This window comes from Schistocerca cancellata, chromosome 3 (assembly GCF_023864275.1).
Source record: "Schistocerca cancellata isolate TAMUIC-IGC-003103 chromosome 3, iqSchCanc2.1, whole genome shotgun sequence".
Taxonomy (NCBI): domain Eukaryota; kingdom Metazoa; phylum Arthropoda; class Insecta; order Orthoptera; family Acrididae; genus Schistocerca; species Schistocerca cancellata.
The window spans coordinates 54,471,197-54,615,375 of NC_064628.1; the positions used below are offsets into that span (position 1 = coordinate 54,471,197).

The window sequence follows — 144,179 nt, forward strand, 5'->3', positions numbered from 1 at the left end:
CAAAACAACCTCACTGCAAGAGTCATATGTGAGGCAGCCAGGTTATGCTAAATTTATTGTGTGGGCAGACATTCAAGGTGGACAGAACTAGCAGTAGAATTTGAAATGGTATTCAGTAGGTTACCAAACTCCATCATGAAAGTCTCTCCATTGAAATTTTAGGAGGGTGAGTACAAGCAGAACAAATTCTGAGGTAGGCTGAATGGCTGGCTGCAAGTGAATGATAATATTTAACCAGTATCATACAATTATATTAGTGATTAGCTAACAAGGGAGGCAGAGAAAAGGAAGAAGAGGTGAGTGAGAGGTACCCCAGAACAGTACAAGATGAACGATTCAGTTTTAGTTAAAAAGCACGAGAGACTGCCATAAGCAGATTCTACCCATTCAATGAAGGACCATTACTGGAAACTGAAATGCCATACTCAAAACAGTAGTATTAACTAAATCAGAGATGGAGAAAGATAAAAGTATGTACAACACTTATAATTTGAGACCAATCTTAAGTAAATGAGGGAATAATAAGCAATAGAAATCTCGTTCTTCAAAATTATTGGTGTAAGAATTGTGTTCCAAAGCTTCTCAGAACTTACTGGGCTCTTGGGGAAAGGGTTATCGTTAAAATAATAAATAAGAGGGTTATACTTATTTAAATATTATTCTGTATAAGATAACAAGGAAAAATTTGTCATAGTGGAGGGATTGTATAAAGCACAGTGGTAAGGAAGTATTTTATTAGTGGGTGTCCTGACCATGGGGTGGTAATATACACTTGCTGTACAGTGTGCATGAATGTTGCTACTCATAAGGAAACTCGATATGCAATATTAGGCCGGGTAGTGAATCACAGATTTTATTTTAATTTTTTCTGAAAGTTTTTTTATTCGAGTGGTGACTAGTAGATCGTTTTTTAAGTGTGGATTGAAGTAACAGGTCTGGGAAAATGGATAATTCTTAGTGTTGAAGGTTTTGTACCTCTTATCATAGCGTAGGGAATTTCTAAGGTATAGCTTACTGTACAAAATGTATGCAGCAGGAAACATTAAGCAATTTTTACTGTGGTTAGCAAGAGGACTGAAGGAGGCCTAAACCTTCCCTTGGTCTCTCTTCTATAGATGCCTTATTCTGTGGCCGCAATATCTGGCCCACTGATACTGCAATGCTTATAAATCTCTCAAAAACGAATTCTACAGGCATATTACCTAATGTCAGGCGGAATTGCTACAATTTATGGGACATACGAACTATATGTTTTCGTTTGTTTCCCTATTTATGTAACAGGTCCCTTTTGGAACATGCAGTGGTAGAAAAAAACTCGTGTATCTTTATGATGTGTGTTCAAAACATACAGGCTTCTATTGACCTGAAAGAAACTGTAATATACGCTGGCGCAAAATGGTCATAAGGAAAAAAAGAAAAGATATACTGGACACAGTCCAACAGTTGTAACGCAAATAAATGAAGTAGTTTTCACATTAATTTATTATTTCTTAAATTTATATGATAAGAATTTGAGTAAAAACCATGTGATTAATCGGAAGAGCTTGCTTTATAAATGAACAAGCGAACATGTTTTTGCGTTTAGGTAAAGGTAAGTAGGAAGGTCATTTCGAGGGCTAGACTATCCTTATTATGTGAAGATTTATTACGGAGGACGTTCTGTTGTGGCTCTTCTATTTATTTGTTTGAGGCACTCCTTAAGGGTTTCATGTGGTGATGAGAGCCGTAACACTGCGCTTGATGTCATGAGAAATATAGCAAAGAGAGTTCTGCATGCATGCGCCTCCTAGGAATATCAACGACTCGAACATAATATACTGCATTAATGTCAACACAGGCTAATCTTTTCCAAATAGTTTGTTGTTCAGTTGGTTGAATATCATAGTCTGGACTGGATATCAGCCTCACGTAATGGCTAATGACTTGTCTGATGTATAGTCAACATTTAATAAATTCCGATTGTAACGCCAAGTTACTAGAATGATGATTTAGTTGACACTGGCATTGAATTAAGATTTAAGAAGACTCCACCTAATCGGGAGTTGACGATTCCTGCAATGCAGATGTGTAGTTTATTCGAAACACACACACTGACCGAACTTTGGAACATTCCTGCTTGAGGTAAGCACTACGCATATAAGAACTGCCTTTCAAAGGCAGCACTCTGGCTTTCGAGAACAGTCAAGCACATATTTGTATCTTGTAATGTACAATATCATTGCAGCAAATGCTCCATGTAGAGTAAAAGAAGTAATCCTCATAGCGCATTATTCACAAATTTCCTCTGACGCTCACGACGAGGAATCGTAAAATAGCTGTATGAAGGAAACTTAGAATTAACTTCACTGGAGTTGGATTTTGCTCGGGTTGCATACCAATCAGGATGGAGATCGTTGCAATTCATTTAGTTTTCATTGTTAATCGAATTTTCGATTACAGTTTTGTGGTTACAGTTGGTACAAGAAACGATAATTATCCGACATCACTTCCGAAAACTAATCGATAAAACGTACTAGTATGTACAAGGCTGCAAATCGTGCAAGTACTCAGCGAATATGCAACATTTATTTGCCTCACCACCGATTGCAGAGAATTTACTTCTGTCGATCTGTAACAAAGCTGCAGCACCGAGGCACGAATTATAAATTTGAAAAACAAAGTTTACGATGTGTTTCTTTTATCTGGCTTGTGTACAGGATCCAGAACGCAGGGTGAAAGGAACATTGTAAGGTTGCGTAGAAACCGTAGTGCTGATGAGCTTTGAGGCCACAATTCACCAATATGTACCTGTTTATATATACAGTTTGAAGATAACGTGCAGTAAAATTTTATTTTAGTAATATAAGCACTAGCTTTCCTTTTACAAATAATTAGTATCTGAATGTTAAAACTGAAATAAAGTGAATGGACCACTACCTACTTAGGTTGTGTATATGCTCAAACTGACTGCATGAACAGGTTTCTTTCAGTATTGTTTTCCCTGCACGGAAGAGTAACACAACAGCAGTTCCAGAGTTTTATTAACGTTCGGGTTCTTGGCAGACAGAACAGACATTTACTCACCTCTGGAGGCACGACTTGTACAGGCTGTAAAACTAACAGTCGGTTACCAAAGAATCCATTAAAAGCAAAATGGATCATATTATGAACTTCTGAAGTCAGTCTTCTGAACAGAAACATGTGTCGAAAATCACTCTATAGGAGTATGGTATACAGTGAAACGTCGTGATACAACATGTATGGAATAACTGATCAGCGTTTTGCTTAGGGTGGAAGCTGGAAACCCGACAGTGCATATTTAAATGGAGTAAATGTTGAAGTCTGCGTGGTGACTTTGAAGAATGTACTGGAACATGGTAGAGAAACCTACTGTAAAGCTATTGAACTTAAATTTTGGAGGAAAGAAAGTAAAACAAGATGTCAAACGGTACACTAAGTAAATTTTCAGTAAGCGTAATTTAAACGAATTTTAGTTGACAGACTTTATCAATTAGCGAGATACGTCGTTTCCTGCACGGGGTGATCAACAAAAGATGTGTTACCAGTGTAAAGCATAAAGCAACCATTCACTGTCTAGAATGATCGTAACATACAGGAAAAAAATCATAAACAGTTATGGCGATATGTAAGCCATAAAAATGAGGGATACTAAAGTACAACTACGACGAATATATTCTTCAAACGTTCCAAAAGAATTTTGGGTCCATATTCATTTATTTCCAGTGCTACAGAATCTTGCAGACGCAGTCCTCAACAGCAATTTTCGGTTCGATACAGGTTACAGCCAATCATCCCCGACAAAGTGAGCACTGCGAATGCGGGGCCCCGACAACACAGAAACCGTAGCGTACGCCTCACTTGCTGTGTGAGTATAAACCACATTTTTCTGGCTTGCCTACAGTAATTTTAGTTCAACGTGACACTTATCGGGACGTCGAATGCATCGATGCCGCTCCAAGTCACGTAACTACCCACAGGTTTATAGTGGACACACTGAAGACCGTATTCGTAATATGGAAATACACCTGGTGCTCGAAAGCGACTGTCATCTGGACTGCAATGGACAGTTATTTGATGCCGGTGTTTTCGGTGATCCAGCTGCGTAGCGAAACCACGTCCGCATAGACGCCCGGATAGTTGGGTCTCGCGCAGCCCTTGCCGAAGGAGACGACTCCGACGAGGTTCTCGCCGTGGACGAGGGGGCCGCCGCTGTCGCCCTGGCACGCGTCCTTGCCGCCAGAGGGCACCGCGGCGCATATCATGTTGCTCGTCAGCCCCTCGCTGAAGTAGCAGCTCCGGCATTTGCTCAGGGAGACCACCTGCACAGTGGCGGCGCGCAGGAAGTCGGTCGCGCTGCCCCCCTCCACCATCGCCCCCCACCCAGACACGAGCACTGATTCACCCGCCTGCGGACGGGAGGTCGCCAGAGGCACTATCTGTAAGAAAAACAGCGAGTCAACAACAGCAGAAAATGAACTTTGAGGCATGTAGTGTGTTTCACCAAGTAATGTTCCACAGCTGCAATTACGTTCTTTACTTTCTTGTTATAACACGTTTCTCAGTTAAAACCTCATTCTGAATAGCTCCTGTCCATAGTTAACCGTTTATTTCCATCTAAGGAACTGCTACCTTTGCTTGCAATGCTACGGCGTTGACATGAGGTTTAGCGCGTTTTTCCATGTGTTTACTGATTGGTTCTAATCTCACCCTGCCTGGACGAGCTAAGAGACAGTATGGAAATTATAAGTATAAATACACTATGTGATCAAAAGTATCCGGGCACCCGGCAGAAAATGACTTACAATTTCGTGGCGTCCTCCATCGGTTGTGCTGAAATTCAATACGGTGTTGGCCCCCCTTAGCCTTGATGACAGCTCCCACTCTCACAGGCATACGTACAAGTAGGTGCTGGAGGGTTTCTTGGAGAATGGCAGCCTAGTCTTCACGGAGTGCTGGATTGAGGAGAGGTGAGGCCTGTGACGAAGTCGGCGTTCCAAAACATCTCAAAGGAGTTCTATAGGATTCATGTCGGGACTCTGTGCAGGCCAGTCCATTACAGGGATGTTATTGTCATATAACCACTCCGCCACAGGAAGTGCATATGAACAGGTGCTCGATCGTGTTGAAAGATGCAATCGCCATCCCTGAATTGCTCTTCAACAGTGGGAAGCGAGAAGGTGCATAAAACATCAATGTAGGCCTGTGCTGTGATAGTGTCACGCAAAACAATAAGGAGTGCAAGCTCCCTCCATGAAAAACACGACCACACCATAACACCATCGACTCCAAATTTTACTGGTGGCACACGCTGGCAGATGACGCACACCGGGCATTCGCCATACCCACACCCTGCCATCGGATTGCCACATGATGTACCGGTATGCGTCACTCCCCACAACGTTTTTCCACGGTTCAATATTACACTCCTGGAAATTGAAATAAGAACACCGTGAATTCATTGTCCCAGGAAGGGGAAACTTTATTGACACATTCCTGGGGTCAGATACATCACATGATCACACTGACAGAACCACAGGCACATAGACACAGGCAACAGAGCATGCACAATGTCGGCACTAGTACAGTGTATATCCACCTTTCGCAGCAATGCAGGCTGCTATTCTCCCATGGAGACGATCGTAGAGATGCTGGATGTAGTCCTGTGGAACGGCTTGCCATGCCATTTCCACCTGGCGCCTCAGTTGGACCAGCGTTCGTGCTGGACGTGCAGACCGCGTGAGACGACGCTTCATCCAGTCCCAAACATGCTCAATGGGGGACAGATCCGGAGATCTTGCTGGCCAGGGTAGTTAACTTACAGCAAATAAACAATTTTTTCAGCCTTCAGTTGCAAGGTAATTTTACTCGTTTACCTAGGTTTCGATTCCAGTAATGGAATCTTCTTCAGAACAAAAAATGAAATTATTTTGTGAGCCAAACACTGGCCATGTCACAGATTAAAAATTAAAACATTAAAGACGCATAATCATAAGATAATGTCAGTCAAAAAGGCGCTTGGCCGCGGCCGAGCCTCGCCGCGTAACTGCTCACGACGCCTAGTTTTCGAGCCGCTTACGTGTGGTCCTGATTTATGGCCGGCGCAGCTCCGTCTACGTTCACCCTAATGGTTTTAATTTTGACTGACATAATCTGATGATTATGCGTCTTTAATGTTTTAATTTTTAATCTGTGACATGGCCAGTGTTTGGCTCACAAAATAATTTCATTTTTTTTCTGAAGAAGATTCCATTACTGGAATCGAAACCTAGGTAAACGAGTAAAAGTACCTTGCAACTGAAGGCTGAAAAAATTGTTTATTTGCTGTACATTTCACAGTTGCTGACACGCTGCAATATGTTAGTTGACTTACACCTTCTAGAGCACGTTGGGTGGCACGGGATACATGCGGACGTGCATTGTCCTGTTGGAACAGCAAGTTCCCTTGCCGGTCTAGTAATGGTAGAACGATGGGTTCGATGACGGTTTGGATGTACCGTGCACTATTCAGTGTCCCCTCGACGATCACCAGTGGTGTACGGCCAGTGTAAGAGATCGCTCCCCACACCATGATGCCGGGTGTTGGCCCTGTGTGCCTCGGTCGTATGCAGTCCTGATTGTGGCGCTCACCTGCACGGCGCCAAACACGCATACGACCATCATTGGCACCAAGGCAGAAGCGACTCTCATCGCTGAAGACGACACGTCTCCATTCGTCCCTCCATTCACGCCTGTCGCGACACCACTGGAGGCGGGCTGCACGATGTTGGGGCGTGAGTGGAAGACGGCCTAACGGTGTGCGGGACCGTAACCCAGCTTCATGGAGACGGTTGCGAATGGTCCTCGCCGATACCCCAGGAGCAACAGTGTCCCTAATTTGCTGGGAAGTGGCGGTGCGGTCCCCTACGGCACTGCGTAGGATCCTACGGTCTTGGCATGCATCCGTGCGTCGCTGCGGTCCGGTCCCAGGTCGACGGGCACGTGCACCTTCCGCCGACCAGTGGCGACAACATCGATGTACTGTGGAGACCTCACGCCCCACGTGTTGAGCAATTCGGCGGTACGTCCACCCGGCCTCCCGCATGCCCACTATACGCCCTCGCTCAAAGTCCGTCAACTGCACATACGGTTCACGTCCACGCTGTCGCGGCATGCTACCAGTGTTAAAGACTGCGATGGAGCTCCGTATGCCACGGCAAACTGGCTGACACTGACGGCGGCGGTGCACAAATGCTGCGCAGCTAGCGCCATTCGACGGCCAACACCGCGGTTCCTGGTGTGTCCGCTGTGCCGTGCGTGTGATCATTGCTTGTACAGCCCTCTCGCAGTGTCCGGAGCAAGTATGGTGGGTCTGACACACCGGTGTCAATGTGTTCTTTTTTCCATTTCCAGGAGTGTACAATGTTTACGCTATTTACGCCTAGGGAGGTGCGACGTATGAGCAGAAACTCGACCATAAAGCCAAGTTTCCTCACCTCCCGCCTAACTGTCATGGTACTTGCAGTGGATCCTGATGCAGCTAAGAATTCCTGTGTGATGATCTGGATAGATGTCTACCTTTTACACATTACGACCCTCTTAAACTGTCGGCGGTCTCTGTCAGTCAACAGTCCACGTCAACCTGTACGCTGTTGTGCTGTAGGTGTCCTTTCACGTTTCCACTTCACTATCACATCGGAAACAGTGGACCTATGGATGCTTAGGAGTATGGATATCTCGCGTGCAGACGTATGACACAAGTGACACCCAATCACTTGACCACATTCAAAGTCTCTAAGTTCCGCGGAGCGCCCCATTCTGCTCTCTCACGATGTCTAATGACTACTGAGGTCGTTGATATGGAGTACCTGGCAGTAGGTGGCAGCACAATGCATCTACTACGAAATACGTATGATTTTTGGGGTGTCCGGATACTTTTGATCAGATAGTGTATTAAACAGTGGGCGGTTAGAGACTATGTTAATCGTTGACAACGTATTCCACCTGTAGGTCACCAAAAGGAGGTAACCTGATGTAACATATACGATATTACAGTGCATGTATTGTTTAGAAGTGTTGGTCCGGACAAGCATGCACTGCATCGCACTTCTTAACAAGACGGTCACTTCAATATCGTATTTATCTGCCGTTACCAGGTAGTGACTTTCAGATAAAATGAAATGTCCTCCCATTGCACGGAAATTACATAGTGCATGATACACATGTAGGGAATAGCTGATCAGCGTTTTGCTTAGGGTGGAAGCTGGAAACCTAAAAGTGCATATTTAAATGGATTAAATGTTGAAGTCTGCGTGGTAACTTTGACGAATGTGGTGGAACATGGTAGAGAAACAACCGTAAAGCTACTGCGCTTAAATTTAGAGGAAAGAAAGTAAAACAAGATGTCAAACGATACACTAAGTAAACTAAATTTTTCCGTAAGCATAATTTAAACGTATTTTAATTGACAGACTTTATCAATTAGCGGGATACGTCGTTTGTTGCAAGGGGCGATCAACAAAAGTTGTGTTACCAGTATAAAGCAACCATTCACTGGCTGGAATAGCGCGATGCATTATCGTAAGTTGCAGAAAAAAAAACAGTTATGGCGATGTGTAAGACATAGAACTGAGGGATACTAAAGTAGAACGCATCAACGACGATATGTGAAAGTTTGTGGCTGACTATGAGTCGTACAGAGAAAACAAAGGGGCTAAGGTGAACAAATTTTCACTGTCGTCATTCCGTTATACAGCCGACAGTTGTACATATTCGCTTTCATATATTGCATGTAACACAGACATGTAACTGAGTATTACAGAAATAATAAAATGAATGTAATTAAAAAATATATACATATGCCGGTCTAAGTGTGGAGCACAGCCATACTGTAATGTTCATTGTTCGTGCCGTAAAGGAAACGCAACAAGTATTGCGTTAACAAGGGACAGCAATAGTCTCCTCAGCATATAATTTTTCCTGCGAGAGTTTGATCGGAGGGTCCCAATGCGGCACGTATCCGGACGTCGCTAGTTACCAATGTAGGAAACGGCTAGGGCAAGTGCTGTGGGTAATAGAAAAGGCGCTGACCACGAAGCGTCACGCACGCGCCTTCTTTCTTGCAAACCACGATAACTGGTAAATACATAATGAAAGCCGCAGCCAAGCACGAGAGAACTACTTAAAGTCGAAGGCCGACTTGCGGGGCGGAAACTAAAAATGTTCTGCAACACCCTACGTGTCAGCCATGTAGGTAGTATGCAGATGAAAGGTAATGCTGTCATCAAACTGAAGGTTGGCGCCAGCCCTACAGTTCTTTACTGGGCACAGCGCTGTTGTAAATGGTTGCCAACTTCGTTTCTCCGACCTTTGAAGTGACTTACGTAACCACTTAGAAGAGGACATGCTGCTTAATGGGGATACCAAACATGGTGGAAATGACATTTATCATTTGAAAGAACCATTAGACAGATAAAAATCCTTCGACTACCACGAATCGAACCTCAGACGTTTGGATTCGTTGTCTGTCACTCAACCACTGTACCATTAAATTAGTCAAATAACAGAGCGAACAGGCAAATACTTTTCCCACTTTCCATATCTGAGTCGGACGGGATTAAAATGTAATAAGTGTTTCGTCGGATTATAGAGTAAGTTTATGGGGCTTTGAACATCATGATATTAAGTATTTATTATTGGGGATTTTATTCCGTTCCTGACCACAATGGGGAGCGTTCGTATCCTTTCTATGGGAAGGTGAATACAGTTTGAATAAGTTTTGTAGGGAAAGCCATTGTGCTTATTTCGTTTATTGGTTCGTTGGAAAGGAATGGCATCGGCTGTACGAGTATATCTTACAGGAGGGTAGTTGTACTTAGCTTTTAAGTAGAAGTCATTCCAAGTCTACAGAAAGGTGTAGTACCTTTGAAGTCTTCCAATAATCTGTTGTAGGATCTTGTTACCATAGTCTGAAGTTTTCTTTTCTTCCGTTTCTCTTCGGAAATCAAGCTTGGCAACTGCACTACATTTCATGTCGGCATTCCATAGTTGGGCGTGGGTATCACTTTATGAGGCCTGTTGGGGGTGCAATTGATTGTATTCATTCTATAGGGTTGGCAAACAGCTCTATTCGTCGTTCCACTAGTGAAAAAAATACGAGCTCATAGAATTCGGACCAGCTCTGCAACTTGATTCAAGACTTTCTTGGAGACAGAGCACAAATCACTCTTAATGGAACAAAATCGACACTTATGACGGTAATATCCGTGGTACCCCGAGAAAATACCCGTTACTGTTTACAATGTATTTGAACGATTAAATAGAAAGCGTCAGAAGCTTTTTAAGACTGTTCACAGATGATGTGGTTGTCTATAAGAAAGCAGCAACGCCAGAAAACAGTGCTGCGCTAGTATTATTCTTAGTCGTAGAAAAGGGGAATGTTGTTAAAATTCAGTAAAGGCGCGGCTGGGCGATGAAGTCTGGGGCTACTGGCAGAATGTAGTGATAGTTGGCAGCTCGTGGGCCAGACAGAGTAAACATGGCGCAGAGCTGCGCTGGCGTTATTGCACACACGATGTGTTTTGAAATGGTTCAAATGGCTCTGAGCACTATGGGACTAAACATCTATGGTCAGCAGTCCCCTAGAACTTAGAACTACTTAAACCTAACTAACCTAAGGACAGCACACAACACCCAGCCATCACGAGGCAGAGAAAATCCCTGACCCCGCCGGGAATCGAACCCGGGAACCCGGGCGTGGGAAGCGAGAACGCTACCGCACGACCACGAGATGCGGGCACGCGATGTGTTTTGAGTGGTGCAACAACGAGGCAGGAAACTGCTGCGTTGCTTGAAACTGTTGCGATGTATGAGGCGGGACACTAGCCCAGAGCCAGGAGGGCGATGTTTAAATGGCTGACGTATGGGTATTTACCCCTGCCATAGTTTCTGTCTCTCCCCGACACTACGTCAGAAGCGAGGGGAAAGGCAGTGTAAATAGACGGGCAATTTTAACTAGAGACAAGCGTGTGCCAGGTCAGTCGAGAGTCGGGACGGACCTGTGCTGGTCTATGCTTATAGGGGCCAGTCTGGCAGCGATGTTGTAAATATTCTGTGTAACCTGTTTTTTATTTCTATGTACTGTATTCCACCTCCGGGGACACAATACTGGGGCGGGGTGGGACGGCAGTCGGGTACTTGGAGATGGCACAGACTGCCTGAAGGAGGGCAGTGACAGCGGTCTGCAGCAGATCCAGGATGGGCCACGTTCGCTTCCAACCTGGCGTACCAGGGTCCGGGAAAGGCGCGCGCTGCGTCAGCGCCAGGGTCAGCAGCGGATGTTGCCATCTGGCAAGCACCACTAGCGGCAAGATGCGGCACAGTGTCCAGGATGGCGCGGGTTCGAGTCTGGTCTTGTCCTGGGAGCAGCAGCGGCCGAGGGCCACGGGTGACCCGTACAACCACCTTCGTCCCATGGTCAGACAGAGAGGCCAAACGGGGCAGAGGGCGGCGGGGACCAGGGACTGTAGCAGTTTCTGGAACTGCCGGCAGCTACGCGGCGCAGGACGTGACGCTCGGTGGGTGGCGACTGGGCAAGTGCGGCTGAGTTCCAGCTGAGCAGCCTTGATGATGGTGCGGCGGTGTCGGCATACCAGGAGTTGCTGAGCCGCATGGACTCGCGGGGCAACTCTGCGGGCGGCACGCTGAAACTGTGCTGCACCCATAAGTAACTTATGTGAATAAAGAAACGCCTCAGAATACCGCAGTATCACTCTGCACTGCCCCTTGGCGCTATTTTAACTTTCTCTGCCTACTGACGTAAAGTGGCGCGGTGGGTCCCGACTTCAGTTCGGCCATCTTGAGTCCCGGGTTTGACCATCGACGCCCCCACAACAACAGTTTCGAATTGAAGAATGACCAGCAGAGGATTGATGAATGGTGCAGGCTCCGGCAGTCGATCGTGGGCGTAAATAAATGTAACATAATGTGTATACATGGGAGAAGAAATCGACTACTGTACAATTATGCCATTGATGATAAATTGATGGAAACAACATCCACCGTAAAATATCTAGTAGAATGAAAACATAAAACAAATAGTAGGAAAAGCAGATGCCAGACTGGGTTTCACAGGAAGAATCTTAAAGTAGCTTGTCACCCGCTTGTTCGACCGATTCTTGGGTATTGTTCATCAGTCTGGGATAGTTGTCAGGTAGGACTGACAAAAGAGATAGAGAAGATCCAAAGAATAGCGGCGCGTTTTGTAACGGGATCGTTTAGTCGGCGCGAGAGCATTACTGGGATACTCAACAGACTTCACTGTTAGACGTTACAAGAGAAACGTTGTGCATCATGGAGATGTTTGCTATTACTTCCTCCCACATACATCTCGCTCAATAAGCACGATGAGAAAATTCGAGAAAATTAGAGCGATGCAGAGGCTTACGACAATCATTCTTCCTACGACCCATACGGGAATGGAACAGGGTAGAGGTGCTCGTTTAGAGGTACCAGAAGTACTCCCTGCCACACCCCCAATAAGTGGCCCGCAGAGTATGAAGACCCCCTCCCCCTTTCCAGTAAGGGTGTCCGTGATGAGGTTTGGAAGGGTGTCAATCTTCTTTCTTAGGTTCTTACGTCCCTCGTTCATCCTTTTCCTTTCTTTCTTCCCCCATCGGGCTACAAATTCTGTCCTCCCTCTGTCTATATGCTGTAGTTACATCGCGTGAGCCCTTCCTTGCATCCATTCTATACAACTTGTTATAGCAAGACTAGCCAAAGGTAGTGTAGCCTTAGAAGGTTTCCAACTCTAGTAGTACAAGTTTTAATTGGTAACTTTATTGTGTATCAGTCAGTACAGTAACAAGATTGGAAAGATACGTTTTGTTTTATTTTATTATACAAGACTTAAATGTAGACATTTTGAGATTGGCGTGAAACACTTTAACAAGCCTTATAAGCCTCCCAAAGACGAATTTAATAAGTGTAACAGATATTATGGAATTGCTACATTTCATGGGACAAGCGAGCTATCGATTTTATTTGTTTTGTTAATTCGCTGTCTGGGCCCTTCTGCAACATGCTGTGACAATAAAGCGACTTATATATAGATCTATAGGTTTGTACATAAAACGTGAAAACTTATGATATCTGAAAAAACTGAAATATATGCTAATGTAGTAAATAGTTATAAAGAAGAAAAAAAGCTGTACTGGACAACAGGCCAACAGTTGTAATTTAGATAACTGAAGTTGTTTTTCACATAGTTTATTATTTATTAAATTTAGTTAAGTAGGCTGATGCCCATTCGTTTCCACAGGGTATCAAGTGAGAGGGTACGAGATTTTCTGCTATTTTATTGCTAAGAATTCCTTGTCGTTTTTTCGGTTAAACGAATTTTTTCGATGAGAGTTTTGGGACTGCAGTCGTTACAGGAAACGGTAATTATTCGATAGGACTTCCCAAAACTAGTCGATAAAACGCACTAGTGTGTGTGAGACTGCAAGATTTATTTCCCTCGCCACCGATTCCAGAGAATTTTACTTTTGTCTACCTGTAACAACGCTGTAGCACCATGGCGCAAAATGTAAATTTGAAAAATAAAGTTCACGATTTGTTTCTTTTCCTGGCTTGAATACAGGATCCAGAATGCAACGTGGCAGGAACCGTGGGAACCGTAGTGCTGAGAAGCTTTGAGGCCACAGTTCAGCATTATGTACTTTTTTTATACACAAAATTTGAAGATAACGTGCAATAAACATTTTGTTTCACTAATATAAGCACTAGCATCTCTTTTACGAGTAATTAGTGTCTTAATCTTAAACAGAAATAAAGTTCTTGGACCACTACCTACTTGGGCTACGCATATGCTGAAACTGACTACATGAGATATGAGGTACAATTATTTGAAGCGTCGTCGGCACAGCTCATCGAGATTCACAGAGAATAGAGGTCAAAATAGATGTCTTCCGATTTAACTTTCAAAATGACACAAATGGCATTATAAGAAATCAGTAGTTTTGTTTCCATTTCGATGAAGCTCGTGGCTATCTTAAACAGTAGCAGCATAAATCACCTGTATATGTGTTCTGTTGCATTTCAACAGCTAGTTTCAGAAAAAATACTTGAAATCAGTGTAGAACGAGACACACCAGTCTTCTTTGCTAACACTCTAGTTGCATAAGCTAGGTCGATATAAAGCTGTTAGTTTTACTTCTTCCTTTGTTCAACAGTGATTATCATATATTGCCTCAAAATTTGGAAGTTAATTCTGTTACACAATTCGAATTTCTGATGGACTGATATATACTGGGTTTGATACCATAATTTTCTTCTGAAACCTGAACAAATACCAAATTCGATATTTCGTGTTACTCTCACTTCCACACTGAAAACAAAACAAAGTGGCATCATTCGAAAAAGGTTGAAAATTTTCTACATAAAATAAAGAACGGAAAACCTATTGATGAAGTATTTTGATATCAAGGGCCATAAGTAATCACTTGGGCAAAGTGTGCCTCATAAAGAAAAAAGTAGTCCATCAAACTTGATACAGCTTTACTGATACTATTTTCCTTAAGGCTGTAATAGTGGACATCGAGGCTTTTCATCTGGTACCTGGATTGAATTTCAAGTGGAGCTATGTAACGAATCTGATCCAGTCCAACGTATTATGGCATTCATAAAGTTCACTACTGTCACTTAGAAGGAGTAAAGCTATTCCATTTATGATGTGGATCTAGTGAACAGGTCGTAAGAGGGTCATTAATCTACCATCAGTCTGCTGAATCCTATGACAAATAAATTTTTCTTCATGTACTGATGTTGATTTTTCTCCAGGAGTTCAGCTGCTTTTAACTGGCGTCCATCACATTGCTCCAACGAACATCCACACACAACACACTTCAATCGCATCAAGTTTCTGAGTTGTAAGTTCGGAATCTTTATGATATAAGAAGCTTCCATAGCCGGTGACTCAGCGGGAAAGGCTCTTAAACGTGATCAGAGGAATGTAAAGGACTGCATCCCACCAAGTTTCTGCGATAGATCTCATTGTGACAATGCCGTTTTTTCTTAAGAACGTGACAGATATGATCAGGTCGCATTAAACGTAGGCCAAATGTCATCTAAACAATTTGCCTTTGATTATAGCAGAAAGAGATCTCTTCTACTAAAGGGACCGAACTAATCGATGATAGTTTTCTGTGGTTGAAGTGAACTACTGGAGATTTGTTGTCTGAAATAGTTAGGCCTTCGTCATAAAACTGGATCTCTCGCATAGAAATGGCGCTGTCTAATGCCAGACAGAGATTTAAGATTATGCTGTGTAGAGAATACACATGGAACATTTATGAGCTGGGGAGTTTTAAGGCACAGTGAAAAGATAGTGTCCATTTCCCACATGTAGACTGAAAATAGAGCTGGCTATGAATGGAGTCCTGTAGCAGTCCCCTTGGTGTGGTTCGAAGGCCGATTAAGTTATTCCCGAAACAGGCAACTACTGTTTTTTTTTTTTTTTTTTTTGCGTCAGGGGTGTATGAAAACCAAATAGAAATTCTTTTGACATGACTATAGCACTTGATGCAAAATTGAAAAAAAAAACTATTAATGTGAATACATGCCGCTAAAAGAAGATGCTGATTGATGAAAGATCAGAGAATTTCAGAGTGCAGAGCAGAGACTGTACAAAGGTCCTTTACATTTCGCAAAATTGCTATTAGTTTCTGAGGGAAAATTCTTGAACTCCATCCAAATTTGTAGATGGGCCTTCCTTAAAGGTGATGTGCATCTATGATGTTGTACTTCCAGGTTTTAATAAATGGAACGATTATTTGAGTCGTCCAGTTTGGAAAAAGTGGTTCTTTCATCTCGACAACATAAAGATTTCGAGAGAGCGTTGTTAAAGCCCTAAATGCTAATTAAGTTAGAGAACAAGCCAATACAGAGCTGGCTCCTGTCGAGGATTTCAGTGAGCACTGGATACTATATCCACTGGCATAATTGTGGGACTTTGAACTTAAGCAGACACTCTATATCAAGCTTATCTTACAACCCCGTGGGTCTGTCATGGCGTTAGTAGCCATGACTAAACCTCTACAAGCTACAATCATGTGTAAGAAGTACTGATGCAGGTTATCAAAACAATGGATAACCACTCCATATGGATATTTAGATACATAGGTTCACTGATCTTTTTGGTTTACTTAAGGCATCTACCAGACTTGATGAAGAATAAAAAAACTGCACAATTAACCACTCACAACATTATTCAGTTGGCAGTAACTTCACCTCTCCATGAGTAGGTAAAACTGAAAATATAATACACGATGAGCAAGTATGATACAGTTATATAATACTAATACTGTTATGTTGGCCTAACAAAGAACTAACGAAGAGATAAATAAACAACGTAACTACAATGTAAAATGGCTCTGAGCACTATGGGACTTAACATCTGAGGTCATCAGTCCCCTAGAACTTAGAACTACTTAAACCTAACTAACCTAAGGACATCACACACATCCATGCCTGAGGCAGGATTCGAACCTGCGACCGTAGCAGTCGCACAGTTCCGGACTGCGCGCCTAGTACCGCTAGACCACCACGGCCGGCCTACAATGTAAAAGAGGGAGAAAAACAGGAAATTTCGAACAGAAAAAATTACGGCAATAAATTAAAAGAAAAACTTCATCTAATAACATCATAGTGCCCAAAGCTGATAAAAGGAACAGCACAGTACTAATCTTAAAGAACAATGTGTAGAAAAACCAAAGATTTCATCTCATCTAACAATATCACAATACTGAAATCAGATGGCGATGGCCACAAAACACAACCTCAAAGACATTAAACATGTATTCACAGATGAACAGATAGAACACATCACCTAGAAGAACCCAAAAGCACCAACACTCAGAAGTCAACCCAAAGTCCACAAATCACTTACTCTAGTGGGCCCTCTTAATTAATTTCATGAATGCACTATCATATTATGTGGCAAAACACATGAGTAAGATCATAATGCAATACTATGAAATGAAGAGTAACAGAACACTGAAAAATAAAAATGAACTCATAACACATATAAGACTTACATATTCCACAGACAGCATCACTCACTTCCTTCAACAAAGAGAATACATATACCTGGATACCCACAACAGACACAATAAAACTAACCAAAGAAAACTTGCTGACATACAGCACACTACCCGCAGATAATATCAAAGAAATAACCAAACTGCTTAAAGTAATAACATCCCAAAATAACTCAATTAGGAAAGAATTTTTACTTACAAAAAGATGGCCTTCCAGTGGGATCCCCCATATCAGGAAAGCTGATAAACATATTCATCAACCACAGGGAATACACAATCTTTGAACAATCATCACACAGAAAGGATACAAAATCGTTTACTGGTACAGATATGTGGATGCTATTATGTATATGGTAGATGAGCCAACAGAGCAAAAAGATAAACAGAACACACAAAAACAATCAGTTCACCATGGAAGAAGAAAATAAAGCGAGACCGCAATATGCACACTTTTCACATCTTCATAAAGCCAACAGCCGCTGATACAATTGTACATGCCATGGTTATAATATCCATACAAGGTGAATCACCTAAGACTTGCAGTGCAAAATAAATGCATTTATCAGATGGTGGCTGGGAGGCCTCGTCCAGAGAAACTCAGCCGCTATGCTGCAAGTCTTATTTCAGACTGGGAAACTTACATGTCGATGAGATTGAGATGATGATGAGGACAGCACAACACCCAGTCTACAGGTGGGGAAAATCTCCAACCTGGCCTGGAATCGAACCTGGGCCTGCTTCATGGTAGGCAAGCACGTTAACACCCAGCTAAGCAGGCAGACACTTGCATCACAGATATTACGGAAATGGATAGTGCTATTCATGTGCGGTTTTCACACAGTGGATTGGTAGTCAAGGTCTTGTATTGTTAGCCAATAAACAGGTTGTAATGATGCTTAGGATATTTATGTTTTGTGCAAACAAACAATTTTTAAATGGAACAGTTCCTATTCACATTAACAAACCAGAAGTTGGTTAAATCACAATGTCACTGGTGTTTGTTGCAATATTCTAGTGCGAGTCGTTTACGAGACCGTGTATTCTGAAAACTTCCCATACTGACACTTGTACGAGGTGCATTCAAGTTCTAAGGCCTCCGATTTGTTTTTCTCCGGACTGGAAAGAGATAGAAACATGCGCATTGTTTTAAAATAAGGCCGCGTTCATTGTCAATACGTCCCAGAGATGGCAGCACCATACAGCAGATGGAATTTTACCACCAGTGGCGAGAATGAGAACTGTTTTAAATACTTAAAATGGCGACGTTTTCCTTACTTGAACAGCGTGCAATCATTCGTTTTCCGAATTTGCGTGGTGTGAAACCAATTGAAATTCATCGACAGTTGAAGGAGACATGTGGTGATGGAGTTATGGATGTGTCGAAAGTGCGTTCATGGGTGCGACAGTTTAATGAAGGGAGAACATCGTGTGACAACAAACCGAAACAACCTTGGGCTCGCACAAGCCCGTCTGACGACATGATCAAGAAAGTGGAGAATTGTTTTGGGGGGTCGCTGAATGACTGTTGAACAGATCGCCTCCAGAGTTGGCATTTCTGTGGGTTCTGTGCACACAATCCTGCATGACGACCTGAAAATGCGAAAAGTGTTATCCAGGTGGGTGCCACGAATGCTGACGGACGACCACATGGCTGCCCGTGTGGCATGTTGCCGAGCAATGTTGACGCGCAACGACAGCATGAATGGGACTTTCTTTTCGTCGGTTGTGACAATGGATGAGACGTGGATGCCATTTTTCAATCCAGAAACAAAGCGCCAGTCAGCTCAATGGAAGCACACAGATTCACCGTCACCAAAAAAATTTCGGGTAACCGCCTGTGCTGAAAAAATGATGGTGTCCATGTTCTGGGACAGCGAGGGCGTAATCCTTACCCATTGCGTTCCAAAGGGCACTACGGTAACAGGTGCATCCTACGAAAATGTTTGAAGTAAAAATTCCTTCCTGCACTGCAACAAAAACGTCCGATAAGGGCTGCGCGTGTGCTGTTTCACCAAGACAACGCACCTGCACATCGAGCTAACGTTACGCAACAGTTTCTTCGTGATAACAACTTTGAAGTGATTCCTCATGCTCCCTACTCACCTGAACTGGCTCCTAGTGACTTTTGGCTTTTTCCAACAATGAAAGACACTCTCCGTGGCCGCACATTCACCAGCTGTGCTGCTATTGCCTCAGCGATTTTCCAGTGGTCAAAACAGACTCCTAAAGAAGCCTTCGCCGCTGCCATGGAATCATGGTGTCAGCGTTGTGAAAAATGTGTAGGTCTGCAGGGCGATTACGTAGAGAAGTAACGCCAGTTTCATCGATTTCGGGTGAGTAGTTAATTAGAAAAAAAATCGGAGGCCCTAGAACTTGAATGCACCTCTTACAATACCTGTGGTAGCACACATTAGAGAACAATGTATCCGTATACACTATTTATGTGAATTCTGACCAGTAACGAGATAACTGATCATCACAGGTTCTGTTCAAAATGACCATCAGTAGTGGCAACACACGCTACCAGTCAGGTATGGGACAACTGCTACATACATGCTAACATTTCAGAGGAGGTGTCAAAATACGTCATTTCGTGTCATAGGGTGTAGCTGGTATGTCGTTGTAGACAGCGTCTTGCAGCCTTTACCACAGAAAAAAGTATGATATGGGGAGTCGGTTGGGCAAGCTAAAAGTCCTCTGCGCCCAGTCAAACGATTTGGAAACAATTCGAGCAGATATGCTGCAGCACTTCGTGCACTATGGGGTGTACAGCCATCATTTTGTTGCCACAGGTTCCTCCTAGTCTGCAGAGAAACGTTTTGTAGCACCTGTGGAAGATGGCCTGTTGGAAGGCTGTGATACTCGTGTGCGTTCAGTGTTCTGCCTATGAAAAATGGACCTCTGAGCTGATGGTTAACTATCTCAAACCACATGTTTACACTCCACGGACTCTGACGTTCCACCTGATGAAGCCAACAGGGATTGTCAGCAGACCACTTCAGCGGTTTACCTGGCCATAATTGGTAAATGTGGCTTCATCACTAAACAAGATACATGATACATTGGGAGTATTTTGCCTTAATGTACAGAAGTTAACATGATTCTCACAATCGTTTTCATGCAGCTCCTGATGGAGTGAGATGTAATAGGGATGCAACCCATGTCGATGGAGAATGCATAGGATACTTCCCTTACTCATGCCTCTTCCACCTACGATTGCTTGGGAGCTATCTTGTGGATCAGCTGCAACAGCAACAGCAACGGAAATTAATATTTTCTCCTCTTCTGTCAACACTTGCTTCCTTCTGTTACATTGTCTAGGTGTTACACCACCATTTTCACACAACTTATTGAAGAGGTTTATAAATAACTCCCGAGATAGTTGATGTCTGTTGGGATACCTTGCCACATACATCATACAAGAGCAAAATGCATTCTTCCTACATTACGAACAATACGAACCTATGATTACCAATCCATTCTGTGAACACCACACCTCAATAGCACTTAACATTTCCATAATATTGGTGGTATAAGTTTTAGGTGTTTCATCCTATAAACTACAAGGACTCAACCACAAAATCAAAACGCAACTAAAGAAAAATGCAAGCAGCAGACAATACAAATAACGCAGATGTAAAAAAAAAATACAGAAACTATACCACATACAGAATCACAAAGAGTAATACTAGTGGCTCGACTAACAGAAAGAAATGGTACACTTTAACATACAAACACAAGTCAATATAAAGAATAGCAAACATACTAAAGAAATGAGGATTACATTTTGCTTCCAGAACAAAAACACGCTCCAGTCACATTCTCAAACAACAACAGACAAAACAGGAAAATTTGAAGGAGCAGTTAGATACCAATTAGTCTAACAAGAATGTGAATCAATGTATCCAGGAATGATAGGCAGAAATTTCAGCTCTAGGTATAAGAAACAAATAATATATAGCCCTTCTGCGTTTACTGACCACAGCATAGAACTAGGCATAGAAATTATTAAAGCGAAACATTACAACAAAACACTTCTGATGTTACAGGAAATCCTTTGTATACAAAGAGCATTGAAAAAGGAGAGTAATTAATGATCAAATCAATATATATCAATAACTTGCAGACCATGTTAACCACAAAACACCTCTAAAACATCACCAGACTAAATAACTAATTAATCTTCCGTTTACCTGCGTCCCCCCCCCCTCTCCCTCTCTCTCTCTCTCTCTCACACACACACACACACACACACATACACACACACACACACACACACACACACACACACACACACACACACACACACACATGCACACATACATACAATGTACGCAACGAAGGAAGTAATATCAACCCACACATACATATAACAAACAAAAACAAAAGATGAAAGATAAACACACAGCGATACTTGGCAACTGTAAATACACAGTCAAAGGTGCAACAAATGAAGTATTGTGATAAATGTGGTCGAGTAAATGCCGAAAACCGGTCATCTGGGGTGTGGAGATCAAGCAAATTCATCTCTAGAATGACACACGTGAACCAACATCACTGGACATCTTACGTAACACCAAACGATAATTTAACCTCACGAAATTCGTGCTGCAAAAGTAGTTTCTAATCTGTAAAACGAGAGAGTGACATGAGAAAACATAACATATTAACATACTTGTAACTACTACTACATAATTCATTTATTATATATACACATCAAAAAAAGTTTTGTATCACCTTGGTTCCGAGAGTTTCCCAACCTGTCCAGAAACTTGGAACAGAGAACAACATAAACATCATTTCCGCCCTTTTTACTGCTCATGAAAACCACGAATTGCATATTCTTCCAGCATATGGCGAGATCTTCAGAAATGCTGGTCCAGATCGCTGTACTCACTGGTACCTCTAATACCCAGTAGCACGTCCTCTTGCACTGATAAATGCCTATAATCGTCGTGGCATACAATCTACAAGTTCATCAAGGTCCACACTGTCCCACTCCTCAATGGCGATTCGGCATAGATCCCTCAGACTGGTTAGTGGGTCACGTCGTCCATAAACAGCCCTTTTCAATCTATCCCCGTCATGTTCGATAGGGTTTATGTCTGGGGAACATGCTGGCCACTCTAGTCGAGCGATGTTGGTATCCTGAAGGAAGTCATTCACAAGATGTTCACGATGGGGACGCGAATTGTCGTCCATGAAGATGAATGCCTCGCCAATATGCTGCTGATATGGTTGCACTATTGGATGGAGGATGGCATTCACGTATCGTACAGCCGTTATACCGCCTTCCATGACGACCAGCGGCGTACGACGGCCCCACATTGTGCCACCCCAGAACAGCAGGGAATCTCAACCTTGCTGCAGTCGCTGGACAGTGTGACTAAGGCTTTCAGTCTGACAGAGTTGAGTCCAAACACGTCTCTGACGATTGTCTGTTTGCAGGCATATGCGACACTCATCAGTGAAGAGAACGTGATGCCAATTCTAAGGGATCCATTTGGCATGTTGCTGGGAAATCTGTACCGTGCTGCATGGTGTCGTGGTTGCAAAGATGGACGTCGCCATGGACGTCGGGAGTGAAGTGGCACATCATGAAGCCTACTACACACAGTTTGAGTCGTAATAAGACGTCCTGTTGGTGCACAAAAAACATTATTCAACATGGTGGCGTTGCAGTCAATGTTCGTCCCAGCCATGCTAACTAGGTAGCGGTCATCCACTGCAGTAGTAGGCCTTGGGCGGCCTGCATGAGGCATGTCGTCGACAGCTCCGGTCTCTCTGTATCTGGTCTATGTCCGAACAACGTTGCTTTGGTTCACTCCAAGATGCCTGGAAACCTCCGTTGTTGAGGGCATTTCCTGGCACAAACTAACAATGCGGATGCGATCGAACGGCAGTATTGACCATATAGGCGTGCTTGAACTACAGACAACAAGAGCCGCATTGTTATTTACATCTTTGGGTGGGTTTAGTGACATCACTGAACTGTCAAACAGACAGTCTCTGTGATGCAATATCCACAGTCAACGTCTGTCTTCAGGAGTTCTGGGAACTGGGGTGATGCAATACAATTTGTGATATGTGTATGTAAAAACAAATTATGTTTTATAGGAAATGGAAGACGCTTCGTGATCGTGAATAAAACATGTGAAATGCATATGGCAAAAAAAAACCGCTTTTCATTTAACAGCGAAGGTGGGGCATACCTCCATGAACTCAAATTTCATTTGGTAACTCATACATGCAGACTTTTGATATGACGTCTCATGATAGTGACACTTAAAATTTCTTTTAAATTGTAGTATAAACATTTTTTTAAAAAAAATGTGAGCTCGTCCAGGTCCTGAAGGTCGAGGGATGTCGACTGGTCGCCATATCAGCCTCTGCCATGTGGAATCATGCAGATGTGGTATGGAGAAGCATATGGCCAGCACACTGCTCTCTGTGCCATTTGGTCGCCTTTTCACATCTTTAGGCAGCTACTTCTCAGTCACGAAGCTCCTCAGTTGGCACTATGAGGCTGAGTGCATCACGCACCTGTCCTCCTAGCAACGAAAATTTTTTGGCAATAACCGGAATAGACACTGGGTCCTCCACATGACAGCCATTTACAGCTGACCACTAATCTAAGGAGGTGCACATATACATTATTAGGCAGCAAAAAAAGAATGACAGAACACTAATCCTGCAGAGGTCATGCAAGTTAGTACATTTTAGTCTTGAACACTGAAATTATTTTCAAAGTGACATACACCTTGTGTGCAAAACTTATGAACAAAAACGACTTTCGTGTGCTGGGTCAATTCAAAGTAACATAGCTCAATGAAACTTTGACCACTTATTGAAAGAACTGCTACAGCATAGTACAGAAGGTAACTGTAAAAATTACATGTTGAGATGAACAGAAATGAGACTTCCATGCAAAACGATAATTACACTGAAGTCAATGTGATTCATGATGGTATTCTGTACATTAAAACTGACGGGACATAGGGCTTGACAGCTTGTGTGTGATCAGTGTGGATGGCCATGCATGCTCTGTAATGTGCTCCCATGCTAGCCACAATCTTTCTAAGGAGTTGTTGTGTGGTAGGATGTTACATGGCTCCACCAATGCAGCTGGATGGTCGTTGATTCATGTAGACATGATGCAATACTTTTTCCAACGCATCCATCATGTACTGGATGGGATTTAAGTCAGCAGAATTGGCAGGCAAATCCATTCACCAAATATCCTTTTGTTCCAAGAGAGTGTCCACCTGTGCTGTTCTATGTCATACATTGTCATTTATAAAAATGAAGTTGGGGTCAAACCAGCCTATACTTTGGAAATTACTTTATTATGTATATGACAACTACAGTAACGAATCACAATGGTGGCGTAACTTTACATAGAAAACTAATAGTGCTTTGACATAAATCTGCCAATAGCAGAAATATTCTTGACACTGCCAAGTAACATGGCCTTTTTATTTCAAAAATTCACCACCGAGTTTACAACAAAATCTAAATTTCCTTGAGCTCAGCTAGATAGAACCCTGAATGAAATCAAAAACACACATATTGCTGCCATTCTCGTAAATGACCTAACAGGAAGCAATAAGAAACACTGGTTACACTACTGGTATTTGTTCACTGATGCTACATGGAAACACTTATTGTAGAATACAGCACAATAGACAATGTAACTACTCACATTAAGCAGTGAAATATGTCTGGACCATAACATGGGTCGACATTACAACTGAAGAATACGATGGTAGTATACATATGTTATTTCTGGAGGAAAGAGAACAGTATTTTATAAAATTTCCTAATATAAATCAAGATTTTAGTTTTGTTGTTACCCTCATTTAAAATTTTATCTCTATCCACAACCAACTTTTCATTTATTTAAAAAATAAAAAAAATTAATAAATTTTTCCTAAAAAATACGTTTTCTGAGATAGTGTTTATCCATAACAGCAAACCAAATTCACATTTCATTTAAAAAATTTAAAAATCTAATAATTTTTTCTTTATAAATAAGTATCACTAAATCATGTCTGTCTCAATGAATAACTTGAAGTCTCATTTTATTTAAAAAATAAAAATGTAATAATTTTTTTATAAATAAGTTCTGTCAAATATCGTTCTTGTATACGAGTGATTTAAATTTCCATTTACAAACTCAAGATACATTTGACCTTTACATGTTTTAATTAATTAAACTCAACCTTTTTATTAAAATAAAAGCAAAACAAAATGTACTCCAAAGATTAGCTATTTCAAAACTCAGAAAACTACTGCAAATCATGGATTGAGCTATATAGATTTAGAAAATTCTTCAAAAAATGGTTATTCAAATGGAAGTGGACAAGATCTCTTAGAAGTTATTGTTTATTTTAATATGAAAGAAATGAAAATGAGCTAAATAAGTTAAAAATATATAAAAGAACTTTGATGAATCAGTAAAACAAAAAATCTTAATAAAGGAAAATTACTTGCTCTTATTCAAAACCCTGGTGAGAATATTAATAATAATGATAAAGAATGGTGAGAATATTAATAATAATGATAAAGAATTGAATAAAAATATATAAGTGAACTTCATCTAATCTGTAAAAGAAAAATCTAAAAAATTATACTAAACATAATAAACAACAATTAATCGCTCTTATGGAAAGATCTTAGGACAGTATTAATAATAACGATAACTAAATGAAAAAAAAAAACATCTTTATAAGATCTTCAAAACCTGTGAAACAGAAACATTCGAAAATTATTCTAAACTTAATATACAACAATTAATAGATCTTATCAACACATCAGAGGTAATATTATTTATATTGATAATAGGAATTACTTATATAATCTTCTAGTACATGAATATCAATAAAGAGTATGATAAACATTTCTCAGGTTACAATTTTCTAGATTACAACGATTTTTTAAAATTTGCAAAATGAATTAATATCAAAGGTTATGAATTATAGTCTAGAATAACGATTAAATAATGGAAATTAATATCTTGATAATATTGTTGAACCACAAGATTATATTAACCAAATTAAAAAAGGGTTAATCACTAAATTTAAGAATGATTTTAAACAAAGAAGTGCGATTAAAACTTACATTAATTTTTATTGTTATTGTAAATGACATTGGGAAATACATGAAATAAGATTTAAAAAATGAAGTTATATACAGGAGAACTAATTAAGAGGATTATTATGTTAAATCAACACATAAACTTATGCTAAAATGGAAGAAATGCAAAGAAATACCCAGATTGGTATTTATTGCATCTCAATAGTTCAAAATTATGTGTTAATAGACACAAACCAATTTCCTGTACTTCTTATATCGATTTGCCAAAGGTACTTAAAAATAAAATACCAGTGATCAATGTAAAAACTGAGATAAAAAACGTTTTCTTTATTTAATAAAATCAGCTTTATAGAAAGCAATTGATCACATGGAAAAGATTCATAATTATAAAAATATTGGATGAGAATTTGATGATATTATTGATAAGGGAAAATTACTTTTTGCATTCAGTAAGCAGATATTCTAAAATTTTAAATTGAGTCTAATATTTCAAAAAATGTTTATGCTTATGATGAAAAATGTACTGTATATCCTCTTTACAATATAAAAAAATTAACATGAAAAACATGTGAATCTACTTTTAATTTTAGAAGAATATAATTCTCAATAATATTTGATAAAAATCGATCTTGATTAACTAGTTCACAATCAACCAAAAATGAACATCAAATCTTTTCTTGTGATAAATGTTTAAGATATTTTTATTCTCATGAAAAGTTAGACAGTTGCAGAAACGATTACAAAGAACTTAAAGATGTAAAAATTGATATCCCTTAGGAGGCGAAAAATTAAATTTAAAAATTGTAGTGATTCATTATGAATACCTTACTTAATTTATGCAGGATTTGGTTGTCTTTTATAGGATGTTAACAACTGTCAAAAAATTAGTAGAAATGTTAAAACAAATATCTAAAGAATGTGCTGAAAGAGTTTAAGTATTGGTTAAAAGTAAACATGAAATCATTGAATATTGTCACTAGAACATACAGATTGATTGAAAATATATGATGATTTTAACTGAGATATGAGCAAAAACACAGCTAACAAATAGATAAAAAAATTTATAAATCATTCACTAATTCTGTTTTGGCTATAATGATGGAAAATATTATGAATAGACAAAATATTAAAACAATAACAAATCCAAAAGAAGACAAAATAAATTTCAGAACCTAATTATGATCATACTTCTTTATTTTTAGAAAATATAGTTGCAGTTCTTATGGAAAAACTATAGTAAAGCTCAATATACCAATTTTTATTACAATGAAATAAAACAAAAATTTATGATTTATTTTACATGGATACAGATTATTTTGTTCATGATATAAAAAAATGAAAATCCTTATATAGATATGAAACCATTTATAAACGAATTTGACACAAGCAATACTCAAAAAATAATTTATACGAAATTCCACAAGTAAAAAAAAGTTTAGGAAAAATGAAACATGCAAGTTCAGGAAAAAATATGTTGAAACACATCATTTGAAGATCGAAAATGTATGCTTAAAAATTAGAAGGTAAAGAACACAAAATATCTAAAGCAGATTAAAATGCTTTTGTAAGACATTCAATTAGTTTTGATAATTATAAAAACTGTTTAGATGACAAAATGTAACAACATAGAAAAATGGATTTACTTAGTTCATTTAAGCATGAATTGTTGTGACTGAATGTAATAAAATGTTTTATGTTCTGAAGACAATAAATGAATTATATTACAAGGTGGGATTAATAACTACCATATGGACATTTAAAAATAAACGAATTTAATCTCAGTTCTTAAAAAGTATTAAATATAAAAAATGAAATAGAAAAATATAAAATGTAAATATTAAAAAATTAGTTTTGAAAAACTGAACAATGTATATCCATAATGTTTATAAAAAAAATATTATAAAATAAAAATTTATTTGTTGTCCAATTTTTGATGCATTTTCATATATATTTTACAAACAATTTTCCACAAAAACATTCAGCTTTATGATAACACTTTTCTATAATTTCTTATAATCGAAAAGCTCTTCCCCTCTTTGGTTATAGTCATAAATTTCAATATGTTAAGAAGATTTTTCAATTTTTTTTATGTTTTCACATGTAAACGTTTTTTACTCCAGTCATTCCAGTGTTCTGATTTTTGCTCTATATTGTTTTTGTTTCTTCTTTATACAATCAATACAACCTATTTGTGAACATGTTTTCTTATTTGTAAATTATATTCGTTTATGAATTTCTTTTTCTTGTTTGCACAATGGACAAATCACTTTATTTTCACTTTCCATAATAAATTATTAGAATTTCCAAAAATTAAAACTTAATAAACTTTATAACATATAAATTGATTCATTTTTATATCTAAAATCTAAAACATATTTATAACGATAAATAGACGTGATTAATTATTGACGAAAAAATAATCCATTATTTAAATCAAAAGATATCTGTGATGTTTTGCAATACATTAATTTAAGAGATGCTTTGAAAGACAATGTTAGAGTAAATATAAAAAATGAAGAATTAAGAGGTAGTTCACAACTACAGTTATATTCACATACAAATATGATAAATGAAACAGGTTTTTTAGTTTAATAATGACATAAAAATGCCTTAATCAGAACATTTTTAAGCTTGGATTTATGGTGAAGTTTGTCCATCAATTCCAAACATAGCGAATATAAAATAAACATTAATGTGAAACAGTTCTATTAAGTTCAAATAAATCATTAAAACCTTTGAATACTATTAAGAATAATGGTATAAAAAAACAAAATAAAAGATTTGAGTTTGCTACAGAAGTTTTAATGAAAGAAAGGAACAAATAAATAGTGTACTATCACATGTCGTTAATGAAACAATTGCTGAAAGTTTAAGACTGACACTTGTATTTTAAGATCATACAATTGTTATTGGGATAACTACATTATTCGAATGAAATTTGAAAATATTCATACACAGATGTATTTTATCTGAAGTAGACATTCAAAATGTGAAGAATTTTTGAAAATTAATTATGTACTTAATGCAGTAAAAGATGGAAGAAAGATTTATATGTGTATTTTACCAAAATTATTTCAATAATAGTCATTCACAAGAACATTTGCATGATGATGGTTTTTAGAAAATGAAACTAAATTTCTAACTGATGTTTTTCATGATTAAATTTTAGAATATCAATCATAACGATTTTTACATACATTTAATACACTAGAATTATCCAAACCCTCTAACTCCATTAATTCAAATTTATAAGTTTTAAAAATTCAGGCCTTACATCATTTTATTTTACTACCAATATATACTGTATCTTCTTTAATAAAATAATAAGCACAGTGAATATTATAGTCAATAACAAATATGTTTGATATTCAATAACTTACTCATTTTAATATAGTTATTTTTATTATTCCATAATTTTGTGAATTGTGAAAACCAACCATTTAACATACACAGGATGTGTACGTGGATGACAAAAAAAATCCTGGATTTTTCCTGGATTACCCGGTTAAAAATATACTTTCTCCCAGATGAAAGTAAATTTTTTTCCATGTTAAGTAACAGTGTACTTGTCCTCGAAACTGTAAAACTTCTCAATCCTTTAACCCTAGGATGCATGGTGCTGAAAACACACAAGAATGCATATGCATGGCCTCCAAGGCTCTGCCCTAATTTAAATTTTTCCTCTTTTCATATAATCATTCTTTGGAGTTAAATTTATTTCTGTCAAATTTATTGTCATATTGAAAGATACCTAAGATACAGTAACAGGGTCTGGTGTGCCTGATTAACATTTTATTAATTTGTTAAAGAAACTCCAAGAGTGAATTTTTATTAGTTACATCCATATACATACAACATATACAAAAAAATTATTAATTCGCTTATAAGTTGCAGTTTACATTTTATACCATTTATTACATCCAATTTCTTCAATTAAAACATACTCATTATTCACAATACTATGTATATAGGCAATATTTTGACCTAACGTTTTTATTCATTGTTTACATAAAATTGCATTTTTCTTAGTTTTCAACATGTGACAAACAAGAAGCACAAAGAACGCCACTATGTTACTTACAAATGTTGGTTTTACACTTAATGCATGTCATAGCACTTTTCCTGTGTTTATCATTTGGACAATAATTACATCTTTTTCCTGAAACAGGTAGTTGGTTCAGCAGTATGACATCTTTTTGAACACCACATCTTTGCATGGCATCAACGATTTTCTTTGGAAGATTAGGGATCTGAATATGAAGTTCCATTAGTGGTCTTACGATTTCGTCTGCTAAATCTCTTAGGAACAAACTCCTTTTATCACTTCTTCCATAATGGTATGTCAGATGTTGGGCGGAAAATAAAATTTCACTGTTCATTGCTGTGACGTCCATCATTCATCCATAATGCAAATGGCTATCTTCTTGTTCGTCTCTTGCAAGTGTAATAACGAATTTTCTGGTCCATTTGATGTACTCCACCCTTCGTAGAGTTATAGAACTTTATTATATCTGGTTTCTTTTTTGCATGAGTTTCATCAATGTTTCTGTCATGATATACTATGCTAATGAGAACTACAGACTTTTTCTTTTTGGTAGTATAACTCGCCATTGTAATGTCACCTCTAAATGCAAAGAAAGAGGAATGAATTGCTGTTGAGCAGATGGTTTCATCTAATTAGGAATTTCTGGTATATTTTGTTTGATTGTTCCCATCACTGTAATTTGCTTCTGAAGCATCTCTTCTGCCAGCTACACACTAGTAAAGAAGTTGTCAACAGTAATAGTTTTTGATGATCCTTCAATGTTTTTAGCAAGATCTTTCACCACATTCAATCCAAGATTTTTCTGAATAGGTTCATGGGGCTTCCTTCCCTTGTAAACAATTCCGTCTAAAGCATATGCAGATGTAGCATCACATAACCAAAATATTTTTATGCCATACTTTGCTGGTTTAGAGGGCATATAGTGGGTGAAGCTGCATCTTCCACGGAATGGGACTAGCTGGTCGTCAACTGTGAGCGGATCATTAGGAATCATTCTATTTCTTCACTTGTCAAGAAGTAGTTCCCATACATAGCAAACAGCTGCAGGTTTGTCATCTGCAGATCGAGCTTCACGCGTACGCCTGTCATAAAATCTAATCATTCTCCTTACATCCTCGAATCTATTTACTGACATGGTGGCCTTATATGTAGGATTTTCTTTTTCATCCAAGAATAATTCTCTAGTGGGGCATCCCAACTCTCCTCAACACCAGAAAGCAGTAAAAGTTCAAGAATACCCTCCATTTCAGCAAGCGAAACGTTTTTCCACGTTTTACCACGTAAAGCAGCCACTCTTCTGCCTTCAATATTTGTGCAGTTGATGATTTCCTCTAGTATTTCCTTGGAGCTGAAATAGTCCCAGGCATACTTAGGTTTACAGGTTTTCAAACCACGGGCTGGACCAGGTGCCTTCTTTACGATATTATGGACAGGCTTATGAAAAGTTGCAGGGGGATCTAATTTCCAAATCGTTCCATTCCGACTAATGTATGTGTGGTCTTCTATACTTTTTGTGGTGGTTCTTTATTTTCAGACTGTGATGGAGTAATATTATCGGAAGGACTGTCATATGCCTCAATATTCACATCTGCAGGTTCATTGGCTGATTCTTCACTACTTGCATCTTCAAAAATATTTCCTTCCTCACAAAAATAATCTTCTTCAAAAAACCACTGAGCCACAACACTTTCAAGATGAGCTGCATTTGCATGTACTGACTCTCTTGCTGTGTGTGTCGAAGCCATAGCAAAAGACGTGTATCTCGAACAGCAGCTTGAGCAGCACTAAACGAGTCATATTCGTAACAATATGGGCCTTGCAGCGACAAACAAACTACAGTAACAATAAGGCTGACAAGAGCAGCACAGGATAACAATACTATGCAATAATAAAACATTTGATAGCAAAAAGATCAATAACACACTGGCATCGCCAATATGTGAAAGTAGTGTGTATTATTTTTTAGTTATTCTATTACTCTTACAGCTACTGCTGCTGTTGGCACTCCTGTTGCTGGAAATACCACTACAGTTATTGTTGAATTAATAACTGTTCCCAAACAAATGTTGAAGACAATATAGGCTAAAGAACATTTATAAATGTGTCAGGGTTTCTGAAGCCCTGCTTATGCATTCACGGTGTGTGGGTAAACGTATTGAAGTATACAAAAGACTTTAAAAGGTATCTCGTTCAGACTTGATAGGAGGAATGTCACAGTGTTAGTGAAAGAGTACTGGAAAGCAGTTTGAAATCAAACAAAAAAATAATGAATTTTTTTAAAAATGAAGACATACAAGGGCCTCGGGGGCCCCGTATATGCATCATAGGGTTAAATGGATGTGATTTTATACATCGGCGTAGAATTTCCCGGCACTTTAGAAAACGAAACTCAGGGGAAAAACACGTTTTAGAAAGATGTCTGATGTGCAGCAACATGTACACTGCATATTTTCGTATTAGGAAAGTATAAATTCGAATTCCACCAAACACCACATGTTACTTTCTGAAGGATTGAAATCGAGATTGAGATTCGCTTTTGTAAGCCAGTGCTCATGTCAAGCGATCTCGCCAGCCGATGACAGCGGATATTCTGATCATAGGACATGTGATGTAGTCAGCCAATAGCAGCATCACTGTAAAGTAGCGTGAACACACAAACAGAAAAAGGTAATTGTTTAAATTAATATACATATGTACATAGTGTTGCAACAAGAAAAGAAAAGCTTTTACATTTAATATTCGTCACTAAGATTAATAAGCTGCAAGAGAAACTAAGCTTTAACACATTAATGATCATTTTTGCGCGTGTTACACTGTAAAGATACATCACAAAAATATGCCAGTAATTTTTCTAACAACGACATAAATGTCTGATCTTCTGGGCTCGAAAATATTCTAAATGGTCGCCCTCAAAGATTTGATATTTGAATGAAAGTCAAATGTTCTGTGATTTAAGAAATTCATCAGACAGAGTCCATCTAGCGTAAAAGGAAATTTACTTTGAAAGTAACGCTCTCCAAACAACAATTCACAATATTTTCCCACGACCTGTTAGAAATAGAATCGGTTCTGCAGTTGCCAGAGCGTGCCAAATAACAGGTGTCACAGCGCTTGCGCAGCTACGATGACGCAGGAAGCCTGTACGTTTGTACGTGTAAAACATTAAAAGATCTTACATTATATCATAAAAGAAACAAGACATTAGAGGACACTCCAAGAGCATGGGAATTTTGTGAACTATACTAAAATGCATCATTTGGCTTAAAGTGCACATTCATATGTCCAGATTCAGATGTAAATTTTCTTGGAGTACCTGTACTGTATTATCTCATGTTTGGTTCTTTATTAAGGCATAATGCCATACATGCTAGAAGATGAAAACGTGAACTTGAAATGCAGCAAACAGTTGAAACTAGCCAATAGTGTGGAATTAAACACTTAGTTTCAAATAAATTGACTGCATCAGCAGAAAAGATTAGTAAAAGTCAAATTTCTTTAACAAACCGACAAAAATAACTTCATTGTTCTGCAAGGCCATGTATTTTAATTCACTTGATAGCTCCCGGCCACAAAAATCTGTTTTGTTTTCATTTGAAGTGAGAGCAATAAAGGAAGCGGAAACAGCAAAATCACTTAACGTAAACACGGGTCACGTGGGACTACCACCTCCCACTACAACTCAGACTGCTCTGTAAATCAGGTCCGGATATACGATATTTCCGAACTGGGGCGATATAAGACAGTGGCACTCCCCCCTCCCTTGAGCATTTGTGGTACGACGCCAAAAATTTAAAAATCGACTTTTCAAAAATATCTTCATTTTGTAGCTCACATCTTTTTGAAGAGTCTGATACATAAAACATATATATTCGAAGGAATGTAAGACATGTTTTTTGGTCTTAAGTGTGGCAAAATGCAGTGCCACGCCTCTCCACACAGCATTCTTCCATTGCACGCCTCTTGTATTTCGCTCTGTGGAATTCAGACATGTAATATATTGTAATGGAATGGGTGCCACCACACTATATTAACGCCAGTGGAAATTAAAATGTCCTGTGGTGCCTCTCCTGCTCCCAGTTGGCCGGTTTGACATCCTGCTCTTCTTTATTGATGTCCTGCTCCTCTTTAAAAAAATCTCGTAATTAATACTGGTTGGGATTACTTGTAACCGGCAGACCAAGAATTCTTCAGAAAATTTACAGTCTTTACTGCCTATTAGCTAATAACTTGCTGATTTGTGTGACTCAAAATTAAATATAGGATACATAAAACGAGTAAAGACAAGAGACAAGCAAGACAGCACACGCTTCTTCAGTCGTTAAGTCCTAGCTTCTTTTCTCTCTAATCTTGCCACAGCTTTATATGGCGCACTTTCCTTTCTGGGGAAGAATCTACTACCTCATCAAAGTTCGTCAACGTTTTGCTACATTAAAAAACGAAATGTCGTTGTCTAATACTAGAAAAGCTGTTAATACAAATTGTACCCAAGACTGATGTGGTTTCCCGATCTGATTACATGTATTTTGTTACAGCTATATAAAATGAAATATGCCTGCACAATATTGCAGCAGTTGTTACACACACCAAAGAAACGAGACTGTTTTGGCACAAATGGTAGTTTTTATAACACGATGAAATTAATTCACGAAGTACCAATATCAAATGCCTATTAAGCCTGCTACAAGCAAAAAGTTTTGTGTTAGGAAATACTTTCACATTTCATTCATACTCTCTAGCTTCTGAAGCATGAGATCGAAAAGTAGTAGTACTAAATTTTTAAATAAATTTCGAATCGTTATATTCTGCTCTAATTTGTGTGAGATCCCGTTTCTTCTCCTTCCTCATTCTAACAAACAATCTTATCCCGAATTCTGTAACTATTCCTGCCACTGTCAAAATTTATTCTCTGGTTAATTTCGTCACCGGTTTAGTTATCCAGTTGGGCATTATTACGTGTTCGTACAACGCGTTTTCCATGCTACTCCCAGAATATAACTTTAGCGACTGCTAGGCGGGTTACTGTATAACTGGCCCTTAGCAGTGTAACAGTCTGGCCAAACGTTTTGTGTCACAATTTCATTTTCTTGGACACATGGAGGAGACAATAAGCAATCTTTGTTGCCTGTTATTCCTGTTAGTCATTTTTTTCTACTCTGGTAGTGTGAATCTATGGAACAACAACGCTGATCATTTGCAAACCCAGTCAACCACATAAACAGTGACTGGCATTCATCCGTTCGCCTTTTTCCGCTCAGCTCGTGTTGACCCACCCCAATTGGCTACAGACAAGTTTATTTCTAGATGCGACGGGGATTCCCATGGCAAAGACATCATGTACACTATGCACACATTCAAAAATCAACTTGAGATTCTTTCAGAAATCGACTTAGAATTTGTTTAAAAATCTTCAAAAACCAACAGGGATCCGTTCAAAATCATATGAGAAATCATTAGAACAACGTGCGCTGGGTGCTAGGGGCTTTGTCAAACAAGGTATTTTTCCTCACTAATATGAATTTGGCGCCCCCCCTCTTAAACTATCGCCCGGGGCAGATAACCCGGTTTGCCCCCGCCCCCTAGTTCCCGGCCTGTTGCGCATACGTGAATCTGGCAGCTTAGGCCCACCAGTAAAATTTTTCCGGATAGCATCTGACTGCTTGCTACTATTGCTTATACAGCTAACTGCCACACTTCTGTTAGCCAGAAGCAGGAGAAGCTGCTATTCATACAAGAGCCAACTGCACACACGCATAAGCTCACTCGCAACTGCTCAAACGAATCTAATGTAAAGTTGTGACTTCACGCCCATCGGAGGCAATTTGTTGTTATGAAGCATTGCATAGTCTGCCTAAAGCCTTTGACACATTTTACTGTTGGCAGACGCTTGTGAGAGCAATGTGTTTTGTTGTTTAGTGCAGTGAAATTTCCTTGGCAACTTAAATTTTTTTTCGTTTCTTTTTCTCTCGTTCGTTTTTTATTGCTGAGTAATATTCTACTGTAGCTAGATACAGTAATATTCTTTGTTAGGGTATTGGTTCTTACCTGTCAAAGTTACAAAAATTCTACCGAAAACTAAAACAATGAAAAATTTCCGGAATTCTAAAAAATTCCTGGGTTCTTCCTGGTTTTCTCCCAGATGAAAAAATTCCTGGGTTTTTCCCGGATCTCACGGTTGTCCTGTGTCGTATACACCCTGATATACTTTACTACCTCCCTATTACAAAACTTTGGCAACGACATAAACATCTGGAAAATGTTTTCTTGATAGTTCCCGTTCTTAAAAAAATTCCTTTTATTTCCACACCACTTGTATCTTTTCATTTTTATGTGATTCTATTAGAATGAATAATTTCGTCAATTCCACAAATTTCAGTTAACCATTTTGTTGCACATCGTTTTTCGAAAATTCCTTTTAATTTACTTATTCTTATTTTATCAGCTATTTTATATTTAGCATTAGTATCTAACAAACTTGTTACACAAAAACCTCTCAATAAGGTTTCTCTGTTTTGTTTCATTTTTATCTACTTTAACAAATTTTATTTACTTTATTTTCGTAGAATCCATTTCGACTAAATCAGTTTACAATGATGTGAAGATGGTATCTGTTCCCAAAAGAACAGATACCATTGATGACCATGCAGCTTCTCTAAAATGAAATTGAAACTCTTAGCTGCTGACAGGTGTAGTTAGTACATCAATGGGGACAGCTGAAAATGTGTGCCCTGACATGGACTCGAACCCAGGATCCCCTGCTTACATGGCAGACACCCTATCCATCTGAGCCACCGAGGACAGTGCAACTGCAGGGACTTATCCCTTGCACACTTCCCGTGAGATCCACATTCCCAACGGTCTATAACCTACATTCGTATTGTTCCTAGTAGATACTGTGGTGTCACCGCCAGACACCACACTTGCTAGGTGGTAGCCTTTAAATCGGCCGCGGTCCGCTAGTATATGGCGGACCCGCGTGTCGCCACTGTCATTGATTGCAGACCGAGCGCCGCCACACGGCAGGTCTAGAGAGACTTCCTAGTACTCACCCCAGTTGTACAGCAGACTTTGCTAGTGATGCTACACTGACAACTACGCTCTCATTTGCCGAGACGATAGTTAGCATAGGCTTCAGCTACGTCATTTGCTACGACCTAGCAAGGCGCCATTACCAGTTAATATTGAGATTGTAAAACCTGTACAGTCAAGAGCGATGTACACCAATTATGGATTAAAGTTAAGTATTGCAGCAGCAACGTACCTCATTGGCTATATTAATTACATTGTCATTTTCCAGACCTCACGCCAGCCTGCATGAGCTCAAAGGTGTGCATTTCGGCCTCCTCTAGCAACACGGTGTTGGCTCTTCTGCCAACACAATAGATACTTGCCCATTCACTCATTACTCGTGCCAGACTAGGCTGACGAATCCTGTAAATATCAGGCAAAGTGTGTGCATTTGCACAGTAGAAGGTCAATGGCCGGGTAGCCTTTAACTATGTGAAGATGGTATCTGTGATAAAATCTTCTCAGGTTGACAGACAAGTCAATGTGTTGTTCTTGAGCAATGTTTCAGCAAGTTTCTTACTTGGTGTGTTCAGTTGCACTATCCTCTGTGCTCTCGGTGGCTCAGATGGATAGAGCATCTGCCATGTAAGCAGGAGATCCTGGGTTTCAGTCCCAGTCGGGGTACAGATTTTCAGCTGTCCCCATTGATGTATTAATAACACGTATTGGCAGGTAAGGGTTTTGATCTAATTATCGTTTCAGTTTGAGATGAACAATCTGTTCCAAAAGAAATTACATTCATTCCATTAAAAATACTTTCTCTTTGGTTTACATAATTCATGATTCGTTTCTTCAAAATTGTAAGACATTATTTACAATTTTTTTAACAAATTTACCTTTTTCGTTTTACAAATTGGACAAATTCCCTCAATTCCCTGTTTTCCAACGTTAGCTGTCAATTACTGACGATTATGCGTTTCAGTAAATTTTTGTACAGTTAAAACAGCAAATGTGATTATGTTTCTCTATACAGAACAAAACATAATTAAATTTTAAATTATTTCACCAAGTGTAATTAGGTTTACAGCAAGTAAAACAGTTTTAACAGCATCTTTTAATCTTGTAGTAAGAAAATTTTATTTCTGCCATATTTTTATGATCAGATGTCAGGAATCATATCGTAAAATTTGTCGAAAACACTTGCCAAAATATCTAAATCATTAGTTGATAAATCTGTACTTATATTTTTGTCAATAACAGGAACTTATTTAAGTATAGATACATAAGTGAAACTATACATTTTTTGTTTATTTTTTGACTCATACAAGTAATTTGAATTAGTTGTTTATTATGTACTTTATCCTTAAGATTACTTAAATCTTTTCAGTATGGAGTTAAATATGTTTTTGAGAAATAATCTGAAAACCCTTTTTCTATTTCCTTTTTTGTAAGGTAATTTGATAAATTAGTTTTATTAAGTCGAATATTCTTACCATTAAAGTCTGTTTTATTAACATAACCATTCAACTGCACTAAAATGCTTGTACATTCATGTTTCATATGATATTCTTTTTCTATATATTTTTCGTAACTGTAACATAAACCACTTATAGAGTATATTAAATGTACTAGTCTGCTACCTTTAAAATCAATATATCCTTTAGCTGTTTCAACAATGTTAAGTAATTCCTTATGAAATTATTTAATCATATTTTCTATTTTTGGATTACATATTGCTACTACATTAACTGCTTCAACTGATGCTATATCATTTTTTAACTCTCTATTAATTTGTTACTTATCTTATTTCCAAAAATCCCCATTAGTTAAATTAAAAATTGCAGTTAACTTATAATTTGTGCATAATAGCTTTAAAAGAAATACATCCAAATGTCTGCAAATAAATTCGTTACATTTTTGTATACTTCTGATGTTGGAACAAAAGTGATTTTTCCTAAATGATTTACTAGTTGTTTTGGTAGATTTCTTCCGAATGAATCAAAAACATATTTTATATATTTATTCTTATAATAACAAATCCTATTAGTACCAGCATAATATGTATCTAAATTTACTATTCCATACTCCAAATTATTTCAATATCAGGTAATTCATCAATCATAAAAACACCACAGAAGTATCTAATTTTTAATTGTTTAACTGATTCTTCTATGTCAAAATTAGATAAACGATTATGAAATTTTGTGATTATTTCTTTTTTCCCTTATTCCAGTTCCATTTTAGTTCTTGTAATTTTTTATCACCTTTTTTCATTTATAAATACTTTTGCAATAGCTGCAGCTGTTGAAGCAGCGTCAAACATAAATGATAAAGCTGACAATAGTGATCGCAAAAATCCACCTTCATGTTTTGTTGAGCCTAAACCTTCTTCTTTCTATTTAGAAAATCAACACTTTTGCTCACAGGAGGTGGGCTTACTGTTATGCATAAATTGCCACTTTTAGCTGTTGTCATCTTTTGTCTTTTGTGCATCAGTTAAAACTGACCAATAATATCTGGTACAACATTAGCTTTAGTTTTCTCACTTTGTGATGATGATTGGTTTGTGAGTTGCTCAACTGAGAGGTCATCAGTGCCCATACAAAGTCCCATACAAAGTCCTATTATCTACTCAATACTATTTAGCCACTGTCGTGAATGATGATGATGACGATGATCAGATGATGAGGACAACACAAACACTCAATATACATGCAGAAAAATCCCCAACCCAGGCAGGAATCGAACCTGGGACCCCGTAAGCCACTTGGTAGCAAAATGAAATCAATTGAAATATTATTTAGTTATAGGGATTAAAAATCAGTTAAGAATTCTGTATATAACTGCACTCTTTTTCATCAACATTTAAACCAATTCTTAATTTTCGTTTCCATACATTATTCCTCGAACTTCAGTTGTGGCTAAGTTTCACCTATTGAAGCATCAGGAGCATATAATGTTTTTTGCAATTAATTACTTCTTTATCTGTTTCATATTCCCTTTTCTAAATCTTTATTATCTCTATACAAACTATCACATTTTAACTTGCTTCAACTAATAGATATTTTCCTTTATCTCCATATGGTAATCTTTCATCCACTTTAGTTCCAGGACCACACCAGTAATAACCAGGTAAATGCTTTTAAATGGTGATTATAAATTAAAGTATTAACCAATTTTTTTTTGTATTCACTACCCCAAAATGTATGTGGTAAATTATTCAAAATTCTAATAAAATAGAGAATTCGATTTGGATGGTTAATTCTAAATTTATGAATTAACTAGTAAACATTTCTGTTATTCCAACTATTCATTACAATAATTTTTATTTCCAGCTAACTCTTCACCAAGGATAACTGTTAATCTACCAATTAATTGATGTACATCTTCCATTCAAATATATGTAACTGTTTTTCTGGATATTATTAATTAAACCTTCACCTATATCTTCTTCTACACTTACATATAATTTTACTGGTAATTTTTTGGAATGATAAAGATCAACAATTTCAATCATCAAATATTTATATTTATTGCATTTAGTTGATTTTGTTGCATTTGGATTTTTATCAGAATGTAATGCTCTGGAATGAGTCAATATATTTCCATAATTTGATGCACCAAAATTTTTAGATTATCTATACATGTTATCTATAGCTATTTGTCTTTTTGTTAAAGGATCTTTAACTTCATATGTCCTGTCACCAATAGTTAACTCATCCCCATCAAATTATATTGGTATTTAGCAACAAATTTAAATGAACCAATGAGTGTCAATCCAAAAGCAGTATTTTCACTATGACTGATAAATTGTAACATTCCTTATTTTATATTTCTTTGTTTTAATTTTCTTTCTTTTTCATAATAGTCTAACAAAATTCTTATATCTGATTCATATTTTGTATAATCTCATTTACAACTATCACATTGCTAATTGTAGTACATATTTAAATTCTTCTAAATAATGTTGATTATAACATACCAATTGTTTTTCAACTTCTCCATTTTCTTCAATAGCTTTCAACCATTATCATGCTATCTTTCAATTTCTTGTTTAACATGACTGATTCCATCTATAACTGGTTGATCTTTAAATTTTTTGTAATTGTTTATTGGTTGTTTTTTTTAGTTTTTTAAACCCTTCCTTTAATTGTTCTTTTTATTATCTATTTTGTCCAGCTTTTTTAACAACCCCTGGGTCATATTTTTGAAACATTTATTAGGATACAAAACTGTAATCATTTTTATTTGTCACTGAATATTTATATTCATCATTAATATTCAGTGTTTATGTTCATCAGTAATCATCAACGTTTATATTTAACATTTATATTCTACATTATTGTTTAACATTTACTTTTAATATTTAAAAAAATTCTTAATATTTCCTCTACATTTGATATTATCAATTTTTCTTGTTGTATCCATTGTTATATAACGAACTTTATCTTCATTCCAGTATGTACTATACATTTGATTAAAATCATCAAATGTAAATCATGCCCTACAAATTCATGATAAGTATGCATTAAATTTAAGACATCTTCTCCAAAAATATTTTAAAAATTCAGATTATCTGTAACTAATTATTTGTTATTTTTCAATGAGGTTAAAAATTATCTATGTCTTTATTTCTTCCTCTAGAAAAATGTTCTCTAATTATGTCTTAATTTTCAATAATGAAATCATCAAAAACAACAGGTGAATTATTTTGGAATTGATCTAATGGAACAATTTCTTCATTATTTTCAATAAAAGTCGCAATTCATTAACTTTTATTTTTTCACATCTTTCTATAAATTCTTAATTTTTCGTTGATTCAAACTTTTAGAATACAGATACAAATGTTTAATTTTTTCCCAATTTAACCATCTATGTACTAAAATATAATTATCAAACTTTAGTGTTGTTTATCTGCAACCACTTGGTCCTATAATTTTTAACTTTCCTCCGAAATTCTCGTTTATTTACATAAATTTTGTTAATATAAATGGGTAGACTGTTCAGTTGAGTGATAATTCATCTGTTCTTAAATAAAGATTAACTATTCAAATAAGAGACACTTATAAAAATGTTTCACTAATTGGTTTTTAGAGAACTTTTAAACTGCAAGTATTACATCAAAAAATATTAAATTATACAGTAACAAAGAAAATACTGTTGGTATATATAATTTGAAAAAATCATTCAGTTTAAGAAACCTAATATACACTTTAAGCAATATACAATTTAAAAAAACAGTTGTTAAGCAATATACAATTTTAAAAAACAGTTGTTATCAAAAGTGATGTTAAACAATTTATGAACAAAGAAAAATGTATTGGTTAAGCTTTTGAGATTCAATAATCAGATTATTGAAGCTAATGAAAAAACAATTGTAAATACTGTTCCTAAAATTATTCCATTTGAAGTAATAAGTATTAATTTTAAATTAGCTGATGGAATGTTTGTTATACATATTGATCATTTTTCATAAAGAAAGTAATATTATTTCCTCATTAAATCCAAATGCCAAAATTGTAGGACCAATAATACATGTACCAAATCATCCTATAGATATTCCAATTTTTAATACCTTTCAAAATTTAAAGGTTACTATCACTGATGGAAGTGATAACTTGACTGACTTCAATGGTGCTCTTGTAACAGTATGGTAATTTTAAAAGTGATTTAATAAATTTTTTCCTTAACAAATCACAAACAAAATCGAGGGTTATCCATTTTACTCATTTCCTGTTAATGAGAAAACAAAAACAGTGTAAATATACCTATAAACAAGCAGAAGACGATATTAATATCGGTGATGTTTAGCTTCATAATAATTATTCACAATTTTATATTACATTTAATGTTATTCACATACATGCAACAGATTTTTCAGCATGTGATGGTAAATCGAAGATTACACGAATCAATATTTATGTGTTAACACTCTTTGTTGTTATTACAATTAAAAAAGAAAACAATATTTTATGTAGAATAGACAACATAATCATTTCTTCATCAACTCCTGTTTGATTATCTTCGTTTCTATCAAACGAATTAATTGTGGAAAACCACATTTTAACAATGATAAAAATAAAATTAAAAACACACCACATGAAGTACCTTATCCATTTGATTTACTTGGTGGATTTTAAAGAAATAATTTGGCAATGAGTTTCAATAGTAATTTTCAATTGGGTTTCAAGGAAAAAAGATGAAGTTTCCGTTCTTTGGAGGACTACCAATAATGATGATAGTACACTTCCAAAAGAATGGAAAGTTGTTGTAAAAATAATGGAAATTGGTGTTGTTGTTGTTGTTAAATTTGAACCAGAATATTCGCTTGAACTAGAACAAGAGAGATTGATAAATCCAAAAATAAAAATTTCCTTCTTTGAACTACAAACAACTGAAGTTTTTACATTAAATGAAAAAAGAAATTTAGATACAGATATTACTAATTATTACAATATTATAATTCTGATGAATTTGATATGCCTTACTTTATTTTCTTTGTTTCCCAATAGAAAAAATAATCAATTACATGTTTCTTCTTTATTCAATCACATAAAATTAAAAAAAGTCTATGTAAAGAATGGAAAAAAAGTGAAGTTTTTTCTTAAGAATTATGGTATCTTGATCCACTGAATAATTTTTTAAAAGCATACAATGTTTTTAGAGCATTTGAAAGAATAACACAGTTAAATAAAAGTGCAAATGTAAATCAATGCAGTTTTATTCAAAATTTTCCTATCTATCTTATAAATTTGTCTAGAAGAATGAATGTTTCAACCACTCAAAAAGGACAGTGAAAGTACATGTATTTTAATGAAAATATACCAAATGATGCAATTGCTTGTGTAATTATGTGTTGTAAGAAGAATTCAACTAATGGTTCACAATACAGAAATTTAAATGAAAAATTTTAATTACATAAATGAATATAAATTAGAAAAATTATGGAACAGTTAACTTCATGTTTACATTTCCTTTTGAAGTATTTTCACAAAGATAGGAAAAATACTGAAAAATTTAGATTGTAAGAATTAAAATATTTAATCCTTTTTAAATATTTTTCAATTTCAAAAATTTAGTATTTTCAACTTTTTAAAATTTCCAATTTCAAAAATTTGAAAATCTAACGTTTTTCTATGTAAATAAAAGCAAAACAAAATGAACATGAATGTAGTGTTGAAAATCTAGTAAGTGAACTTAACGGTTATATTAATGGCTGTACAGACATGTATACTAGGTTAACAGAGCTGAAAAGAAACATATCTTTGAATATTACAAAAGCTGAAATTTTAATAACTAAATATGGTAAAAAGTTTTATTACTTTTAGATTATAAATATAAAATAACTTTTCCAGATCATTATACTAAAATCTTTTCAGAAGATGAAGATAAATTACTGGAAAATATTGGATTACATTTTATTTTTCGAGGTAAAAATCAAAATCGAGATTAATCAGCTCATGTCAAAGAATTTGAATTAATTTTAGAATTACCATGACTTATCAGCAGGTTCCGTTGTATGAGCTAGTGGCATGAGGCATTCTGTCATCACAGTTTCATGAGAGTTACAAGCCCGTGTACACTGTTAGCAATGGTACTGCTGAATGGGCCTACCATAAGCACCTCACAGATATCGTAGGCACCACACATGCGTCTAACTAGCAGTCATTCCTCGCCAGGTGAAGCTGCTATCGCCTGGACGGATTTACATCGATAGTGTATGGCGTCATAACGTCCTGGCTGGTCAGTGTACACACAGTAACGCCATTCACGCCTGGGAGGTACCACAATCTTTGCTGTCAATAGAAACTTGGGTGGCTAATAATTATTAGTTTTGACCAATAAAAAACAGAATGCAGGTCTCAGTGAAACATTTGAGGGAATAGCATCTTCTCACACTCTGGTAACACTTTAAAATCGGGTGTTTCTAGTATATGAAGACAGTACAACCTTTCCACAATGAAAGGACAAAGCAATTTCTTTCTTTTATTTTTTTTAACAAAAAGAGACGCGGGTCGATTAAAGTTCACGAGTTAAGTTCATGTCATGTCCCAACAAATAACCATCATACAGTTTATGCGCAGGCGCAAGGTATTGTGTCCGCCTAGGCGGGCCTCATGACGCTACCGTCAGTTCCAGTACAGCACACGTGGCTGACACATCGCTGTGGCGAAGCGGAGCCGAGGCAGTTCCAGATAAGTTTTATAGTCTGACAATAATTTAAGGATTTGTAGTTTTAGCTTGACGATGTCCACTATGGAAAGACGATAGTTACTGTTATTCTGAAGAACGTTGGCTTATCCCGTGCAACTGAGGCTGTTAATTATTAAAATTAATATTTACACAGTTGCTGAAAAGGCCGCAAAATGTTGAAGATATTTAGATTCAGTTTTACCGGTTGAGGAACGGAAACCTAAAAACAAAATTTAAATATAAAATATATCAGACAGTGGTAACTGTAAACCTGACTTGAGAAAGTAAACTGACTTCGTCTCCAGTGTATCAGGACACAGCGGAATAACTTGGCACGTAGTGTTCCGGTGGAAGTCGCCTTGGCAGCAGGATAGACGTATCAGCTAGCAGCTAGCAGGGAAGCAGCTAGCTCCTTCCACCTATGGTACTGGTCGCAACATTATCTGGCGTGCATCTCCTTTCAAATGACGAGAACAAGTCGAGCTCACGGTCTTTCACAGACACGAACAAAACACTGCATGCGGAGTGCTAGCTTTCTCACGTGTTTGCCACTTAAGGATGAACGTTACGCGTTTCATGAGGCGGTAGGAGACGCACGTACGAGTTGAAGGTTTATGAAATACGCACGTAAGTTTCAGAGGAAGGAGGGTACGCCAATCTGCCCCCCTGTCTCGCTCACAGTGCAGAATCAACTTTCCTTTCTGTTAGGGTTGATACAAGGACAGGCTTCGTCAAGGAGGAACTTAATGACGCCTCCAGTAGTCATACTTGGCGAAAATCGAGGAGCTGGTAAGGGACTTGTGATGCTACCAGTTGACATGATCACAACAACATTAATAGCTGCAGTAATGCGACGTAAAAGGGAAACAGAATTCTATGACTGCGGGACACGGGAGTGCAATCGTCGCTGGAGGTAGGCAATAGAAAATAACTGAACAGCTCAGCCTTGACAAACGAAACGTCATGGGAATCAGATCAATAGAGCCCTTTAGTTGGCACAAGTTATCCGTCGCGATTATGCTTCACAAGAACATCTCGAGATCGAGCAACACGTCGAAGATAGCAAGTGATCAATAAATATTTAACTTTGAATATACACTCCTGGAAATGGAAAAAAGAACAAATTGACACCGGTGTGTCAGACCCACCATACTTGCTCCGGACACTGCGAGAGGGCTGTACAAGCAATGATCACACGCACGGCACAGCGGACACACCAGGAACCGCGGTGTAGGCCGTCGAATGGCGCTAGCTGCGCAGCATTTGTGCACCGCCGCCGTCAGTGTCAGCCAGTTTGCCGTGGCATACGGAGCTCCATCGCAGTCTTTAACACTGGTAGCATGCCGCGACAGCGTGGACGTGAACCGTATGTGCAGTTGACGGACTTTGAGCGAGGGCGTATAGTGGGCATGCGGGAGGCCGGGTGGACGTACCGCCGAATTGCTCAACACGTGGGGCGTGAGGTCTCCACAGTACATCGATGTTGTCGCCAGTGGTCGGCGGAAGGTGCACGTGCCCGTCGACCTGGGACCGGACCGCAGCGACGCACGGATGCACGCCAAGACCGTAGGATCCTACGCAGTGCCGTAGGGGACCGCACCGCCACTTCCCAGCAAATTAGGGACACTGTTGCTCCTGGGGTATCGGCGAGGACCATTCGCAACCGTCTCCATGAAGCTGGGCTACGGTCCCGCACACCGTTAGGCCGTCTTCCGCTCACGCCCCATCATCGTGCAGCCCGCCTCCAGTGGTGTCGCGACAGGCGTGAATGGAGGGACGAATGGAGACGTGTCGTCTTCAGCGATGAGAGTCGCTTCTGCCTTGGTGCCAATGATGGTCGTATGCGTGTTTGGCGCCGTGCAGGTGAGCGCCACAATCAGGACTGCATACGACCGAGGCACACAGGGCCAACACCCGGCATCATGGTGTGGGGAGCGATCTCTTACACTGGCCGTACACCACTGGTGATCGTCGAGGGGACACTGAATAGTGCACGGTACATCCAAACCGTCATCGAACCCATCGTTCTACCATTCCTAGACCGGCAAGGGAACTTGCTGTTCCAACAGGACAATGCACGTCCGCATGTATCCCGTGCCAACCAACGTGCTCTAGAAGGTGTAAGTCAACTACCCTGGCCAGCAAGATCTCCGGATCTGTCCCCCATTGAGCATGTTTGGGACTGGATGAAGCGTCGTCTCCCGCGGTCTGCTCGTCCAGCACGAACGCTGGTCCAACTGAGGCGCCAGGTGGAAATGGCATGGCAAGCCGTTCCACAGGACTACATCCAGCATCTCTACGATCGTCTCCATGGGAGAATAGCAGCCTGCATTGCTGCGAAAGGTGGATATACACTGTACTAGTGCCGACATTGTGCATGCTCTGTTGCCTGTGTCTATGTGCCTGTGGTTCTGTCAGTGTGATCATGTGATGTATCTGACCCCAGGAATGTGTCAATAAAGTTTCCCCTTCCTGGGACAATGAATTCACGGTGTTCTTATTTCAATTTCCAGGAGTGTACTTACCTGAAACAAAGTTTTCGGAATCGAGTTAAGGACTTCACCAGTTACCTAGGAGCAGACATTTATAGTAAGCTTTACCTAATATTACTGAACTGCCTTCTTTTTCTTCCTCTTCTATTTTCTCCTTTTCGAAAAGAAGGCGTAGCTTCCATCCTTCAGCAGCCCTCTTCATCTCCATTTATGAAGAACATCCTATCTCATAGATTATGTTTTTCTTTAAACGGGATGTTCTCGGTCGTCTTCTCGTTTTCTTCCCAACGATCTTGCTCTCGAAAATATTGTATAACAGAATATGATGTCCAATTAAGCGTGCAGTCAGTTTTGCTTTCTGTTGACCTATTACGCGTACATTCAGTAATTCTTTCTTTTCTTCAATTTCTTGTAGGGTTATCTCATTCGTATTTTGTGTGATTGTCCTTCACAAACATATTTCCGCAGTTTCGGGCCGAGCATTCTCCTACTTTGCTAACATTTAGGTGTCACGACTTTGTGTGGGAACACTACATGTGATGTTATTTACAGATATTATCTTAGCGTGGAACCAGATGTGCTTGTTAAGTGGAATTCTTATTTTAGAAGGCACTCTTGGGCAGTGCCATTCTTCTCTTGTTTTCCTTGAGATATGTATTGTTTTCCTGCATATTACTACAAAGGTAGTGAAACGCCAACTAAAACTAAAGAAGTTTAAGAGGAAGCAGCTGTACTATTGGAACCTGAAAAAGCTGAACGAATCAAAAACTCAGCCTGACCACGTGACAAATATAGAAGGAAACTTCAAGGAGGCACTGGCGTGAAAGACCAAACGCAATGGTCTTGAAAGAGCCGTGTTAAATGCAATATAAAATGTAATAGGACTGGAAAAAAACATAAAAAGAAGCAGCCATAGGTAATAGATGATACAATGGAATTCGTAAAGAAACAAATAAAATGCAAAATGTCGAAAGTCTACATGAATGTAGGAAAATTAGGGGACAATAGATAGTCAACAGAAGTGACGCGCTAAAGGAAAAATTAAAATAATTTACCATAGACATCGTACACAGACAATAATCAACCATTGTATGAGGAACAGAACAAGAAGTACGTCGAATAGAGATGACAAAAGTAAACTGGTAACAGAAGCAGAAAATAGGTAAGAAGATGGAAACAGTATTTGAAGATGCTTCATAACTGCACAGAAAAAGTTTGACGAATTGAAAATGAGGACACAGTTTAAGAAGATTATAGGCGACATTCAACACTTATTTCTGAATTTCGAGACGTTTTGCACGATCTATGAAGGAATAAATGCTCAGATACTGATGAAATGACTGTTCAGTTTTTGCGAACATGAGCCAAAGAGCGGAACAAGAACTGTCCAAGCTCATGGTGAAATGTTTCAAAATTTGAAAGTTAAATCAGATTTTTAAAAGGGCATAATTTTTGCGCATCCAAAGAACTCAACTGCGATGGGATGTAAAAGTGCGGTACAGCCAGCACAGTATCATATTCATCAGAAATGTGACAGTACCTGGTAAAATAAAATTAAAAAAAAAAGAAAGAAGGGAAATCAAAAATAGATTAGGAGGAGACTAGTTTCGTTTTGGCAGTGCGTTCCAAGCAGAGAGTTGCCACTGAGTTTCTTTTTCTGGGAAACCACAGCATGACAGATATTCGTAGACGCTCCCGGAATGTGTACAGAGGCCTGGCACGCTGGGTCCTAGGGAGAAGTGTCTGTCATCGTCACGAAAAGGTCGCGCAGAACTGTCCGATGTTCCGCGTTCCGGCCGCCCGCACGCAGCTGTGACTCCTGCAGTGCTGGAGCGTGCGGACAGTCTCACTCGAGGTGATCGACGGGTCACCGCCAAACGCTTCGCTGCACAAGCGGACGGCTCTGTGCACAGTAGTGACACAGGCGTCCATCAGCTGGGGTACTCTAGCACGTGTGCCCGCTGGATACATCGCCGTCTAACAAAAGGACATAAAGAGCAACGAAGGACCGTCTGTGCTGAATTGCTTGCGCGTTACGAGACTGATCGTGGCAACATTTTGCCAAATGTCGTCACAGGCGATGGAACATGAGTTCACCCCTTCGAACCGTAAACAAAACGGCAATCCACGGCGTGGCGTCACACTATCTCTCCTCCGAAGAAAAAGTTCAAAGCACCACCCTCGGTCGGTAAAGTCATGGCGACGCGCTTCTAGGATTCGGAAGTGGTTATTCTTTCTGATGTCTTGCCTCATAGTGCGACGATCAAGTCTGAAGCGTATTCTCTTACCCTCAGGAAATTAAATAAATTCATCAGCACAAAAATGGAAACGAATTTCTCCTTCTGCATGACAGCGTAAGGCCTCAGGCAAGTCTTCTCTCACAAAATTTTATTGAAAGGTTCTTCCTCGTCCACTCTACTGCCCGGATCTCGCACCTTCCGACTTCCATCTGCTTCGCCCAAGGGGTTGGATGATGGGGAGATTATTGATGCAGCAACAAGATGGCTCCGTTACCGACCATTAGAGTGTTACCATGCGGGCGTACAGGTCCTCGCAGTAACGTGGCCTAAGGCCGTCGTATTGAACGGAGATTACACTGAAAAATAGGGCTTTGTAGCTCAAAGAGCGTGAATAATATGGTGTACTGGAATCCAGAATAAAAGCAACATGCTTTCAGAAAAACTATATGCTGCATTACTTACTGAATGCACCTCTTAGAGTAAAGAAATACCGAAATACAATACGAGCGCAAACAACAATGTAAGAAATGGATGTTTTTTCCCTGCGAATTGACGTTATCTATCCAACTGTTTACCATTCTTATCGATAAGCTATATACAGATAATTCCGTTACCCCATACCTTGGCCTTCTTTCCCAGTCGAAACTCTCCCCGTATTTTCAAGACCGCCACGTCACAGTCGTACGCCAGCATGTTGTATCTCTCGTGTACCTTTTTCTCTATGACGTCGTATAGCCTGCCTGCTCTCAAGTTGGCGGTGCCGGCGCGAATCCTGTATCTGAAATACACACGGACGCAGTGGGCCGCGGTGAGCACCCAGGACTTGCTGATGATGGAACCACCACAGAAGTGACCGCCTCCTATCTGCACGGACACCTGCCACGGCACGAGTTCGATCGACACGTTGGAGCCGCCGACGATGTGCGGGACCTGAGCCGATGTCGACGCCGCGCTGACGAGCGCCAGCACCGCCACTAGAGGCGCCAGCATCGCGCCGCCCTGCAGGCTGCCGCCGTAGAACGTCGACTGAGCCCAAGCAGTCCCTCCGCTATCTCTCAAGCTGAGGAACACGTGGCTTCATAGCTGATATTATTACTGCAGTAAAGAAGGGGAACTGCGCATTACTTCTGGTGCTTGGGTTCCACATTCAAAACGAATTTTTTGAGAACATAATTGTTTCAGCACTGACATTACACTCAGTGGCGAAAGCCAGTTGCGTAGTCTGCTTTTTTAAGGGGACTAGTACGTGAATATGTCAAAAAATCGATTTTTTAATTTTGTCCTAAAAAATTCCGCACTGAAGAAACAGGAATTTAAATATGTCTCCAACCCATGATAAAGCCCCAATGTTACTCATACAGCTGTGCTAAGAACAGGATTCTGTTCTCACTTTCTTGTTTTTTGTGACGTTTTAGTGACTTATACGGGAACAGATACCAAAATCGTTTCTGGTAGGACTAACTAACTTGAAAAATAGGTGTGCTGGTGTAATATTTATGGCTTTACAGCCATCATATTCAGCTACAAGGAGCTCTTCTTAGAACAGTTGAGAAGGCAGCAGTGGGAAGATGACTTAATGTGTTCTGAGGAAACGGTGACAGATGGTATATTTTGTGCGTCTATCGTGAGAAAGATCGCCTAAATTATCTTCCTCCTCTACAATTAGTGGCTGCTGTGTTCAGAGGTATCGTGCCAAAATGATAAACTTATCTTACTAACATTATAAAAACTAAACAATGAATTTACTTACATTTCGTGTAAAAGCATCTCTCAGTAGCATGCTATCATTCCATTATTACAAAAGCGTCAATTACCAGCAGTATAATAAAAAAGTGCTAGACGAGAAGCCAGACGAAGCATTTCGATCTACGGATCGCGAAGATCGCGCCTAAATAGGATGGCAGCCGAAGTGGTTTGGCTCTAAAATCAGCGCTCTGCCGGCAGTCTCGGCGGAATGACGTGTGTGCCGTGGTCGGTACCAGTTATGGCTTAATTAACAATCCCTGGTTTGTAAATAAAAGAGCTGGTTTGTCAGTCTCGAAGGACAGACAAATTGACTGCCGCGGTCGGTATCAATCATTAATTAATTAGCAATGTCTGGTTTGAAAATGTGATAGCTTGATCGGTAGACTCGGAGGACAGATATGCTGTCGGCCGCGGTCGATAGTGGTTAAGAACTTAATCAGGAATCTTTGGTTTTTGGATATGTAATTGAGAACTTGTTTCATAGTAATTACGCAAACATGCAGTTCGTTATTCTGTTCATTTTCTGTGAAAGTGTGAAGCATGGAAATTACTTGGGGTATATAAAATGGACTATAATCGTCCAGTTTCTCGTATTCTGCTAATAAAAAGCGAGTAGCACCCCGTTTAAACAAACCAATTCAAAATTTAATTATTTTTATAATACCAGTTCCTCATCAATAGTTTACTACAGGACCCACGACCTACGTGCTATTTTCTGGCAGGGGACAACAACTATAGAAGACCGCAGGTTGGTGAACAATATTCATAACTTATGCATTCCACTCAGGGCGGTAGAAGCAACTAGGCACCTAGCGTGTACTGTAATCTTAATACAAATGAGATCAGTGATATATCATCTGTGGAAACACAGAGGAGGCGTGAAGGGAGGTCATTTTCGAGGGAAAGGATTTATGACTCTCACCTAAATCCTTCTCGCTATCTATCCGTCTCTCTCTTTCACTTGCCGCACTGGGTGTTCTGCTATATTTCCATGAAGTGCAACGTCAAGGTTTAACGTTACGGAATTGATGGGAGTGCCTGATGGAGTTAACATGTAAAACACTTTAACTGCTTTCGATTCCAGGAGACTATTTGAAGCAGAGAAATCAGTGTTGGAAGCCACCAAAGAAGCAAGTATATAAAACCTGAAAAAGAAAATGGAGGGAGAACAACACCAGAAACAAGATGAATATCGACCTGGGATGCGTTAGTGTTATGCATGGCAGGCGGAGACACAAATTTTACCTTGAATTTCCAGGAAGTTCATTCTTTTTTGATTTTCTAGTGCACATTGTTATTAAAACTATTAAAGATCGATGGCTGAAATTTTGTCTGTCTTAAAACATATTTAACTAAAAAGTAGACAATTCTTACGACTTAAATTTGAAAATTAAAGAGTGTTATAAAGAAACACCATGAATTAATTACTGAAATTTTTGATAATCATTATTTAAAAAAATTTGTATCATAATTTATGACAGCAACATCTTTGTCAGAAGTCAGCTTTAAACATAATAGTGTACCGAGCTTCCAGAAGAAAATAAGCTTCTACTTTGTTCTTACTTCCAGATATATGTACCTATGCTATACAAATTAATTTACATGCTTTATTTCACTTAGAACACAAAATACATTTCAGAAAAAAGTGTGAGACCAAAAGCTATGATTCATACATAAAATTGCTCCCAAAAGATCTGTTAAAGTTTGGTAAGCATTACACGGACTTACCACTCTTATTCCTCGGGCTACACTATTTAGAGAAGTGACAAATTTTTCAAGATTTCCCCCTTGTCTTCATGAACCAGACCTCTTGAGATGGTTAAGAATTTCCCTAACCTTCTGCTGAACCAAGATGACTAGAGAAGAGAAAAAGTCAAGCCACCTGGATCTAGAACAGTTCAACGATCGTAATTCACAGACTGTTTCAAAATATATTTCAAACGTCACTATTTTCAAATAAACGTTGCCCTACCTGCTTCATGTTTAGACATTCTGAAAGACTGAAACCAATTTCCTTTATTTGATAATTGTGCAGTCTGGACTGTATTACAAAAGGAAGTCCTAAAGAACGCCATGTCTTATGTAGAGGTTCTATTCTGCAGCTGCTGTAGAGCTCCCTTTGTAATAAAAGGACTGCAGAGTTTTGCTCCACTACAGCAGAACATTTCTTACTATGCGTATTTTCATTTAAAGAGCATTAGCAGTGGGCGTGGGTATAACGAAGCAGGGTCATTCTTTCTTTCGTGTGATTTCTAAATTCAACAGTTGAGTGTATGCTTGAATCTATCTATAACGACCCGTTTGTTTCAGATTTGTCAGCGCGACAGCATCACTAATGGAAGTGTTGAAAGATGTGTCGGTCAAAAGAAAGTCAGTAAGGATAGGCCGATGCGTGCACATGATCCCGTTGGTTAACGAATGAGACCAAATGGTTCTGTAGCTATTTCACACTGATTTCCTGCTCCTATAAGCGAAATATTGAAGAATTAAAACGAATCCGTGTTATGATGATGATTTGTTCGAGCATCCCTGAGTCAGCGATGTGGGTCAATAAAAGCATACCACAAGGGTGGAAAATACGTACTTTAAATTGAGAACATTAATTATTACTGAAAAGGAAATAGTGTTTACAATAAGTGTTTGAATTTTTATGCCGACGAATCTAAAATAGGCGAGAAATTCACCGATGTACACATATCACCAAAAGCCATCAACTGCAGTCAGTGCTTTCTTATGAACTCCCCCACATGGAATCGAATTAGTTGTACCCCTCTGTTTGAGCACTAAAATACAACTTTAGCCCTTTAGTTGATAATGCAACTTGGTAAGTCTAATCCTCTCTCGTATTCCTGGACTTCTGGACTTTCCAACTGATTTACTACCGTAAATGGAACGTATCCGTAAGAGCTTGAGGACATCGCCCAAATTACAGCTGCCTTCAGTCATTGTTATAACGTTCAGCGGTGCGATTTATGGTAACTGCAACACAGTTTGAACGGTACACTGAGTTGAGAAATGTGATGGGATAGGAATATGCACGTATACAGATGGTGACAGTATCGCGTACACAAGGAATAAAAGAGTAGCGAATTAGTGGAGCTGACATTACTGCTCAGACGATTCAGGCGAAAATGTTTCCGACGTGATTATGAACGCACGACGGGAATTATCGCACTTTGAGCGCGGAAAAGTAGTTGGAGCTAGATGCACGGGACATTCCATTTGGGAATTCCGAGATGCACAGCGTCAAGAGGGTGCCGAGGAAACCAAATTCCAGGCACCACCTCTCACCAAGGGCAACTCAGTGGCCGACGGCCTTCACTTAACGACCTAGAGCAGCGAAGTTTGAGTAGAGCTGCAACACTGCGTCAAATAATAGTAGAAATCAATGTGGGATGTCCGCTTAACGTATCCGTTAGGACAGTGCGGTGAAATTTGGCGTTGATGGTCTGTGGCAGCAGAAGATGGACGCGAGTGCCTTTGCTAACAGCACGATCGCCTGCAGCGCCTCTCCGGGGGCGGACCCTACGAAGCCGTAGACCCAAGTTGTCAACAAGGCATTGTACAGGCTGGTGGCAGCTGTGGGCTGTGTTTACATGGAACGGACTGTGCCTCTGGTCCAACTGAGCCGAACACTGCCTGGGGACAGGTAGTGTTCGGCTACATTTCTCATCTCAGTGTACAGTTCCAACTGTGTTGCAGCTACCATAAATCGCACCGCTGAACGTTATAACAATGACTGAAGGCAGCTGTAATTTGGGCGATGTCCTCAAGCTCTAACGGATACGTTCCATTTACGGTAGTAAATCAGTTGGAAAGTCCAGAAGTCCAGGAATACGAGAGAGGATTAGACTTACCAAGTTGCATTATCAACTAAAGGGCTAAAGTTGTATTGGCTACCATTTGCAACCATTCGTGGACTTGATGTTCCCACACAAGATGAAATTTTTATGGATAACAATGCGTCACGTCATTGGGACATGGTTGTTTGCAACTGGCTTGAAGAACATTCTGGACAATTTGAGCAAATGGTTTGGCCACCCAGATCGCCCGACATGAATCCCACGGAACATTTATGGGACGTAATCGAGAGGTCAGTTCATGCACAGAATCCTTCAGTGGCAACGCTTTCGAAGTTATGGACGGCTATAGACGCAGCATGGCTCAATGTTTCAGGAGGAGACTTCCAGCGACTCGTTGAGTCCCTGCCACTTGGAGTTGCTGCACTTGCACTGCGCCAGGCAAGAGGAGGTCCGACACAGTATTAGGAGGTATCCCCTGACTTCTGTCACCTCAGTCCAGCTCCCAGACACACAGCCCTCGCCCAACTGGCGCGATGGTTGCCCCTGGCCAGCGCACGCCTCCTAGGAGTTGCTTTACCCACGCTTAGGGTTGATGGAAATAACGCTTATTCAATACAAACTGCCACAAATACAACTTGCGCGTTTTATCAGTGAAACGTGATGAATTTAATAGGATCAGTAGATTCAAAGACTCTATTACATACACTCCTGGAAATTGAAATAAGAACACCGTGAATTCATTGTCCCAGGAAGGGGAAACTTTACTGACACATTCCTGGGGTCAGATACATCACATGATCACACTGACAGAACCACAGGCACATAGACACAGGCAACAGAGCATGCACAATGTCGGCACTAGTACAGTGTATATCCACCTTTCGCAGCAATGCAGGCTGCTATTCTCCCATGGAGACGATCGTAGAGATGCTGGATGTAGTCCTGTGGAACGGCTTGCCATGCCATTTCCACCTGGCGCCTCAGTTGGACCAGCGTTCGTGCTGGACGTGCAGACCGCGTGAGACGACGCTTCATCCAGTCCCAAACATGCTCAATGGGGGACAGATCCGGAGATCTTGCTGGCCAGGGTAGTTGACTTACACCTTCTAGAGCACGTTGGGTGGCACGGGATACATGCGGACGTGCATTGTCCTGTTGGAACAGCAAGTTCCCTTGCCGGTCTATGAATGGTACAACGATGGGTTCGATGACGGTTTGGATGTACCGTGCACTATTCAGTGTCCCCTCGACGATCACCAGTGGTGTACGGCCAGTGTAGGAGATCGCTCCCCACACCATGATGCCGGGTGTTGGCCCTGTGTGCCTCGGTCGTATGCAGTCCTGATTGTGGCGCTCACCTGCACGGCGCCAAACACGCATACGACCATCATTGGCACCAAGGCAGAAGCGACTCTCATCGCTGAAGACGACACGTCTCCATTCGTCCCTCCATTCACGCCTGTCGCGACACCACTGGAGGCGGGCTGCACGATGTTGGGGCATGAGCGGAAGACGGCCTAACGGTGTGCGGGACAGTAGCCCAGCTTCATGGAGACGGTTGCGAATGGTCCCCGCCGATACCCCAGGAGCAACAGTGTCCCTAATTTGCTGGGAAGTGGCGGTGCGGTCCCCTACGGCACTGCGTAGGATCCTACGGTCTTGGCGTGGATCCGTGCGTCGCTGCGGTCCGGTCCCAGGTCGACGGGCACGTGCACCTTCCGCCGACCACTGGCGACAACGTCGATGTACTGTGGAGACCTCACGCCCCACGTGTTGAGCAATTCGGCGGTACGTCCACCCGGCCTCCCGCATGCCCACTATACGCCCTCGCTCAAAGTCCGTCAACTGCACATACGGTTCACGTCCACGCTGTCGCGGCATGCTACCAGTGTTAAAGACTGCGATGGAGCTCCGTATGCCACGGCAAACTGGCTGACACTGACGGCGGCGGTGCACAAATGCTGCGCAGCTAGCGCCATTCGACGGCCAACACCGCGGTTCCTGGTGTGTCCGCTGTGCCGTGCGTGTGATCATTGCTTGTACAGCCCTCTCGCAGTGTCCGGAGCAAGTATGGTGGGTCTGACACACCGGTGTCAATGTGTTCTTTTTTCCATTTCCAGGAGTGTAACTTCAGTTATGGTGCTATGTTGTCAACCTACATTTGGGTGGAATTTACAAAAGTTAAAATTATTCCAGATCAGTTCCTCCTGGACCACTGCCTGACATACCTTTTACTCAGCATCATATTATCACTGCAACGACTCACCTGTGTTTAAGAAACCTTAAGAATTCCACAGCATTTACAAACTGTAATGGCACATGCTGCAGTCAACACTGACGCCTACTGCAGCGGCAACACCGCACACAGACCAGCGATACGGGTTGCCAACGCCGTTGTGAAGTCTGGCTGACGCAAGTGTGTTCACAAGCAAGTACCACAGTTGACAAAAAAATACGTAGGTGCGGTCAACGTCCGTCAGAGAGCATCAACCAGCAGCAGAGGAAGGGGGGCGCGACGATCAACGAACTATTTCCTGGCAATCACGTGTGTGCAAAAAGTCCCAGAAATATCCTTCCACCTGTGGATAGATAAGCCGGCGGCGCCCAGCTGTTCAGCAGGTAGTTGACTCGCCGATTGCAGAGAAGACAGGTCGGTCCAGCGGTGCGCCACCTCCACCATCCTCTCCTCCGCAACGATTGTGATACGTCGCTTCCGTCGTGTTAGGCTGGCTACCAGCTGCTAACAGCCGACATCGACGTGGAACAGTTGTATGGGCATAGAGTCGAAGGGCACTCTGATTATAGGAATTAGTTTATTTGCTTGATCCGCAGAAGGGATCCTTATTGTGTTTTGGCTTTGAAGAGTGTGTTACTGTTGGTGGTTAATAGTAGTTTTCTTAATAGAAAAAAAGTGGCAAAACGAGTTGGTTCTTGCTCTGTAGATTTAGCAGCGCAGTTTATAAATCAACAACATTTTAAGAGAACAGAGAAGAGAGTAATAGCCCCTAGGGCACACCAATTGTAATCATGCCTAAGAAATCATCAGATGGCAGTAAAGCATACACATTTTGCAGCATCTACCGTTATGTGAAGTGGTGGATTGTCACACATACCTACCCTGTACCTAATAAACAAAATAATCTAGGCCAATGTCTCCAGAATGAGAATTTCACTCTGCAGCGGAGTGTGCGCTGATATGAAACTTCCTGGCAGATTAAAACTGTGTGCCGGACCGAGACTCGAAGTCGGGACCTTTGCCTTTCGCGGGCAAGTGCTCTACCGACTTTTTTTTTTTTTTTTTTTTTAGATACCATTGATGACCGTGCAGCTTCTCTAGAATAAATAATAATTAAATGAAATCCTCAGCTGCCGACAGGTGTTGTTGACATACCTTGATGGGGAGAGCTGAAAATGTGTGCCCTGACCTGGACTCGAACCCGAGATACCCTGCTTACATGGCAGATGCTCTATCCATCTTTTTTTCTTTTTTTCTTTTTTTTATTTTATTTAGTTTTATTTATTTATTTATTTTTTGTATAATATATTTAGAATTTAGAGTGTTCAGTTATGAGTAGGTGGAGACAAGGCGGGCAGGGGTCGACACCCGAGGCCTGGCCGCGATGTCTTTTCCCTCCCGTCCCTGAATCACTCCCACAAAGTAGCTTTTTGATTTATTTTTGTTTTATTTTATTATTTTTATTATTTTTTTCACCAGGAAAAGGGTAAATGAAAAAAAGATCTTTATTGGTACAAACTTAAATGCAACAGAAATGCCATCCTTCCGGCGAAAATAACACAAGACATTATACTCGAGCAATTTTTTTTTATGAACAGGGTGTAGGAAAAAAAAAGAATAATAATTCCGATGTAATCTAAGAGGTGTGAAGCAATATACAGTGGAGTGAGGGAAAGACCAGTGTTTTCTGGTGTAGTGCATAAAAGAAAGGAGGCGCGTGTCCATGCGCCTACTCCACTGTGGGTTACAATGTAGAAAGTAGCGCGGGGAGTCTCAAATGTCAGCAGGGCGGGGGGGGGGGGGGCGGGAGTGCTGTCGGCGTGTGGCACCATCCAGCTGAGGGGGGGTGAAGTAAAGATCGCATGTAGGTAATTGGCGAAGAAGGCGCGGTAGCGCAGTCGGTGTTCGACTTCACTGTGGGAGGTTTGTAAGTACTACCAGAAATCAAGGCGTGATTTGTCGCCATCATTATACATGTAGGTGATCGTCCATCCATACAATCGCATGATTTTTGGTGGCGGGGAAATAAGTATTCTCAGGATGGATAAAAGTCCATGGGTCAATCGAGTCCGGCGGAACGCGGAGGTAACAGGCAACGACCTGCCGGGCAAGTTTCCAGACGTCACTGGTGGCAGCACAAGTCAGTTGATGGACATCGTCATCCACGAGGTGGCAAATGGAACAAAGTGGAGAGTCCTTTAGTCCGATGGCGTGAAGACGATGATTTGTGGCGAATTTTTCATTTGCGACTTGGTACCATGTTGCCCGGACGTTGGAGGGAAGAAAAGGCTGGTGGATGTGACGCCAAACCGTTGGCCACCACGTGGACGGATGTCTCAGTTCGATATTGTTGCTGGATATGGAACGAAGGAGTGGGGTGTAAAAATCTTTAGGTCGAGGAGAACGCGTGGTCGGTAAGTGTGTGTGAGCATAACTGAAGTCGACGATGAAATCAGAAATGTGCGTCAGATGGTGCTTGATGTGTCCGACTGGTACTGGTGGTGTTATGGTCGCGGGCACAAGAATTTCCAGCAAGCTGCGCGTAAGGGAGGTGCCCCCGTGCCACTGCTTGTGCATGGTGGACATGTACAAGGACGCCGCGCGGAGTCGCACATTGACAAGGGCGAGGCCCCCCGCTCGCGGGCGAAGGGTGAGCGTGTCGTAGCGGATCTTAAAGAGCGTACCGGCCGTAAGGAAGTATCCGAAGGCAGCCTGGAGGCTGCGTCCAATAGTTGATGGCAGCGGGAGGACCTGTGCGATGTGGACCATTCTGGCCGCGACATGTTGATTGAGGTATTGGACACGTTGTAAAGAATCGAGTCGTCGGAGAAGATTTTGTCGCACCGTCGTGCGGATAGTTTGGAGTGCACGCCGATAATTGATGGCAGCGGAGCGGTGGAGGTGAAAATGATACCAAGGTATCGTACTTTTTGTACACACGGGAGAGGTGCTAAGTCGTCGTGTGAGAGGCCGCGTCCAATGGGCATCGCCGCGGATTTAGCCACATTCATGTTACTGCCCGCTGCAGTGCCGTACGTTGATATCAAATCAAGTACCGTGTGTGTTTCACTCCGTGAGCGGATCAAGAGGAGGAGGTCGTCCGCATACGCACGACATCGAAAACTGTGCTGGTGCAAAGTGAGACCAGAAAGATGGCTCGTCAGACTCCCGATGAGTGGCTCCAGGCTTATGGCATAGAGTAGGGTCGAAAGTGGGTAGCCTTGCCGTACGGAACGCCGGATCGCCACTGGTCCCGCCACACGGCCGTTAACCTGAATCAGCGATTCGGCGGTGCCGTACAGGCGCCGGATCACGTCGATAAAGGCTGGTGGAAAACCCATGCGGTTCATCACTGAGAACAGAAAAAGATGCCGCGCTTTGTCGAATGCGCTGTCAAAATCAATGGCAACCACTGCGGCGCGAAGTCTGCACGCTGCTGCCAGTGCAATTAAATCGCGACATTCTCCTGTGGCCGTTTGTATATTAACTGAGCCGCCCGGAGTTGTCTGTTCCGGGGATAGAATGCTAGACAGGATCTTGCGGCATCGCGTTGCCAGTAGGCGTGTAAAAATTTTGCAGTCTGCGTTTTGCTGTCGTCACACCTGGTGTCGGTTTTGGATGGGTATAATAATTCCCGTGACGAAGGACGGTGGTACGGCGTTCCCCATCGTCAGCAGTTCATGAAGCATCGTTGTCCACCGTGACGCCATTAGTGTGAAGAAAGCGCGATAAAATTCTATCGGCAATCCGTCGACACCAGGTGACTTATTCAGAGCACCTTTTTTGATTGCATCGTGGATTTCGTCACGCGTAATGGGCTCCATCAGCTCGTCCGCTTCGTCGCTGGTGAGGGTGCGAGTTACGTGTGGTAACACAGACTACTCAGCGTGGTTGTTGGTAGTCTCCTCCTGGTACATTGTGCGGTAGTGGTCGACAAAGGCACTGACGATTACGGCCTGGCAAGTGACGTGCCGGCCGTAATGATCTCAGTGATGAATTGTTGTCGTCGATGTTTCCTATCGGAGGCGATATGATGCATGGTCGGATGTTCTTGTTCCGCCGAATCTTGACATCGGGTTCGCACCATAGCCCCCTGCAGTCTACGGTGTGTCGAAGTTATAATTTGCGCCTTAATCCTGCTGTGTTCCCTCTGGGTGTCGGGGGTGGGCGGTTGGGCGTCCAGGTCGCGGAGAACGGCGTAGAAATAGTCGGTAGTGTACCGGCGCCACATAGCAACTTCCTTTCCATACTGAATCAAAGTACGTCGAATGGCAGGTTTGGCACATTCCAGCCACCAGGTCAAGGTCGTGCAGTATTTAGGTAAGCGACGTTCACAGGTGGCCCATGTCTCGGTAACACGTTGAAGACATTCGGGATCATGAAGATGGGAGGTGTTTAGCTTCCACGGTGCACGACTACGCCAGACCACTTGCTTGGGGAAGAGAATGTTGCAGATGTAGGCACAGTGGTCCGAAGAGGCCAGGGTCCAAAGTTCTATACCTTGGACTGCAGGTGTGAGTTCCCGAGAGACGTAAATTCTATCAAGGCGGCTCGCGGAGTGACTCGTCTGGTAAGTATGTCCAGGCGCGTCTCCGTGCCGAACTTCCCAAGTGTCGCGGAGCAACAGATCTCGGACGACAAGACGCAGTTCTTGACAGGTGTTGTAGTGGGGCACTTGATCTTTAGGGTGCAAGACACAATTAAAATCACCCCCAAGCAAGTAATGGTCGCAGCGTCCAAGAAACAAAGGAGCGATTTCTTCTGAATAGAAGAGTGCCCTGTCGCGTCTGCGGGTGGAGCCTGACGGAGCGTAAATGTTGACGATACGCGTCCCCATGACGGTGACTGCCATGCCTCTGGCAGATGGATTGTATGTGATATCGGCCACTGGAATGCCTTCTCTGGCGTAGATGGCTACGCCGCGTCCCAGGTGGTCACCAGGAGAAGGATAAGTGTTATATCCCGCGACGTCTGGACGTGTGGCCAAGCGCACTTCCTGTAGTAGTGCGATATCGACGTCCGACGCCCGTATCATCTCTCGCGGCAGTTGAAGTATCACGGGTGAGCTAATGGTGTTAGCGTTGATCGTCGCTATTCGGTAGGTTTGGAGCCGTACCCCGCCGTGGAGGGGAACTCCACCGGCGCAGGTTGAAGAGGGGCGAGGCAACGGTGAGTCGTGCCGTACGCCACCTGACGGCGTTATCAGCGGCGTAACAATGCATCCGTCTGGGGTAACTCTATCTCCAGCGTGTGGTCCGGGTCCTCATCGACGTCCTCACTCCACACCATTGAAGGCGCTGTCGTTGTGATGGTCGTACGTTCCGCTTCGGTCGTAGGGGCGGAGGACGTCTCGGCGGCAGTCGCATCGGTGGAGGCCATTGGTTCAGGAGCACCTGAGCGAGCCAGTAGAGTAGGCATCGACGCATCCGCAGTCGGCGTCATGTTGTCGTCATTCGTATCGTCGTGTAGGTTCTCCGAGGCCTCGTCGGGTCGGACGGCCTCTGGAGCATCAGGGGGAGGTGATCCGTCTCGTTCCGAGACCGTACGGCGCCTCCTCTTGCGCCTCTTAGGTGAACGTTGTTTGCGGGTTCGTCCCTCCGTGTCGGGAGACGGAAGGGAGTCGCGTCGCTCTGAGAGGAAGGCCGTCGCGGGAACGTCAAATGAAGGGGCGTCCATATGTTCAGGCGGGTGGGTGTCGGAAGTCGTCGCTGTTGGTAGTGGCGCCGGAGTAGCGTCAGGCTTTGAGCGCGACGTGTCGGCCCCGGCGGTATCCGTAGCACCTGGAAGGGTCACCGGTACATGATCAGACGGGCGGCGGCCGGTGGGAGGAGAAGAGAGCGCCGATGCGTAGGTGATAGGTAAAACCGTCGTCGGAGCCGGAGGTGCCACGGTAGCGGCTGGCAATTGGGTGATTCGTCGCTGAAGACACTCAGGTCTGAGGTGGCCTTCTTTGCCGCACCCGGAACAGGTCTTGGGTTGGCCGTCGTATATGACAACCGCGCGGCGCCCGCTAATTTGCAGGTAAGATGGCACGTGGCGATGGAGGTCGATGGTGATCTGCCGTACACCGTTAAGAACGGGGTACGTTTGGAATTGCGCCCAGCGTTCGGCAGTGTGGCCATGTACAGTGCCATAGGGGCGGAAAGCCGCGATAACGTCTTCCGCCGGAAGCTCGAACGGGAGTTTGAAAACTCGTATGGTGGCCATTCCTAAGCTGGCATGGTCAACAGTGACCGCTCCGACATTGCCGTCGGCGTGGCAAAAGCGTAATCCATGGTCTTTCACATACCGCGTCATTGACGACTTTGACGTACACAGTACTGCTTAATATGGACAAATGGATGCCCAAGATGTCAGAAGCTGGGATCTTAGAAACATCGCGTGGGAAGCGTTCCACTTCCAAAGCCTTTGGTCGTGCGTAGTCGTTGCAGGAGTTGAATCGTAGAGTTGATTTTCGAAAACGGTTGGCCATGGTTCTAGTGCACGTAAGCGACACGTAAGTGACGGACGCAGAAATGTAAACAACAGCGAGATCGCGCGCTCCGCAAGCGGAAACAACAACACGTCCGCACTGCACGGCGGCGAAAGCCGGACTGTGTCTGAGCTACCCAAGCACGACTCAGGCCCCGTCCTCACAGCTTTAGTTCTGCCAGTACCTCGTCTCCTGCCTTCCAGACTTTACAGAAGCTCTCCTGCGAACCTAGTGCTCGGTAGAGCACTTGCCCGCGACAGGCAAAGGTCCCGAGTTCGAGTCTCGGTCCGGCACACAGTTTTAATCTGCCAGGAAATTTCATATTAGGCCAATGTCGTTATTTTACAACTATGGACATACAAAATGGATAGCATCAATAAGAGGTAACATTGGGAGACCGTCCTAAGGCTGCATTCACAGTTGTGTCTGGTCGATATCAGTATTGCTGCATGCCACATGGACTGAAAAATGGATCAGCAACTTTACAGAGCCAATTATAGTCTGTCGGTATACTCAAGAGCGAGCGAGCGAGTCCCTACTGTGCCAACCCACCTACGTCACGAGGCGCTTCTACAAGCTGTTTCACAAAGTAGTGTCGGCCCTGCCGCGGCGCGGGCTTTAAATCTGTGGCGACGTCGTGTGCAGATACGTCCCCGCTGCTGCGTTTATTTTTAGCAAATGCGTTAAGACTATAAGGGTTACAAAAGATGATAGCTTCTTCCGAAACACAACATTATAAGGTAATATTTATAAACATAAGAACGGAAGTCTTGATTCTACTACAAACATAGAAACGAATGCCTGTTCATGTGAATGTATGTCCCTCTTTTGTCATTCGTAAAACGAACCCCATATAACGCTATCAATCTCTAGAATTTAAGGCTTCTTCTTACTTTGTGTTTCTACTAAAAGTTGGAAGTTTTCTTTAGAAAGCTGCATTGAAACTTAACAATTCTTCCAACACGAAGAGTATTTAAAAAGTAAGCAGAAATTTATAATTTTGTGTGTTGTGTCACTAATTTTTTCTCGCTGTCTTCGTAAACATGTCTGAAAAGTATGTGAACAATGTTATGCATATTGGGTATTTACTCAGTCAGCTGCCAAAAAGGTTACATGTGTTTTGGTAGCATCAACGATTATTTATTTTGTATAAAAACAAATTAGAGTATCTGTATTACATTTTGTTATAACAATTGAATAAAGTGTATGAAATTTTTAGAAATGTTAAATATTGCTTTTGGTGAGTGTTATCAGTAAACCGAGTACATACAAGTCGTATAAACATTTCAAAGCCGGTCTTAAAGGACAGTGGTTTTACAAGCACGGATGAGATTAAAAATGCACAGTTAAGAGACCTATAAACTATCCCGAGGAAACAGTTACTAAAGCGTGTCTGGAATTGGAAAATTTGGAAATTTGTGGTAAGGACTATGGAACGAAACGGCTGAGGTCATCGTTCCTTAGACTTACACACTACTTAATCTAACACAAAATAACTTACGCTAAGGACAACACACACACCCATGCCCGAGGGAGGACTCGAACCTCCGACGGGGGGAGTCGCGCGAACCGTGACAAGACGCCTCGACCGCACGGCCACTCCGCGCGGCCTTCGGGAATTGGTTAAAGCTCTGGCATAAGTGTATATTGCGTAATGGCAAATATTTTGAAGAGGATAACATTGCTGCAGATTAACAAATAAAGTTCTTACCAAAAAATAAAAATTCATATGTGAACGCACCTCGTATGTCAAGCTTTTTACTTAGAAGTTCGGAATCGGTGTACATGTTTCGAAGGAAATTTCAGCAGTGTTTAGAATAGCTATTGCGCACATTTTTTGAGTAATATGTCTTAGAATCAGGAGAATAGTAAACGAGATAGAGATTTAGTGACAGAGTACATTCAAATGCTACTGTTTCATAAGCATCAAAGGTTTTACGTGATTCTGCAACTGTCTATAACGATAAAATTCTGGCGATTCCAGTAAAGCATGCGGCTTATTTTCGCTTTTCCTTCCTTATGCGTCCTATTGTGGTGACGCTGGCGTTTACATAAATTGCAGTCCTTTGATTGGGACTGGAAATATTAGCCAACAGTTCTTTTTGTGTTGCCTCTTTAACACACGCTGTAATAACATTAGAGACGATCGAACACTCGTTTCTCCGCAAATACTTCCTCTTCTTCGTATTCTGCACATTTTCTTGTAGTGCAGGGCGACGAGGCATTACTTCCGGATACCGAAGTATATCAGTGAGTATACAAAGTTAACTGAGTGAGGCTGGTAACTAAGATCCCACGAACAGAAAAGACGTATATCACTGCACGCCGATCTACACCACTAGACAGGTAACAGGAAACTGATTTTGGGTGCCCCTGTAGGCCGGTGGCAGCGTTCTTCTGGGAAAGGCCACTTCCCCCACCAAAAGCGCTGCTCGCTCTTGAATTTACAGACATACTATAGAAGGGATATTACAGGGCTTAAAACCAAAGCAATGTGTGATCTACTTAGATGCCATCATTGTGTTTTCCCTGGATATCCAGGAGTACGTAATATGTTTACATGACGTCCTTGATCGTTCATATGCAGCACAGCTAAAATTCAATACGGAAAAATACCAGTTCTTACTACAAAAAGTCCATTACTTGGGCCATATTATTATCCAGGATGGTATACATGCGAATCTGCAAATTATTGATACCCTGAGAAACATCCTGACACCCACTACAGAACAGGAATTGTAGTCATATGTAGCAAATTTATATAGAAAATTTATAGCAAAATTCGATGAAATTGCAAAACCCTCATACTGTTGTTACAAAATTGAATGAAAGTTGAATGATCTTTGAACTGCAAAGCTACATTTGTAAGATTGAAAGATATATTGTCCACTGTAAAGAGAAAGAGGCTTTTCATGATGAATCCCAAAATACCATGGTTTAGGACTCAAATTAAACTCCATAAAATTGAGAAACCCGTCTGTCTGGTTATTAGTGCTTGTTCAAGTCCAAATTACTATGTGCATAGATTTTTTCACGATAAACCGAGTCAAAAAGGAACTGAGAGTCATTAATACATTTTTTAATATCTCGGCTAAACTGTGTTAGGGGCTTTTTACTAGTTTCTACGATACCATTTTCATTGAAAAATCTTAGGGACTTAGCAATGTAGTCACTATCCTTAATCAACACAACGGAGTATCCTTTATCGGCTTTGACTACCAAAGATCTTATTGTCCTCTAATTTTAAATTTAGTTTCTTCACAGTATCAGAAACTGTACCTGGAAAATGTGGCATATGTCTAGCCCACGTAAGTGCGTTACAAGTTGCCACAGCTATATCGGCCTGCAAAGTTTTGGGTTCTTTTGCTAAATCATATCCATTCTTAACCTCGGCGATCACCCTCTTGATGATTTTGCCATTAGTCTGTGAAGGTAAATTAAAGTCTAACCCCTTGTTAAGCAGTTACTCGCATTTCCTGTTTGATTCAGATGTAAAGAGAAAGAGGCTTTTCATGATGATCCCAAAATGCCACGGTTTAGGGCTCAAATTAAGCTCCATAAAATTAAGAAACCCATCCGTCCAATTGTTAGTGCTTGTACAAGCCCAAATTACTCGTGTGAATAGATTTTGTCACGATAAACTGGAAGAATATTACACTTTTAAGGAGACCTTTAGTGTTTGTAATAGTTTTGAGATGGTTGGCCTTCTACAAAATATTAGGGTGGCCGAGGGGCTGTGTTAGCCTCATTTGATACAGTTAATTTGCATACGAACATCCCGGTCAGTGAGACACTGGAGATTATCCACAAAAATTTGCTAAAGCATGGTAAGATGGTTTATAATGAAGTAGTTTAGTTTATGTAGTTGTTACGACTGACCTTGTCATTTAATTATTTCACATTTAATAGTAAGACTTACGAGCAACAAGATGGCCTTACTATGGGGTCAAGCCTGTCAGGGCTTTTATCAGAGATTTTTATGAATAATCTAAAGGTAAAGCTGTTCAGCTCTCAGAGCAATTTGCTAAATGACATTGTAATTTACAGGAGATATGTTGATGACATATTTATTGTATTTAAAGGGGGTTGGATGGGATACACCAGCTAGCTATCCAGTTTAATAGTATGCATGGGAACATTAAGCTCACAGTAGCGGTAGAAGTCGAAAATTCCCTCAGCTATCTCGATCTACAAATTACTAAGAATAGGAATGGGCTGGAAATAGGCATATTTCGGAAGCCAACGACAACAGACATAATAATTGCGGCGGATTCGTGCCACCCCGTCCCCCGAACATAAAAGGGCGTTCTTTTCGTCAATGTTTAACAGGTTATACAGATTTAATTTGAGCACAGAAGCCACTGATAGGGAGATTGAAATGATTGTAAGGACAGGACGGGCTAGCGGGTACTCGAAAAAATTTGTACGAGAGTTTGTAGCTAAGATTCTTAGCAAGACACGGCAACTGGGCCGCCAAAAATTAAATACTTAAGTTTGTGTCGATGGAATATGTTGGGCCATGTTGCCAAAAAATAACTAGAGCCTTCAGGAAGGAAGGCGTTCGCGTAGACTTCCATACAAGGAAGAAGTTGGGGGAAATATTACGACATAAGGAAGAAGGGAAAGCAGACAAGTTTAAGCAATCCGGTGTATACTAAATTAAATGTGGAGGATGTGCTGGGACATACATTGGCCATACGGGTCGGGATTCGGCCACATATAGTAATAATAGTGGGCTGGGGTGCCATATGAGGGAGAATGGCCATAAGCTGGCCCCGATAGCAGATAGCCCAAGGATTCTGCATTTAGAACAAAAAGGGAAGATTTTAGATAACCTTGAAGATCTGGAGATCTATGCGCGCATACAGCATGCTGCCCACGCAGTCTTTAATGAACAGGCTTCCGGTGGGAACAACTGGCTTTTTGGCTTGTTCGAACGGATACTATTTTGAGTTTGGTGTCTGTTAGCCCCTCATAAGAAGTTATGATAGTGTATTTTATAGGAGCTGGTGGTGTTCTGTGCACGTACCGTTATGATAGGCTAGGTTTTTTGCTGAGTGGTTGGCTAGTTTAACGTCATATGGGGAAAGTTACATGGGTAGATAGGTTGGCGTATACGCATTTGTTCACCACAGTACCCCTTGGGTGGTCCTTGGTGACACAATGGTTTATTTTACTGATTTTAGACTTTAAAGTTTTAACACTTCTAATGTTTTGTGTGTTTTTTTTTTATCTAGAGCTCTCTAGTATCCTAGCAGCATAGATAGGACTCGGGCAATTGTCGTGCCACTACTTTATATAAGGAATGTATGAGGTATAACCCACGTGTGTGTTTTGGGATTTTATGAAAATGCTCTTCTTCTCACCATTAAACTTTTTTCCATGAGGTACAGGGGTGGAAGTTGTTGTTTGAAGGCTTCTATTTGGGCAATCACGGCCCACGAATGTCACTTGGCTGTAATTCGATAGGTGGATGGCTGCCGCCGACGTGGTTGCTGTTGGCTTTAACAGATGGCGCGTAACACGTTTGCGTGCGCGAGCTGATCATAGGGTTTTAGTTCCTGATGGATACTGTTGGTTGTATTTAATTTGATGGTATTCTTTTACAGATTTAGGAGCTTGAAAGGTTTATTCACGAAGGAACTCTCTCCCCCCCCCCCCCCCCAATTATTTATTTTATACTGACATATGGTTTGTTTCGTATTAGTGCCACTACTGGCTGTATTTTTTAAAAATTCCTTTAGTGTTAACGTGTACGGAAGTACCATTCCGGTTGCTAGTCGTAATTACACCCTGTCAGATGTTACATGCTGAGTATATTATTATCAAATTACATGTGAACGCATGGAGCACATGACCATGCAGCGCCCCCTACCGAGGGCGCTTCGCTGCTAGTTGACTTGTTTAGCCTCAATATACGCTCTGCTTCAAGACTGCTTGTGTTTCAGTTATAGTCATATGTTATTGGACACTTTCTTTGAGTTGTCAAGGTTGTACGCCTGGTTGGTTAGAAAGGAGTTGAAGTTTGTGGTATGTAATTCATATGACCCGATCACATTTTCTGTAACGTTGAGACGTGTTGAGTGTGCTGTCTTTTGTACTTTTTTGTAACAGATGTCTGAATATGGGTGTGATCCCGAAACGCGTAACATGTTCTAATAAAAGAGTCAATTGAACATCTCATGACTTTATTGCGATTGTACAGCATTGGTTGCCAACATTAAAGTCACGTGTGTTTGCCATAGCTGGCAGCGTGATGCACAAGGAAACCACAGCCAAAGGCCGGCGCTTGTGCTGCTTCGATCGTCAGTCCACTGCCCGAGCAACCCCAATCTGTGACCTGTGTCTCTCGTGGTAGCACCCCTATGATCAGCTGTGGCTGTATTTTTTGCTTTGACCATGTCACACACATTCCATCCATGTGTGCAACCACCAGCCAAAAACCAGAATCAGTATTGCTACTACTAAACCGAAAAATACTTCACACTGCTCCGTGGATGTATTCTAAAATTGTACCCAGCCTTTGAGCAAACCAGCAGCACTACCACAATTCCAGAGCAATGTAGGACAGCAAGGCAAGTGGGTGCCGCCAACACCATCCATGGGCTCGAGACCAGACTGCACTTGCCACCAGCACTGCATCCTTTACGGGATTCAGTGTCACAGACCCACCAACCTGTCATCCGCACCTGCTGCTCCCAATGGTGAGTTTCCAGTGGGACTTGGAGCCACAGTATCAGCTGTGGTCCAAGTCCTGCCAGCAGGCATCCAGTCGCACCCCACGCACAGCAATCTTCGCACATAGCTGTGGTGACACGACATTGTGAGGGTCCACTCGGCTTCCAAAGTGTCGAGAAACTCAGCGCGCCACTGACGTCAAAGGCTGCGGCCTCTACAGACTGCAAGCCGACAATAGGCCTTCTGTCACCAACGCAGAGATCCAGCTCAGCAGCCGGGGTGGAAGCCACCTCCCGCTCATCAGTACCAGCCAGCGAAAACAGAGAGAAGTGTGGTCCCTTCACTGCATCATGTATTGAAGATAGAGAAGTCATTCTTAACTGTAAACAGTGTTCCCACTGATACCTCAACCCAACTACTCACGTCGCACCGCTCATAACGTTGTATATACTAAATTTCGCCATTCTTCGTACACAATTTTAACGATCGTAATTATCCCACCATACTACAAACTACTTTCAATGGATGTGGGAAAACGACAATCTCCAGATACCAACAGCTAACCCTGCAGTTTCCATGAATGACATGAGCCATTGGTAGGTTTCCAGGTAAAGCCAATCCTGCGACGACTGCGCACTGGAGTTTGTTGTTTAGTTTCTCTGTGATACTCATATGCATATCGCTGTGGATTGGATCTTGCACGCCTTTTCTATTAATGTCGCCTGCTAAGAGATCGAGACTGACGAGGTCTTATAAATGTTTTGTAAGCCACTTTATTTGTGAGTGCATTACATTTCGTTAAGATTCCTCTCAGCCAGACACATACTTTAGTCGGTACGTAATGCAGTAGGATATTTACCATTCAGTACATCCCAGTACATCGCACTGCAGCCTCTTGCCTCTATAATAACATTTGTAGGAAATCGCAGTAGCAGTTTATACAGTGTTATCCTTCGCAGCAATTGTTTCGCCAAACATCTCAGAGTTTGTTCAGCACCCCCATAACTATCCCATGTCCAAACGCTCCGCACTTTATAGGATCTTTTACGCCTTTTGTACTAATATAACATGTTAAGCGTCTGAGTCTTATGAGTATTGATCAAGCCACTTCATCCGTGGATACGTTGCAACAATATTACTTGGTAACAAGGGCACAGAAAATGTCTATCACAGGACTAAATGTCTTAACAACAGTGCTCTGCACTAAATAAAATAATGATTCTCAACAAAGCGGAAATTATTGCTGGAGTTTCCTTATAGTTTGCAGGAAAGTAATGGAAACAATAAACTGCAAACGACTTAGATCATCATCTAAACATATACCCTGCAAGCCATAATACTCTTTATGGTGGAGGGTGCATCATAACAGTATTACCGGTTTTCGCACTTATTACACACAACTGCTGGTCAAGGAAAAGATGATTGTCTGTATTCATCTAATGGAATGTAAGTTGCAAGCGTTTCGTGCCCGTCTGCAACGGTCTCCTCTTTTTCCGCTAAAAGTATTGTAAGAAATCGTGACAGAATACTATCCCACGAGTTGCCTCGTCTTGCTGACTAAGTATGCCATTCTTAATACGATGCAAAACTTTTACAAAAGATAATATGTTACGTATGACCTTTTCCCAGATGATGATATTGTCTTTATGAAGGCTGCACTGAAACCGGCCGCGGTGGTCTCGCGGTTCTAGGCGCTCAGTCCGGAATCGCGCGACTGCTACGGTCGCAGGTTCGAATCCTGCCTCGGGCATGGATGTGTGTGATGTCCTTAGGTTAGTTAGGTTTAAGTAGTCCTAAGTTCTAGGGGACTGATGACCACAGATGTTAAGTCTCATAGTGCTCAGAGCCATTTGAACCAAGGCTGCACTGAAGTAATAATTTGCATGACAACAGCACCCCACCTTATGATATGTGGTGCAGAGTACTACAAACATTTAAGCTCTGTGCCTGCTCCATTCACGCGGAAAGCTGTTTGTAATCATTGTTTGCACTTCTGCAATGGTCCACTCTTTTGCCATGCCGTGCTCTGTGTGATCAACATTGTGGATACATTACCTGATCAAAAGTATCTGTACATCTATTAGTTGACATAACACGGGGTGTGTTTACCAATCGAAATGCAGACTGTATCCTGATCCATCCATGTGGAAAGAATTATTGTTTGTAAGTCCCTGTATGAATTCTAATTTCTTATTGCGATCATTTCGCGAGACGTACGTGATATGTTACCTGGAAAATTCACTCCCACAAATTTTACAGTAACCCTCCAGAGACAGGTAAGGCCTCTCTTGCAGCAACTGCCACTGGCGTTACTCCACCACAGGATGTGTGACTGTATACTTTTAATGTAATGTAAACTATGCAGAATATCCAAAACATTTACTCATCTTCGATGTCTCCCACACCCAAAGTATCAATTAATTTAGTGTCTGTGAATTCTACACATTGTAAGTTTCTGTAGTCTACTATGCTCTCAGGAACCGATCATAGTACAATAGTACCATTCCGTCACATAAAAAGCTGTCTCGACCCCCATCATCTACATACCGATATCATAATCAAATGGCTCTGAGCACTATGGGACTCAACATCTTAGGTCATAAGTCCCCTAGAACTTAGAACTACTTAAACCTAACTAACCTAAGGACATCACACACACCCATGCCCGAGGCAGGATTCGAACCTGCGACCGCAGCAGTCCCGTGGTTCCGGACTGCAGCGCCAGAACCGCTAGACCACCGCGGCCGGCGACATCATAATCACAAAAATAAATAAACCGCACCTCTTGTAACGCCTCCAGCTAACCAAACAATTGCTCTCCACTGGGTAAGGGTCCCAGTATGACGAACAGTAACCTCCAGTCCCACATCATTTAAATACAACCAAACATCCCTTTTCAAGCGAAAACAAACGTGAAATTGTGTTTGAAAAAAAAAAAAAAAAGAAAGAAAGTGTCCCATACACTGTGTTTAAATTAATATGTGAACCATGGCTGCAGATCTGCAACGGTCTGTTCTTTTACATATAGCGTTTGTGTTCTTCTGTTATGGTAGTTGTTTCAGGCAGGTATGCCAGTTCTTGTGCTCTCCTCCAAGACGCTTTAAATGTACGGGACTACCGGACAGCATACAACAGTGTTCATAATTTAGAAGGTATAATTGGAAGTGAAATCGTATTACATGACCGACTGTGTTCAACATCTTGAATCTTTAGCGTCTGTATGAAGCTTTAATATCCGCAGATTATCAGTTCTCCGTGGTAGATGGAAGTATTAACATGTCTTGCTCCGAAGTGCTAAACATCCTACACTTATTTGGGAGGACAAACGCTATGGTGTATGGTTATTATTAGAGTACCTGGAGAATCTTCTTACTGACGTTGGTAACATAAATTACTCCTAAAATGGCGTATTTCTTAGCAACAAGAATTATACACTATGTGATCAAAAGATCCGGACACCTGGCTAAAAATGACTTACAAGTTCGTGGCGCCCTCCACAGGTAATGCTGGAATTCAGTATGGTGTTGGCCCACCCTTAGCCTTGATGACAGCTTCCACTCTTGCAGGCATACGTTCAATCAGCTGTTGCAAGGTTTCTTGGGGAATGGCAGCCCATTCTCCATGGAGTGCTGCAGTGAGGAGACGTATCGATGTCGGTCGGTGAGGCCAGGACGAAGTCAGCGTTACAAAACATCCCAAAGGAATCAGGAATCAGGTCAGGACTCTGTACAGGCCAGACCATTACAGGGATGTTATTGTCGTTAACCATTCCGCCACGGGCCGTGCATTATGAACAGGTGCTCGATCGTGTAGCAAGATGCAATCGCCATCCCCGAATTGCTCCTCAACAATGGAAGCAAGAAGGTGCTTAAAATATCAATGTAGGCCTGTGCTGTGATAGTGCCAGACAAAAAAACAAGGGGCGCAAGCCCGCTCCATTGAAAACGCGACCACACCCTAACACGAGCGCCTCCGAATTTTACTGTTGTCACTACACACCTGACAGATGACGTTCACCGGGCATTCGCCATACCCACACCCTGCCATCGGATCACCACGCTGTGTACCGTGATTCGTCACTCCACACAACGTTTTTCCACTGTTCAATCGTTCAACGTTTACTCTCCTTACACCAAGCGAGGCGTCGTTTGGCATTTACCGGCGTCATGTGTGCCTTACGAGCAGTCGCTAGACCATGAGCTCCAAGTTTTCTCATCTCCGGCCTAACAGTCGTAGTACTTACAGTGGATCCTGATGCAGTTTGGGATTCCTGTGTGATGGTCTGGATAGATGTCTGTCTATTAGACATTACGGCCCTCTTCAACTTTCGGTGGTCTTTGTCAGTCAACAGACGAGGTCGGCCTGCACGCTTTTGTGCTGTACGTGTCCCTTCACGTTTCCACATCACTATCACATAGGAGACAGTGGACCTAGGGATGTTTAGGAGGGTGGAAATCTCGCGTACAGATGTATGACACAAGTGACACCCAGTCACCTGACCACACTCGAAGTCCGTGAGTTCCGCGAAGCGCTCCCTTCTGCTCTCTCATGATGTCTAATGACTACTGAGGTCGCTAGTATGGAGTACTTGGCAGTATGTGGCAACAAAGTGCACCCAATATGAAAAACGTATGATTCTGGGTGGGTCCAGATACTTTTGATCACATAGTGCATGTCCTTATATCTACTAAAGAACCATCTTGTGACAACATTAAGTTGGTTAAAATCTGTGATCAAATGGAAACTCGACAACAGTTGGATGATGGGCAATCTGTAACGCTAAAGGAAGAAGTTTGTGGTGTGTCTGACAACCATTTACATGGCGAACTTTCCAAGGCATGGCATTTAGCCGAAGCTGCCATTTTTCCTACAGGGAATGGCAATGTGACAGCAGAAGGTATATTGGAAAAAACTGACAAGTAAGCACTGGATACCATTTAGAAATAATGTAAAACGTCTGTAGCTATGCCACGTAAAGTGGAATTCTGCTACGTTAAAATGGGTATTCTAATGGACGAATTGCTGGAATTTTGCAAGATCTGCATGTAGAAGACTGTTATCTTATGGGTGTGTATATAATGCAAGATACTGGCTCTGAGCACTATGCGACTTTAACTTCTGAGGTCATCAGTCGCCTATAACTTAGAACTAATTAAACCTAACTAACCTAAGGACATCACACACATCCATTCCCGACGCGGGATTCCAACCTGCGACCGTAGCGGTTGCTTGGTTCCACACAGTGGAAACCATGACTTCTGTCTGCAAGCATACTACCAATAACACAGCACATTATTGTAAACAATGGTAAGACAGCTAGAATAGACCGTTTAATGTGCATGAGCTCCAGCTGTAAAGACGTATAACAAGTTTATATGTCGAATCACAAACCAAGATCTGAACGAAGACATCAGTAGCCATCTTATCGACTTTATAAAGTGTCGTGTTCTGTATCTACAAGAACCTTTTTCACTCTTCTTGGCTAAAGAACATGGTATTACGAGGCTGGAAGAATGGACTGTGTGTTTAACCCTCTGCAAGACTGCTTAAATGTATTAGGAGACGACAAACAGTATTTACATTGTGCCAATTGCTTCTGTATGGTATAAATTATCACAGAATTTACCGAACAGCTGCTGTGTTGCATTTAACATTGTACAGCGGTTTGCGTACTGGGGCAATAAGAAAACCCAAAAGTCAGCTGGTGTGTTAGTAGACCTTTCAGGCAATAATGACTGAGAAAAGATGTTCTGTCTGCCCGTAGTTTTAGTAACTTACCTGTAAACTATGTGGAGATTATTAATACAATCTCCAATAATGACGATGTAAGTATTCTACAGAAGTGCTGCATTAATGGAGGACAGACATACAGGGTGGCGCACGAAATGTGTTACCATTTTGTTTTTGAATATAAACTTTATTGTCAATACAATCTGAAAGGAACATATACTACAATAAAGAGCCGTCCATGGAGATTTATTCTAACTCAGCACATGCTCAGTACGTCCACCATTTCGTTTCCTAACTTCCTTCAAACGAACACTGAAGTTAGTGATTACCCTACGGCACATGTATTCCGTAATTTCACAGCAAGCTTGAAGAATAAGTCTTCTGAGCTCCATTAAATCACATGGACGTTTCGGGAAAATTATTTCCTTTAGGTACCCTCAAAGAAAAAAGTCACATGGATTGAGGTCTGGACTATTGGGGGGCTAATTTTGTCCGTCATTGAAGTGACCTGGAAACCTAAGTGAAATGATCCGCATGTCGAAATGCTCCATCTTGCATCAACCACTACGTGTTGAAGGGCAAGGCAGTAGCAAGAAGCTGTGGAATGAAGCTATTGCGAAGCATGCTGAAATAATGCTCGATGTTCACAGTTTCTTTAAAGAAAAAGGGTCCAATAAGTCCGTGACTGGAAATTGCTGCTTACGCTGTAATCCTCGGAGCATAATGTTATCGTTCATGAAGCACTTGTGGGTTTTCAGTGGCCCAAAAGCGTACATTTTGTTTGTTAACCACACCGTCTGAAAATGCGCCTCGTCTGAAAACCAAACGTTGTTGAGAGTTTCTTCCCTATCCTCCGCCCACTGAGCAAACAGTAGTCTCTGCTGCTTGTGTTCTTCAGTGAGCTTCTGTGCACAGGTCAAAGAATGCGTTGGACGGAGCGTCTGGATATTCCCAGTTGCATTGCCGCCTTCTACACGATTTTCCGGGACATCTCTGTACAGCAACTCGTACTGCTTCAACATTCTCCGGTGAACAAACAGGCTTAGGCCGAGATCGCTCCGCTTCCAATACTGTTCCTTCCTGTACAAATTTATCGTACAACCTGTGGATGGTCCTCTTGCAAGGGACCCATCGTGTGTTAAACTGTTGTCGAAGACGCCTCTGAGTCACAACGAGGCTTTTCATTTCATGAAAAAGTAACACAATTGCTGTGTCGTCAGTCTTCCATTGTCAGCTTGCTGCTTACTAGTCTCCTAGCGGCAGTATCGTGAATTACACGTCATTTCGTAACTAATTTGTTTTTCCAAGTTCTGCTGGTACTGCTGTAGAGATCCCAGCGGGATATCTAATGTGCGTCGTAAATTATGAAACAAAACAATTGGTATCACATTTCGTGCGTCACCCTGTATTTTTCTCAATTTAGGATATTATTCTCCATAATACCGTTCAACATAGATATTACCGAATTAGGAATGGTGTAATATTAGTATCTGTTTCGATAACGTAAATAAACTTACATTCGATAATCTAACCATGCAGGCTCATAAAAGCCATACAATTTGTGTAAAAATTTCTTAGATCGTCGCTGAGCAGCGACCACCTGATATTTCAAAGAATATCTTACGCGCCACGGCGCAGAATAAGAATTGTTCATAAATTGTATGGATAACGATATTTTGTGTTTCTTATTTTTTCACAGCTGAAGAATTGTAATCCTCTTCTGTTACCACAGACGTGATATATTTTTTAAAGACGGCGGACGTGTATGTGGCGCGGTCCGCAATCACTAATTAGTTATTGTAAAATATTACTATTGTTCAGTGATATGTAAGAGTTTATGTGTGCATCTATTATGAAATACCGAAGATAGAACATAAAACTTTACGGAGCCTATTGTTAGCAATACTGACTAAGGTAATTAAATTGGTTATTGTGCTCTCAAATGCTGTAGTGCCAGCTTAAATTACTTAAAATATTTCTGTGCTATCCACCTCCTATTAATGGCAAGAGAAATAACGGTGTTTTTATAGTTTTTATACAGCTACCAGGGACCGACTGCATGTCGGAAAACGTCGTAGTTAAGGCAGAAGGCGCATTGACATTTACCTTGTTTGTGATTTAAATCCAATTTCTTTTAACGTGTGGTGTAGTATAGCAAAGAAAATTTCCAGCTCTGTCTGGTCCCTTAGGTTTCGTAGTTGCTATGTCTCACATCCGGTCGTGATCAAACATGATCACGACACAAATAAATTAAGTGGCAATGCGAACTCTGTTCTTGATCTTGAAAACACACTTGGCGTCCGAACAGAGACTCTACTGAAATCACGAAAATCAGTCCTCTTGTGTTTACTGTTAGTATAGATGTATCTAACAATACATTTTTCATGTGGACGCTACGCGCTTAAAAAAATTGCGGGCGAAAATTTCAAAGAGGAAAGACGAGCAGTCGGCGGAAAACAGAGAAATTTTATATCTAGTTGCCGATTTGCAAATCATCAAAAGTACGTTACAAAAAAATTTTCATATGCAGTTGTGACGCTTCAGTACTACAGTTGTCTTTCGAGCTACATTACCATTCTTTCTTTTATTTCCATCTGCACATTTAAAAAAAATCAGCTTAAAATTATTTTTTGGCAAAATTTAGTAGGATTTGCGGCGTAGTGTCTAAATCCCATTGTTGAGTCTTGATTTCAATGTGTAAATATGGCGTCGTGTTACCTATAAAATGCTAGCGCTGTGTGCTAATTCAGTTGTTTAATGTGCCCGTCTTCCAACTTGTCTTCTCCGCTTCAGTTCACAGTCGTTTGTTAGGCGAGTGCAACTTGACAGACAGCACGTGACCTGACGTCACAAGCAAAGGGCAGACGAACAGCGTCGTAGACCACGTGTGGCTGACGTAATACTGTTGACAAACAGATCCCGCGAGATAGCGGATGGAGAACAGAAATTAATCCCGACAGCAAGTGACAGTGACGATATGAGCAGCACTCAATATTCGTTGCGCTCACGTGCAATTAGTATGCGAGTGGAGGCGGACTCTAACGCCGGTGATATGATTGACACAGACCAAACAATTTAAACGATTCCCGCAGCTAGCAACCCAACTGTAGATACGAATGCAATGCTCCATCAAATCCAAAACTGGATGGCAAATTATGATAGGGAAAAGGAACAACTGCGGTTAGAAAAGGAACGAAAAGAAAGAGAGAGAGCTGAACGAGATAAGGAAGACAAAAAAGAACTAATGCAAGCTTTTACCGATTTAAACAAACAATTTGATGCGGTAAATGAAAAATTTGAAGTGGTAAATGGAAAATTTGACACAGTAAAAACTGAAATAACTGTTGTTGTTGTGGTCTTCAGTCCCGAGACTGGTTTGATGCAGCTCTCCAGGCTACCCTATCCTGTGCAAGCTTCTTCATCTCCCAGTACTTACTGCAACCCACATCCTTCTGAATCTGCTTAGTGTATTCATCTCTTGGTCTCCCTCTACGACTTTTACCCTCCACGCTGCCCTCCAATGCTAAATTTGTGATCCCTTGATGCCTGAGAACATGCCCTACTAACCGGTCCCTTCTTCTGGTCAAGTTGTGCCACAAACTTCTCTTCTCCCCAATAATATTCAATCCCTCCTCATTAGTTATGTGATCTACCCATCTAATCTTGAGCATTCTTCTGTAACACGACATTTCGAAAGCTTCTGTTCTCTTCTTGTCTAAACTATTTATCGTCCACGTTTCACTTCCATACATGGCTACACTCCATACAAATACTTTCAGAAACGACTTCCTGACATTTAAATCTATACTCGATGTTAACAAATTTCTCTTCTTCAGAAACGCTTTCCTTGCCATTGCCAGTCTACATTTTATATCCTCTCTACTTCGACCATCATCAGTTATTTTGCTACCCAAATAGCAAACCTCCTTTACTACTTTAAGTGTCTCATTTCCTAATCTAATTCCCTCAGCATCACCCGACTTAATTCGACTACATTCCATTATCCTCGTTTTGCTTTTGTTGATGTTCATCTTATATCCTCCTTTCAAGATACTGTCCATTCCGTTCAACTGTTCTTCCAAGTCCTTTGCTGTCTCTGACAGAATTACAATGTCATCGGCGAACCTCAAAGTTTTTATTTCTTCTCCATGGATTTTAATACCTACTCCGAATTTTTCTTTTGTTTCCTTTACTGCTTGCTCAATATACAGATTGAGCAACATCGGGGAGAGGCTACAACCCTGTCTCACTCCCTTCCCAACCACTGCTTCCCTTTCATGCCCCTCGACTCTTATAATTGCCATCTGGTTTCTGTACAAATTGCAAAGAGCCTTTCGCTCCCTGTATTTCCCCCCTGCCACCTTTAGAATTTGAAAGAGAGTATTCCAGTCAACATTGTCAAAAGCTTTCTCTAAGTCTACAAATGCTAGAAACGTAGGTTTGCCTTTCCTTAATCTTTCTTCTAACATGAGTCGTAAGGTCAGTATTGGCTCACGTGTTCCAATATTTCTACGGAATCCCCGAGGTCGGCTACTGCCAGTTTTTCCATTCGTCTGTAAAGAATTCGCGTTAGTATTTTGCAGCTGTGACTTAGTAAACTGATTGTTCGGTAATTTTCACATCTGTTAACACCTGCTTTCTTTGGGATTGGAATTATTATGTTCTTCTTGAAGTCTGAGGGTATTTCGCCTGTATCATACATCTTGCTCACCAGAGTTTTGTCAGGACTGGCTCTCCCAAGGCAATCAGTATTTCTAATGGAATGTTGTCTACTCCCGGGGCCTTGTTTCGACTCAGGTCTTTCAGTGCTCTGTCAAAATCTTCATGCAGTATCGCATCTCCCATTTCATCTTCATCTACATCCTCTTCCATTTCCATAATATTGTCCTCAAGCACATCGCCCTTGTATAGACCCTCTATATACTCCTTCCACCTTTCTGCTTTCCCTTCTATGCTTAGAACTGAGTTTCCATCTGAGTTCTTGATATTCATACAAGTTGTTCTCTTTTCTCCAAAGGTCTCTTTAATTTTCCTGTAGGCATTATCTATCTTATCCCTAGTGAGATAAGCCTCTACATCCTTACATTTGTCCTCTAGCCATCCCTGCTTAGCCATTTTGCACTTCTTGTCGATTTCATTTTTGAGACGTTTATATTCCTTTTTGCCTGCTTCATTTACTGCATTTTTATATTTTCTTCATCATCATCATCATCATCATTTAAGACTGATTATGCCTTTCAGCGTTCAGTCTGGAGCATAGCCCCCCTTATACAGTTCCTCCATGATCCCCTATTCAGTGCTAACATTGGTGCTTCTTCTTTCATCAATTACATTCAATATTTCTACTGTTGCCCAAGGATTTCTACTAGCCCTCGTCTTTTTACCTACTAGATCCTCTGCTGCCTTTACTACTTCATCCCTCAGAGCTACCCATTCTTCTTCTACTGTACTTCTTTCCACCATTCCTGTCAATTGTTCCCTTATACTCTCCCTGAAACTCTGTACAACCTCTGGTTCTTTCAGTTTATCCAGGTCCCATCTCCTTAAATTCCCACCTTTTTGCAGTTTCTTCAGTTTTAATCTACAGTTCATAACCAATAGATTGTGGTCAGAGTCCACATCTGCCCCTGGAAATGTCTTACAATTTAAAACCTTGTTCCTAAATCTCTGTCTTACCATTATATAATCTATCTGATACCTTCTAGTATCTCCAGGATTCTTCCATATATACAACCTTCTTTTATGATTCTTGAACCAATGATTAAGCTATGATTAAGTTATGCTCTGTGCAAAACTCTACCAGGCGGCTTCCTCTTTCATTTCTTAGCCCCAATCCATATTCACCTACTATGTTTCCTTCTCTCCCTTTTCCTACACTCGAATTCCAGTCACCCATGACTATTAAATTTTCGTCTTCCTTCACTACCTGAATAATTTCTTTTATCTCATCATACATTTCTTCAATTTCTTCATCATCTGCAGAGCTAGTTGGCATATAAACTTGTACTATTGTAGTAGGCGTGGGCTTCGTGTCTATCTTGGCCACAATAATGCGTTCACTATGCTGATTGTAGTAGCTTACCCGCACTCCTATTTTTTTTATTCATTATTAAACCTACTCCTGCATTAACCCTATTTGATTGTGTGTTTATAACCCTGTATTCACCTGACCAAAAGTCTTATTCCTCCTCCCACCGAACTTCACTAATTCCCACTATATCTAACTTTAACCTATCCATTTCCCTTTTTAAATTTTCTAATCTACCTGCCCGATTAAGGGATCTGACATTCCACGTTCCGATCCGTAGAATGCCAGCTTTCTTTTTCCTGATAACGACGTCGGAGATCCGAATGGGGGACTATTTTACCTCCGCAATATTTTACCCAAGAGGACGCCATCATCATTTATCCATACAGTAAAGCTGCATGCCCTCGGGAAAGATTACGGCCGTAGTTTCCCCTTGATTTCAGCCGTTCGCAGTACCAACACAGCAAGGCCGTTTTGGTTAATGTTGCAAGGCCAGGTCAGTCAATCATCCAGACTGTTGTCCCTGCAACTACTGAAAAGACTGCCTCCCCTCTTCAAGAACCACACGTTTGTCTGGCCTCTCAACAGATACCCCTCCGTTGTGGTTGCACCTACGGTATGGCCATCTGTATCGCTGAGGCACGCAAGCCTCCCCACCAACGGCAAGGTCCATGGTTCATGGGGAAGCTGAAATAACTACTGACTTGAAAACTGATCTGAATACCCAGTTGGGCGAGACCAAGTCGGAAATAAGTGGGCAAATCGAAGCAGTAAAAACTGAGATCTGTAGACAGGTTGAGGCTGAGATCAAGCAGGTATCTAGTACATTTGATGCAGCACTAGGAGCTGCCAAGGATGAAATTAATGCCACGGTGGAAGCATACCATAGCGAAACTGTAGCATTAAAGGGTAATTGTGATACCATGTCAAAAAAAGGTCAGCGCCGTAAAACTGGTTGTCACTAACATGGGAAAGGAGATAGATGATTTGGCGAAACAAGTAGAACCACTTGACATAGAGGAGCAGATAAAAATTATGGTAAAGGCTCACAGCGAAGCGTTATCCGACCACTACAAAGGGGGGGTCTGTGCACTATGGGTCTTAACATCTGAGGTCATCAGTCCCTTAGAACTTGTTGTTGTTGTTGTTGTTGTGGTCTTCAGTCCTGAGACTGGTTTGATGCAGCTCTCCATGCTACTCTATCCTGTGCAAGCTTCTTCATCTCCCAATACCTACTGCAACCTACATCCTTCCGAATCTGCTTAGTGTATTCATCTCTTGATCTCCCCCTACGATTTTTACCCTCCACGCTGCCCTCCAATACTAAATTGGTGATCCCTTGATGCCTCAGAACATGTCCTACCAACCGATCCCTTCTTCTGGTCAAGTTGTGCCACAAACTTCTCTTCACCCCAATCCTATTCAATCCCTCCTCATTAGTTATGTGATCTACCCATCTAATCTTCAGCATTCTTCTGTAGCACCACATTTCGAAAGCTTCTATTCTCTTCTTGTCCAAACTATTTACCGTCCATGTTTCACTTCCATACATGGCTACACTCCATACAAATACTTTCAGAAATGACTTCCTGACACTTAAATCTATACTCGATGTTAACAAATTTCTCTTCTTCAGAAACGCTTTCCTTGCCATTGCCAGTCTACATTTTATATCCTCTCTACTTCGACCATCATCAGTTATTTTTCTCCCCAAATAGCAAAACTCCTTTACTACTTTAAGTGTCTCATTTCCTAATCTAATTCCCTCAGCATCACCCGACATAATTCCACAACATTCCATTATCCTCGTTTTGCTCTTGCTGATGTTCATCTTATATCCTCCCTTCAAGATACCATCCATTCCATTCAACTGCTCTTCCAAGTCCTTTGCTGTCTCTGACAGAATTACAATGTCATCGGCAAACTTCAAAGTTTTTATTTCTTCTCCATGGATTTTAATACCTACTCCGAAATTTTCTTTTGTTTCCTTTACTACTTGCTCAATATACAGATTGAATAACATCGGAGAGAGGCTACAACCCTGTCTTACTCCCTTCCCCACCGCTGCTTCCCTTTCATGTCCCTCGACTCTTATAACTGCCATCTGGTTTCTGTACAAATTGTAAATAGCCTTTCGCTCCCTGTATTTTACCCCTGCCACCTTTAGAATTTGAAAGAGAGTATTCCAGTCAACATTGTCAAAAGCTTTCTCTACGTCTACAAATGCTAGAAACGTAGGTTTGCCTTTCCTTAATCTTTCTTCTAAGATAAGTCGTAAGGTCAGTATTGCCTCACGTGTTCCAGTATTTCTACGGAATCCAAACTGATCTTCCCCGAGGTTGGCTTCTACTAGTTTTTCCATTCGTCTGTAAAGAATTCGTGTTAGTATTTTGCAGCTGTGGCTTATTAAACTGATTGTTCGGTAATTTTCACATCTGTCAACACCTGCTTTCTTTGGGATTGGAATTATTATATTCTTCTTGAAGTCTGAGGGTATTTCACCTGTCTCATACATCTTGCTGACCAGATGGTAGAGTTTTGTCAGGACTGGCTCTCCCAAGGCCGTCAGTAGTTCCAATGGAATGTTGTCTACTCCGGGGGCCTTGTTTCGACTCAGGTCTTTCAGTGCTCTGTCAAACTCTTCACGCAGTATCGTATCTCCCATTTCATCTTCATCTACATCCTCTTCCATTTCCATAATATTGTCCTCAAGTACATCGCCCTTGTATAGACCCTCTATATACTCCTTCCACCTTTCCGCTTTCCCTTCTTTGCTTAGAACTGGGTTTCCATCTGAGCTCTTGATGTTCATACAAGTGGTTCTCTTATCTCCAAAGGTCTCTTTAATTTTCCTGTAGGCAGTATCTATCTTACCCCTAGTGAGATAAGCCTCTACATCCTTACATTTGTCCTCTAGCCATCCCTGCTTAGCCATTTTGCACTTCCTGTCGATCTCAGTTTTGAGACGTTTGTATTCCTTTTTGCCTGCTTCATTTACTGCATTTTTATATTTTCTCCTTTCATCAATTAAATTCAATATTTCTTCTGTTACCCAAGAATTTCTACTAGCCCTCGTCTTTTTACCTACTTGATCCTCTGCTGCCTTCACTACTTCATCCCTCAAAGCTACCCATTCCTCTTCTACTGTATTTCTTTCCCCCATTCCTGTCAATTGTTCCCTTATGCTCTCCCTGAAACTCTGTACAACCTCTGGTTCTTTCAGTTTATCCAGGTCCCATCTCCTTAAATTCCCACCTTTTTGCAGTTTCTTCAGTTTTAATCTACAGGTCATAACCAATAGATTGTGGTCAGAGTCCACATCAGCCCCTGGAAATGTCTTACAATTTAAAACCTTGTTCCTAAATCTCTGTCTTACCATTATATAATCTATCTGATACCTTCTAGTATCTCCAGGGTTCTTCCATGTATACAACCTTCTATCATGATTCTTAAACCAAGTGTTAGCTATGATTAAGTTGTGCTCTGTGCAGAATTCTACCAGGCGGCTTCCTCTTTCATTTCTTAGCCCCAATCCATATTCACCTACTACGTTTCCTTCTCTCCCTTTTCCTACACTCGCATTCCAGTCACCCATGACTATTAAATTTTTGTCTCCCTTCACAATCTGAATAATTTCTTTTATTTCATCATACATTTCTTCAATTTCTTCGTCATCTGCAGAGCTAGTTGGCATATAAACTTGTACTACTGTAGTAGGTGTGGGCTTCGTATCTATCTTGGCCACAATAATGCGTTCACTATGCTGTTTGTAGTAGCTTACCCGCATTCCTATTTTCCTATTCATTATTAAACCTACTCCTGCATTACCCCTATTTGACTTTGTGTTTATAACCCTGTAGTCACCTGACCAGAAGTCTTGTTCCTCCTGCCACCGAACTTCACTAATTCCCACTATATCTAACTTTAATCTATCAATTTCCCTTTTTAAATTTTCTAACCTACCTGCCCGATTAAGGGATCTGACATTCCACGCTCCGATCCGTAGAACGCCAGTTTTCTTTCTCCTGATAACGACATCCTCTTGAGTAGTCCCCGCCCGGAGATCCGAATGGGGGACTATTTTACCTCCGGAATATTTTACCCAAGAGGACGCCATCATCATTTAGTCATACAGTAAAGCTGCATGCCCTCGGGAAAAATTACGGCCGTAGTTTCCCCTTGCTTTCAGCCGTTCGCAGTACCAGCACAGCAAGGCCGTTTTGGTTATTGTTACAAGGCCAGATCAGTCAATCATCCAGACTGTTGCCCTTGCAACTACTGAAAAGGCTGCTGCCCCTCTTCAGGAACCACACGTTTGTCTGGCTTCTCAACAGATACCCCTCCGTTGCGGTTGTACCTACGGTACGGCTATCTGTATCGTTGAGGCACGCAAGCCTCCCCACCAGCGGCAAGGTCCATGGTTCATGGGGGGGGGGGGGCCTTAGAACTTAGAACTGCTTAAACCTAACTAACCTGAGGACATTACACATAGCCATGACCGAGGCAGGATTCTAACCTGCGACAGTAGCAGCAGCGCGGTTCTAGACTGAAGCGCCTAGAACCGCTCGGCCACACCGGCCGGCCCCGTCCACTACGCAGAGTGTATAAAAACCAAAGACCATCTGATGGAAAACAAAGACAGAACTGAAGGAAGTAGTAAGGGAAGTTACTTGTGATCTTTTGGCGGAACCAGGAAGCGGGAGACACCGTGTTATCTGAGCTACGACAGATAAGGCGAACTTCGGCACAAGACCTTCCTCAATGGAAGCAGCAGGTCACTGAAGAGGTGCAGACACTAAACAAACAAAGTAGAATGTCCCTCACATCCGATGGGTAGCGAATGGAATCACTCCCCATACCGAAATGACAATAGGCAAATTCATTACAGTACTCCACTTGATCACACGTCATACCACAGTACGACAGACACAGTGCATAACTACAATGAAATGAACAGACCACCAACACTTATAACCCAAATTCAGTGTATTGAAACACAAAACATTTCCAACCTTTCACTCGCAAAAACGTGACTACACCCGATCGTATTTTTGCGAAACTTCTCTGGAGCATTCCCGAACAGCTGGACAGACAAGCAAAGAATATAGTTTGTAACAGGGTATATAACAGGAGATGTCGCCTTATGGGGAACAGAAATGACAGACAAGTGCAGGACCTATAATGAATTCGAGCGGATGTTTCTGAACAAATTTTGGAGTGATGGTGTTCAGCAGCGCTTAAAAAATGAAGTGTTCAATCCCGAAATGTTCAATTCGAAACACGGCAGTCTCAGAAGGTATTTAGAAAAATATTTAGCAAAAATTAAGTTCTGGGACTCGCCAATTACAAATAAAGACGCGATCATGATTTTGAAAACTAAATTGCCCATCTCTATAAGGGAGAAATTAGTTAATGTTTCCGAGGACGATACCGAAGCATTTCTTTCCATATTGGACTCATTGGATTTGTTTCCCGAAGACGCGGTAGCAAATGTTGGTAGCGCTGCGAATGGAGTGAGCAGGCGAAACAGTGGAGGTTACGCGGTCAACATTGGCAATGAGAGAAGAGTGCGGTAGCGACGCTTGTTACCAACCGTCCGGCGGCTACAAAAATCAACAGGTGTCGTACGGAAATGGACAATTTCGACCGAAGGATAATAATAAACAACGGTGCAATCCAATGGATAGTGCACAATGGCCACAGTAAGGAAACTCAACACACAATTATCCACAAAATCAGTACGGAAACAAACTACCACAGCAACGAAATTATCAGAGCGGACCAGTCTTTAACAGTACGCTTGAGTGGAGATCAAATAAATGGCATCGGACAAGTGGAGAACAACATTTTACTAATAATAATAACACAATACACTACATGGCCCAGAATACCTTCCGACCTCCGACAAATATAAATTTTTCCGGTCACTCAAATGATTACGCAGGAAATCCAACGCCGAAACGGCAAAGGACTGCACAAATCTATTATGCGTAAAGTGGATCGTACACGGGACAAGATTCCTTGGCCACCACCCTTCGTGCCACAGTCACAACACCAACACGAAACGGAGGAGACGTTAAGGGCGATATCCGATAGGGGGAACCACCACAATCAGGAAAACTAGAAACAGCATTTTTTAGCCTCCACAAGAAGCTGACACCAAAATCAGGCAGGCGTTGATTACACTGACAACGTTGCAAACTTCCATAAGGAAGCATTTGACAAAAAGATAAATAAGGTTATTGAATATAGAGAAGGTGAGAGAATCTTTTTAAGGACTCATTTTAAACCATCGAAGCTACGAAAGAAAAATCGTAAGTAGCAGCGCGTTTATAAAGGCCCTTATGTTATTGCCAGGAAGCCACACACATGAAGTTACTTGCTAGCCGACCCCGTGACTGGAAGGATTAAAGGTCTGTTCCACCACAGTGACTTAAGAAAATCCCACAATGGTAACACAAGAAATTTACAGGTGTTAGTAGTACAAGGCAATTACAAAGCATCATCAGAGAACAAGGCAAGTCGTCGACGTCGAATGATAACTCAAGAAAAATGACAAGCCAATAGTTAATACGTCTGGAGGTCATCATACAGTGCTGACTGTATGAGGAAAGTTTGTACCGATCTGTTAATTTAATACAGGTAAAGGAAAATGTCAAAGAGAGAACTTGGTATTAGTTTTAAGTTAGTATATAAGTATATGATTCATGCTCGTGTGGTAATCAGCCCCCGATAAGAGGAAGGAGTGATCAGTGCCCTTCTCTCAGGTCTTATAATGAAGGATTTTTTTTTTTTAGAAACTGAAGTCTCTCGGAGGACAAGTTGTAGTCCTTTCTAAAATAAAGGGGCATACATTTTCGTGGCTAGAATCAAAGAATAACAGAGGATATCGTAATGAGAGCGACACATTACCTAAAAAAAAAACAGAGTAATTTATAATATGCTAAAGAACATGTGTAAGTTCCGATGCTTAGAAGAAGTAATGTTTGTGGAAAACTTCATTAGGAACAGAGTTTTAAAGTCTATGGCAGATAAGTTATGCTGACGCAAATTCGAAGGTGTAGCAAGTAAAAGAAGGGGCAGAGATAACGCTATATTATAAGTTTCTTGGAAATATTATACTTATGAAATGCCAGCCACAGACGCATGTAAATGAATCAATTATATTTTCTAAATGAATGACACGCAAAAAGCAATTGCAGCAGCATAAGTGCTCGCATATAAATGTTTCTTATTTATTATGATAATTTTTATAATGTCCAGATTATTTAAATACTGATTTTTGTGTTCTTTTATAAAAACTTATTCAAAATACCGACCCCTCATAATCCATCAAACATTCTGTCCCAAGGATCAGCTCGAAGAGATTTGCTTATACTGTCTGAGCGAAGCAACTCATATGAAAAGCGTGTTGGTTCGCGACGAGATGAGTTAAATGTTGCTTGTTGGAGCCAATTAGAGTCAAGACACTTGTTTGGCATGCAACTGAGTTTGTTGCCTTTGTAACGGTGGTTAGTCCGTCATCGCCGGTATATTTTTAAGCGAATAGTATTCCGCATGGAAGAGGAGGCAGTCTCTCAGTCTGGAGGCTGTCCTCAATTTAAATAACACCGTAAACACAAGTTAATGGACACATAAATGAAAAGAATGATAAAGAGAGGCGTGTTCTCAAAGAGGACGTCAATTAGTTTGTCTTTGAGACAATTAAAAAATGTAATAAGAATTTGACGGTAAAGAATACGGTAGCTAAGTTTATAAGAGGAGATTGAAAAATTGTCTTAAGTTAAATTCGTAAATTTTAACTGGTAGGCGAGAGAGAGCCATAAAGGAAATGATTGACAGCAGTTCTGAACCGGACGTGACCATTAGATTAAGATATACAGGGTGAGTCACCTAACATTACCGCTGGATATATTTCGTAAACCACATCAAATACTGACGAATCGATTCCACAGACCGAACTTGAGGAGAGGGGCTAGTGTAATTGGTTAATACAAACCATAAAAAAATGCACGGAAGTATGTTTTTTAACACAAACCTACGTTTTTTTTAAATGGACCCCCTTAGTTTTGTTAGCACCTCTGAACATATAAACAAATACGTAATCGGTGCCGTTTGTTGCATTGTAAAATGTTAATTATATCCGGAGATATTGTAACCTAAAGTTGACGCTTGAGTACCACTCCTCCGCTGTTCGATCGTGTGTATCGGAGAGCACCGAATTACGTAGAGATCCAAAGGGAACGGTGATGGACCTTAGGTACAGAAGAGACTGGAACAGCACATTACTTCTACACGCTAACACCTTTTTATTGGTCTTTTTCACTGATGCACATGAACATTACCATGAGGGATGAGGTACACGTACACACGTGGTTTCCGTTTTCAATTACGGAGCGGAATAAAGTGTGTCCCGACATGTCAGGCCAACAGATGTTCAATGTGGTGGCCATCATTTGCTGCACACAATTGCAATCTTTGGCGTAATGAATGTCGTACACGGCGCAGTACATCTGGTGTAATGTCACCGCAGGCTGCCACAATACGTTGTTTGATATCCTCTGGGGTTATAGGCACATCACGGTACACATTCTCCTTTAACGTACCCCACAGAAAGAAGTCCAGAGGTGTAAGATCAGGAGAATGGGCTGGTCAATCTATGCGTCCTCCACGTCCTATGAAACTCCCGTCGAACATCCTGTCAAGGGTCAGCCTAGTGTTAATTGCGGAATGTGCAGGTGCACCATCATGCTGATACCACATACGTCGACGGGTTTCCAGTGGGACATTTCGAGCAACGTTGGCAGATCATTCTGTAGAAACGCGATGTATGTTGGAGCTGTTTGGGCCCCTGCAATGAAGTGAGGACCAGTGAGGTGGTCGCCAATGATTCTGCACCATACATTTACAGTCCACGGTCGCTGTCGCTCTACCTATCTGAGCCAGCGAGGATTGTCCACGGACCAGTAATGCATGTTCCGTAGATTCACTGCCCCGTGGTTTGTAAAACCCGCTTCATCGGTAAACAGGTAGAACTGCAACGCATTCTTTGTTAATACCCATTGACAGAATTGCACTCGATGATTAAAGTCATCACCATGTAATTGCTGATGTAGCGACACATGAAACGGGTGAAAGCGGTGACGATGCAGTATGCACATGACACTACTTTGACTCAGTCCACCGGCTCTCGCAATGTCCCGTGTACTCATGTGTGGATTCATGGCAACAGCAGCTAACACACCAGCTGCACCCGCTTCTCCTGTGACGGGCCTGTTACGGACCCGTTTGCGTGCTACGACCATACCTGTTGCATACAGTTGGCGGTAGATGTTTTGCAATGTGCGGCACGGTGGATGCTCTCTGTCCGGGTACCGTTCTGCATACACCCTGCAGGCTTCAGCTGCATTTCGTCGACACTCGCCATAGATGAGTATCATCTCCGCCTTTTCAGAGTTCGAATACACCATGGTCACAGTTCCTTCAACACTACACTATCACAGACGTCTGGTAACACGGTGTACTATAGTTGGTCTGCGTGCGGAGACGAATGCAGAATAACAATAGCAGCAAGCGCTACGTGCGGACACTGCGACAGCTAGACCAAACCACAACAGTGCACTACAGCCACACTCGTAAGCACGGTCGTCATCGTAAACATGTCCCTGCAGATGCTGCTCGCCGACCGTGGCCCGTGTTTGTTACAACACGCAACTGAACGTCGGAGGTTTCAAGCGTCAACTTTAGGTTACAATATCTCCGGATGTGATTAACATTTTACAATGCAACAAACGGCACTGATTACGTATTTATATGTTCAGATGTCCTAACAAAACTAACGGGGTTCCGTTTAAAAAACGTAGGTTTGTGTTAAAAAACATACTTCCGTGCATTTTTGTATGGTTTGTATTAAACAATTACACTATCCCCTCTCCTCACGTTCGGTCTGTGGAATCGGTTCGTCAGTATTTGATGTGGTTTACGAAATATATCCAGCGGTAACGTTAGGTGACTCACCCTGTATATATATATATATAAGCAAACTATGTAAATATTATTAGTCAAGGTATCTTGTTATTCTTCTATGAAAGTGTTATTTTTGCAAAGAGAAAGTGAGATGAAGGACGACGTTTAGTTGACGAACGCGTATCAAAGTGAAAGTGAAAATTTGTGAGTCGAAAAGCGAGTCTGTGTCACGACTCTTTATACCACACATTGTGTGTATCAGTTTTATATATAACGTGTGCAACGGTCAGTGAATAAGTATCGTTCGTCATGCAGCCCTCGCAAGCCAGCAAAATAACTTATTTTCACTTACCTGTGAGTCCTTCACGGACAGTTGACAAGTGGTACGACGAGATGACTTCGTGCAGCCTTCCTCGGTAAAGCAACAGCAGCAATACTCAAACAACGTGCTTTAAACGCAGCACGTTACCGCCGGACGACACAACACACACCCAAGCTTCGATCACGCGCGCGATACTGGCCGATGTTGGTCTGTCAACAATGTCGCGCAGCGGCGTATGACGAAATAATGGATACTTGAAACTTTAATGGCCGGGTCCGCGTGGCTCGCTCCGAAAATAATTAAGACTTCATACTACTTTGACGGACATTGTTCTATATGTACATAGCAAACATTATATTTAGAGACTGAAAGAGAATGATTTCTATTAAGCAAGGAGTAAAATGGTCACAACTAGAACAAATTTCTGTCGCGGCCAGAACAAGGTTGATATTTGCCTTAACCGCTGTCATAAATAAGAGCAGAAATCAGTGCGAAATGAAAGAAAGAAAGAAATGATCCTTACCCGTCCTGAACCCATTGTAAATGAACCGATAATTTTAAGTAATACTAATGCATAGTATTCTCTATTTATGTCCCATATTCCATGAGTTGACGGAGAATTGCAAATTCCATTCAGTGAAGTGGTAGAAAAGGGACTCCCATCGTGAGCAATTCTTGACAAACAATTCGACGGCACAGTGTGATCCACGAACCAATGTACAATGTGTGTAAAATAAGAAAGAATATTACGATGAAATAAACACGAGCCTATAGAGCTTGTAGAGACATTGACAATTTGGAGAACGTGTGAAAGAATAATGAAAATGTCATGTCAATTTCATAGTTTGTAAGCATTTTAGGATTACATAGGTACTTCTATGTATATGTATTTTTTTCTCTGCGACAGTGCCTGTCATCTCCACTTAATGTATATAGCTCTTTATTGTGAATAGTAATACTTTCCATGCTGATGTAGATGTTAAGAAACCCTGTGACAAAAACACAGATGCAGATGAACAGCACAAAGACAATTTTTACTAATGGTCTTAACAATGAATATTTTCTCTATTATGGTAACTTTATATGGTAACTTTATGAAACGTCAAGTGTATAATACTATATGACTACTCAATTTCAGCAATAGACATGTATTGAAAGCCACTAATATTACGAGTGACATGAGGACGGAAGTAATTCCTCCGGTATTCCTCCCCTCCTCATGGGAAGCAGTGTAATATTAGTATCTGTTTCGATAAAGTAAATAAACTCATTCGATAATCTAACCATGCAGGCTCATAAAAGCCAAAACAATTTGTGTAAAAATTTCTTAGATCGTCGCTGAGCGGCGACCACCTGATATTTCAAAGAATATCTTACGCGCCACGGCGCAGAATACGAATAGCTCATTAATTGTATCGATAACAATATTTTGTGTTTCTTATTTTTTCACAGCTGAAGAATTGTAATCCTCTTCTGTTACCACAGTCCTGATATATTTTTTTAGAGACGGCGAACGTGTATGTGGCGCGGTCCGCAATCACTAATTAGTTATTATAAAATATTACTATTGTTCAGTGATACGTAAGAATTTATGTGTGCATCTATGATGAACTACCGAAATAGAACATAAAACTGTACTGACCCTACTGTTAGCAATACTGACTACGGTAATTAAATTGGTTATTGTGCTCTCAAATGCTGTAGTGCCTGCTTAAATTACTTAAAGTATTTCTGTGCTACCCACCTCCTATTAATGGCAACAGAAATAACGGTGTTTTTATAGTTTTCATACAGCTACGAGGGACCGACTGCATGTCGGCACACACCGTTGGTTCAAATGGCTCTGAGCACTATGCGACTTAACTTCTGAGGTCATCAGTCGCCTAGAACTCAGAACTAATTAAACCTAACTAACCTAAGGACATCCCACACATCCATGCCTGAGGCAGGATTTGAACCAGCAACCGTAGCGGTCGCTCGGTTCCAGACTGTAGCGCCTACAACCGCACGGCCACTCCGGTCGGCACAAACGTCGTAGTTACGGGAGAAGGCGCATTGCAATTTACCTTGTTTGTGATTTAAATCCAATTTCTTTTAACATGTGTCTCACATCCGGTCGTGATCGAAAATGATCACAACACAAATAAATTAAGTGGCAATGCGAGCTCTGTTCTTGATCTTGAGAACGCTACGCCTTCTGTAAACGATTTCAGGTGACATAAACTTTTTTTGAAAGGTCTTTGCTCTTCCCGCCAAGAAGTGGTGGAAAACTCACAACAGATTTCTGTATTTTCGCAAGAGAATAATAATTTAATCAAACTATAAATATTTTTAAAAAATAACACATCAAAGGTCCCCACAAACAAACTCATTCCACATGTCTTAAGAAACAGATTCAATTCATGAAAAACTTAAATCACACACTATTAAAGAAATTACACATTTAAATACATTTAATGTGTTATGTATACAAGACAGAAAACGGAAGAAATCGAAGTCAAAAAACGAAATCTAGAGTATAAGAAGAAAACCAATGTTGCAAAGCGGGAATATAAACTGCTACTGGAAAAGGAGATGCCATTGTCGATGAGCAGACGAAAGTCCTATATTACTTTAAACGCAGTATATGGAAAAATCTGGATACTTGTGGGGAATACGACACATCATCAAAGCAGCAGTCAAGTAACAAGCGGGAGATTTAGAACAGAGGCGGCAGGGATGGGAAGGGGTGCTGGCATAAGGGTCGCAGGCTAGAGATGAAGAAGGCTGCAGTAACGGGTTAAGGTGGAACCAGCACAAGCGCTGGTCATCGAATGCAGTTTCATTCTGCTTGGAGGTGCTGACAGAGGCCAACATCTGGCTGTGACCGTACAGTGTCTGCACGGAGGAGTGTGGTTTTCTTCGAAGTTCTAGCACTATGACCCTAACTGTTAACAATCAAACTATTGTAATTGTTTACAAATAACATTCCAACATCTTCCCTTCTTCCAATGTAACATCGGCAGTGCTGCTGTGTGCAAGGCTGCCACTTCATAGCCGGCCGAAGTGGCCGTGCGGTTAAAGGCGCTGCAGTCTGGAACCGCAAGACCGCTACGGTCGCAGGTTCGAATCCTGCCTCGGGCATGGATGTTTGTGATGTCCTTAGGTTAGTTAGGTTTAACTAGTTCTAAGTTCTAGGGGACTAATGACCTCAGCAGTTGAGTCCCATAGTGCTCAGAACCATTTGAACCAATTTGTCACTTCACTGTTTAGAACAGAAGTGACGAGTCCATCTGATGTTATGCCTGGAAAAGGGATGAAAGGGTGAAGGGGGCGGAGGGGGAATCAAGAAACCATGCAGGCTGCACCAGCTTTTCCAGCACTTTTAAGTTACGCTGTTGGCCTAGAGAAGTGGGGAAAGGGTGATGGAGGGGGAAGGGGGGAGGAGTTCTGGAAACAATGCGGACAGCACCAGGAGCCGCTCTTTCACATTACTCTTGTACCCACGTGATGCCTTCTTTTGCTGCACCCAAATCCACCTTGGGTAGAGAAGTACTGTATACACCAAGAGACCCTGAACGCCTAATTAAAGCGCAAAGTGTGAATTTCTTCCAGTAATCATAAAATACAATATGCTAGTATTGGAACGATTGTATGATATCAATGGAATCAATGAGGAATCAACAATGCATTCCTGATATCATAAATGTGTCTAATATATAAGAACAACTGGAATTCATTCCATATTAATTTCTTTAATTTGATCTTACTAGTGGTAATCGAGATTTCTTCGATAATCGATTACGAAATATTATAATACAGTACACGGTATAAAGCAGACAAACATCACACTTGGATTTTGTCTGCTATGTATTGTGTCCTGCGTGTCAGTTCACGATGAGGTAATATTACAGCAGTCCAAAAATAACGTTGATTTTAGAAGGCAGTGACAACTATGATAGAAATATCACGAAACGTTACACCATGTAAAACCTACGCCGTCACATTAGTCATCTACGTTTTACAAATAATACGTGAGCTATGTCGCATTTCGTGACTGTGTGAAGTCTCACTTGGACCAAACGTGTTTCACGTTTTTTAAAGTATCTTCAGTGACGGGTTTGGTGACTTTTTCATGCTCCAACGTGTCTCCTATATATACAGAGTAGGCTAGAAGTCAAGATCGGGAATGTTTAGTGTTGTTGCGTTGAAACAAGCAGCAACATAAAAGGCAAACAGTAACATGAAAGGACAACCTCGCTCTAGCAGAAATTGTATTTAAGCTCTAGCTGAAATTGTATTTAACAGAAAAATACACATGTAAGAATGGAAGAACGCAGAAACGAACGTTCTTACATACTGGGTGATCAAAAAGACAGTATAAATTTGAAAACTTAATAAACCACGGAATAATGTAGATAGAGAGGTAAAAATTGGCACACATGCTTGGAATGACCTGGGGTTTTATTAGAACAAAAAGAAAAAAAAACAAAGTTCACAAAATGTCCGACAGATGACGCTGGACAGCAAAACGTCAGTGACTGCCCACGACAATCGTGTATAAAAGGAGCTGTAATGAGAGAGAGAATCAGGTGCGCCAGCAGTCGCAGCATGTTGACGTTACCTGAAAAGGCGCTTTTAGTGAAGCTGTATTATCAGAATGTGCTAGTTCAGCGTTACGATCCTATCGCCATAGGAAGGGGATTCGAACGGGTAAAGGTCCGTTGACAAATGCAGCTGTGGCAAGAATGATTTCGAAGTTCGAAGCCACGGGTTGTTGTTTAGACGATAGACCCCGTAACGGCCGACCGAGCACAAGGAGTAATGCTGCTGAGACAGTTCAGGAAGAAATGGAGACTGTAGCTGGTTCGTCTATGCACGGGGAAGTCAGCGCTCGTGCAGTCGCACGTCGCACCGGCATTCCATACACTACAGTTTGGTTGGCACTGAGTCGTACCCTCCGACGCTAGCCGTACAAAATCCATCGGCATCATGAACTGTTACCTGGCGATTTAGTGTGCGGAGGGCATTTGCGGTGTGGGCGTTTCAAAAGATGGCGGTAGATGACGATTGGTTGAGTAACGTGTTGAGGACCGACGAAGCTCATTTCACGCTCCAAGGGTCTGTCAACGCCCACAACTGCAGAATTGCGGCTACCGAAAATCCTAGAACTGTCCTAGAACTCCATTGGACGACGAGAAAGTCACGGTATGGGTTGGATTTACCACATCTACCGTTATCAGGCCTTTTTTCTTCGAGGAAACGCGTGATTCTGGTTTTGTAACTGCTACCGTGACGGGTGAGAGGTACGCCGATATGTTACAGAATCGCATCATCCCCAGTCTGGCTGATAAACACCTGTTGGAACGTACGATGTTTATGCAGGATGGCGCTCCACCCCATATTGCTAGACGCGTGAAAGATCTCTTGCGCACGTCGTTTGGTGATGATCGTGTGCTCAGCTGCCACTTTCGTCATGCTTGGCCTCCCACGTCCCCAGACCTCAGTCCGTGCGATTATTGTATCGTGATCGACCGACATCTCTAGGGATGCTGAAAGACAACATCCGACGCCAATGCCTCACCACAACTCCGGACATGCTTTACAGTGCTGTTCACAACATTATTCTTCGACTACAGCTATTGTTGAGGAATGTTGGTAGACATATTGAGCATTTTCTGTAAAGAACATCATCTTTGCTTTGTCTTACTTAGTTATGCTAATTATTGCTGTTCTGATCAGATGAAGCGCCATCTGTCGGACATTTTTTGAACTTTTGTATTTTTTTGGTTCTAATAAAACCCTATGTGATTTCAAACATATGTGTCAATTTGTACCTCTCTATCTACATTATTCCGTGATTTATTCAATTTTCAAATTTATACTGACTTTTTGATCACCCGGTATTTCAAACTCTCTGTATACAATGACCATCATTTCGGTGCAAAGTTGGATTCACTGACATGTGCGTCTGCTTGCTCTGCGCTGAATTTCGGGGGTGATCATTCTCAGGGTATGCATTAACTCGTTTTTCAAATGTTCAACGGAAGTCATACCAGAGGCGGGTAGCTCTTCCTTTCAGAAGGACCACAGCCAGTTACCTCTCTTTGTTAAGTTCGGCCTTTTATTGCCCATGCAGGAGGCCTTTCGCATCCAGTCCATCACGGAAACTTGTTTTCCAACCAGTCTCAAATAGGAGTGCAGTAGTGCCAAGAGCCACCAGCCTGCTGCATAACAACGTCGTTCAATAGGTCAACTTTGTCGAGTTCAGGTAACAGCCAGTGAGATAACGCCTGGAACGATACGCCTGTCACAGACCCATCAAAGAAATACGCCACGATGGTAATGTCACTGGTAACACAGGTCCATAGCGTAACATGAGGAGGATCTTAGGCAGTTTCTCTATAGTAATGAGGGTTGTGAGCCGTGCGTGGCTCGTGTTCCCGCCACCATGTATTTTTACACCCTTTTTGTAACGTACTTCCTTCTCACTATGTTAATTTAAATTACTACTGTCACTGAGCTGCTGCTTTGCCTGACCGTGAGCGGCGTTAGCAGCGCGTATCGATGTATCCCCTCTCGTAGTATCTTTGCTCTACTGCTATTACTTCTGTTGTCTGTTGTAAGTTAGTTGGTCGCAGTGCGAGTTGCGGATTCGGGTCCGCCAGTCAGTTGGAACGCGTCTGTAGTCCGGACCTGCCAGTAGGGGAGTTGCAATGCGGCACTGGTGCAGACGGGTTGGAGCAGCAGTGTGGTCTTTGTCGACATGGCTCGCCCGACCATTGCCGCCACGCATCACTTGAACCGGGCCACGGTCTTGGTGGTCGTCGGTGGGTCGTCCTACTGGACGACGTGTTTTGGCTCGCCGAGTCGGCTCTGTGTGTGTGTGTGTGTGTGTGTGTGTGTGTGTGTGTGTGTGTGTGTGTGTGTGTGTGTGTGCGCGCGCGCGCGCGTGCGTGCATCGACTCCCGATTTGTTTTCGTGCGTGCTTAGATACTGTTGGGTATCGTTCAAGTCTTCGTGCAAGTGTTTGTCAGGTTGTGTGTGTAGTTGGTGTTATTTCCACTGATGTCTATCTGAGATGTTGTCGGCATTCTGAGAGGAGTCGGTCGGTTGTTGCGGACGAGGGAAGTTGTCCGCGCGGTGCAGTCGGCTGGGGCCGCAGGCAGTCCCTGGGCAGAGTCGGAGCGTGTGTGGAGCTGTCCCATCGCTACGAGCTTCGTGGTTCGCCGACTCAGGACGTCAAGGTTGAGTAGTGGTTTCAACTACACAAGCCACGTGTATTCATGTTGTGGTGGTTCGTTTCGGTGGGTTGCTGTTGGGGAGGTTTTCCGGCGAGCAACACCGAGTAGTTCTACTGTTGAGATTTAGCCGCCACGCGGTGCAACTAACTATTTTGGTCGACTACGATTTGAGTGCACCAGTGGAATTTTCTGTCTTGTGGCCGTTAGTGTTCTGCTTACCTGCCCTGGTCACTGACGTAAATTCAGGCAGTGTTCTTTTCAGCGAGTTAACTATTACGGGTTTCAAATTCAGGTTTACCAGCGGAATTTTCTGCCTAGTGGCCGTTACTGTTCCGGTTACCTGTCCTGGCCATTAACGTAATTTCAGGCAGCGTCCTTTCCTCACCTCTTGTCAGTGTCAAACATGGTGTGTGATTTTGACAGCTAATACATACTCCATTGTGGATTATCACATTTCTAACATTGCCGGTTGGGGTTCTCATGTACTGATTGACGGGAAGCAAGCAGTTGTGTCGGTCGGTCCGTGGCTGACTCCTTGTTGGGTTCCGACGGATCAAGTATAGATGGGCTCACCACCTGTCTCACCTAAGTGAACGAGGGCAGACCGACCTCCCTGGAGGCCTTGTGAGTGCCGCCGGTTCAATTATCTATTGTCAGCTATTTTAAATTTTAGGCTTGTGGTTATTGTTTGTTTCTTAAAATTTTTCTTAATTTTAAATTTAGCTTTCAAGCTTAAACATTGCGGCCTTCAGCCTTTAAAGATTATGGCAATAGCCGGCCGCGGTGGTCTAGCGGTTCTAGGCGCTCAGTCCGGAGCCGCGCGACTGCTACGGTTGCAGGTTCGAATCCTGCCTCGGGCATGGATGTGTGTGTGATGTCCTTAGGTTAGTTAGGTTTAAGTAGTTCTAAGTTCTAGGGGACTGATGACCATAGATGTTAAGTCCCATAGTGCTCAGAGCCATTTGAACCATTTGATTATGGTAATATATTCTAAAATTTTGGAAATTAATTGTAGGCCTCAGCCATTTGTAATGCACTTTGCGTATGTTGTTTTTGAATTATTTTATTGTTATCTTAATCGTATTTTTATCTTGTTAAGATTTCTTGTTGGAGGCCTTCAGCCGAGAACGAGTTGCTAAATTACAATAAATGACAATCAGAAGCAGAAACTGACCTCAACCCTTGACCCTTTCCACAATCCTATTATCTGTTCTGCCCAGCGAGTTTACCGGTCGTTTCATGTTGTCTTCCGTTCAGGTACAAACATTTCGAGACCGCGAGCTTAGATGCACAGCATGTTCATCCGTCACAATCTTATGATGAGCCACTGATGTTGGAAATGCTGCAAGTAAGTGTTCACACGAATCACGTCCTGTATTCGTACCATGATCATTTAATTCATTGACGCTGCCGGGTCAAAATGAATGGTAATCTTCTTTCTTCATTCAGTGACTCATGAAGGTTCTGGGAATTTCATCTCCGCCAATTTCTTCCTTGTCCATTTTGCAGGTGAACGAATCAGTGATGCATTTAAGCATTCAGCGGTCTTCCACTACGTTGTGCATCTGTCACAGACCCACTTACAAAGCATTTCTCTCCAGTTTCCGAAGATTAGCTTTTGTTGAGGCTTCTTTCTTGAAGCGATTAAAAATGTTTGCCAAATTTCATCATATTCTCACTTATTCGTTCCTTTTCATGCACCCATACGCTAGAACAAGACGATCATGTGACCTCCATCATAACACAAATTTTAACAACACTATCACCTGGATAACAAAACAGAACTCGGTCACATACGTAACATTCGCCTACAGTGTTGTAATCGGAGTGACCTCTTATCGGAACACAGGAACACTACAGGAGAGAACATTATTTTCAGCCTAGAACACATTTCCAGATCAATGTAACCGTGACTGTATGTTAAGTTACTTGAATACTTTCCGATCGTGGTTTCTCACCCAACATGGAGTCAGGCTTTTACCACTCTGCACTGCATTAGCCACAATACACTGAGGTGGCAAAAGTCATAGGACGGCGATATGCACGTATACAGATGGGGGCAGTATCCGTACTCAAGGTATAAAAGGGCAGTACAGGAGACTCACATGAATAAGGTTTGTGACGTTATTAAGGACACACGACTGGAATTAACAGACTTTGAACGAGGAATGGTAGCTGGAGCTCATAATACACCGCCCGTACGATTATTTTAGTTTCCAGTCTTGGTGTCCTCGAAGTTTGGCTGCGTACTTCGCGTGAGTCCATGAGGTGTTTCAGCAATCTACACTGCTGTTAACCTTAGTAAGCTCGCGTCACAAGAGCCAACGGATGATAACATCAGCTGTTTTGGGGATTTGGAATTGATAAACATTAGCCTTAAGCAGCAACCATCAATAAGCGCGAGAGACATCGCGAGTTTGATAGAATTCAATAAAGAATTCAATACATCTTCCCTTATCCCGATGAGTAGTACGTCTCCAACATAAGTCCACATTAATTCTTCCTAGCCATTTCCGAAAAGCTGAAAGACGATTAGCTGCCCTGAAAAAGCGTCTACTAAAATCCAACAGGCTGAGACAGCTTACAAAACTCAGATATCAGAATACGTCAGACAAAATAATGTTAACTGCTCCTAAATCACGTACAGATATCTTTTATTTGCCACATAACGTGGTCGAAAAAGAAAGGCAAGAAACTATAAAATGGCGAGTTGGTTTTTACCGATATGCTCATGAAGAAGGCGCCCCGTCACCGAACGACGTTTTACGAATTGTTCCCAACCTTCTGCCAGAAGTAATGGCTGTGCTCCTACGATTCCGCCTACGACGTTTCGTCATTATTGCTGATATCGCTAAAGCTTTCCCTCAGCTTGCTTTGCACTAGGATGACCAAGACCCCATGACATTCCTGTGGTATAAAGTCTTCGTCTGGGTTTCGTTAGAGAAACTTCACGATCAATGCAGACACGGAAGACGACTGTTTACCACTTCAAACGCATTCCTTTAGGTCTTACTGCAGTCGTTCCTGTTATCGACCACATTCAGGGAACTGGCAACCACCTACAAGTCACAATTCCCCACGGCTGGTGCCTTAGTACATAAGAAAAAGTACATGGATGGTGTTGCGGCTGGAACCAAAGGACGAAATGGTCTGATGTCTCTATTGGTGTTGTTGACGCAACAAATACGGTTGCCATTGTCAAAGTGGTCAAGTTCACCACGCTTGACCCAAATATGTAAGGGCCAAAGACAAAACGTAAAACCGAATAACGCATTACTAGGCGTAGTATGGGGCACAACATAGGTCTTCTTTACCCCAAACAGCTATCACCCGAAAAATAAGCGAAAAAATATCGATTCAGAGAAGCAGATAAAAATGCACTTGACGCATTCCCGAGGGACAATCTCCAGTCATTCCAAATTAATAATATAAGTGTAGATCAGATGTGGCTTAAATTCAAAGAAATAGTATCGGCAGCAATTGAGAGATTTATACCAAATAAATTAACAAAAGACGGAGCTGATCCTCCTTGGTACACAAAACGTGTTAGAACACTGGTGCAGAAACAACGAAACAAACATGCCTAATTTAAACAGACGCAAAATCCCCAAGATTGGCGATCATTTACAGAAGCTCGAAATTTAGCGCGGACTGCAATGCGAGATGACTATAACAGTTTCCACAACGAAACTTTGTTTCGAAACCTATCATAAACTCCAAAGAGATTCTGGTCGTATATGAAGTATGTTAGCGGTAAGAAAGAATCAATGCCTTCTCTGCGCGATAGCAATGCAGGTACTACCGAAGACAGTGCTGCGGAAGCAGAGTTACTAAACACAGCCTTCCGTAATGCCTTCACAAAAGAAGACGAAGTAAATATTCCAGAATTCGAATCGAGAACAGCTGCCAACATGACTAACGTAGAAGTAAATATTCTCGGAGTAGCGAAGCAACTTAAATCACTTAATAAAAGCAAGTCTTCTGGTCCAGACTGTATACCAATTAGGTTCCTTTTGGAGTATGCTGATGCATTAGCTCCATACTTAACAATCATATACAACCGTTCGCTCGACGACAAATCCGTACCCAGAGAATGGAAAGTTGCACAGGTCACACCAATATTCAAGAAAGGTAGTAGGAGTAATCCACTAACTTACAGGCCTATATCATTAACGTCGATATGTAGCAGATTTTAGAATATATAATGTGTTCGAACATTATGAATTACCTTGAAGAAACACAGTCAACAAGGGTTTAGAAAACATCGTTCCTGTGAAACACAACTAGCTCTTTATTCACATGAAGTGTTGAGTGCTATTGACAAGGGATTTCAGATCGATTCCGTATTTCTGGATTTCCGGAAGGCTTTTGACACTGTACCACACTAGTCAGCTCGTAGTGAAATTGCGTGCTCATGTCGTTTATCGACTAATAAAGTCATCAGAAGATCAAAACAAACTGCAAAAGGATTTGGGAAAAATATCTGAACGGTGCGAAAAGTGGCAGTTGATCCTAAATAACGAAAAGTGTGAGGTCATCCACGTGAGTGCTGAAAGGAACTCGTTAAACTTGGGTTACACGATAAATCAGTCTAATCTAAAAGCCGTAAATTCTGTTAAATACATAGGTATTACAATTACGAACAACTTAAATTGGAAGGAACACATAGAAAATGTTGAGGGTAAGGGTAACCAAAGACTGCGTTTTATTGTCAGGACACTTAGAAAATATAACAGACCTACTAAGGAGACTGCCTACATTACGCTTGTCCGTCCTCTTTTTAGAATACTGCTGCGCGGTGTGGGATCCTTACCAGATAGGACTGACCGAGTGCAACGAAAAAGTTCAAAGAAAGATAGCACGTTTTGTATCATCGCGAAATATGGGGGAGAGAGTCACAGAAATGATACAGGATTAGGTTGGAAATCGTTAAAAGAAAGGCGTTTTTCGTTGAGACGGAATCTTCTCACGAAATTCCAATCGCAAACTTTCTCCTCCGAATGCGAAAATATTGTGTTGACACCGACCTACATACGGAGAAACAATCAACACGATAAAATAAGGGAAATCAGAGCTCGTACGGAACGATAAAGGTGTTCATTCTTTCCGCGCGCTGTACGAGATTGGAATAATAGAGAATTGTGAAGTTGGTTCGATGAACCCTCTGTCAGGCACTCAAATGTGATTTGCAGAGTATCCATGTAGATGTAGATGTAGATTCCGCCTCAGCTACACAATGTCGGCGACTGCGCAAGAAAGTTCTCCACGTACGCGTACACCACGCAAACATAGGGGCTACACTCGTCTGGTGTGAGACGTTCCCTGTGGGTGTCCACCGGGGACCGAACCGCACAATAACTCCGGGTTCGGTGTGGGATGGCGGAGGGGTGAAGTGGACTGCGGTAGGCGTCGTGGGGTTGTGGACGACTGCGGATGCGGCGGGGACGGATCCTATCCGTCGTTTCTAGGCCCCCGGTTAACATACTATGACTCTTTTTGCTCTTTGGCGTTAACAAATATTTTAGTTGTTGTGAGAGCAATGGAGGCGTTTTACTTACTTCGACCTACAACGAATAGGTCTGTTAGAACTGTCAATGGCTTCCTACTCTTGGTTCAAAATGGTTCAAATGGCTCTGAGCACTATGGGACTCAACATCTTACGTCATAAGTCCCCTAGAACTTAGAACTACTGAAACCTAACTAACCTAAGGACATCACACACACCCATGCCCGAGGCAGGATTCGAACCTGCGACCGTAGCAGTCTACATCTACATCTACATCCATACTCCGCAAGCCACCTGACGGTGTGTGGCGGAGGGTACCTTCAGTACCTCTATCGGTTCTCCCTTCTATTCCAGTCTCGTATTGTTCGTAAAAAGAAGGATTGTCGGTATGCCTCTGTGTGGGCTCTAATCTCTCTGATTTTATCCTCATGGTCTCTTCGCGAGATATACGTAGGAGGGAGCAATATACTGCTTGACTCTTCGGTGAAGGTATGTTCTCGAAACTTCAATAAAAGCCCGTACCGAGCTACTGAGCGTCTCTCCTGCAGAGTCTTCCACTGGAGTTTATCTATCATCTCCGTAACGCTTTCGCGATTACTAAATGATCCTGTAACGAAGCGCGCTGCTCTCCGTTGGATCTTCTCTATCTCTTCTATCAACCCTATCTGGTACGGATCCCACACTGCTGAGCAGTATTCAAGCAGTGGGCGAACAAGCGTACTGTAACCTACTTCCTTTGTTTTCGGATTGCATTTCCTTAGGATTCTTCCAATGAATCTCAGTCTGGCATCCGCTTTACTGACGATCAACATTATATGATCATTCCATTTTAAATCACTCCTAATGCGTACTCCCAGATAATTTATGGTATTAACTGCTTCCAGTTGCTGACCTGCTATTTTGTAGCTAAATGATAAAGGATCTATCTTTCTGTATATTCGCAGCACATTACACTTGTCTACATTGAGATTCAATTGCCATTCCCTGCACCATGCGTCAATTCGCTGCAGATCCTCCTGCATTTCAGTACAATTTTCCATTGTTACAACCTCTCGGTACACCACAGCATCATCTGCAAAAAGCCTCAGTGAACTTCCGATGTCATCCACCAGGTCATTTATGTATATTGTGAATAGCAACGGTCCTATGACACTCCCCTGCGGCACACCTGAAATCACTCTTACTTCGGAAGACTTCTCTCCATTGAGAATAACATGCTGCGTCCTGTTATCTAGGAACTCCTCAATCCAATCACACAATTGGTCTGATAGTCCATATGCTCTTACTTTGTTCATTAAACGACTGTGGGGAACTGTATCGAACGCCTTGCGGAAGTCAAGAAACACGGCATCTACCTGTGAACCCGTGTCTATGGCCCTCTGAGTCTCGTGGACGAATAGCGCGAGCTGGGTTTCACATGACCGTCTTTTTCGAAACCCATGCTGATTCCTACAGAGTAGATTTACAGTCTCCAGAAAAGTCATTATACTCGAACACAATACGTGTTCCAAAATTCTGCAACTGATCGACGTTAGAGATATAGGTCTATAGTTCTGCACATCTGTTCGACGTCCCTTCTTGAAAACGGGGATGACCTGTGCCCTTTTCCAATACTTTGGAACGCTACGCTCTTCTAGAGACCTACGGTACACCGCTGCAAGAAGGGGGGCAAGTTCCTTCGCGTACTCTGTGTAAAATTGAACTGGTATCCCATCAGGTCCAGAGGCCTTTCCTCTTTTGAGCGATTTTAATTGTTTCTCTATCCCTCTGTCGTCTATTTCGGTATCTACCATTTTGTCATCTGTGCGACAATCTAGAGAAGGAACTACAGTGCAATCTTCCTCTGTGAAACAACTTTGGAAAAAGACTGCAGCGCCAGAACCGCGAGACCACCGCGGCCGGCCCTACTCTTGGAGTGAGAGGTTAGCACAAAGATATGAAACACAAGTACTGGGCATTAACCGCAGTGACAAAAGCAGAAACGACCTCCTCGAGAGAGTTGGCACTATGAACTGTCGACGGGCTGTGTACATAGCGACAACAGGTGACATTTATGATAATTCACTGGCAGCCTCGGAGACAGGAAAGAGACACTGGAAGATCGAGATTCATGTTACCTGCAGCAACATGCTGGTACCTTACGGGACTGAACAGAGTGAAGAGGCCTTCATTCGCCAGTGGACGGATAGTGGCAGAAGAAGAAGAAGGAGCATTCGCAAGAGCCTATCTGGAGGATGGCGACATGTTGGCGCCGCTACGTCGGAAGTGAGCACGGAGCGGAAGGGCTGGAAAAGAGGAACCCTATGTGGCAGGACACACAATTCTTGCAAAAATAGTACAGCCGGTTTAATCCCATCTTTACCGTCCTCTACTACTGTTCCTAAAGAGCTCCATGTATCGGATCATTAGATTGTTACTGGAAACATTCTTCTTCTTAATGTGAACTTTAAAGGGTTTCGTCTTGGAAAGACTAAGTCTTAAAAAAGTGTATTAAAATTTAATTGCCAGCAGTTTAGATTACAGTGGTATGCAACTGGCTATTTTTCTTATCGAATGCTAATGAGGAGGATAATTTATATCTGCCGAATAAAAGACTCGTAAATTTATATATGTAGTATTATCTTTACGCTGCCACGAAATTAGTGTTTTAACTTGAGTGATTCACATTTACGATCAGTTTTCCTTTTATGAATCAGGATTTTATGGCCAAACTGAAGGAAAGACTGGAATATCCAGTAGCAGCTCTCTTTCTGACTTCAGTCGTGAGACTGAAGTTAATTTGGATTCACTGATATATTCGTCGCTAACTGACTAACGACATTAGGGGACTGCAGTGCGATGTTTTTGAGTGTACCAAATGAAGTACTGTAACAATATTCTCAAAGTGACTAGAACTCATTTCTGTTGATTCAAACAGAATTGTTGGAATATGTTTGTTTTCATCGTATCAGCAAGCATGGCCATCTTCCACAGCAATGTTATAATCAATTATTCTAGGCTTTTCAGTCTTAAGCTTACTTCAGTTATTGCAATAATCTTATAAAGAAAAAAAACAGTAATAACAGATTCGTTAGACTTTTTAGAATCATTTCAGTCAACACGAAAGGCGCCGACCAAGTTTTTACAATATTTTGGGTGTCGCAGTGATCAGCATCGGTTGGACCGACCTAGATGCAGACCACTCCCCATGAACTTAGATACTGTGAAGAAACTGTTGTCCAAAGGAATAACGATGTGAACAGGGTGGCCCTATTAAATGAGTCCTGAGTTTGATTGTTCCAAATAGCATTAAAATTTCAGTAACTGTAAAGGAGTTCATCTAACTACTGGAATGAAATAACTGTCCAAACAGACCCCAATTTCTTACAATATTCTGAGTACATACATGAACATGACCCAAACACAGAGAAAGGGAAACTGTGATTTGCAAATACAGAACAACTGTAAACTAAAGACAGGTTAAGTCTTGACAAAGTCCACGAGGATTGGGTGCAAAGAAAATGATCGCCACCTCACAAGTCATTCGTGAGAAGAGATAACTGTGGACGGGCATACAGAGATTGCTCTGATTGTACCAAGAACACATATGGAAACCACATGCAGGTAAGACAAACTGGCCAGTCATTGATGAGCACTCGGTTGCCTAGCCAAATGTAAAAAATTGTGTACCCCAATCAAGTCAAAAAATATGCCTGCAAACGCCTAACAACCAGCATTCCTGGTTCATCTGTGCTGCATGTTCCCGTCATCATTCGTGAGTTGGAGAGTTGAACGTTGCATGCGAGGTGGTCAGACGCCCACTGACACACATCAGCCATTGAATGTTGCAGCCTCTCTTCGGAAAATCAGTCTCTCTTTCATTGCAGCTCCAAGCCAAAAGTGGAAGTTCAGTCAAACGTTTTTTGCCCAGTCAGAAGACCACAGTCAATAGAAGACAAGTTCTGAAGCGAAGACCAACCTGTTAAGTCATATAAAACTGGCCATATTTTCTGTAAGCCCCATAAAGGCAGGGTAAAATCAATTTTGCCAATCAGAAGGATCTGTCAAATGTTGTCCAATGAGATTGTTTTTGCAAAACCGTTAAATCATTCTCCATGGAAAAGTTTTATACTCCAGACGATGGACTGGCTTTCTGTGTGTATAACTCTAAGAAACTACTAGCCTGTCAGTTTCTCATATTTTTTAAGATCAGCCAATGAATCACCTTCCTGCTCATCTAGAAAATGACTACCTTGATTCCACATGAAATACCCTCTTAGTGACGCAGTTCAGTCACCATAGGGAGGGGAAAATTTCTAACAAAGCAGAGCGACCTAACATTCCGCGAGAAAAACAGAAATCACTATCTCGTGACTGGCCCCTCTCTCCCTTGCCTTCCCGGAAGGCGCAGAGAAGAAAATGAAGTCTGTGAAACTGCGCTTTGAGCAGATATCTTGGCCTATGAAACGGCAATTTACCTGGGTTTTCCGGACTCTGGTCATGGCTCATTATTGGCACTTTTTAACTAGAGACTAGCATCTCACGTCGTGTTGCCCACAGCTTGTGGAAAAAGTGCGGTACCCGTCAGGCTGGTACCACGCCATGACAATATGTAGGTTATACACTGGCTACCTGTGGCTACAATACTCCTCTTGTCCTACCTTTTAAAACTGGACTGCCACTCCCTAGGGTGTCAGGAACATGCGAGGACCATCGGCCTTCGCTTCCTCTCTTCTGCGGCTCATCATGATCCAGCCAGTATAACAGAAATATAGGAAATGCAATAACTACCCAGATAGATAAAATTGAGACAGACGTTGGCAGCCTGATCCTGACCATGGAAGTCACTGTGTTATCCTCAGTGTCAGCATCAGATATCTGCTAATTGGTATGAGAAATAACACAGGTTCTGATAAATTAATTGCTGATGAGTTCATGGCTGTACCGTTCAGCGAAGGTTGCCGCGAATGGGCCTCAGCAGCAGGCACCTGGGTCATACAGCCATGCTGACTACCGTTCATAAGCGGCAGATGACCTTTTCAGATGAATCACTTTTTACGCTCCATCAGACAGATGACTGTTGGGACGTACGGCGTGAAACGTCTGAAAGCAAGCATCCTGCAACTGGGAGGTCTGAGGTATATTTTAGAAACCTCATTATGGAAAGCAAAATGGGTCAATACAAGTATGCTTCTATCCTCGGGGTCCACGTACACCTCTACATGCAGTTCTTTCCCCTCGGCACGACGGTATCTACCAGCAGGACAATGCAACGTGTCACACAGCTCGCAGTGTACTGTGTGGTTAGAAGAGCACCAGGATGAGTTTACCGTACGCCTGTGGACACAAAACTTCCCGGATTTAAGCCCAATTGAGAATCTACGGGACCACCTCGTTCGGACTGTTCGCGCCGTGGATCCTGAAGCGGGAAAACTAGCGCAGACTCACTGGAGTCGCCATGGCTCAGCGTCCTTCCAGAACCTCACTGCCTCCCTTTCTGCACGTCTCGTATTGCAAAAGGCGATTACTTACGCTTTTGATCGGTGGTCACATTAATGTGTCCGGACAATGTATAATACAGTTTCCCGGTACCAGAGGAAGTCGCTCTCAGCTGAGAGGTGTCCAGTTCCACTCCTGATGGTGTAAAAAGAAAATTCATCGCCAGCATTTGACCAGCGTGGCTAGGAGTGCTAGCAGAGTAACGTCTCTGTTCACCAAACTTTGCGACGATATCAAGAATGTATTTCTAAATGTGCCCGCTGAGTCTCATGGTGTGACACTGTTGATGGACGTTCCATGATCGGGTTGTGGGGACGTTAAGCTCTGCGGCCCTCTTAGTGGCCCTCTCTCTCTTCTTTCTCCCATCGTTAGCAGCAAGGCAATCAGAACATAAACTCGACGTTCACTCATCACTTACATAAGACCAATACACCGAGGACAGAAAGGCACCTTAATGCAGCAGGAAAGTGAACTTATCCAATTAGGCGGCTGCACCTAGTACACGGGATCGCTCTGTCGCTAACTCATATTGCCTCTAGTGAATGCTCGGCCGTTTCCTTCGAAGCCCTCATGTACTATTTCCTGTACCACACGTGCCACGCTGATGTTGTGCTCGTTCTCTAATGACCTACATCTCGACAGGATGTTAAAAAATGACTTCTTAAGGCGAGCCGGAGGTAGCTATGCTGCCCATGTTAAAATCACTAAGTCTGAGGAACATTTATGAATAAATTACCAAATAGAAAAATTTGAATTTTTTTTACATATAGAATGGTTTAGTATTGCAGTTATGACAGAGGGATTTTGGAGTATCTTTTATAGTTTCCTTCCAATTATCATTTTTATTAATGACCCATTTTTTTTACAACTAATTTCTTTATAATTAAACTGAAATGAAACTACTGAACATATTGCCAAATGGCTGTGTTACAATGTAAGTGTGACCACTAGGAGTGCTGCATAAAAATTTCATCTCTCTAGCTTGAGTGGATTTTGAGAAAATGTTCCTTATATTCGAAAAAATTCTAATTTACGGGAAATGGCTATCAAAGTTTCTCAATACATTCCTGCACTATAGGATGGATTATCAGGGTCTTCTTCTTCATCCTCCAAAAGCTTCCTCTTCTGTCTTCTTATCTGGCCTGTTGTTCCATCATATGCCTTGCTCTTCTTTCTGCTCCTCTTATCCTTTCTCTGTCAATATTTATTAGTGCTCGTACAGTGTTCGCCCCAGCTGTAAATCCTAATGCCCTCCGAACTTCACACTTCACACTGTTTCCTTGGTTGTAGGTTGCTATTGCATCATAAATGCCAAAGTGCAGTGTTTTTATACTTACAAACACCCTTTTAGGAATCACTTTCCAAATCAAATTGTTTACGCTCTCATTAGGATTCTGTGTCTTTCCGTGTAGACATTTGCGTAACAATTCTGGCTGTGCTAAGTTATGAAAAATTGGTTTCATTGCATTTATCACAGCTGCTGGCAAACTATGTTTGTGATCATAGTCCTTTTTTGCATTATATTTGCACCAGGAATCTTTTGGGCACAGGCTGTGTTGAGGGTATTCATTGGAAGAGGCAATATGAAGGAACAATGCCCACACTGCTTTTCGCATGTCACTAACATTACTAGTATTTTGCCTTATAGCATACCCATAGTATCTCTGTAGATGTCCAATCACCTCATCAGTAAGCCTGCCTCTCCCTCCTATTGTCTTTCCATCACTGAGCTTACTTGAACCCAAAGTTTGTTTGAACCTTCGAAGCCGTGCACCCATACGCTTTTGCACATGCCCAATGCATTCCAACTTTTCAATTACAAATTCATTTCCATATGGTTTCAGTTCCTCTATAGTCTTGAAACCTTTGGAGTCACCATCCCCAAGGTAGTATTTGCTAGAAGATGTCACATGGCTATGGCCGGCCATGTGTTGCTTAGCAGAAGAACGCACTGTTTCAGTAATTGTAGTATCGCAACTTGGTATTAGTGTTAATTTTCTTTTCCCTACGTTCTTCCTCTTCTTATATACACGGTTACTAAAACGTGGCATCGTAACCAGAACAACGCTTTACAGAAGAAGTATAATATTACCAACAACAGGCGCAACACTGAACTAATTCGAAACGGTAAACAGCAAAGACACGATGTTCCAAGCTCTTAGCGCTTCATTTGTCACAGAAAACAATGTAGCCAACCCTTGCACACTCGCTGTATGCGTAACATAAGGCGCTGTATGCATAACAGGCCGAGAAAATCCCAAGCAGTTCGCCAGGAAGTCACGAGAGGGTGTTAGATGCATTCAGCGGCCGCCCATTTCCTCTGCAGGCGTGGGGGAAAATGGTAATAACTTCACTTCTAGGGCGAGTAGAACAATAATTCAAAGTTTACATTAAAGAGGAATGTTCCAATTAATTTTCGGTAGCAGAAAAAATCGTAATTTTTTGGATTTGACCACTTTCGGCTCCCCTTAATAAAAACAGATACTTTTGGAGGCAAATAGCGAACTGCTGTCCTTGGGATGCGTCATACAAATGGCGCTTCCTCGCCAGAGAACCGCTCGAGCAATCTTTGTGTGTATTTAGATCGGTGTGTGATATATATCTTTATATATGGGGTGTCAATTTATCTTGACTACTCTAAACATCTTTTTGTCCACATGCCGCTACTGCCCTTACTACCCGTCCTACTGTCGCAGAGGTTTTTTTTCCCTTGGCGCTTGCCTTGGCACTTTTTTTTCTCTGCCCTTACAACCGCTACCCTTCGATCGCTTTCGTCCACTTTCTATCTCCTGATGGACCATGTTAATGAGTAATCTTACCCAGACGCATGGATAACATCACAGCCCGCATCCTGTCACTCCTGATTCAAAACTAACGTGTTATACGGAGGTGACAGTAGAACTTTTGGTTTGGTCACCACGTTGGTGTGGGCGTGGAGGGGCCCCATCCTTTGTTTAAAGGGCGCAGCGTATGCCAACTTCCTTAGACGAATTCTTCCTCCTCTTCTGGATGAAGTGCCGCTAAGAACCAGAATGCTTATGTGGTATCAACACGATGGATGTCCCGCACAGAATGCCTTGCGTGCACGTCGTCTTCTGAGCCGAAGGTATCCTGCCAGATGGATTGGTCGAGGAGGAACAGTTACTTGGCCTGCTAGGTCTCCTGATTTAAATCCTCAGGACTTTTTTCTTTGGGGATGCATTAAAGACGTTGTCTATCGCGATATTCCAACTGCTCCAGAGGACATGCAGGAAAGTATCGTGCTCTCTTGAGCAAGAAACACTGGAAGCAGTAAATAATTCTTTCATTCAACGAGTGCACCAGTGTATCGGTGTCCAGTGTCACCAAATTGAGCGCCTTTGAATGTTCTACAGGTACAGGAGAGTCAAAGTCAATTTTGTGATCCCGGGCTCAATGTCAGTGTTGGGTTATGCAATTAATAACGTTGTCTTTCAGTGAATGGTACGCTGTGATACATTTTTGAATAGGTCTTTAGGAGAGGAAACGAATTACCGAATAAAAAATACGGGGTGCCATTTAAAGAAGACATACCGCAGTTCACATCTTTGTAAAAAAACATAGCTGCAACGAAGGTAACCACGCTGATTAATGTCCCCATGATTGCTAAAGAACATTTACTTGAAACATTTTGTAATTTGCATCTGGACAAACAGTATTTAGCGTGGTCAAGATAAATAGGACAAAATTGGACACCCTTTATATATATATATTACAGGACAACCACGCGTAAGGACACCACTGAGCGAAGTTCCACAAGACAGACCTAAGTTAAACATTGTACTTCATCACAGTACATGATTTCAAGCACCATTCAAAGGTACGTCAAATGTTTCTCCAATATATTCTATTTCTTATTCTTAGACTAATAATTTCAGAATACATGTGACAAGTCTTTTTTTCAAATATTTTTTTTATTATCTGGTTTTATTTAGAAAGCATGAAACATAATATATTTAAATATCGATCGGTAGTCTATTATTGTTCGGAGTATGCAGATCAAGAGGAGGCATAGACGTTTTAGTTTTACCTGTGATTCTCTTTTTTACACTTCATTTACATAGCTAGTAGCAGCAGTTCGTGAAATATTTGAATTGTCCGTAAATCACTAATTAACTTTTCTTAATTACCCTGATTTCTTTCAAGCAATTAGATCTTTTTTTACTATACTAGATCTTACGTTGGTCAATTTGGTACATAAACTGCCCATTTCTGATCTTTCGTTTTGCTTTGAAAATTCTGACACTAGTCCAATGTGTAATTTCTTGATCAAAAGGGAAATGACTCAAACAAAATGATAGAGTTTTAAAGGAGCTGCATGGTTCGTGATTGGCTTGTTCTGTTACAAAGAGAGTATTATGAACATACCTAAAGAATTTAGCAGATACAGACGGCTTTCAATACGTGGATGCTTGCATGCCGTATACTGGGACACAACGCATGTTATTGGGACACGATTCTGGTATTACTACCAAGGGCTATAGAGTGTGTGTAAAAGAATGAGGTGGAGCGAATGGACAAAGAATAGTCTGAATCAGTCGAGAAAGCTGAAAATTAAGATTAACAGAAATTTCAAGAGATTTTACAATACACTTAGCGTTAACGTACTGTTAAAATTCCAAGAACCAAATTTTAGATCGGAATCTGCGATATTTTCTATTTGCTGTGTACAACTCCGGTAGAGACGAGGGAAAGGAAACACTTCGTACAGAGATAAATAAGTAGCCGATCTTCCAAGCCACCCGTGTGAATCACACTATCCCGCACGTTTCAGAGATTTGTCGACTAGGACTGTATGTGTCCACGAAAGACCTATCAGACAAGCCTCTGATCATTCGCACCTCCGTTCTTTATACAAACTCGATATCTTCTGCTAACTGGTTTGAAAGGGATCCCGTACAACTGATTAGTATACAAATACGGACCGTGTGTTTTGTCGTTTTGTTTCTGAACGTTTAAAGCAAGCTGTTAATCTTTCCACCACTTTGAAATATTATCAGTATTTGACTGAATATTTGTGCGGTGTTTTTCAACATAGATAACTGCGTTAGCTGCGAAAAAATAGAAGTTACTTTAATATTGTCTGTCGAGTCACTAATATACAACATTAACAGCAACACACTTCCCTGGAGTGCGCCTGAAGCTATTTTCACACCTATATAAGATTCTGTTGAAGACAACATGTTACATCCTCTCTATCAATCCAGTCACAAATTTCGTTCGATACCCTGTATGATTGTACCTCATAAATAAACGACGATATGTTATCGAGTCAAACGATTTCCGAAAGCCAAGAAATACTGCATCCACCTGACTTCCTTGATCCGTGGCTTTCAGGATTCCATGTGAAGAAAGCGTGAGTTGGTTTTTGAACGACCGATGTTTCCAGAAACCATAATGGTTGTCTCCCTGCGGGTTCGGGGGTAAGAATAGGCCCGTGGTATTCCTGCCTGTCGTAATAGGCGACTAAAAGAGTCTCACACGTTTCAGCCTACATGTGATGGTCCCCTGTAGAGTTTGACCTCCATACTTCCAAATTTTTCCGAAGAGCGAGCCAAAAGGGCGCCTTACATGGTGCATCGTATCCATCGTGCATTGAGATTTTTAGCCCACTTTCTCGTCGTCGCATTGCAGTCCCGCTCACTCTCCATCTCTTGGGAGAGGATGCCTTCTTGCAGTTTCCGCCATCCACTATGTTGTGTCGCTTTCTGCGCCGACGACGACCATGGACTTCTTTGCACCTGATATCCAGCACGGTAGCCAGTCCGTTGTGGTGGGGCCGCCATGTACCCTGTTGGTTGTAGATCCCTGACGACGCAGGGGTCGCTCTGATGATGCCTGCACCGTTAACTACCCAGGTATGCCAAGGAGTAGATACCTATCTCCCTGGGGCATCGGGACTCTTGGCAATGACTATCCTGCCAGGTGGCCCTTTCTGTGGCTGGGTGGCGCTCGTGGGGAGGGCCCTCGGTCGGAGTGGGTGGTATCAGGGCAGATGACATGCAATGAAGCGTAGCACATCTTCTCTTGCTGGTGGCCAGCCGCCAGCAGTTTCTAAGTGCTCCGGAGCTCACTTAAATGTGCAGAAGTATGACCCCAAATCGTTTCCTTCCCTGGCCACACCTTGGGAGGAACGTAGGGCTTCAGAGCGACAGGATCCTTATTCGCCTCGTTATTTAGTTTGCAGCAGAACTGATGGGTACTCCTTTCTGGAAACAAAGTGCATGGGGGCTTAATTAAAATTAAATATGAATGCAAATATTTTTAGTAGCTGTATGTCCGATTACGCTGTTTCGTAAACGGCTGGCCCTGACTAGTTTTTGTACGCAATCTGACTGCATGTAACAACCACAAAGAATGAAATGAAAATTTCAGTTAATACAATTAATTAATTAAGTCCCCAGCAACTATAAAACCTACGAAACCAACAAGCACAAGTGTAGCTGTTCTGTGTGTGGAAGTATGACTCAACGTACACATCTGGCACGGTTCTTCTTCAACAAGACAAGAATTTTTAAATATCATTTATACTGACGTGATAAAAGAAAATTAGAAATACTATAATTGTGCAAGAAACCCAGAATTACACTCTAATACAAGAACACAAGCCAGATGCTTTGTTGACTGAACCTGTAATGACACATTATTCAGGACACACAAATAAATAGACAACATAATATTTATTACCTTCATATATATTGACGAAAAGCACTCTGACCATTACAATATCTCCATTGGAATAACATCTGCTATCTCTCCCATCACATAGCTGCATAAAACATCGAACAAACACTCACTACTACCCCATATCATTCCAACTTCAGCTACAAGCAGTGTCCACCACAACTTCTCGGCAAGAACTGCTTGCCGCTACGTCTCAATAATCACTGCCAGTGGAGGCGGCGGAACAATACTCTCTGGCGCGATTTCTGGCGCTGTGGCTCAGTGTAGCCACCTTTCATATGCCCTTCCTCCACGGGCTAGAATTTGATGGTATTTTTGCCAGCATTGGTGGTGAAAATACAGACAAAAATAAAAGATAATATTAATACGTAAGTATCATATAACTAGATAAAATTTTGGCTTTGCACTGACCTTACAATAGCCTAATATATAAAATACAGTAAGGAATACAAATTCTTTCATACATATGACTTTACATAATAGTTTACACAAATATCATGTGGTTAAACAATTCAATCGATAGCGTCAGCAATGACGAATATGAGCAGGTAAGAGTCTTATAACTTTTCACAAACAGTAATACACAAAAAATCAGTTTATACAAATATTCACATAAAATGTTTTCATAACAAGTGGTTGACAGTTCCAGCAGTAGCACCCAGCAATGTTGAGTAGGTGCAGACAACATCAGGTGACATCATTTCAGTAGAAGCAGTCCATCAATGGCACCCAGCATTGTGGAACAGGTGCAGACTCCAACAGGTGACATCATTTCAGTAGAAGCAGTCCATCAGTGGCACCCAGCATTGTGGAACAGGTGCAGACTCCAACAGGTGACATCATTTCAGTAGAAGCAGTCCATCAGTGGCACCCAGCAATGTTGAAGAGGTACAGACAGCAAGAAGTAACATCATTTCAGTAGAAGCAGTTCCATTTGTGGTACCCAGCAATGTTGAAGAGGTACAGACAGCAAGAAGTAACATCATTTCAGTAGAAGCAGTTCCATTTGTGGTACCCAGCAATGTTGAAGAGGTACACACAGCAACAAGTCACATTTCTCAGTAGAAGCAGTTCATCAATGGCACCCAGCATTGTTGAGTAGGTGCAGACACCGACAGATGACATCATTTCCATAGAAGTAGCTCCATCTGTGGCACCCAGCATTGTGGAGTAGGTGCAGACTCCAACAGGTGACATCATTTCAGTAGAAGCAGTTCCATCTGTGGTACCCTGCAATGTTGAAGAGGTACACACAGCAACAAGTCACATTTCTCAGTAGAAGCAGTTCATCAGTGGCACCCAGCATTGTTGAGTAGGTGCAGACACCGACAAATGACATTAAACAACTATCACTGATCACACTGTTCCTCAGCAGAAATTAAACATGTCCTAGTGGCACCAATCGTGTAGAAAAAGTACAAGTAACAGTCCATAATATTTACTATCACTGATCAGACAGTTCAAGCATGAACAATAGTTTGAATACACATACAAATGCTTTTACACTAAACATACAAATCATAACAAACACACAAATGATGTCAGATAATTGTCATATTAACTATTACAAATACACAAACATCAGTAAACCTATAATATTTATGGGTGTCAGTGCAAGCCACTACAAACAAATAAAATAATATTTAGGAGATAGGTGGGTAGGATTAGGAAAGGAAAACACACAAAACACACTCACTCATCTTTCATCCACATTAAGTACTACTGTGTAATTGAATAGTGTTAACTGTGTGAATCCACTTCTGTCAAAATTTCATGTTCATCATGTGTATCAAGTAGTAGTGACATCAATGTATAACAGTCAATAATAGTTAAGTCAACGTCATAGTCATCATGTCAAGACCAATGTTTGCCAAGCCAGATCAAAATGTACGGTTGCTGAACAACTGTCAGTGTGCCAAGATATGCAACTTCCTCTCTCCAAAAAAAAAACTAGATACTGCTTAGTGATTTAACAAAGTGTGTGTAGACAATCTTCCTTCCATTTTAGTGTTCTAGTCTGCTATCTTCATCCTCCTTGTTCCATATAGACCAACAACAAAAAAAAAAAAAAACATGCACCTCACTTATTTTACCTCTTATACACCATAACTCCAATCAACTTCATATAATCTCAATACCTCCATAATACCTCTTCAATACGTCGATACATATAAACCTTATTGCCAGTATCATTTCACTTCCATAACAACTCTTTCCTCTAGTCAGTCTCCTCGATCGAGTACAGATAAAATCCTAATGCAAACCTCCTCATCCCATACAATCCGAAGACACACTGTCAACACACAACCTCTGTGTAATCCATCTGACCAAAATCTTCTACTCATTATGAATTATAAACAAAGAATGCATACATGACCTCTAACAGACTTAGTTCGAATAACTCTCAGTAATTAAGTACGATTACGGAGTGTGAATGATCCTAATATTTCACAGTGTGTACACCACTTCAAGAATTATGGCAAACAGAAGCAAATATGTGGAGTATTTCTTGTGTCAAGTGTCACTTCCTATTTCAATTGCTCACGAAAAATGCAGTGTAATAACTGTGTTGGTATGTCATGTCGTTAGCTTCCTTCCTATTGGCATACATTTATACAGCTTTCATAAAACCTCCAGCTCATGTGACTTCTATGATGTTTCTTGTACTAAAATCGTTCGTCGAATTACTGCAGTTCATTTTCTTATGTTAAAATATAAAGCACTGAGCGTAAGCAAAACAAGCAACAGCGAGTAAATATACCAGTAGTGAACAGAATGTCAACAAGTGGATGCAGCACAATTCTTACAACGAGGCTCTGCCAAGCGAACAATCTGTAACTAGTACCATAGTGTAACCTAAACTCTATGTTTGTACACTGTACATCAGCATTGCTATATACCAAATTAAAGTATAGTTATGACAACAAGCAGAAATGTGTAAATGTGCAATCCATACGCATAGCAGTAAACATATATCTTATGTACTAAACAGGTCATTAGCATCGTATCTTAATAAGTAAACATGAAGGCGCAAGCAGATAAATCACAAAGTATAACTTACATACCTAACCACATCAGCACAATTAATCAGGTGACAATTATAATTTAAATAAATAGGCACAGCAAGCACATAATTAAAAATATGACATCAGTGAAAAAGCAGTGCAGCCAAGCGATGCATAATATACACAAGTAACAATCCAGTTCATTAACAATCATTGTCAAAATCAGTTAACGTACGCAAGCACGTCGCTTCGCAAGTAATTTCATTGAACATGTAATTAGCACAAAGTATGAATCACGTAATCGCGAGCAGCAAATTACGTCTAAAGTACGTACCTAAGTGGAAATATGTTACCTGAAAAATAAACTCAATTAATAATTACCTTTTTAGTTTATTACTTTCTTCTTCGAAATGACATTTTTCCTGAAATTTTCTCGATAGCAAGTCGTCTTAACGTCGGACACGCACAGAATTTACCTGAAGTTCTTAAATATTTTATAGAACCGTATCCTGAAAAATACTGAATGTTAATAACAGAATTCATCAAGTCACTATAGCTTTATACTGAATTTAGTCGGAGAAATTAGACTGTGTATTTATTTACGGCTGTCAGTGCATTCGCACTGAGCGCTCGATCAGCTGTAGGCGCGTGACGTAGGAAGTGATTGTTTGCGGTCAACGACTGCCTTGTGCGGCGCGCAGACTTGACTGTTGCTTTGAGTATATGCCGCCGCCAAAACACAGCGCGCTATCCTTGTACTCTCCGTGTGTTTACATACAACTGTTAGTTTCTCAAAAGTATGTCATTCTACAAAAATTTTTCAAAAGTATATCATCCCACAAAAATTTTAACGTTAGATATATGATGTATTCCCTTAGAGCGTCGTGATTTAAGAGTTTCTACTTCGACAGTGTTATCATGAATAATTTTCCGAATTCTATATGGACCGTTATAAAGCAGAAAAAATTTCCGACACAAGCCTTTTCCTTTGTGAGACAAACGATGAGCCTTAATTAACACCTTCTGACCAACTGACAAGATTTTTAAACGACCAGGACGCTTAGCTGATTTCTCTCTTCTAGCAACCGCAGATGCAATATTTTGTAGAGCCAGGTTGACAACTTCAGAATGCCGCAGTTTCCGTGAAGGCGGAAAAGGAACGATTTCAGAAATGCGATTGGTCGGTGCTTTGTTTTTTAATATCAGTATAGGCGGTAAAGAAGTTGAGTCATTAGGGAGTTCATTCAGAATGTTTTGAAAAATATGAAGATACTGATCCCAAGTTCTGTGATTCTGATGACAATAAAGACGACACAATTTATTGATTTCCTTCATCCATCTCTCTGAAGCGTTAGATTGAGGGTGAAAAAGTGAAATGAAAATTGGTTTAATTTTACGACGCCGTAGAGTACGAAGCCAAATTTTAGAACGAAACTGTGATCCATTATCTGATATAACCTTATCAACATGACCCACATCTTTAAGAAAATGGTAAATGAAAGCATTAGATACTGAACGAGCTGTTGCTTTGCGTAACGGTGTAAAACACACATATTTTGATGTCAACTCCACTGCTACGAAAATGTACGCAAAACCATTAGTAGATCGAACCACTGGACCGAACAAATCAACTGCAGCCATGTCCTTTAATTTTGCTGGAATGATAGGAAACAACGGTGCTCTGTGAGAAACTGTCGGCGGCTTAGCCTTTTGACATAATTTGCATTTGGCAAGAACAAATCGAATACGTTTTTCCATATTATTGAAGTAGCAATTTTCTCGTAATTTATGAAAGCATTTTCTGGGACCAAAGTGTGCATAACTGAAATGCGTATACCAAATCAGCTTATTAACCCACTCATCAGGAATACAAACTAACCAAACAGAGTTGTCGACCGATTTTCGTTTAAAAAGAATTTTCCAGATAGATCGCAAAAACGAGGTGTGGCCAAATTGTCCAATGTAACAAAGCGTCTAAGAAAATTACAGACACCAAGAAAACTACGAACATCACGTTTTGTGGTAGAAACAGCATAATTACGAATAGCGTCTAGTTTTTATGGATCAGGAAGAATACCTTCTGTAGAAATAATGTGACAGAGAAATTTCACCTGAGAACGACCAAATTCAGATTTTTCTAAGTTCACCGTAATGCCAACTCTTGCAAAGATACGTAACAATGAATCCAAAATTTTGTTGTGCTCACTCCAAGAATGTTTAGCAATAAGAATGTCGTCAACATATGAAGTAATATTGTCACGAAGATAAACAGGTAAAATTTCATTTAAGCTACGAATGAATGCTGCTGAAGATACAGTAAGTCCAAACGGTAATTTCCGAAGTCACTTTTGGGTAAAATAGTCATATCCGGTTATATTTTAGCGTCTCTCTAGATAGATTGATAGTCGAAGAGTTGTTTTGATAGATGCAAAGAATAGTGAAAGAGTAGGTAGCGGTACAGAAAACTAAAAGAGAAATAGCACCACTACAGCTCGAGGCCCTGTGCACGCTACGGCACATATTCACTAAGAGTAGTGAATCCCCTGAGGACTTTAATAGCTGCACATAAATTTCAGTTTGTGACTTAGTGGCAAATTTGGCGGAAGTGCGTACGTAAATTGATCTAACCATGAACATGGATGTATGTCATTGTTAGAATTACGAAAGATCTTAAATTTCCGAACAGTTAAAAAGTGTTTATAGTCAAAGTTTTCGCCTCGTGACGACAAAGACCTACCGCGTCTGTCCCAGTCCGAATGTCGATTATTGTCAAGTTCGCGCGCCTGCCGCTCTCTTGTTGCATCCCGTAAATGAAATAAATTACTTTCTTCAAACCCCTCTGCTATCTGTGATTCCAAATTTCTTTTGCTGTGTTTTCCTACAATTTCGCCTTCAATTTGCTTGACTTGCTTTCGTAATGCCTCAACTTCCCTTTTAACGCGTTCATTAAATTTTCCCTGATTTTCAACATGCTTATTTATGTTCTGGTACTCTTCGGTTTCTGAAAATGGCAATGGAGCTGTGTCATCTGAATCTCTGTCCACATTTAAGCTAAGACTTGTCAATTTATCTGAAATCTCCTCAACTCTTTCCGATAAGTCACCAATTTGTTCTTTCTGTTTATTTACGTCTTCCGTAAGTGTCGAGACTCGCGTTTCGGTATGGTCACATTTAGTAGTTAACTGTTCATACTGTTGTGTTAGGTTATTTATTCTGTCATTTGGTACGGATTCCTCGATTCTTTCAAGTATTTCTTCCTTATCATGTGAACATTGTAAATTTAATTCTGAAAATTTCTGTACTATCACTCGATCTCTTTCCTCCTGTTCTCTACCCTGTTCCCTTTGTCTAATCTCTACTGCCATTAATCTATTATTGTGAGAATTCAAAATCGGTTGTACTTCTTCTCTGATTTCTTTCTTTAATTCATCTTTCATATTTTTGAAACATGTCCCTATTCGTGAGTCTAACCGTGTTTCCATTGTTCCCATCTGTGTTTTGAATTCAGATCGGAACTGCTCCATTGTTCCCCTATCTGTTTTTAATTCAGATCGTAACTGTGATCCCATTGTTCCCATCTCAGTTTTAATTGTTCCTATTTGTGAGTCTAACCGTGTTGCCACTGTTTTTAATTCAGATCCCAAATTTAATATTGCACTCATCAACTGCTCCGTGTTAAGTTGTTCGAAATTCTTTTCGCCCCTAACATTTCCCACAAAACTAACTTCCTTCTGCATAGCCATAAAGCTATCTGTGTTCGATACTATTTCAGAATCTTCTATCGTTAATCTCGTATTCTGCGAATTTTCTGATTGAGAAAAATTTTGAAATGGTTCTGGACTATTTTCCCGACTTATTACATTGTTTTCCACTTCATTATCCATCACACTGTTCTCCTGTGTTGGCGAGTTCGCCATGTTAACAATTTCGTCATTCTCACTATTCATCATTTTTGCCTATTTCATTGATCACGTAATCATTTACAAAATATACAAAACTCGTCACTATATGAAAATAGCACACAATGACACTTTATCTCCAACAATACCATTCACACGAAATGTTTCCTTCAAACACGATTGACAAACAATTGAAATAATTGCACTAAATCGTCAAACGCGTATACAAGACAACAAATTAAATTATGAAATACCATAAGAAGAATGACAATTACCAAATCTACACATGCAATATAGACTACAATTACTAAACTACAAATTACTACTAAAATACTACTGTCTACTATTTTTACAATCAGAAGATTCCAAGGGACGATCCTGGCAGGGTCGCCACGTGCATGGGGGCTTAATTAAAATTAAATATGAATGCAAATATTTTTAGTAGCTGTATGTCCAATTACGCTGTTTCGTAAACGGCTGGCCCTGACTAGTTTTTGTACGCAATCTGACTGCATGTAACAACCACAAAGAATGAAATGAAAATTTCAGTTAATACAATTAATTAATTAAGTCCCCAGCAACTATAAAACCTACGAAACCAACAAGCACAAGTGTAGCTGTTCTGTGTGTGGAAGTATGACTCAATGTACACATCTGGCACGGTTCTTCTTCAACAAGACAAGAATTTTTAAATATCATTTATACTGACGTGATAAAAGAAAATTAGAAATACTATAATTGTGCAAGAAACCCAGAATTACACTCTAATACAAGAACACAAGCCAGATGCTTTGTTGACTGAACCTGTAATGACACATTATTCAGGACACACAAATAAATAGACAACATAATATTTATTACCTTCATATATATTGACGAAAAGCACTCTGACCATTACAATATCTCCATTGGAATAACATCTGCTATCTCTCCCATCACATAGCTGCATAAAACATCGAACAAACACTCACTACTACCCCATCTCATTCCAACTTCAGCTACAAGCAGTGTCCACCACAACTTCTCGGCAAGAACTGCTTGCCGCTACGTCTCAATAATCACTGCCAGTGGAGGCGGCGGAACAATACTCTCTGGCGCGATTTCTGGCGCTGTGGCTCAGTGTAGCCACCTTTCAAAAGTCTCTGTTTTTTGTTGAGCACCTGGAAGATAAGTTTCGGGAAGTGACAGCGCTATCCTAAATGCGCAATGGATCGGTTTTGATTCAGATGGCATCCCCAACCCAGTCCCAGGCGTTACTCACCTGTGACAAGCTGGGTGATATCCGTGTTTCGGTCACTCCCCACAAAAGCCTCAATATGGTCCAGGGAATTACATTTCATCGCGACCTCCTGTTAGAGTCTGATGACAGGCTAGACGGGCTACATGCCAATTTACAATGGTGGGGTGTTCATTTCGTCCGGCACATTTACAGGGGACCCAAAGACAATAGGGTTGCCACCGGTACCTTCGTCTTGGCATTTGAGGGTAATTCATTACGTAAAATGGTTTACCAGTGTGACGTCAAACCCTATGTCCCTCCCCCCTATGCAGTGCCTTAAATGTTGGCCATTCGGCCACGTGTCCTCTCGGTGCCCTTCCAATGCCACATATAGAGATTGGGGCCGTTTGCTGTATCTGAATACTCCCTGTGCGCCTCCTCCCACCTGTGTGAACTGTGGACAGAATCACTTCCCCTGCTCGCCGGACTGCCCAGTATTCCAAAGGGAGAGCAAAATTATGGAGTAAAAGACCCTGGACAGGCTATTTTACTGCGAGACTAAACTAAAATATGAATGACTAAACCATGTTCCCATGCTATTTTCATATGCTGCCGCCGCAACGGGGTCGCCGTCGATGATGCCGTTATGCCCCTCCTCTAAGGTTGCTCCAGTGGGCCCTCCGGGCTGAACATCTTCCTCCCCAGTCCAGTTGGCTAGGGGCACATCTTCTTCTGATGTTCCCAGAGCTTCTGCTTTGGGAGCATCAGCCCCCAAAATGCCAGGGACATCGGTCCCCTCCAGCCAGCTGGAGAAGCAATGGCCTCCTCTGGTTCCTCTTATGTGGAAGGGGTCCCTTGGGACACTCCCTTCCACAGTCCTCCCAGTGGACGCTAGCCAGTCGTTGAAAGAGCCACTGGCTGCTGGTCGAAGGGCTTCATGGTCTTCCTCTATCCCTGAAGCTACTTCTGAGAAGCCCTCCCAGCAAGACCCTTAGGAGCGGCGAGAGGGCAAATCTTCAAAGAAAAAGTCCCTCAAGAAACAGGAGCCTCCAGTGGCCCCCACACCAGTAATCCCATCGGCCGGAGTGGCCATGCGGTTCTAGGCGCTACAGCCTGGAGCCGAGCGACCGCTATGGTCGCAGGTTCGAATCCTGCCTCGGGCATAGATGTGTGTGATGTCCTTAGGTTAGTTAGGTCTAAGTAGTTCTAGGGGACTGATGACCTCAGAAGTTAAGTCCCATAGTGCTTAGAGCCATTTTGAACCAGTAATCCCCCATGACACTGCGTCTGAAGACAAGTTGGAGATTATGGCGTTCCCTGAGGGTCTAGCTCTCACTGACGCCTTGGATGCCATGGTAGTGGGTGCATATCACCCCCGACGACAGACAGCGTCATTTCCAGTGGAAGTGCAGTGGTTTTTTCTCCCACCTGGCTGAGTTAGGTCAACTTTTAAGCAGTACATATGCTTTTTGCATTGTCCTTCAAGAGAGATGGTTTCCCACAATGCGGACCCCCGCCCTTCGTGGCTACCGGGGATACTACAAAAACCGTCCTGCCTGTGACAGACTGTCAGGTGGAGTACGTATTTTCGTTCTTACCTCTGTCTTACCTTTAGAAGCTCTGGCTGTCAGGGTGAGGACAACGCAGGAAATTACCATCTGTAACCATCTGTACCTTCCTCCAGATGGTGAACCACCCAATGTTTTGGCTTCTCTCATTTCGCAACTTCCCTCACCTTTCCTCCTTCTGGGTGATTTTAACGCCCATAATCCTTTGTGGGGTAGAGCCAAAGTTAATGGCCGTGGCAAAGATGTTGAGGACCTTATAACTCATCTCGACCTTTGCCTCCTAAATACAGGAGCCCCCACACATTTCAGTGTGGCACATGGCACATATTCGGCCATTGATCTCTTGGTTTGCAGTCCTGGCCTTCTCCCATCCATCCACTGGAGAGCACATGACGACTTGTGTGGTAGTGACCACTTTCCACTTTTCCTGTCCCTACTGCAGCGTCCCTCATCTCGACGCCTGTCCAGGTGGGTTCTTCCTGAGGCTGACTGGAACACTGTCACATCCACTACCAATATAGGATATCCGTTGCATGCCACCATCGATGAAGTGATCCATATCGTCACCAATACCATTGTTGCCGCAGCTGAATCAGTAATCCCTCGTTTTTCCGGTTGCCCCTGGCGGACGTCAGTGTCTTGGTGATCGCCTGAAATCGCTGCCGCCATTAGAGACCGTAGGCGGGCCCTACAACGCCATAAGTGCCACCCTTCCCTGGAGAACATTATTGCCTTCAAACAGCTGCGAGCGCAGGTTCGCCTCCTCATCAAACGAAGGAAGCAGGAGTGTTGGGAACGCTATGTCTCCACCGTTGCAACAGGAACCTCTGCCTCCCAGGTTTGGACCAAGCTCCGCCGACTTTATGGTTATCATGGCCCAGCAGACGTATCTGGAATTTCGAACAATGCAGCTGTATCCGCCGATTCCGACGTAATTACAGAGCACTTTGCTGAACATTATGCACGCATCTCTCTATCAGAGAGTTACCACCCCACCTTTGGTCTCTTCAAACAGAGGGTGGATCGACAACACCTCTCATCTGCTCCACGCCACCTTGAGCCTTACAACGCTCCATTCAGTGAGTGGGAATTCCTCAGTGCCCTTGCCAACTGTCCTGACACATCCCCAGGCCCAGATCGCATCCATTCCCAAATGCTGAAACACCTGTCAGCAGATTCCCAACGCCGCCTCCTTGCTGTCTTCAACCGCAAATGGCGAATTTCCATCACAATGGCGGGGAAGTGTCATCATCCCAGTGCTCAAGCCCGGGAAGAACCCACTAGATGCTGACAGCTATCGTCCCATCAGCCTCACCATCGTTCTGTGTAAGCTGCTTGAATGTATGGTGAGCTGGCGGTTGTGTTGGCTTCCTGAGTCTCGGGACCTTCTCGCTCTGTCCCAGGGCGGTTTTCGCCAAGGACTCCCCACCATCGACAACTTGGTGTGCCTGGAGTCAGCCATTCAATCAGCCTTCTCCCGGCGACACCACCTCATTGGCCTATTTTTCGATCTCACAAAGGCCTACCATACGACTTGGCGACACCACATCCTCGCTACTCTGCATGAGTAGAGTCTCCGAGGCCCACTCCCGATTTTTATACAGAACTTTTTATCACACCGCACTTTCAGAGTTCGCGTCGGTGCTTCCCATAGTGCACCCCATATACAAGATAATGGGGTCCTGCAGGACTCTGAGTGTTGCACTCTTTTTAATTGCCGTCAATGGTCTTGCATTAACAGTAGTATCCTCAGTATCTTCTCTCCTATACGCTGACGATTTTTGTATTTCGTTCTGCTCCTCTTCTACTCACTCACAGCTTTCAGTTTTCGGCCACCAAAACTTGCGTGACGCACTTTTGTCGTCGTCGTACTGTCCACCCCCTCCCCAACTTAACCTCGAAGATCAACTACTAGATGTAGTGGAGACTTACTGCTTTCTGGGACTGGTCTTTGACACCCGCTTAAGTTGGCTTCCCCATCTTCGTCAGCTTAAGGACAAATGCTGGCGGCACCTTAATCTCATCTGATGCCTGAGCCACACCAAGTGGGGAAGTGGGGTGCTCATCATCGTACACTGCTGCAGCTGTACCGAGCCCTCGTACAGTCCTGTATTGATTACAGGAGCGTGGAATATGGTTCAGCAGCCCTCTCTACACTGAGTCTACTAGTCCCCATTCACCACTGTGGAGTTCGCCTCGTGATGGGTGCCTTCCGATCTAGCCCTGTGACCAGCCTACTTGTGGAAGCTGGCGTTCCTCCATTGCGGCTCCAGCGGCAGCTATTGCTCGCAAATTATACCGCCCATATACATAGTTCACCTCGCCATACAAATTACAGTCTTATTTTCCCAGACACGGTGGTCCATCTCGCGCACCAGCGGCCTAGAACTGAGCTTCCCTTTGCTGTCCGTATCCTGTCACTTCTTCACGAACTCAGCGCTTCCCCCTTACCACCTTTCCTGCAGGCCCACTACCGTACCCCTCCATGGTCCATACCTCTGCCACGGTTTCAGCTGGACCTATTGCAAGACCCAAAAGCTCAATTCCATCTGAGGCCCTCTGTCGGCATTTTATCTCTCTTCTTGGCCAGTTTGAGGGCTCAGAAGTAGTCTACACCGCTGGATCACTGGTTGATGGTCTTGTTGGCTATTCTAATGCTCATGATGGTCAAACTGGACAATGCTCCTTGCTGGATGGCTGCAGCATTTTCATTGCAGAGCTGGTTGCTATCTATCGCGCTCTTGACCACGTCCGCGCTTGCTCTGGTGAGTCCTTTGTCATTTGCAGTGACTCCTTCAGCAGCCTACAAGCGCTCGACCAGTGCTTCCCTAGGCATCCTTTGGTCTGTTAATCCAGGAGTCTCTTTATGCCATCTGCAGCAGTGGACGCTCCGTGATCTTCATTTGGACCCCAGGACATGTTGGGATACCCGGAAATGAGCTTGCTGACCACCTGGCGAAACAGGCCACCAGTAAACCATCTCTGGAGATTTGTCTCCCGGAGACGGATTTGCGAGCCGTCTTTCGCCACGAAGTTTTCGCGATCTGGGATACTGAATGGCGCACCCTGAGTGCACCAAATAAACTCCGTGCTATCAATGAGACGACGAATGTGTTGCTATCATCCATGTGAGTCACTCGCCGGGAATCTGTTGTCCTTTGCCGGCTTCACATTGGCCATACGTGGCTGACACATGGCTACCTAATCCATCGCGAGGACCTACATCGGTGTCGCTGTGGCTCCCTTCTGACTGTCGTGCACATCTTGCTTGACTGCCCAATTTTTTAGCTGCTCTGCAGCAGACTTTTAATCTTCCTGGCACCCTACCTTCAGTGTTGGGCGACAATGCCTGAACGACAGATCTACTTTTAAGTTTTATTCGTGAAGAGGATTTTTACTGTACCATCTAAGAGTGGGCGTTCGGCCTTCTCTCCGGGGCCTCCACCTTCCATCCATTATAAATCTGTTACCCTTTCCTTGCATTTGTTTGTCTTTGTGTTCGCCTTTTCCCTACATGTGCCATGTCGCCTTGTCTTTTAGCGTGGACATTTTAATGTGTTGCAGAGTGGCTGGCTCATCCCCTCCTATTCTTGTGATCAGCGAGCCGAGACCACCTGCTCTATGGGTTTAATACAATCTATTTTTTCTTATGGTGTATGGTTTACACGTTTTTTTCTTTTTACCGTTCATTTTCGTACTTTGGGAGTTGTTTTACCCTGAGCCTTGTTTTCGTCTGAAACAAGGGACTGATGACCCAGTAGTTTGGTCCCTTTATCCCTCAAACCAACCAACCAACCATACTGGTTGTCATGATGGAAGTCACTCTCTTTGAGATACTGCATTTTGTATGAACTGGTAATATGCTCTAAGATTTTACAGCAGCTTGTGTCAAAGACAGTGGATTGTAGTTTTGTGGATAGCTTCTGCTAACCTTCTTTTAGACTGGTGTTAATTGGGCCTTCTTTCAACCACTGAGAATGTTTCTTTGTGAGCGAACTGCGGTGTATTGTGATTGAGAGAGGGAGTAACTCAGCTGAAATTTCTGTATGGAGTATGTAATCTGACAGACTTCCCATCGGTCACTGAGGCATTCTTCAGTCTTAGCGATTTCAGCTGTTTTAGTCATTACACACGAGCAGTATTTCTTTGGGTTTTGTGACAGACCTTTCGATTACCATTTAATGTTTCACCCATTGCCCTCTCGACAACCAAATGTTCTTCATTACTGTATTTCCTATATAGCCCTACACTTTGTTTTGATCCCTGTTTTACAGTAGTCGCTGTTTCTTTTGAAGTGTGTGTGTGTGTGTGTGTGTGTGTGTGTGTGTGTGTGTGTGTGTGTGTGTGGAGGGGGGGGGTTACTTCCCATCATAGGTACACATCCAGTATCCAGTTCTTAGTTAACTATTCTTCTGAATTTCACCCACACTTCTTCTACATGTTCCTTATAAATGTTTCAAGTTTCTCTTTGAGATACGACACCACTGCCTCTTTCCTTAGTTTCATGAACGTGTTAACCTTTCTCTTTATTTTAGATGCTCTTTGTACTCTGCTAATCACTTTTGTTACAAACATCTCATGGCGAATGCAGATATCCTCGAAGAGGTCATGTCTGTGTCTATTTGTTGACATTAGATACAGCGTATTTGCCCCATAAGTGGCCCTATGAACTATCTGTTCTACGTAGTTTTCGGTGAAGGCATTTAGTAATGCCTTACAGGATGACTCGACACACCCACCACTTGTAAAACTAAACAGTAATTATTCCGACTGATGTCTGGATGATTGAAGTCTCCTCCAGTGATGACCATATGACTAAAGAATCTAACTAGGGTTTTCTCTAAAATTTTTGTGTCCATTGGAGGGAGGGGGGAGAGCGAAGTGAGTCTGGAGGTCGACAGAAAAATCCAGTTATAAATTTATGCCCCATCTTGGTACACTGTCTCGTGCAAACAATACCAAAAGTAATTTCAGTTTCTGTTACGGTTGGTCTGAGTTTCTTGTCTTCTGCGACAAATCACTTTAGGCATCTAGAAACAGCAAATTATTATGCTCACCAAGTAGCCTACGACATTAACTATTTTGCGATTAACTTAATCGTACACGTGCATGATAGACAGCATATTAGAAGTATTACACTTTGTTTAAGAACAAACTTAAGTAGATAATCGGAGAGATAGCTGACAACTGGTAGTCTGTCGTTTCATAAAATTACATGGATGTAAGAATGCGAGCAGAGACGACATTGTATGATCGCATTGGGACACAAGAGCACGAAGGAAGTGGCGACCTCCTACGTTTTCTATTTAAGAGAAAATGTTGTTTTGGTGTGATTGAGACTGCTAATGAAACTTACTGCATACATGGCCTATACTGGAAATCTGTTTGTAAAAGTGGAACCCACATAAATTTGGTCTAAGAAAAAGTAATTGAACGTCTGCTAAGTAGGTCAGCACAAATAATCAAATCTTGGTGCGATGATCAAAACGTCGTCACAAATGTATTGTCAAATTACAGTCGGCCGCTTCCCGTCAATACGAGGTAGCGCGATTTGTCCACACATAGAACAGAGTTACAGATCTGGTCTTTACGTCTTGATGTTGCTTTAAAAATGCGGACGCAAACAGAGCTAAAGATTATACGGGTTATGAAGAACAAGAACAAATTGTAGAAGAGGAAAAGAAGACAGTAGTAAAGAGCAAATTAGGTAGAAGAAAAGATGTAGAGAGCAATGATAAATAAGATGACTTAATGATGACTGTGTACTACGATATGCACATATACAGGAGTTTTTTCGTGAGGGAGGCGTAATGCACAATTATCTCATCGTGACTGACCTGGAATTTGCGAACGAAGCGCCTGTGCGCTATGCTACCAAACTTACACCACATCAAATCTCAAGGCCTATCTTTCAGGAGAATTAATTTAAGAAAACTTACCAGATATCGATTTTTGCAGCGAGTACCTGACTCTTCCACAAAGACTGAAGGCCAGAAAATCAGTTTTGCGCTATTTTCTGTTTAATGTGTAGCGAAATAATATGAAAAGTTCCTTAAATTTTGTTACTCAGGTGAATTTGTTACAATGCAAGGTACAGGCCAGTGAGCAAACGTTATCTGTAAGTATCGTTGTTTCATCTGTGCAAGAACAGTCTTAATGAGTCTATTAAACGTAACGTTCTGTGTTGAGATACCATTAGCGTGGAATCCAGACACATTAATACCGCTTCGCATCCACGCTGACGTCGGCTATGGAATGGCGTTTCTTAAAAAGAGGTCAAGATATAAATACATATGGTGTCACGGCATTTGAGACATAATTTTTTCGATCGGATGAGGAAAGTCCTACATTAATATCTATGTCATTCTCTGATAAATAAAATTATGCATATAGCTTGAGTTTACATGCACAACACAGTAGGTTCCACATCGTATCGTCGTATATCACTAACATGTATTTGTGGCAGCACGCTGTACAACATTCTATGTTCAGACATTAAAACCGATCTTGAACAAATAATTTTCTGCTTGAAAATTAGCACTAGAATCTAAAGAAATTGATCATATGAAACTCAATTCGCGTTCATCCTACATGCTACTCTTGATGCCATGGGTAGAGGAAACTAGATTGATACGGTATTTCAACACAGTCGGGAAGCATTTGATTCAGCACTGCATTAACGTCTTCTCACGATATAGTTTACCAATTTTTGCGAATGGTTCGAAAGATTCGTGACAGGCCAGACGCAAAAAGTTACGATTGTAAGTCAATTATTGTCCGCAAAGTAGTTATAAAATTTAATTGTAATCAAATAGGAAACTTACATAAACATCATTTTTCGACATAGTCTCCTTGCGTTTCAACGCACTTGGTTCATCGTTGTACAAGCTTCCTTATGCCCTCATAAAAAAAGGTTCTCGATTGAGCTGCGAGCCAGGAATACACCGCTTCTTTCACTGCTTCGTCCGAAGCAAATTGATGGCCCCTTAATGCCTGTTTTAGTGGACCAAACAAGCGATAGTCGGAAGGGGCAAGATCGGGACTATATGGAGGATGATCCAGTACTTCACATTTATGTTTCTGGATCGTTTCAGCAGTGTGGGCAGGAGTATGTGGACGGGCATTGTCGTGCAACAATACAACACCTTTTGACAGCAATCCTCAGCTTTTGCTTCGAATTGTAGGCTTTAGCCTGGCAGTAAGCATCTCACTGTAACGTACACTGTTTACAGTTGTGCCCATTTCCCCATAATATTCCAGTACTGTACGTTGTGCGTCCCAGAAAACCGTAAGCATCATTTTTCCTGCGGATGGTTGGGTCTTTAACTTTTTCTTGCACGGCGAATTTCGATGTTTCCATTCCATACTCTGCCGTTTACTCTCCGGCTCGTAATGACGGATCCATTCGTCACCAGTAATGATCCTGTCTAAGAAGTTGTCCCCTTCGTTACCATAGCGATCCAAAGGTTTTTTGCAGGTGTCCAAGCACGTTTGTTTATGCAACTGTGTGAGTTGTTTTGGGACCCATCTTGCACAAACTTTATGAAACCCAAGTCTGTTGTGGATGATTTCGTAGGCAGAATCGTGACTAATTTGCAGACGATGTGCCACTTCGTCAATAGTGTCTAAGAAAATCATTTCACGTGAACGCTCAATGGTTTCTTCATTTGTGGCGGTAAACGGTCGTCCGACTGCTTTATAGTGCGTAAGACTTGTGCAACCATTTCTTGCCTTTAAATAATATTTTTCATCACATACAATTTTTCTGAAATTGTAAGTATTTGATTTTTGTATAAGTACATACACGCACCGACTTCCGTCCCATTCGGATAATTCCTCCGGGGTACGTCGTTCTTTTTTTCTTAGTGTCTTTCTTCCATGTCCTTACCCTTGTGTGCATCAATAATATATTCAAATTTTGTGCATCCTTTTGTTACTTTCGTCCTCACTTCATTATTGTTAACAATTTTCTATACAGAGTGGTCCGGAACGGTCTGAAAAGCTTGTAAGGGTGTGGCAGGATAGAGTGTGCTGAGAAGTAATTCCTAAGAAAAAAATTCGATACGTTGCATCGTTTCCGAATTAATTAGCAGTGAAGTTAACCAATAAGGCCATTGCGCGCGCCAATTCAAGCGACCTGCCGGAGACGGTCACGCCAAACGTATTCTTCGTTTGGTTTCGTAACTCCGAACAACAGGGCGATACAATAGTTGTACGTGGGACGGTAGTAAGGATCGAGCCCGAGCCAAAGGTTGGGCGGTCCCGCGCTCTGAACTGACACTAATTCTATCTGGCGGGCTGCCTGAGCTTGTGCGCGCAGCGCCCTGGCTGGCTAACTTCAGCGCTCATCAACTCGAAAACAGTGCAACGTATCGAACTTTTTTGGTGACAATTATTCCTCATCACAACCTACTCTGCAGCACCCTTACAAGTTTTTCAGATTGTTTCTGACCACCCTGTACGTTTGGATTTCAACTCGCTTTTATTTACACTTGTACAAATCGTCAATGTCTGCGAGAATTATTGTTTTGATAACAACTGTATGTTGGATAAAAATCAATAAATTATTTACTTCCGCGACGGTATGCGTCCACTCAACCACCAGAGGGCTGGACTGCACCGTCTATCGGTGACAATAGATCGCCGGACAAGAGGCGTGACAAAGGAATCGTGCAGCTGCTGAATGTGGTCTTCTAAACTCAGGTCACGATCCAATCAACGGCAGCCTCGTGGCAGTGACAACCCAAAACTGAGAAGAAGGAACGTTGTCCGAAGCGTGACCCTTCCCGACACGAAGTTTGTTTTTATAAAAATACGGCTTATATACCTCAAACGCAGAGGTTTTTTGATAGCGATTTATTTAAGTAATGTAGTAATGATAGCCATTAACGATGATTTTATTTTGCTCGATCGCTGCGGGACACGCAGTTCAACTTCAATGGCTTTTACTTTGACAGAAACACTGAAAAATGTGGCAACTGTTGCGAGTGGCAAGTTTACCGGTGCTAAGGTAAAATAAAAGGAGAAATACGGTATACTGTTGGTACATAGAGTAGAACTTAAATTTTCTGCCTTGGTTTATATACTTGTCTGATTCTCGAAGACATTACATTTCACGTAAACTTCGGCATGCACGCGCAGCCTATATGATGTTCTAAGTTAGTTGATGAGGCTTCTTTTCTAAATAGTAAAGTACTTGTCTTTAATATACTTTTCATTTCATTGGAATTGTTTCATCCTTTCTCATCAATGATCTGACTTATCGAATCAGTTCCATATCAGTCTCTGCGACTATTTGCTGTCGCCATCCCATCAACCACAGTTTTCAGCGACGGATCGTGGACAAAACATTCTATTTCTGCAACGGATTATGTGCTTTATTACGCTTTATAGTAGGACGTGTTTCTGACTCGATAAACCCATTTGATCTTCAGCTGTCCCAGGTAACATCACAATTCGATGTTTCTAATTGATTGGTTTCTGTCATTCTCAGTGCCTAAGTTTCGTTCCTGCACTGAGCTGTATTCTCTACAAAATTTTCATTTTACGCGTATGATGTTAGCAACTGTTTCTTCTTACGGGAAACCCTTTTGTCCTGTGTAATGATTCCTACTATGTGTTTCTCCGATATTTCTTCTTTATGTAACACACATATTTAATTTCGTCGTCCTCTTCTAGTGTTTCTTCGTCAAGTTTAACATTTAGCAATTTAGCGTGTGCATCTGCAGTTCACGTTATCACTTTAATTTTTTTCTGTACGTACTTCAGCCAACAATTACCACACGTTCCGATTCATTAAGCACCCGAGCCAATTCATGTTCATTTTCAGCGAGCACTGCTATGTCATCAGCGAAGCGTAAAATTCTGCTTTTCTGTCCGTAAGAAACAACTGCCATATAAAAACCTTTTTTACATATCTCGTTGCACATTCAATGCACATATTGAGAAGGCAAGACATTCTTACCACTACCCTCCAGCAGACTGAATGTAGCGTGGCGCGGCAAGGATAGTGGATATGCGGTGCAGAGGCGAATAGGAATACAAGTGGTGACTTCCACTGACATAACCGACTTCGGCAAATGGAAGATTAGTTGTGTCCGGCGCCAGGGAATCCCAGAAACTATGAAGTGATTGAGGAGCGGTATAACTACGAGAAAGCGAAAAGATGTTGGACGTCCACGCTCTATCACAGAACGTAGATGGCGATAGTGAACTCACGTTGATGTCTTGACGAACCCAGTTCGCTTGACGCAAACCCTACGCAACACATTGTGACTGACTGGAATTGCGCAACCTCGAGAAGTAGTAGCCTGTTGTGAATCAATGTACAAACTCACGTTGATAATTTAACAAACTTAATAATAAAGAAAAGTAATTAGCTGTGAAATATGTTAATCGATACAGTGTTTTATTACAATAACTGAGATACCTGAATTTCAATTCACCGCGCCTATAAGAATTCACTCAGTGACGCAAGGAGGCAAGGTAGCGCGTTCGGGAGTAGTTGCAGCCAGAAGCTACTTCAGGCTTCACTTTGAAGACTTGCATTTTTAATTCAGTGATGTGTCTGCTTCCAATTCTGACCATCGGTGTGATATATTCTCTTTTGTGCTACTATTTGCCTTTCAATTAAGACAACCACTTTGATCTTTATGAATGAAATTAATTTAGTTGCATCATTATTAACATCTTCCCCCGATCCCTTTTCAGATGTGCCACATTCACTTTCTCACATACATTAACAAACCCCAGCCAGTGTTGCTCCATCAGTATTACACAAAAAGCTTTACTAATGCTCATACTAGGCCAGTAACGTTGTCCAAGTAAGGTCACACAGGCCGTGAACTTAATGAACATGTTTTAAGTATATAAGTGCTGGTGACAAACTGCTCAGACTTTGATGCAAGTTAATGAGTGGACCTTATGCTGTTTGTGGCACATCAATCCCAAATATGAAAGTAGGTTGGGCCTGTTATCAAAATGTTAATTACTCAATTGCCCTGATATTGTTCTCACTGACGGTATATCAGTCGCGACTCGTAATTTAGTGGATTTTGTCAGTTTGGACATTAGCTAATTGATTATTTCCAGTTTTTCCAAACTTTCCTGGTGGAGTGTGATAAGACCTATTTGGCAAAGAGCGTTAATTGCATCTTCCTAATACAGATTAGCTGTCCTGTGGTATTTACAAAACATAAATTCTTATGTGACTGAATTTTTCATGTGTGGCTCTCGTGTACATCTTAACTAGCTCAAGAAATTCTAAACTGTGCCAACTCTGATTTTGTTTTGATGTAATTATCAATGTACAACCACTTATTGTGGGGTCTCTGGACATCCACAACACAGATATTTATTTACTTATATTAATTTCTTATGTGTATTAAAATTTCTCAAATGTGGTTGTTTTGAAAACTCAATTAGGCAGAATTGACTTGTTGGAATTTAGCCTAGGCAAGGTGAGGTGTGCTTGAGAGGTTGGGGAAGTGCAGCTGGCTTTCAGAGTACAGTGCTGGCAGGAACGACGGAGTCTATAGAGGATCACACACGCCTGTAAACTGCCACTTACTGTAACAGTGCGCTATGTCCAAAAGTACATAGTCTACTAGAGTTTGACGTTGTAACTGGTGATTGTGATTTTTGTTGTGTTCATCACAATTAAAAATTTTAAATCCAGATTAAGAATCAAACGAGTCAAAATTGGATATTAGAAATGTTCTCAAATGGTACACTGGCTGGGAAACGGAATGGAACTTTGTGGAATAATGAAAACAGGTATTCTCCAAGTGTAAGCCAGGAGTAAGCGACATTCGAGTAAAATGGCTGGATCTCAGAAGCGTCCTGCATTTGGTATACTGGGAGAGTGTTCAGGTGTCTGAAGCATTTTAATGGCACAGGTAAGATTGAAGGTCTGCCGTAAAAGAATATCAGCTGTTGGTTCTATGGCAACCAGAGAGCAGACGTCCTGATGCCTGGAGGAAGATCATTTTTCAGTTTTGCTGCATAAAAATGGGGTGGCAGGGTGGCCAGCCTTCAGTGTCAAAATTTTTGGGGCTACCATCAATGTATCTTTCTATACAAAGCCTTTAGCTATGAAGTGACATTATCTGTGAAAATTATGTGGTAGCTGAACACATGTTGCTAATAATTCCCAAGCTCCATGTTAACTTGATCGTTGGATTGGTTTTGTTAAATGCATATACACTCCTGGAAATGGAAAAAAGAATACATTGACACCGGTGTGTCAGACCCACCATACTTGCTCCGGACACTGCGAGAGGGCTGTACAAGCAATGATCACACGCACGGCACAGCGGACACGCCAGGAACCGCGGTGTTGGCCGTCGAATGGCGCTAGCTGCGCAGCATTTGTGCACCGCCGCCGTCAGTGTCAGCCAGTTTGCCGTGGCATACGGAGCTCCATCGCAGTCTTTAACACTGGTAGCATGCCGCGACAGCGTGGACGTGAACCGTATGTGCAGTTGACGGACTTTGAGCGAGGGCGTATAGTGGGCATGCGGGAGGCCGGGTGGACGTACCGCCGAATTGCTCAACACGTGGGGCATGAGGTCTCCACAGTACATCGATGTTGTCGCCAGTGGTCGGCGGAAGGTGCACGTGCCCGTCGACCTGGGACCGGACCGCAGCGACGCACGGATGCACGCCAAGACCGTAGGATCCTACGCAGTGCCGTAGGGGACCGCACCGCCACTTCCCAGCAAATTAGGGACACTGTTGCTCCTGGGGTATCGGCGAGGACCATTCGCAACCGTCTCCATGAAGCTGGGCTACGGTCCCGCACACCGTTAGGCCGTCTTCCGCTCACGCCCCAACATCGTGCAGCCCGCCTCCAGTGGTGTCGCGACAGGCGTGAATGGAGGGACGAATGGAGACGTGTCGTCTTCAGCGATGAGAGTCGCTTCTACCTTGGTGCCAATGATGGTCGTATGCGTGTTTGGCGCCGTGCAGGTGAGCGCCACAATCAGGACTGCATACGACCGAGGCACACAGGGCCAACACCCGGCATCATGGTGTGGGGAGCGATCTCCTACACTGGCCGTACACCACTGGTGATCGTCGAGGGGACACTGAATAGTGCACGGTACATCCAAACCGTCATCGAACCCATCGTTCTACCATTCCTAGACCGGCAAGGGAACTTGCTGTTCCAACAGGACAATGCACGTCCGCATGTATCCCGTGCCACCCAACGTGCTCTAGAAGGTGTAAGTCAACTACCCTGGCCAGCAAGATCTCCGGATCTGTCCCCCATTGAGCATGTTTGGGACTGGATGAAGCGTCGTCTCACGCGGTCTGCACGTCCAGCACGAACGCTGGTCCAACTGAGGCGCCAGGTGGAAATGGCATGGCAAGCCGTTCCACAGGACTACATCCAGCATCTCTACGATCGTCTCCATGGGAGAATAGCAGCCTGCATTGCTGCGAAAGGTGGATATACACTGTACTAGTGCCGACATTGTGCATGCTCTGTTGCCTGTGTCTATGTGCCTGTGGTTCTGTCAGTGTGATCATGTGATGTATCTGACCCCAGGAATGTGTCAATAAAGTTTCCCCTTCCTGGGACAATGAATTCACGGTGTTCTTATTTCAATTTCCAGGAGTGTAGCTGTGAAGTAAATTTTGATTAGTGTGTTATGAAGTACACCGTAAGCCAGTGCTGTTATCTTTTGTGCAGCAAAAGGCTTGGCAAGGTGTAGCTCGGCAGCTCAATATTCCGAAGCTGAGGACTGCGAATGTTGGGAGAGATTAGTTCCAACACAGAGAATCATTTGAGTCATTAAGGAACAGGACATGGTTATAGAGGGCAGAAGCAAATAATTAGGAGATACAAGCAGTAAAAACCGGATGGAGAAGCCTAGGGGCGTTCTCACTCTTTGAGAGACTGCACTGTATTGCAACTGTGTGTACCTCAACAGACTAGGGCAATTCATCTTTTCCTTGTTCTAGTCTATTCTGTGATCTAGTTTTTGTCTTTTGGTCTAGGAAGTGTAGAGGTCTTTCACTTTTTAGTCTATCATGGTTTTAGGACAAATTAAGGAAAAAAGGTGCTGTGAGTCAAGAAGCTGGTTTAAAGGTTAATATTGAAATGAATCAAATAAATTAACCAGGAAGAACATAGGGAATGGATGATTGTGTGTGTGTGTGTGTGTGTGTGTGTGTGTGATATCTGATGGGACTTAACTGCTAAGGTCATCAGTCCCTAAGCTTACACACTACTTAACCTAAATTATCCTAAGGACAAACACACACACACCCATGCCCGAGGGAGGACTCGAACCTCCGCTGGGACCAGCCGCATAGTCCATGACTGCAGCGCCTAGACCGCTCGACTAATCCCGCGAGGCATGGGTGATTGCCTCAAAGGCTAAAATACGGAGTAATGAAGCTAGTTAACCCAGTATATGAGTAGCATGAACTGAGAGAATGAACGTATTAATAAGTTTACATTTGAGAACATATTTTAGGATTACATAACTGACAGTGTTGTAAAGGGGGTCAGAAAGGTGCAGACACTAACATATAAGGGAAAGACATTCCGGAGGGCTGAACGGAAGGCCTCTCCAGTTTGTCTGACGAACCGGTTTCAGGCTCTGTCTCAGGCTGATACTGATCTTCAGCCTGACATGGCTGCTTGTCCTGTTCCAGAGGTTGCCCCTCAGTCTGCAAGATCCGGGCAGTCGCAGAGGGTGGGCTTACTGGTAGTTGGGAGCTCCAACGTGAGGCGCGTAATGGGGCCCCTTAGGGATATGGCAGCAAGGGAGGGGAAGAAAACCAAAGTGCACTCCGTGTGCATACCGGGGGGAGTCATTCCAGATGTGGAAAGGGTCCTTCCGGATGCCATGAAGGGTACAGGGTGCACCCATCTGCAGGTGGTCGCTCATGTCGGCACCAATGATGTGTGTCGCTATGGATCGGAGGAAATCCTCTCTGGCTTCCGGCGGCTATCTGATTTGGTGAAGACTGCCAGTCTCGCTAGCGGGATGAAAGCAGAGCTCACCATCTGCAGCATCGTCGACAGGACTGACTGCGGACCTTTGGTACAGAGCCGAGTGGAGGGTCTGAATCAGAGGCTGAGACGGTTCTGCGACAATGTGCGCTGCAGATTCCTCGACTTGCGCCATAGGGTGGTGGGGTTTCGGGTTCCGCTGGATAGGTCAGGAGTCCACTACACGCAACAAGCGGCTACACGGGTAGCAGGGGTTGTGTGGCGTGGGCTGGGCGGTTTTTTAGGTTAGATGGCCTCGGGCAAGTGCAGAAAGGGCAACAGCCTCAACGGGTGCGGGGTAAAGTCAGGACATGCGGGGACCAAGCAGCAATCGGTATTGTAATTGTAAACTGTCGAAGCTGCGTTGGTAAAGTACCGGAACTTCAAGCGCTGATAGAAAGCACCGAAGCTGAAATCGTTATAGGTACAGAAAGCTGGCTGAAGCCAGAGATAAATTCTGCCGAAATTTTTACAAAGGCACAGACGGTGTTTAGAAAGGATAGATTGCATGCAACCGGTGGTGGAGTGTTCGTCGCTGTTAGTAGTAGTTTATCCTGTAGTGAAGTAGAAGTGGATAGTTCCTGTGAATTATTATGGGTGGAGGTTACACTCAACAACCGAGCTAGGTTAATAATTGGCTCCTTTTACCGGCCTCCCGACTCAGCAGCATTAGTGGCAGAACAACTGAGAGAAAATTTGGAATACATTTCACATAAATTTTCTCAGCATGTTATATATAGTCTTAGGTGGAGATTTCAATTTACCAGATATAGACTGGGACACTCAGATGTTTAGGACGGGTGGTAGGGACAGAGCATCGAGTGACATTATACTGAGTGCACTATCCGAAAATTACCTCGAGCAATTAAACAGAGAACCGACTCGTGGAGATAACATCTTGGACCTACTGATAACAAACAGACCCGAACTTTTCGACTCTGTAAGAGCAGAACAGGGAATCAGTGATCATAAGGCCGTTGCAGCATCCCTGAATATGGAAGTTAATAGGAATATAAAAAAAGGGAGGAAGGTGTATCTGTTTACCAAGAGTAATAGAAGGCAGATTTCAGACTACCTAACAGATCAAAACGAAAATTTCTGTTCAGACACTGACAATGTTGAGTGTTTATGGAAAAAGTTCAAGGCAATCGTAAAATGCGTTTTAGACAGGTACGTGCCGAGCAAAACTGTGAGGGACGGGAAAAACCCACCGTGGTACAACAACAAAGTTGAGAAACTACTGCGAAAGCAAAGAGAGCTTCACTCCAAGTTTAAACGCAGCCAAAACCTCTCAGACAAACAGAAGCTAAACGATGTCAAAGTTAGCGTAAGGAGGGCTATGCGTGAAGCGTTCAGTGAATTCGAAAGTAAAATACTAGGTACCGACTTGACAGAAAATCCTAGGAAGTTCTGGTCTTACGTTAAATCAGTAAGTGGCTCGAAACATC

The 144,179-nt window shown here is 41.8% G+C and overlaps 1 protein-coding gene across 1 annotated transcript; it reads right to left on the minus strand.

The window, feature by feature from the left end:
* Positions 1-4,067: 4,067 nt before the first annotated feature.
* On the minus strand, positions 4,068-63,370 carry LOC126176077 (uncharacterized). The gene is made up of 6 exons (XM_049923212.1): positions 63,165-63,370; positions 50,939-51,203; positions 34,938-34,949; positions 31,722-31,886; positions 5,670-5,697; positions 4,068-4,432 (listed from the first exon to the last, which is right to left on the minus strand). Exons 1-6 carry the CDS (start codon positions 63,368-63,370, stop codon positions 4,068-4,070), a joined length of 1,041 nt encoding a protein of 346 aa, XP_049779169.1.
* Positions 63,371-144,179: the final 80,809 nt, after the last annotated feature.

What these genes read in the sequence shown, in the direction of transcription:
- LOC126176077 (XM_049923212.1), bottom strand. Translation starts at nt 63,370, where the DNA reads ATGACGCCGACTGCGGATGCGTCGATGCCTACTCTACTGGCTCGCTCA. An exon ending in GACCACACGCTGGAGATAGA is followed by an intron (nt 51,204 to 63,164) that starts GTTACCCCAGAC and finishes CGTGTTCCTCAG; the next exon opens with CTTGAGAGATAGCGGAGGGA. An exon ending in TGGAAATGGCATGGCAAGCC is followed by an intron (nt 4,433 to 5,669) that starts GTTCCACAGGAC and finishes TCTTACAGATAG; the next exon opens with TGCCTCTGGCGACCTCCCGT.